Here is a 144,179-nt window from a genome sequence, read left to right on the forward strand (position 1 = left end):
GTGAAGCCATTCCGCCAGACACGTTGTCAAAGGTTTCGGGTAATTTCATTCAGAGACTACGCCATATTATTGCTACGCATGGTGGATATGTGGAAAATATCGTACTATAGAGTTTCCCAGACCGCAGCGCCATCTGTTGTTGAAAATTGTAACTACTGTTATTTCGAAAGTTTGTCCGCCTGAAAATGTACTGTTGTCCCAAGCATATTGCAACAAACGGTGTATTTCTATCGCTGCTCGTTTAGTTTTTATTGCCGTTTCAAATATACCGGTCATTTTTGAAACACCCTGCATATACGAACAGTAAAACAATTACAATATATAAAGGGACAGAAATGTCATATCTTCAGGTGAGAAAATAAGGAAAAAAATTTGCAGTGCAATAAATGGAAATAGGAGGATATGCATTTCCGGCGTTACAGACTGTCTCATCACAGGTGGCATTCCACCAGCGATGTTTCCTGTTGCGAGGGGGTTGTCCTAATTTGAGGGCTTCCTGAATTTTCTCTGTTAGTTTCTTCCAGTCTGTTGATTTTTGCTGATTAATTTGCATGATGATTTTTTCTTTGTTGAGTTGCAGATATTCCGGATCTGGTTTGGTACTTTTGGGTGGCCTTTTTAGCATTCTGTTGGGTTGGAATTTTGTTTTTATTTGGAGAAGATGATGATCAGATTCAAAGACACCTTTGTGGGTTCTGATGTTTTGAATTTCTTTTATGTTTTCTTTGGAAAACACATTTATAAATATTCATATTGTTAAGATAAAAGTCATTTTATACACTATAGCCGTTTTTGTGCAAAATGGGAGGAAAACAGAGCTTCGTCCATATTTTCAATACGCGAGTGTTGGTGCTGCTGGCTTCTGCTTCTGAAACATTCATGTATTGTAAATATCCACTGAAAAATTGTTTTGTAATTTGTAGCAGACAGTGTATTGACTAGTTGTCATGGCGAATAATGTTGATTGCAACAATTAAGTGTATATTTCGTCCTTAAATGATTAATTAGCGAGACGTTAAAAAGTGAAATATGTATATTATGGCACAAATACCAGCACACAACATAACCTCAAGTCTGTTCTCTATTTTGCACAAAGTTCGTTATCACTCACAGAGTGGTGTGATGTTTGTCTTGACCGTTGAATTTACTATGTGTTGTTAACGATTCGATCGCAGCTAAATATTTATGACACGCAAGTATATAGGTTCCTGCCTAACCCACATCAACGGAAATCGTGGCATATTCGTAATAAATAAGATTATTTCTGACAAGCAAGACAAGAAATGTGACTGCTGTTTGTTCCACTCGCAGCTATTTCAACTGTCGTCTTGGGTCTCTGACTACCCGTACCGTCGGAAATTGGAACGTATTCGCAATAAATGGCAAAATATTCGTTACAAGCTAGATTACAGATGCAATTGCTGGCCGTTTCACTTGTAGGAGTTTCATTTTTCGTTTTTTAATCAGATTAAAGCCACAAAATCGAAGAAACTACTTCCTGAGAGAGCACGTTCTTACATGTAAAAAAACATCGAATACAGCAGAACGCATTTCTATTACACGAATAAGGAAGAACCAGAATCAGTTACAAATTCGAAAGTGGAAAAAAAAATATTAGCATTTAGCAGAATGCCAAGCTGCTTCTTGCGAGAGCTCATGTCTCTAACCACAAAACCACCTGTACACATACAACTCTTTGCAATAGCATCCTTGGAGAAATGCATGGTCGATCATGTGATGGTAAACAGATGATCGACCGACCTAATGATACTACCACATCAGGCTATCGACCCAGGTCCTGATGTTTCGAGATGGCGTCGATACAGGGGGGTCTTGTTCAACCGTCAGCACACAGAGAGAGGGCTTAAACCACAGATGGGCGAGATGATCATGTTCAGCCAACGTTGGTCATCGCTGCATTGTAATAGGTCCTGGTCTCCTGACCTTCATTGCTTACATATTCCCCGACGCAAACGTATTCCGCACATCAAGACGATTCATTCAAACCCAAACTCGATAGGATAAAGTCAATGTTGTATGAATTCATGTAAACGATATGCAAATAACTAGCAAATCGCAAATGCGCTCCGAGATTGAAATACTCGAGGCTGGCATACACACACACATTCAAGACACGACAGTCGCAGGGGCTTTTAGTTCGAGAGAGGCAGACCGCATGCTGGGATGCTGGTCCCTTCGGAGGACGAGTCAACCTCGACCGACCATGGAGCGGACAGCGTTTGCCCCAGTGAAAGGAAGAACGACCCTGTGTTCGGCTTAAAAGCAAATTCCGCTACATTGTGTGGGAGCGCCCAGCCTACGCATTCTTTACAACATAGCACACAGTTTCAGAGATTTTCACAGGGAGACAGCAAACGCCAAACGACGATGCTACAGATTTACAGATTGGTCGCCTTAAATGAAATGTCATTCTCCCATTTTAGAAGAGCAATGCTGATTGGCAGACGATATTCCTGACGCCTTGAGCTGAAGGAGTAATGGAAGAGACCGAAAGATATACCCCTTCACATCTGGCGTGGAGAGGGGCCGTTCAGTTGTCGCTCTTGGATCGAGAACACGTAACGAGAGCGTGCGCGCTCGTACGTGTGCTCAAAGAGCGAGGAACAAGTCTCTCCTCAGTACTTCACTGAGAGAGCACCTCTGTTGAGAGGAAATCGGAGTGCGACTCTATATTGAGTCCTTGCGATTAAGCGTTGTTCACTGTGTTGGTCGCCACACTTATTGTGCGGTGTGGACAGACAGAGTTATAGTTAAACGCCTGCGAGCGAATTTTTGAGTGGTATCGCGGTGGACTGGTTATCTGGACAGTGTACCACGCAAATAGACTAGGGCCGAATAGAAGTCCTTGACTTCATCAAGGCGTAGGGAGAGTTTGATTGGCAAAGGTCAATCCAGATAGAACGAGAGTTATCTTATTTGTCAGCAGTGAGCGACGCAGACAGCAGTCATCGCAGCTTACGGTATTGTGCGCTATAGCTCTTGCGAGCCCCATATTTCCTCCACAACAGTACACTTCACTGCATTTCACACGTGACAGCCTTGACCGTACCTAGCAACATTCTAACGGATAATTATTCAAGTTGAGTAGGTGCAGCTCCCAGCATTTCACACGTGACAGCCTTGACCGTACCTAGCAACATTCTAACGGATAATTATTCAAGTTGAGTAGGTGCAGCTCCCAGCCATTCTGCCAAGTCAATAACAATCTTAAACTTTGTACAGAAATTTCATTAAAACTTTGTATAGAAATTTCATTAGCGAATCCTATCCTTGAGAGGTAACTTCACATTCCGAAAAGAACCCGGAAATAACTTGTTCAGTTCATAACTAAAAGTGCCATTGTGATTTCTCAGAAGTTTTGCAAAATAAATAATAATTTTCGTTAGTTTCATGTTTTTCTTACACAAACTAGCACTACGCCAGTACCCAAGTATCCCAATAGTTACGTAAGAAATTTTGTGAATTTTTGTGTCACTTCCTTACAGCAGACGACTCCAGAAGATATTTATTGCTGAAAGTTTTCAGGCATTTCTCTTTAGAACGTTAGGAGCGTCTGTCTGACTTTGTAGTAGTGTGGGGGTTGAAATTGCATCTTGCAGGAGCCGCAGGGTAAAGGGTACATGGCAGATTAATCCGTTACGCAGAATGACAGAGTAGCACCCACACGCTCACAGCATCTATACTCTGACTCCACTGGGCTGTGAACCAACGACTGCTGCCTCAGTGCCCAACCCGGGCACGGGGTCGTCAACTCGTTGCCGCGCCGCCTCCCCAAAGCCGACAGCCACCATCCACCAGCAAGACGTGGTAGCTGCTACCGTCCACGGGACACACCTGTGTCAGCACGCCCTTAACAGTGGGCTGGGGTCCCACCACCTGCGGTATGTCTGTTGTACTGAACCAAGTCTGTTCATGTCCATCAGTAAAGTTTCTATGAACCTATTGCCCGCCTTCTTCGCTCACTCCATCGCCAACCTCATGCAGAGAACCAGTCACCACTTGCCCTGCAGTAAAACCTGTTACATAAGGCTTCATTATGAGAGTAGGTTGTAGAAATGTTGATGTGATGAATCTAGTCAAGACTCTTTGAACCCAGTGCGGCACCATCTCGCAGGACTATCCTCGACGTATGATTGGAATTTGTTGCGACTGGAATCATAAGGGCGTACAACTTGATATGGACTGCAAAAGACACAATTCGCTTTGTATAAGTACTATGAGAGATACTGGTATCATCTCGGTTGGTTGGTTGGTTGGTTGGTTTAGGGGATGAATGAAGGATGGGGAAGGAAGTCGGCCGTGTCCTTTGAAAGGAGCCATCCTGGCATTTGCCTGAAGGCGGTTAAGGGAAATCGCGGATGGCCGGGCACGGGTTTGAACCATCGTCCTCTCGAATGCAAGCCCAGTGTGCTAACCACTGCTTCACCTAGTTCAGTGCCATCACCTTCACAGCATGCCACAGGAGCTGCCAGACAATCGAAATCTGCATAAACGACGAAGGGGCAGCGCTCCTAGTGGTGGGGATCCTTAAGTTTTAAGAACTTGTATGCCTCAGTGTATTTGAAGAAGTGTCATGATGATCTCTCCATTGGCAAAAGATTCCGGAATAGTCCCCCATTCGGATCTCCGGGAGGGGACTGCCAAGGGGGAGGTTACCATGAGAAAAAAGATTGAATAATCAGCGAAAGGATAACGTTCTACGAGTCGGGGCGTGGAGTGTCAGAAGCTTGAACGTGGTAGGGAAACTAGAAAATCTGAAAAGGGAAATGCAAAGGCTCAATCTATATATAGTAGGGGTCAGTGAAGTGAAGTGGAAGGAAGACAAGGATTTCTGGTCAGATGAGTATCGGGTAATATCAACAGCAGCAGAAAATGGTACAACAGGTGTAGGATTCGTTATGAATAGGAAGGTAGGGCAGAGGGTGTGTTACTGTGAACAGTTCAGTGACCGGCTTGTTCTAATCAGATTCGACAGCAGACCAACACCGACAACGATAGTCCAGGTATACATGCCGACGTCGCAAGCTGAAGATGAACAGATAGAGAAAGTTTATGAGGATATTGAAAGGGTAATGCAGTATGTAAAGGGGGACGAAAATCTAATAGTCATGGGCGACTGGAATGCAGTTGTAGGGGAAGGAGTAGAAGAAAAGGTTACAGGAGAATATGGGCTTGGGACAAGAAATGAAAGAGGAGAAAGACTAATTGAGTTCTGTAACAAGTTTCAGCTAGTAATAGCGAATACCATGTTCAAGAATCACAAGAGGAGGAGGTATACTTGGAAAAGGCCGGGAGATACGGGAAGATTTCAATTAGATTACATCATGGTCAGACAGAGATTCCGAAATCAGATACTGGATTGTAAGGCGTACACAGGAGCAGATATAGACTCAGATCACAATATAGTAGTGATGAAGAGTAGGCTGAAGTTCAAGACATTAGTCGGGAAGAATCAATACGGAAAGAAGTGGGATACGGAAGTACTAAGGAATGACGAGATACGTTTGAAGTTCTCTAACGCTATAGATACAGCAATAAGGAATAGCGCAGTAGGCAGTACAGTTGAAGAGGAATGGACATCTCTAAAAAGGGCCATCACAGAAGTTGGGAAGGAAAACATAGGTACAAAGAAGGTAGCTGGGAAGAAACCATGGGTAACAGAAGAAATACTTCAGTTGATTGGTGAAAGGAGAAAGTACAAACATGTTCCGAGAAAATCAGGAATACAGAAATAAAAGTCGCTGAGGAATGAAATAAATAGGAATTGCAGGGAAGCTAAGACGAAATGGCTGCAGGAAAAATGTGAAGACATCGAAAAAGATATGATTGTCGGAAGGACAGACTCAGCATACAGGAAAGTCAAAACAACCTTTGGTGACATTAAAAGCAACGGTGGTAACATTAAGAGTGCAACGGGAATTCCAGTGTTAAATGCAGATGAGAGAGCAGATAGGTGGAAAGAATACATTGAAAGCCTCTATGAGGGTGAAGATTTGTCTGATGTGATAGAAGAAGAAACAGGAGTCGATTTAGAAGAGATAGGGGATCCAGTAATAGAATCGGAATTTAAAAGAGCTTTGGAGGACTTACGGTCAAATAAGGCAGAAGGGATAGATAACATTCCATCAGAATTTCTAAAATCATTGGGGGAAGTGGCAACAAAACGACTATTCACGTTGGTGTGTAGAATATATGAGTCTGGCGATATACCATCTGACTTTCGGAAAAGCATCATCCACACAATTCCGAAGACGGCAAGAGCTGACAAGTGCGAGAATTATCGCACTATCAGCTTAACAGCTCATGCATCGAAGCTGCTTACAAGAATAATATACAGAAGAATGGAAAAGAAAACTGAGAATGCGCTAGGTGACGATCAGTTTGGCTTTAGGAAAAGTAAAGGGACGAGAGAGGCAATTCTGACGTTGCGGATAATAATGGAAGCAAGGCTAAAGAAAAATCAAGTCACTTTCATAGGATTTGTCGACCTGGAAAAAGCGTTCGACAGTATAAAATGGTGCAAGCTGTTCGAGATTCTGAAAAAAGTAGGGGTAAGCTATAGGGAGAGACGGGTCATATACAATATGTACAACAACCAAGAGGGAATAATAAGAGTGGACGATCAAGAACGAAGTGCTCGTATTAAGAAGGGTGTAAGACAAGGCTGTAGCCTTTCGCCCCTACTGTTCAATATGTACATCGAGGAAGCAATGATGGAAATAAAATAAAGGTTCAGGAGTGGAATTAAAATACAAGGTTAAAGGATATCAATGATACGATTCGCTGATGACATTGCTATCCTGAATGAAAGTGAAGAAGAATTAAATGATCTGCTGAACGGAATGAACAGTCTAATGAGTACACAATATGGTTTGAGAGTAAATCGGAGAAAGACGAAGGTAATGAGAAGTAGTAGAAATGAGAACAGCGAGAAACTTAACATCAGGATTGATGGTCACGAAGTCAATGAAGTTAAGAAATTCTGCTACCTAGGCAGTAAAATAACCAATGACGGACAGAGCAAGGAGGACATCAAAAGCAGACTTAACATCAGGATTGATGGTCACGAAGTCAATGTAGTTAAGGAATTCTGCTACCTAGGCAGTAAAATAACCAATGACGGACAGAGCAAGGAGGACATCAAAAGCAGACTCGCTATGGCAAAAAAGGCATTTCTGGCCAAGAGAAGTCTACTAATATCAAATACCGGCCTTAATTTGAGGAAGAAATTTCTGAGGATGTACGTCTGGATTACAGCATTGTATGGTAGTGAAACATGGACTGTGGGAAAACCGGAACAGAAGAGAATCGAAGCATTTGAGATGTGGTGCTATAGACGAATGTTGAAAATTAGGTGGACTGATAAGGTAAGGTATGAGGAGGTTCTACGCAGAATCGGAGAGGAAAGGAATATGTGGAAAACACTGATAAGGATAAGGGACAGGATCATAGAACATCTTTTAAGACATGAGGGAATGACTTCCATGGTACTAGAGGGAGCTGTAGAGAGCAAAAACTGTAGAGGAAGACAGAGATTGGAATACGTAAAGCAAATAAATGAGGACGTAGGTTGCAAGTGCTACTCTGAGATGAAGAGGTTAGCACAGGAAAGGAATTCGTGGTGGGCCGCATCAAACCAGTCAGTAGACTGATGAAAAAAAAATGCCTCAGTAGGCATATTGATGAATATGTCATTCTAAACACTGACGCTTAATAAACGAGTTTAAGCATCTGTGGCAAAAATGCCAAGCACACTTTTTGTGCTTATTTGGACAGAAAGTAGATCCATACGTTGTGTTGCGTCTCACCCTCAGAGAATAGCAATAAATCTACGTGTTTTCGGATGTAATCGGCTGTTTCTGAAAAATAGAGAGGACCAGCCAATTTACGTTTTGCATATTTTGTGTTCTGCACAGAATGCTCATCGTCAACATCATCTTCTTCTTCTGACTTGCTTGCTTTATCTCTCTGCAGGGGATAAACATGAACTAAATAATCTGGATTCAGCCTCTCAGGTTTCAGCAGGTACTGAAATTAGCGGGAAATGAGATGCCAGGGAAATTATAATGCTTGCATACATTAGATGTTCCGTGCTTGGGATTAACGCCGTAATTTCTATCACAAGCCAGACGCAGCCAAGCGAAACAGAACAGATCCCCCTTAGCAGTATTTTGGATATTAATAGACGAGTGTTTGGTGGAAATATCTTCTGAGAGTTGGATAAAACTGGACCCCCTCACATACTGAATCATAGGCATGCAAGTACATATCGAGGTAGAGTATACCACTCAGCGCCTTACCAAACCACTTTCCTGCAGTTCGAGAAAATGGCACAGCATGACGCTCATGCTGAAAGTTCCGAACCACACTACAATTGAGTGGCCCTGTTATACCCTGGTACATCACACCGTTTGCCCCACCCCCTTCCCCTTCCCCCAAATGTAGTTTTTCCATAAAACCATTGCTACTTTCTTTTGGGGGTGCATGAGTTCACAGTTTAGAACCACGACGTACAAAATGGCGGAATACTGAAGACTGCTGGGAGCTCGCTTTCCAACACAAAAATTATGATTTAAGGAAAGTATTAAGGTCTCGTTAGCCTTCATTAGAATTGTCTTTGCAAGCATGCAAGATACGATCCCCAAAAGTGTCAGCAATCATAGTCCGTTGCGGTAATGTCATTTACTTGGTGATCATTAACAGGGTGGGCTGGTGGTATGCTTCTAGGTCTATGACGATGATAAGAAACCTGCCCTCAGTGACAGCACTGTCAGACATCGTCCACGGGCCAGCTTGTGGTGTTGGTTTTCGGGGCGTGAAGGTCCTACCATCGATCGATCTCCGATCCAGTTATTGGAAGACAGCCCCGGGATGAGTCCTGTTGGCAGTATACTGCGTTTCTAGACAATGGGGATAGACCTCTTTGCCCAGGTGGAAAAGAACACAAAATTGGTTATCCCGTACCCATAACAGCAACGAACCTGCTACAGGCCTTGTAAACCCGAAAAGACATATATACTCTCTGATTTTTCGCCAGAAAAGGCAAGGTAAAGGAGGAAACATGATATCATAGGAGTCATTACAACGCCTGGATGTGGATTACACAGGATACACAGGATAAGTAACTGAATTACGTAGTACATAAAAATTCTGATACAGAGCACAAGCTGCTTGAATCCAAACGTCATATAATTATTGAATTTATACTAGTCCCACTGTTCAGTCCTTCTGGGCTAGTGTGAAGAAGTACACTGTGGACAAGCACGACAGAAAATGAGGGAGCAACAAAATAAAATGGTTCAAATGGCTCTGAGCACTATGGGACTTAACAGCTGTGGTCATCAGTCCCCTAGAACTTAGAACTACTAAAACCTAACTAACCTAAGGACGTCACACACATCCATGCCCGAGGCAGGATTCGAACCTGCGACCATAGCAGTCGCGCGGTTCCGGACTGCGCGCCTAGAACCGCGAGACCACCGCGGCCGGCCAACAAAATAAAATTGGTCAAATTTGTTAAATGACAGATACATGTTACCTACTTGACCTACACATAGCGAACGCCACATGTTAACTATACAAGCAAGACGACTCATAACATTATCGTCGTGTTACTAGCCGCTGCTAGATGTCCCATTTGGTTACCTCTGATTACGTGAAAATATGAAAATGCAGGAGATATCCATCTGCTACGAAAGCTTCAACTTATAAATGACGCGGAGATAGAATAAAAGTCAAAAAAGCGTATGGTTATTGACCTTTCTTGTGATACCATGATGTTCTTGTTTGAATATTACGTTGCACGTACCTTCTTTTGATTAATTCAGTTCAGCATGTTTCCGCTTACCGGGGTTAAAGCGAATCCGAGATAGCACGGATAACCGAAAATACAGATAACTCGAAACACAAGAGTTATGAGGAAACTGCTATTTACCGTATTCACAACACATACTGATTCACATGTACGTTTCAAAGTCCATTCCATTCCACGCCAGAAACTGAACACATATTTTCATGATTACAATTACACTCTATTTCGTATCATCTTTAAGTCCACTTTCAATTAACAATGGCCCTGTCTTTTCTGTTTCCGTTTACCATTCATTTTGAATTTTGCCCCCATACTCCAACAACAGTTCGCCGCAAGACCGTGGTAACGGATTCGTCGATCTCTGTCTTTTCCCATCGAACACACTGTGTTCACTACTTCCGCGTCACTTAGATGATCAAGTCGCAGTACTTGGGCATCGCCATTTAACCACTCGTAGATACTTTCGTCATCCACGTCTACACAACCAGAAATTTGTACTTTAAACAAAAATATTCTTTCTAATTATAAAAGAATACTTCGGTCTTCGTTTTTATATATAGGGTGAGTCACCTAACGTTACCGCTGGATATATTTCGTAAACCACATCAAATACTGAAGAACCGATTCCACAGACCGAACGTGAGGAGAGGGGCTAGTGTAATTGGTTAATACAAACCATACAAAAATGCACGGAAGTACGTTTTTTAACACAAACCTACGTTTTTTTAAATCGAACCACGTTAGTTTTATTAGCACATCTGAACATATAAAAAAATACGTAATCAGTGCCGTTTGTTGCATTGTAAAATGTTAATTACATCCGTTGATATTGTAACCTAAAGTTGACGCTCGAAACCTCCGACGTTCAGTTGCGTGTTGTAACAAACACTTCATTGAAGGGGCCCAAACAGCTGCAACATACATCGCGTTTCTACAGGATGATCTGCCAACGTTGCTCGAAAATGTCCCACTGGAAACGCGTCGACGTATGTGGTATCAGTATGATGGTGCACCTGCACATTCCGCAATTAACACTAGGCTGACCCTTGACAGGATGTTCGCCGGGCGTTTCATAGGACGTGGAGGACGCATAAATTGGCCAGCCCGTTCTCCTGATCTTACACCTCTGGACTTCTTTCTGTGGGGTACGTTAAAGGAGAATGTGTACCGTGATGTGCCTACAACCCCAGAGGATATGAAACAACGTCTTGTGGCAGCCTGCGGCGACATTACACCAGATGTACTGCGGCGTATACGACATTCATTACGCCAGAGATTGCAATTGTGTGCAGCAAATAACGGCCACCACATTGAACATCTATTGGCCTGACATGTCGGGACACACTCTATTCCACTCCGTAATTGAAAACGGAAACCACGTGTGTACGTGTACCTCACCCCTCATGGTAATGTACATGTGCGTCAGTGAAAAAGACCAATAAAAAGGTGTTAGCATGTGGACGTAATGTGCTGTTCCAGTCTCTTCTGTACCTGAGGTCCATCACCGTTCCCTTTCGATCCCTACGTAATTCGGTGCTCTCCGATACACACGATCGAACAGCGGAAGAGTGGTACTCAAGCGTCAACTTTAGGTTACAATATCTCCGGATGTAATTAACATTTTACAATGCAACAAACGGCACTGATTACGTATTTGTTTATATGTTCAGATGTGCTTACAAAACTAACGGGGTTCCATTTTAAAAAACGTAGGTTTATGTTAAAGAACATACTTCCGTGCATTTTTTTATGGTTTGTATTAACCAATTACACTAGCCCCTCTCCTCACGTTCGGTCTGTGGAATCGATTCGTCAGTATTTGATGTGGTTTACGAAATATATCCAGCGGTAATGTTAGGTGACTCACCCTGTATGTCCAAAAATCACCGAACTGTTCACTATAATACGCCATCTGGGCAATCTACACCCAAATAATTGAGAGCTCTCTGGTCATCGATCCTTTTTTTCGTTTTATTTTCACATCCTGATTGAATTCACCTATTATGATTATTAATCGACTAAATGTTTCAAAAGCAGCAACCGAACGCTTTTGGAAAGCACTGAGGCACATTAAAAGGGCACGCTGCACCCCAATCTGTGACTTTTACCAGCTTCGCTCACTCAACACATTTCTGTGAAGAACCAGTATTTGGCGGCACAGAAGCAGGACACTACGCAGACACAGCACACCAGCGATGCGCGAGCTAGACGTTTATTTTCGAGGTCCACGTCATACCGTCATGTAACTAACACCATAAACACGTAGTAGTTTTCATGCATGGTCAACCTCTTTTATTCACCAACAGAGATCTTACTTTACTTTCCATGTTCGGGCAAGAACATCTAAACTCTGTTCCCCCAAACTCTGCAGGTTTAATGGCCTTGTCATTGCACAAAAACAGATCATCCCCTGTGCAAACAAACTCGATCCATGGGCACTTGAGTAGATGTTCAGTCGTCTGTGTTCCTCCACATTCGTACTGGTCATCTTCAGAGTAGCCCCACTTAACCGTGTTGAAACGTCCCCTTCGAACAATAATACAAGACTGTGCTTAAACTGACATACAATATTTTTAGCGCAACGCAATCTGACTTTCAAAAATCCCTACAAAAGAATGGCCCTTACTAACATTAACCTATACCTTTCACAAATCACTTACCTCACCAAAAATCTTCGTTCCTCGAACTACTGCAATACAGCGAGCGCCACTACTGCCAGCTAAATAAAAGATTCAAACTACGGAAGGCACTAACTACTGATAGACATAGGTAACAAATGAAAGATTTTAATAGAGAACAAACAATGTATTTACCTTAATAGTGTTGAAAAATCATAATATACATAGCAGTTCATGACATCCAGTATTGGAAATTTCAAAACTCCGCCATCTCTCTCCCTACATCTACCACTGCTGGCAGCTCACCTCCAACTGCGCAACGCTACGCGCTGTTAACATCCAGCTGCCCAACACTACAATGGCAGACAACAATGCTAACTAGCCACAGACTGCACACAGCACAGGCAGTGATTTTCATACAGAGCGCTACGTAACGTTGCCAATAAGAAAATATAAACAGCCTAATTACATAGCCCCCATGCTCCCCACAAAAAATTTTACAAATTGTTTTGGGCATTGATTTGATAAAATTTTTCATAATTACAATAACAAAGATATCCAATGCACACACTTATTAATACAATGTTGGTCAAAAGCTAACCAGCTGCCCAACACTACAATGGCAGACAACAATGCTAACTAGCCACAGACTGCACACAGCACAGCCAGTGATTTTCATACAGAGCGCTACGTAACGTTGCCAATAAGAAAATATAAACAGCCTACTTACAGTGTTTACTTTGCATTTTGCGACTCCTGCCTTTAATCTATTCAGTGCTTTCCATGTACTGTAGTGTAGTTGATACCCTCGCGTGATTTCCTCTTTGGGGTGCAGGTTCGTATTTTGCAGAGAGTTCAACCATAAAGATAGGTCTGCCTTCTAGCGGTACTGTCCCTTGAATAAAGCTCTTTCTTCACTTTAAGGCGAGTTGAAACTGTTTGGTGGCTATACATTAAGTGGGGCAGGTCGGTTTGCTGCATTTTACTCTCTGTTTCACTCGCTACTTAGCGTTTCATGTTTGTTGGTGTCATGTCCGCAAGCGGGTAAATTCTGTGGGCAGATGTGGGCCTTAGGCATCTGGTGAGAATCCTCCTGAGAGTCAGTTAAAGATACGTCTACTTTGTTGGCGTGGCTAGACGCCTCCTACCCTTGTGCCGCATATTCTCCGGCTGCAAAACAGAGTCCCATTGCTGACGATTGAAGAATTTCAGGTTGTGCTCCCCATTTTTAATCAGTCAGTTTACGTATAATATTGTTTCTTGCTCATGTTTTTCCTTTTATATCAGTGCAGTGTTTTGAAACGACACTCTGCGGTCTAGGGTGAGTCCCAAGTATTTTGGTTTGATGCAGTGTTGCAGTCTATCCCCTCTCCATTCTATTTCCAACTGTCTTGAGGCCCCTCTATTACGCGGGCGAATGCGCCTAAGTGCATTTTTTTCTGAATTAGGCCGCAGGTGATTTTCTTCATAGTAGTTCTCCAAGGTATGCAGTGACTCTGTCAGTTTTCATTTAACCTCTTAAAATTTTCTTCCTTGAGCAGTAACGGCAATATAAGTACAGTGGCAAGCTAGAGAAACTTGTCTGCCTATAGTAGTAATTATTTACATGTAAACTATATGGGCATACGAAACTACCTCGCAGATTAAAACTGTGTGCCCGACCGAGACTCGAACTCGCGACCTTTGCCTTTCGCGGGCAAGTGCTCTACCATCTGAGCTACTGAAGCACGACTCACGGCCGGTACCCACAGCTGTACTTCTGCCAGTATCTCGTCTCCTACCTTCCAAACTTTACCGAAGCTCTCCTCCGAAGCTTGCAGAACTAGCACTCCTGAAAGAAAGGATATTGCGGAGACATGGCTTAGCCACAGCCATTCTATTTGGGCATACGTTTCCACAGAACCCCAAGACATCATACAAATTCTCGGACAATGAATCGCCATAGAGTTGTCCTTTAGGTGTGGTACGGCTGACTCGCGAGGTGCAGGGCAGAGAAGGATTGTTTGTAGAGCGCGATAACTCCTTGGAAACCGTAGATAACAGAAGACATACTTCAGTTGACCGACCAAAGAAGAATGAACAAAAAGTTCAGAAAAATTCAAGAATACAGAAATACAAGTTACTCAGGAATGAAATAAATAGGAAGTTCAGGGAAGCGAAGGGGGAAAAGCTACATGAAGAAATAGCTACATGAAGAAATAGAAAAATAAATGACTTTCTGAAGGACTGGGTAAGAGTACAGAAAAGTCGAAACAATCTTAAGTAAAATTAAAAGCAAGGGTGGTAACTTTAAGAGTGCAGTGGGACTTCCAAGGTTAAATACGGAGGAGAGAGCGAATAGGTGGAAAGGGTGCATTGATCACCTCTATGAGAGGGAAGACTTGTTTGATGACGTGACACAACAAGCAACAGAAGCCGACAGAGAACAGATAGGAGGTCCACTATAAGAGTCAGAAGGTTAAAGAGCATTGGAGACCTAAGATCAAATAAAGCAGAACGGACAGATAACATTCCATTGGAATTTCTGTAGTCGTGGGGGAAAATGGCAGCAAAACGACTATTTAAGTTGGTGTGTAGAATGTATGAGTCTGTCGATACACAATCTGACTTTCGGTAAAACATCATCCACAAAATTCTTAAGATTGCAAGAACTGACAAGAGCGAGAATTATCGCACAATCTGCTAAACAACTCATGCACCCAAGTTTCTGACAAGAATAATATACAGGAGAATGGAAAAGGAAATCGAGAATATGTTGCATGAAGATCAGTTTGGCTTTAGGAAAGATAAAGCTACTAGAGAGGCAATTCTGATTTTGCGGTTTATAATAGGAGCAACACATAAGAAAATTCGATACGTTATAAGGATTTGTCGACTTGTAAAAAGCGTTCGACAATATGAAATGATGAAAGATGTTCGAAATTCTGAAAAGAAGCAGGAGTGAGCTTTAGGGAAAGACCGGTAGTATATCTTTTGTACAAGAACCAAGAGGGAACAGTAAGTGTGGAAGACCAAGAACAAAGTGTTCGGATTAAAAAACGTGTAAGATAGGCATGTAGTCTTTCGCCCTTACAGTTCAATGCATACGTCGAAGAAGCAATGACGGAAATAAAAGAAAGGTCCAAGAGTGGGATGAAAAGTCAACGTGAAATGATTTCAGTGATAAGATTCGTTGATGATGTTGCTGTTCTGAGTGAAGATGAAGAATTAAAGGCTCTGTTGAACTGAATGGCCAGTGTAATGACTGCAGAATTTGGATTGAGTGTAAATCGAAGAAAGACGAAAAAATGAGAAACAGCAGAAATGAGATCAACTTAACATCAGAACTGGCGATCACGAAGTAGACGAAGTTAAGGAATTCTGCGACCTACGCAGCAAAACAACCACTGATGGGCGGAAGAAGGACATAAAAATCAGAGTAGCACTTGCGAAAAGGGCATTCCTGGCTACGAGGAGTACAATGGTATCAAATGTAGGTCTTAACTTGAGAAAGAAATATCTGGGAATGTATATTTGGAGCACAGCCTTGTATGGTAATAAGATATGGATTGTGGGAAAACAGAAGAGTGGAAGCATTTGAGATGAGGTGCTACAGAAGAACGTTGAAAATTAGGTGGACTGATAAAGTACAGAATAAGGAGGTTCTGCATAGAATCGGCGGAGAAAGAAATATGTGGGAAACCCTGACTAGAAGAAGGGGCAGGATTATAGGACATATGCTAAGAAATCAGGAAATAACTTCCGTGGTACTAGCTGTAAAGAGTAGAAACTGTAGAGGAAGACAGAGATCGCAGATAATTGAGGACGTAGGTTGCATGTGCTACTCTGAGATGGAGAGGTTGGCCCAGAGAGGAATTCGTAGCTGGCCGCATAGAAGAAGGCAGAAGACTAAAAACAGAAAAAAAGAGAGCCATCTTCTGAGAAGCAGGGCCGTGACATCGTGTCGTTTGGGGTGCATGTCGTGGTTAGCCTTAGCGAGCGACTCAGTATGCAGTTCGCAATTAGAGTGACAGACATATTTTTTTAGTGACGATATGCTCTCACCTACTTATATACTTTGTCACAAACGGTGGCTTGATCTCAAGTGAGTGGAGGTGACGCAGGGAGGAAGGGAATTCCTTGTTTTTGATTTTTTAAATAGTTTCTATGAGGTAAATGTGGGAAGCTTGCAAGCTAACTACTTGCGAGGTGCCGGGGCAAGCAGTGTATTTAACACTAAATTCTTCTAGAAGCTACATATGTACATGATGCGCTAAGCCCCCCCTATTCCAACTCCGACTTTTGCTGTTGCACAAGGATTAAAAAAAAATACGCGAACTGACTCTAATCAACCCTGCCAGTGGAGTAGAAGAGAGTTTGGCACCTGCAATAATTTAATTTGGTAATAAGTTAAATAAACGAAGGTCTCATTAACATAGTGAGGAATGATAGGGTTGCTCTATCGATTAACAGAATGAAAGTTCTGTCCAAAATAACAATATGATTTATTAAGACTAAACACAAAATAATAAACAAAAACACATGAAATATTTACAATACATCAAATTGGCTCAAATTGGATACTCAAACAAACGCTGTGAATGTGAAGTTGTCCCTAAACTAGATTGTGAGGATTATGACGAAGTGGTATGTGCAGCCAATTCCTTGCAACTCAAATCTTAGAGAAAACACATAGCCAACCCAACATTAATTGCTGCTACCCAAGACAGAACAAAGTTAGAAAAAAGACGAACAGGCGCGCTCTGCTGAGCTCTGATTATCAACTAGGAAAATCCCTATCTGCCGGTGCTGCGGACATACATTACCAAACTGTCTTCTTGACTGCAAGGACACGATCTGGCGTACCGGAGCCGTTGGCTGGTTGCTTCGACGTCCTCGACCGAAAGGCGAGAGCTGACTACCCACAAGAGCACCCGTACAAAACCGAACACAGAACATTCCCACCCCCACGACAGTGGCCGTGGTTAAACGTTCCAATCAGCAACTCGAAAACCGGCGGAAAATTCCACTCCATTGCCGGAACGCTACCATTCCACCAATGGAGATTCTTGGCGCCAATTTCTGCACCGATCTTGCTACGTCACGGAGCTATGCCCTGAGCAAGCCAATCACAGTTACTATTTTGCAGAAAGCGCGGGAATTTTCCCGCCACAGCTGCCTGGGTACGCAAGTCATTCCCACGCCTCGCTGGTAGCCCGCCAGAAAGTGTTTTCGCTAAGTTTCTGCGAAGTAACGGAACCTCTAGCCCAGCCACTACTTCACGCCCTGCGGGCGTGCCTCTTGACAATGTCGGCGTCTGGAGAGCATTCACTCGACTCCCTCACACCTGTCGGCTTACCCTTTCAAAGTGAAACAGAGCCCGCCTGTCACTGGACCACCCGGGTGATGAGAGACACTGCGTGGGAAGTCCGCGTGTGAAGGGATAGCAAGTTTCCACCGCATGCAATTAGAGAGGAGAATCGTAAGATAAAAATATGAGAGGGGGCTCATGCCACCTCTCATACTTTCTTTTGAAATCGGGCCTTTAATAAAAATGGCACTGTAATGTTAATCTGAACACAGGGAGAAGTTGTGATCTACATGACAATAGCTTTATTCAATCTTAACATCACAAGACAAAAGAAAGACTCAAGAAACGTCACAGAGTCATTCTCATATGACAAACGCTGTCACTAACATGGGGTCTAAATGGTCCAATGGGTCTGAGCACTATGGGACTTAACTTCTGAGGTCATCAGTCCGCTAGAACTTAGAACTACTTAAATCTAACCGACCTAAGGACATCACACATATCCATGCCCGAGACAGTATTAGAACCTGCGACCGTAGCAGCAGCGCGGTTCCGGACTGAAGCGCCTAGAGCCCTTCGGCCACAACAGCCGACTGACATGGGTTCTCAAATTCAAATGGCTCTGAGCACTATGGGACTCAACATCTTAGGTCATAAGTCCCCTAGAACTTAGAACTACTTAAACCTAACTAACCTAAGGACATCACACACACCCATGCCCGAGGCAGGATTCGAACCTGCGACCGTAGCAGTCCCGCGGTTCCGGACTGCAGCGCCAGAACCGCACGGCCACCGCGGCCGGCAACATGGGTTCTATGGTGGACAAAGTGATCAGCTGGGGATCGACACACGACACTAACCAGAACACTGATCGCTCTATCTGACTTCACACACGTGAATCCGATGTACGGCACAACAACTATCCCACAATCAAGCATCTATACTCTACCATTCCAAAAAGCAAAATACAGTTCGAAAGAACAGGGTGCTGAGAAACATGTATTGAAGCCCTACGCCATAGCAGCGAATACGTTACCCTTTTCCTGATCATGGCGGCGCACCACGATGTGTTCGGTGACTGAAGTCATGGATGGCAGCAATCTGGTATTAATGGCGCGTGCGCAAAGAATGTAGGTACCCGGTCTCGTGTTAGGTGAATTCGGAACGCAGGTACTTTTCTATGAGCCTCTGAAACCCAGGTGGCTTCCAGTGTGCAGGTGGACCCGTTTGCTGGTCTGCCAAACCAATTTCACTCCGTGCCATATGTCCAATGTTTACACGGCCAACTCAAGACAAATAAATATGAGGGCTGTTCAGAAAGTAAGCTCCGATTGATCGGGAAATCGAAACGACTATGATAATCCGATAAAGCTTTGCACAGATGTGTTGGGCAGTGTCTCTAGTATGACCCTAGATAGCATCACGTCACTCCTCTCATTTCTGAGCTCACAGTGATCGCGTAAAGTTGTCTAGAGAATAGTGTCTCCCGCCAAGTACGAGGACCTGGTGAGAAATTTCGCCTGAAGCTATACAGCCAACATTACATAACTGTCGTGCAGTTTCTTCTACAAGACAATATTCTCAGCCGCATTCTGAAGGGGCAATGAAGATGCTCCTGCATCGTTTTCAATTGGAAATGTTTGACTACCCACAATACAGCCCGTAATTGACTCCCCCTGCGTTTCATTTCTGCTCACATGAACCGCTGGCTATGAATACAACATTTTGGCACAGAAAACGAGCTGTAGGCCAGCGTAGAGAATTGGCGGAAAGCACTGGCGGTTGTCTTTTATGATGAGGGTATTGGAAAGTTGGTACAACGCTACGACAAATGTCTTAGTCAGAACGGCAACTACGTAGAGAAGTAGCTGGATGGTGTAGCTAACTGTTAAAAATAAAACATTTCTAATTTTCACTGTGGTTCCCATTTCGCGATCAATCGGAGCTTACTTTCTGAACAGCCCTCGTACATGCATGCATCACTCGTTGTGTGTGTGATGGTAGAAGCATTATCTCTAACGGTTCAGAAGGTGGCCGGCACAACCTCTAAGTGCCACACTAGCAAAGGACACAAGTCTCACTGTTTAGGCAGAGTCCTGCAGTTGTTTACTAACGAAGTGCCAGTACAAGAGAGATCTTCTCTTTCTGTCCGCTTTCCTCCTCAGCTGGGTAGGAAAAGCCCTTTTACACCTTAGACTTCCCCCACTTTAGCACAAACCAATCATGAGCTGGAGTGCAGCATTCGAGGCTCGAGGAGTTCCCCTTGCTCTGCATACACCGATTTGACCAATCAGAGACTTAAAAGTTAATAGGGGGAAAAGGAAAAAAGATGCTGCTTCGCGGCCTCTTTCCCAAACGTTTCTGATGTGTCTTTTGCTAACACCATGACCAGGGTGAAACCACACCCCTCCATAAAAAGCTTGTTATCTCCCCTGTTGCATCCATTTCGAAGTTTCCAAAGAACGACCATAAACTCGCTAAAAGTCTCGTGCTTTCACAAATGTTTTAAAACACAGTCTGTCCCACGGAAATTCGCAGAACGCTCGCAATGTCTTGTCACCTTCCTGCCTAACAAGGGCCCATCCTCTGCTTTACTGCTGGCCTACAATGTGCTGGCCATTGCAGCGGCGACGTCTCAGTGCTAGTCAGTCTACCTGGACGTGGATGCCGACCGACCGACCGATCGACCGCCACCAGCTACCGCAGAGTGTGATTTCGAAAAGGATTTTCTTAAAATGATGAACAACATAGTTTTCGGGAAAACTATGGAAGATTTGAGAAAGGGTCGCGAAATTCATTTATTTGACCGTTGGAGTGGGCGTTATGGCGCTAGAGATTATCTCACCAGACCAAATTTTAAGCTGACCACTATCTTCCATCAAGCTCTGGAGAAGGCTAAGGTTGCATGGAGTTCACGAAACCTGTCTATGTCGGTAACAGTGTACTGAACCTGTCCAAACTCCAGATATGCACTTCCTCTATAAGTTCGCAAAGCCAAGTTTTGCCGATCCAGAGTTTCTTTATTTGTACTTTCAACATTGCAGCCCAGTCAACAATCGTGATAGTCTAATACAGTACTTAAACCTGACTAACCTAAGGACATCACATACATCCACCCCCGACGCAGCCTTCGAACCTGCGACCGTAGCAGCAGCGCGGGTCCGGTTTGAAGCGCCTAGAACCGCTCGGCCACAGCGGCCGGCCCCGCTGGGACCCTTGCCGCCTAACAGAAGACCATAAGCAACGTAGGACCATCAGCGCGGAACTGCTTGTTCGTTACGAGGCTTATCGTGTCAATTTTTTGTCACAGACGATGAAACATGGTTTCATCACTTCCAACCAGAAACAAAACGGAAATCCGTGGAGTGGCGTCACATCTCTTCCGAAGAGAAGGTTCAACGACGCGCCCTCAGCCGATAAAGTCACGGTGACTGTCTTCTGTGACTCTGAAGGGGTTATTCTGTTTGATGTCCTCCCTCATAGTGCAAGTCTGCTCTGAAGTGTATTGCGGAAATTGAAGCAGCGACTTCAGCGTGGTCGTCGCCACAAAAATGCAAACGAATTTTCCTTCTCCATTACAACGCAAGTTTGTGCGCCCTACAGGAGCTGACATCATTCAACTGGTTTGTTCTTCCCCATCGACCACAGAGCCCAAATCTCGCACCTTCGCTACCGTCAGTTTGGCGCAATGAGAGGATGTACGTGTACGGGTATGGAGACAACCTCATGAATCCATGGACCCTGCATGTAAGCAGGGGACTGTTCAAGCTGGTGGTGGCTCTGTAGTGGTGTGGGCCGTGTGCAGATTGGAGTGATATAGGACCCCTGATAAGTCCAGATACGACTCTGACAAGTGACACATACGTAAGAATCCTCTCCAGCTGCATCCGTTCATGTCCAGTGTGCGTTCCAACGGACTTGGGCAATTCCAGAAGGACAATGCGACATAACACAGGTCGAGAAGTGCTACGAGTGGCTCCAGAAATTCTCGTCTGAGTTTAAACACTTCCGCTGGCCACCAAACTCCCCAGATATGAACATTATTGAGCATATCTGGGATGCCCTGCAACGTGCTGTTCAGAAAAGATCTCCACAACCTCGCACTCTTACTGGTTTATGGGCAGCCCTGCAGGATTCATGCTGTCAGTTGGCTCCAGCACTACTTCAGACATTAGTCGAGTCGATACCATGTCGTGTTGCGGCACTTCCGCGTGCTCTAGGCGGCCCTACTCGATGTTAGGCAGTTGCACCAGTTTCTTTGGCTCCTCAGTGTGTATTACGTACACTGTGTGTGCGTGTATATATTGTATGTATTTGACGGTGTGGTTTTTCTTCACCTGCTGCCTCGTACATATTAGTCTCGCTTTCTGCCGTATATTGTGTAAAACTATGTAAACAGCCAATGGCAAACGCAGTAAAATATCACTGATGCATGTGTGTTTTGTGTAAATTTGTGTTAAAGTGAAAATAATAATTGTAAAGTATGAAACTTCCTGGCAGATTACAATTGTATGCCGGACCGAGACTCGAAACGCGACCTTAGCCTTTTGCGGGCAAGTGTTCCACCATCTGAGCTTCCCAAGCACGACTCACGACTCGGCCTCACAGCTTCAATTCTGCCATTACCTCGTCTCCTACCTTCAAAACTTCACAGAAGCTCTATTGTGAAGTAAGTTCGAAAAAGTTATTCTCATCATCATCATCATCATCGTCATCATCATCATCATTTAAGACTGATTATGCCTTTCAGCGTTCAGTCTGGAGCATAGCCCCCCTTATACAGTTCCTCCATGATCCCCTATTCAGTGCTAACATTGGTGCCTCTTCTGATGTTAAACCTATTACTTCAAAATCATTCTTAACCGAATCCAGGTACCTTCTCCTCGGTCTGCCCCGACACCTCCTACCCTCTACTGCTGAATCCATGAGTCTTTTGGGTAACCTTGCTTCTCCCATGCGTGTAACATGACCCCACCATCTAAGCCTGTTCGCCCTGACTGCTACATCTATAGAGTTCATTCCCAGTTTTTCTTTGATTTCCTCGTTGTGGACACCCTCCTGCCATTGTTCCCATCTACTAGTACCTGCAATCATCCTAGCTACTTTCATATCCGTAACCTCAACCTTGTTGATAAGGTAACCTGAATCCACCCAGCTTTCGCTCCCATACAACAAAGTTGGTCGAAAGATTGAACGGTGCACAGATAACTTAGTCTTGGTACTGACTTCCTTCTTGCAGAAGAGAGTAGATCGTAGCTGAGTGCTCACTGTAAAAAAAAAAAAAAAAAAAAAAAAAAAAAAAAAAAAAAAAAAAAAAAAAAAAAAACTTAATTAATCAAAATTTCGTTATATACTCGTTATTATGTAGAAAGAGCCTGATCCATCCACTACCGAGTACAGACTTCGAACGAATGGCAATGAATGCAACGAATGATGAAACTCACACAGCTCTGATGACAGAAAGAGGGGAGGGGCACTTGATCCCTATTGACACCGGGACCTCGGCATACGAGAGCAGGGGCCCCTTGTCTCGAGACAGCTGTGTGGTTCGATGCCCTCGCCTCGCGCCTGGCGGCCGGGGGGGGGGGGGGAGGGGGGGGTAGGAGAGGGGGAAGGGGGGAATGGTGGGATAGGGGAGGGGGAGGGTCCACGGCCAGAGACTGAGGCGTCAGTTTCTTTCCAGCCTTCTTGCCGACTGGTCGCGCTTGGGCAGCGGAGAACTACTGCACACACATTTTGTTTAAATATAGTGCGTTCCCCTACCGTTTCCTATCTTGTACTATGGCGGCGTGATACTGTGGCTACAGCGATGCCCCAGGCAGCGCGGCGTTTCACGGCCACAGAGTACGGATTTACTTCTGTGACAAGGGGCTGGGAGGTACAGGGTGGCGCACAAAATCTGTTACCATTTTGTTTTTTAATATAAACTTTATTGTCAATACAATCTGAAAGGAACATATACTACTATGAAGAGCCGTCCATGGAGATTTGTTCTAACTCAGTACATGCTCAATATGTCCACCATTTCGTTTCCTAACTTCCTTCAAACGAACACTGAAGTTTGTGATTACCCTATGGCACATGTCTTCCGTAATTTCACTGCAAGCTTGAAGAATTGAGTCTTTTGAGCTCCATTAAATCACGTGGACGTTTCGGGAAAATTCTTTCCTTTAGGTACCCCCAAAGAAAAAAGTCACATGGATTGAGGTGTGGATTATCGGGGGGCCAATTTTGTCCGTCATTGAAGCGACCTGGAAACCTGAGTGAAATGATCAGCATGTCGAAATGCTCGTGTAAAAACTCCAACACAGTGTTTGCAGTATGTTGTCTTGCTCCATCTTGCATGAACCACTGCGTGTTGAAGGGCAAGGCAGTAGCAAGAAGCTGTGGAACGGAGCTATTGCGAAGCATGCTCAAATAACGCTCACTGTTCTCAGTTACTTAAAAAAAAAAAAAAAAAAAAAGTTCCTGTAAGTCCGTGACGGGAAATTGCTGCCTGCCCACGCTGTAATCCTCGGAGCATAATGTTGTCGTTCATGAAGCACTTGTGGGTTTTCAGTGGCCCAAAAGCGTACATTTTGTTTGTTAACCACAACGTACAACGTCTAAATGAAAATGTGCCTCGTCTGAAAACCAAACATTGTTGAGAGTTTCTTCTGAGAAAACAGTAGTCTCTGCTGCTTGTGTTCTTCAGTGAGCTTCTGTGCACAGGTCATCTTGTATGGGTACATATGGAGGGCACTTTTAAGAATGCGTTGAACGCAGCGTTTGGACATTCCCAGTTGCAGTGCTGCCTTTCTACACGATTTCCCGGGACTTCTCTGTGCAGCAACTCGTACCGCTTCAATATTCTCCGGCGAACAAACAGGCTTAGGTAGAGGTCGCTTCACTTCCAGTACTGTCCTTCCTGTACAAATTTATCGTCCAACCTGTGAATGGTCTTCTTGCAAGGGACCCATCGTGTGTTAAACTGTTGTCGAAAATGCCTCTTGAGTCACACCAAGGCTTTTCGTTTCATGAAAAAGTAACACAATTGCCGATCTTTGCTGTGTCGTCAGTCTTCCATTGTCAGCCATTGCTACTTACTAGTCTCCTAGCGGCAGTATCGTGAATTACGCGTCATTTCGTAACTCATTTGTTTTTCCAAGCTCTGCTGGTTCTGCTGTAGAGATCCCAGCGGGATATCTAATATGCGTCGTAAATTGTGAAAGAAACAATTGGTAACACATTTGGTGCGCCACCCTGTACCTCGTTTGCAGGTGATTGGCAGCGGTGGCAGTGTCCAGGGAGACATGAGGCCTGCAGCTGGCCCCAGGCAGAGATGGTGGCTTATAGATCCCGACAGGCCTTGTTCGGTGAAGGGTCATGCTTCTGTGACTAATTTCAGTTTACCGGCGCATTTTGTTAGACACATACACTGTTATTCTGGCTAAACGTTTCTTTTATTAGAATGGAGACTAGGGTATCTGTGAAAATTATAGCAGTACCAAAGAGAGGCGAGAAAATGTAATACAGTATTTCAGAATCCAAAGTGGCTTATCTCATAATATTTACCATCATTTTCTAAGTAATGTACCTCTGCTACTGATGTTCCATTTCACTACAGTTTCGACTGACGAGGAGGATGGGAGGGGTTGAGAAAAATTATTGTTAATGATAAACCTGACATTAACTTATATATTATAAGAAATGCCTCCCTAAACAAACATGCTCCTTTCATTACAAACTACAAATTTATAACGGAACACACACAGTTGGGACAGTACAAAAGGGGGAGGGAAAGAGGAAACTTATTCCTGTTGTAAGACGTCATGGTCTCCTGACCTTCATTGCTTACATATTCCGCCCTCACAATCATATTCCGCACATCAAGACGCTTCATTCGAACCCAAACTCGATAAGATAAAGTCAATGTTGTATGAATTCATGTAAACGATATGCAATTAACAAGTAAGCGCACCGTGGTTGAAATACTCGAGGCTGGCGTACACACATACATTCCAGACACGACGGTCACAGAAGCTTTTAGTTTGGAAGAGAAACTGCACAGTGGGACGCCGGTCCCTTCAGAGGACGACCCAGCCTATGTCGGCCGGTGACCGCCCGCGTACCGGACAGCGTGGGCCCGAGCAAAAAGCGGGAACGACCCCGTGTTTGGTTTAAAAGCAAATTCCGCTAGATTGTGTGGGAGCGACCAGCCTACGCATTCTTTACACATAGCACGCAGTTTCAGAGATTTTCACAGGGAGACAGCAAACGCCAAACGCCAATGCTACAGGTTTCCGGATTGGTCACCTTAAACGAAACGTCATTCTCCCGTTTTAGAAGAGCAGTGCTGATTGGCAGACGATATTACTGACGCCTTGAGCTGAAGGAGTAATGGAAGAGACTGAAAGATATACCCCTTCACGTCTGGCATGGAGAGGCGCCCTTCCGTTGTCGCTCTTGGAGTGAGGAACAAGTCTCTCCTCAGTACTTCACTGGGAGAGCACCTCTGACGAGAGCAAATCGAAAGGCGACTCTATATTGAGTCCTTGCGATTAAGCGTTGTTCACTGTGTTGGCCGCCACACTTATTGTGTGGTGTGGACAGACAGAGTTATAGTTAAATGCCTGCGATCGAATTTTTGAGTGGCATCGCGGTGGACTGGTTATCTGACCGGTGTCCGAAGCCAATAGTTAGACTAGGGGCGAATAGGAATCCTTGATGTCATCAAGGCATAGGGAGAGTTTGATTGGAGAAGGTCAATCCAGATAGAACGAGAGTTATCTTATTTGTCAGCAGCGAGCGGCACAGGCAGCAGTCATCGCAGCTGACGGTATTGTGTGCTACAGCTCTTGCGAGCCCCATATTTCCTTCACAACAGTACACTTCACTGCATTTCACACACGACAGCCTCGACTGTACCTAGTAACATTCTAAAGGATAATTATTCGAGTTGAGTAGGCGCACCTCGCAGCCATTCTGCCAAGTTAACAACCATCTCAAATTTTGTGTAGAAATGTCATTAGCGAATCCTATCCTTGAAAGGTAACTTCACATTCCGAAAAGAACCAGGATATAACTTGTTCAATTCATAACTAAAAGTGCCATTGTGATTTCTCAGAATTTTTGCAAAATAAATAATAACTTTCGTTAGATTCATGTTTTTCTTACACTAACTAGCACTACTCCAGTACCCAAGTATCCCACTAGTTATGTAAGAAATTTTGTGAATTTTTGTGTCAATTCCTTACAGCGGACGACTCCAGAAGATATTTATTGCTGAAAGTTTTTCAGGCATTTCTCTTTAGAACGTTGGGAGCGTCTGTCTGACTTCTGTAGTAGTGTGGGGGTGGAAATTGCATCTTGCAGGAGCCGCAGGGTAAAGGGTACATCTCAGATTAATCTGTTGCACAGAATAACAGAATAACAGATCAACCCCACACCTCAGAAAATGGCGACTCTGATAGGATACGTAAAATAGGTAAGCTACCAGGATAGGAAAGTGTCAGGATAGTTAGGTACAGCAGGTCGCACCAGTAGCACTTTGAAGAACTTTTTTCATGCATTAAATAGCTATTTGGAAAGATTGGGATCAGTATAGATACAGGTAGTGAAGAAAGCAGAATTGTAGGGAAAAGGGCGTGTGTTATTGTGTTGGAAAATTTTGCAATTTTTTTACTATTTTTGTGTAGCTGTTAGGGCATAGAAGTTTCAGGTGATAGGCACAGACGTAGAGTGACGCAGAGACGCAGTGTGACGCAGCATCACATAAATTAGAATTAAGAAATAACATTCACGACGCTTTTGTTGGTTCAACTAACTGGTAAGTGGTCGTACAGTTTTGTAGGTAGTGTTGTGGTGTGTTGAAAGAATTTCCATGTTAACGAGAGCACAAGCCGAAAGGTTTCGTGAGAGACAGCAAGTAGACAAGATGGGGGAGAATCAACCAATAGGCAGCAAGTAAACAAGTTTATTGAGAATAGGACAGAAGGTGGACCTGAAAATAGGACAGACGGTGAATCAGAGACTAGGACAGTCGGGGAGCTGCAGAATCAGCATGCTCAGTTAGACTGCGATAAAATTGAGACAGATCAGACAGATGGGAATCGAAGGGATGAGAACATCGAATTTCCAGAATATGAAATTCCAGGTAGGGCACATTCTGAGCCAGAAATAGATAGCCCACTTAGGAAATGGCAAAGAAGCGAAACGAGCACAGGAAACGCGTTTGTTTGCCGCATATTCAGCGACAGAATACGCGTCATTACAGTCAATGAACCGGCAGTTAGCTAACGTTCAAAGAGAAGTAGACAGTGAGGAAGAAGGGGAACATTTAGAATACGTCGAACCTATCGTACACATTCTAAATATGCCCCAACAGCAGACACAGAATTTTGCGGAGTTACGAGCGCCACGAAAAGGTTCCGTAACAGACGCATCTGTACCTGCGAACACAAGACATACACAACAGAGAGGGCAGAATGCCACGTAATGGTTCTATGACAAACGCAACTAGTCCTCAACACAGACAGCACGGGTTATTGCAGTTATCAAACTTAGAAACGCCACAGCATAGCTCAGTAAACGACGTAATTGGTCGAGTAGAAAACAATAGATCGAGAATACACAGTTCAGCAGAAGGTAGTGTTGCAGGACAGGACGCGATCACGGAGATGTTACAAAAAATGAACGCTAGCATGACGAAACAGAATCAGGATATTAATACACAGATAACTAAACAGAATACACAGATGACAAAACAGTATCAGGAATTGAAACAGGATAATGAGGAATTGAAACAGGATAATCAGAACTTGAGACAAGAGATTAAGACACAGATGCAACAGGTTAAAATCCAGATGGAAGAAGGGATCGCCAGAATTGATAGTCAGATCACTCAGATAAACAAAGACGCGAAAGAATCTAGAGAAAGACTTCAGGTACTAACACAAGGTCAGCAACAATTACGCACTGACGTGGACAAGGTCCAATTGGACACCGTAAACGTTGACAAAAAGGTGGAACGGTTTACGAAAAAAGCCACTCGAACAGCAATACAAATTTCGGAAGAACAAGCAATTCAAAGAAAGGTCGCAAAGGTTGCGCTGAAAAAGTATGATCAGCGGATTAATAAAATAGAACTTAAAAACAAAGATCAGTTTGAAAAGCATCGAACAGAGTTGATACAAACTATCGAAGAAAAGATCGAGACCGATTACACCTGTAGCGAAACAACTGAGGCGTCAAGCATTAATTCAGTACACGAACACGCGCCGTCTAATAAAGTTCAAGTAGAACCAAGGCTAGACGTAACACTCGAGCAGAAATCGAAACAGAAAACCCCGATTAAAGTAATACATGACATGCCACAGGATCAGGCACAGTACCCAGAAAAACGGAACACATACATTCAGCCGATACCAATCGAAAGACAGGCAACTGAACCAGTAAATCCAGTGACACACCATAGTAGCAGCACAGGTACTATACCACGAACGACGAGAGTAGAAACACACGAACAACACTTTTGTTCACCAATAATACGATATGACGCGGATATGAGTCAGGAAATTGAGAACAGGCAGACAGGCAGTAGATTACCAGAGAATAAACACGACGACACAAGCAGTGGCAGATTATTTGAGTCCATGAATCAACCACAAACCAGATTTATGAGTAGATATGATACAGACCACTTCATTACAGTTAGAAAATTTCAACATTTCAAGGAAGAAGGCATGCACGCACATTCATCGACCAGCTTCAAGTAGGCTTACCAAACCACTGGAGCGTAGCTCACGAACTTGACTTCATTTGTGCACACATGTCAGGGACAGTAGCAAGGTGATGCAAAAGATCGCGGCTACCTGTACGTCTTACCTACAGTTTAGAACAGCATTTCTCGAAAGATATTGGTCCAAGGAGGCACAAAACAAAATTAAATACGTGTAACTTCAGATGACGCCATATGAAAACTCAGGAGAGAAAAGCGTGGTAAAATTCTTTGATACAGTGTGTAAGAGGTCCGAGCAGATGTAATTTCGATGTATTGATCATGCGCTGCCTGCAATAGGCAAGGTATAAGAGAATCTCTGACCAGAGAGCAGTGTTGACTGCAGTAGGAACTGTGTAGCTGTAGCAGTAAGTTGTTGCTAGTCGGCAGTCTGCTCTGGTCTCGTATGGTGTATCGTGTTGGCTGGCCCGGTCGCGGTGCAGCGATGCCGGAGCCTGAGTATTATTGTATAAGGTAAAAAGCAGCCTCGCGCGTATGTAGTAAAGTTATCTCAAGTCGCATGTAAATGTTTTAAAACTCTCGTAATAATAATCTTCCTCATAAAAAGTAACTTTTAACAACTATTCATTTCAATTTAAAGAATTTACTAATTTCTCCCATCCACGATCATCCCGATTATTGCAATAGAAAAATCAGTTGCTTCTTTTCATAAATGACAGATAGGTCGGCCAGCATTGCACAGAGCTGTGCCGGAAACATTTATTGTAAGAGCAGATATATCCGGCGACTTCATTGAGGTAAGAAGTTTTCCTTTTTTTTTTTTTTTTTAATTCAGAATGATCTTTCAGGGCCATGACGCAGCACTGCTGTCGTCCAAAATTTACCAGGTTAAATTCACAGCGAATTATTGAAAGGTCATAAGTGAGCGACAATTTAATTGAGAGGTTACTTACATTGTTTTATTACCAGGTTACTGAATTTATTTTTTTATTGGGACGTTACACTGAATGTGAACGACATAATTATAATTTTTACTGTTGAGAGGTTTAGGAATTTTTCTGTTGTGAGGTTACGCTAAATGTGAATGAATTTTGAGCTTAGATTGAATCAGAAAGATTTTGTGGGTAGATTAAATGTAAATGAATTTTGTGGGGAGGTTACAAGTGGACAAAAAGAATCAATGGCTAGACAAACCATACAGTGACGGAGAGCTGGTACGTCTGTGTAGAATGAAATTACCCGTAAAGTATCAACAGGCAACAGTAGGAAAAAATGAAAATATCTAAGAATTCAAAAAGGTTTTAAGTGAACTTGAATTTATGTTTAAAGAAGACGAGGTGAAAGAAAACAGAAAGGAAAGGGAACAGCAAAAGGAGAGGACTAGGAAGGAATATTCCAATAATAATAATAATCGTAATCCTAACACCAATAATTTCAGGCAATTTAACATACAAGGACAGTGGCACAATGGAGACAATTGGCATAAAATCGATAACCAGAATAATTGGTACCGAAATAGGAACGGTAATGGACACTCATACAGTGGCGGATATGGATTTAGAAATCAAAATGCCAACGGTCAAGCGTACTTTGAAAGAGGTCACGATGTTAGAAACAGCAGCTGGCGAGACCAGAGCGCGAATAATTACCGAGGAAATTATAGTCCACAAAGACAAGAACAACACAGCAAAGGGAAACAAGAAGTAGAAATTAGGCCACCAGACACTGCAAAACGTAAAGATTGAATTGAAAAATGCGGAAGAGGTTAGGCAAACTAACGTCCCCCCTGTCTTATGCTAACCACTAAATAAAAGTTAAATTAATAGATCAACAAAATAAAACATTAATTAAAAGAAAAGAGACACAATACATACTAACAATTTCTTGTAGTATCAAGTGCACTACAACATGCACACAAACAATAAATGCTACACAACAATTAAAAGAATGAAGAAGTGGTAGAACATAATTAGAATAAAGAAATATATCTATCTAATAATTTTTGCCACTATCAGAAAATTTTAACATTACATAAAATCAGAGTTTTTTTTGTAAATAACAAATATATGTAAAACAAAAATTGTAAATATTTCTACACGTCAGAGGGACATCGTCACTAACACCAATCACCAGCTCCCTTAACACCAGATGGTTCGAGATAGCGACGGAGAGGGTACAGACATGTTGAGAAAGCACTTAGGGCAATAACAACAACATGAAGACCAACGCCACACTGGAAATGCAGGTTGCAACCAGGTTGGACATCGGGAGGACAACGTGCAGCACTGACATTTCATATGTCACGACACTGCAACACAACAGAAGAGTGTGGGGAGAATCACAATGTGACGAGACAACGATGAAGGTACAAAAAATTACTAAGATCTACAAACTCATCAAGTAACAGTTGGAAAGGCAGTCAGATCCTACAAATCCTATATCACTCCTTCACTAAAATTCACATATTCCTAGCCCAAGAAGAACAGAAGAGTGCAAGAAAGAAGAGAAGAACATAAGATGCAAGATGAAGAAGGGCAGAAGACAGCAACATACGTTTCTCTCCTCTCCTACAAAGCAAATTGCTACAAAAGTCTTCCCATGAACATTGAGGTATGGCAACTACTACAGCCACCTCTCCAAAAATAGTCCTTCAATCGTCAAGCAAATACAAGCGAACAGCAAACGGAATATTAATGAGTACCAACCAATATCATCTAGAAATAGATTCAGCAAAATGAGCAGTATTCTTCGTACCACATCATCAAATCACCGTACCGAACCAGATGTGAAGTACCAAGACGTCACAGCACAATATTGGGTGACGATCGTCGGTAGTCAACTACAATCATCGAACTGCCATACCGTTCCAGGTGTGACAGCAAAGGAGTACCAAGACATCTCTGTTTATGCAGTAAACCACAGTCATCATCATCGGTTAAAAGTACCACTCCATGATGACAATGTCAACAAGTAAGACCCAGCTTCACATGCTAGAGTACTTCTCTCATGATTTGTGACACCCATACAAATGAGTCGACGCCTTCCAGCACTTCAGTGGGGATCGTCGAGCACAGATCTGAAGCAGCAAAAGAAAAAAAAAAGGAGAAAAAATCATACAACATAAATGTAGTGTTAAGAAAATAATATATATTTGTAAAAGTACCTTTTTCTTTCTTGTAAAAGTAATTCTTTTTATTATGTATGTAAAATCCACAATTTATAGATACCTTAAATCTTTTGTAAAGAAACTTAGTTATTATAGTTACATAATCTTACAAAATCATGGAAAGTCTATTTCTTTTATATGTAAAATTAGAAAAGGGTTTGTGCAGGATTTTTCTTCTTTAAGTAACATTCAAAAACACCTTTTGGGGTAATAATATTAATACCGAGGATAGAATTAAGAGTAAACACTCATTTATTCCTACAAAAAAAAAATAAACAGACACACAAAGAAAAAGATAATGCCTAATTAAATAAAATAAAGTAACCCAACAGAGCTATTGCGAACATTTATGCAAGCTTAACTAAAGAAAAGATATAATCACACTAAAACATAATATACTGTACACTTACAACTTTAGAAAAATTAATATTGTAAAAACAAATTTTTGGAAATGAAGAAGAAAAACAGAGACACGTACTGGCAACAACAAAGAATAAAAACCTTTGTAAAGTCTATATTTGCCTAATAAGAAAACATAAATTGTAAAATTAAAAAATAGAAACAATAGATGTAAAGAAATCATTAGAAAAAATTGTTAAGAATGGCTAATAAAAGTCATCATCATCATCATCATCATTTAAGACTGATTATGCCTTTCAGCGTTCAGTCTGGAGCATAGCCCCCCTTATACAGTTCCTCCATGATCCCCTATTCAGTGCTAACATTGTTGCCTCTTCTGATGTTAAACCTATTACTTCAAAATCATTCTTAACCGAATCCAGGTACCTTCTCCTCGGTCTGCCCCGACTCCTCCTACCCTCTACTGCTGAATCCATGAGTCTCTTGGGTAACCTTGCTTCTCCCATGCGCGTAACATGTCCCCACCATCTAAGCCTGTTCGCCCTGACTGCTACATCTATAGAGTTCATTCCCAGTTTTTCTTTGATTTCCTCATTGTGGACACCCTCCTGCCATCTACTAGTACCTGCAATCATCCTAGCTACTTTCATATCCGTAACCTCAACCTTGTTGATAAGGTAACCTGAATCCATCCAGCTTTCGCTCCCATACAACAAAGTTGGTCGAAAGATTGAACGGTGCACAGATAACTTAGTCTTGGTACTGACTTCCTTCTTGCAGAAGAGAGTAGATCGTAGCTGAGCGCTCACTACATTAGCTTTGCTACACCTCGCTTCCAGTTCTTTTACTATGTTGCCATCCTGTGAGAATATGCATCCTAAGTACTTGAAACCGTCCACCTGTTCTAACTTTGTTCCTCCTATTTGGCACTCAATCCGTTTATATTTCTTTCCCACTGACATTACTTTCGTTTTGGAGATGCTAATCTTCATACCATAGTCCCTACATTCCTGATCTAGCTCTGAAATATTACTTTGCAAACTTTCAATTGAATCTGCCATCACAACTAAGTCATCCGCATATGCAAGACTGCGTATTTTGTGTTCACATATCTTAATCTCACCCAGCCAGTCTATTGTTTTCAACATATGATCCATGAATAATATGAACAACAGTGGAGACAGGTTGCAGCCTTGTCTTACCGCTGAAACTACTCTGAACCATGAACTCAATTTACTGTCAACTCTAACTGCTGCCTGACTATCCATATAAAGACATTTAATTGCTTGCAAAAGTTTGCCTCGTATTCCATAATCTTGTAGAACAGACAATAACTTCCTCCTAGGAACCCGGTCATATGCCTTTTCTAGATCTATAAAGCATAGATACAATTCCCTGTTCCACTCATAACACTTCTCCATTATTTGCCGTAAGCTAAAGATCTGGTCCTGACAACCTCTAAGAGGCCTAAACCCACACTGATTTTCATCCAATTGGTCCTCAACTAATACTCGCACTTTCCTTTCAACAATACCTGAGAAGATTTTACCCACAACGCTGATTAAAGAGATACCTCTGTAGTTGTTACAATCTTTTCTGTCTCCATGTTTAAAGATTGGTGTGATTACTGCTTTTGTCCAGTCTGATGGAACCTGTCCCGACTCCCAGGCCATTTCAATTATCCTGTGTAGCCATTTAAGACCTGACATTCCACTGTATTTGATGAGTTCCAACTTAATTTCATCCACCCCAGCCGCTTTATTGCACTGCAATCTATTGACCATTTTCTCCACTTCCTCAAATGTGATCCTATTTCCATCATCATTCCTATCCCATTCTACCTCGAAATCTGAAACATTACTGATCGCATTTTCACCTACATTGAGCAACTCTTCAAAATATTCCATCCATCTTCCCAAGGCATCCACAGGATTCACCAGCAGTTTTCCTGACCTGTCCAAAATACTTGTTATTTCCTTCTTACCTCCTTTTCGAAGACTGCTAATTACACTCCAGAATTGTTTTCCAGCAGCTTGACCCATAGTCTCCAACCTGTTTCCAAAGTCTTCCCACGATTTCTTCTTGGATGCTGCAATTATCTGTTTGGCTTTGTTTCTTTCTTCAACATAACTTTCTCTGTCTACCTGGGTTCTGGTATGTAGCCATTTTTGATACGCCTTCTTTTTCCTTTTACAGGCTGCCTTGACTGTATCATTCCACCAAGCTCTTTGCTTCTTCCTACTTTTACACACTACTGTTCCAAGACATTCTTTAGCCACTTCTAGTACTGTGTCCCTGTACCTTGTCCATCCAATGACTGTAATTGGCTACATTCAACTAACTAGTACCTTTGTGAGATCGCTGTTATGTACTTGTGCCTGATTTCCTTATCCTGAAGTTTCTCCACTCTTATCTTCCTACATATGGACCTGACCTCCTGCACTTTCGGCCTTACAATCCCAATTTCACTGCAGATTAAATAATGATCAGTGTCATCAAACAATCCCCTGAATACACATGTGTCCCTCACAGCCTTCCTGAATTCCTGATTTGTTATTATATAGTCAATGACAGATCTGGTTCCCCTGCCTTCCCAAGTATACCGGTGAATGTTCTTATGTTTAAAAAAGGAGTTTGTGATTAGTAAGCCCATACTGACACAGAAATCCAAGAGTTGTTTCCCGTTCCTGTTGGCCTCCATATCCTCTCCAAATTTACCCATACCTTTTCATACCCTTCTGTTCGATTTCCAATCCTGGCGTTAAAATCACCCATGAGCAGAACACTGTCCTTGTCCTTTACTCTAACAACTACATCACTGAGTGCCTCATAAAAACTATCCATCTTATCTTGATCTGTCCTTTCACAATGCGAATATACTGACACAATCCTAATTTTCTTGCTAGACACTGTCAAATCTATCCACATCAGTCGTTCGTTTACATACCTAATTGCAACTACGCTGGGTTCCATTTCTTTCCTGATGTAAAGCCCTACACCCCATTGTGCTATTCCTGCTTTGACTCCTGACAGGTAGACCTTGTGTTCTCCCACTTCCTCTTCTTTCTCACCCCTTACCCGAATGTCACTAACAACTAAAACGTCCAGCCCCATCTTACTTGCAGCCTCTGCCAGCTCTACCTTCTTCACAGAGTAGCCCCCATTGATATTAATAGCTCCCCATCTCATTACCATTTGTTTGCCAAGTCGTATCTTAGGAGTCCCTGGTTTGTCATAAAAGTTTATTGGAAAATCTAAAAGAACAATTTTTACCAGACTTTCTCAATGTTTTCCTCGGCATTGACAAAATCGAGACAAAAATTTTATCAGAAGGAGGGAGGTATGTAAGACGTCGTGGTCTCCTGACTTTCATTGCTTACATATTCCGCCCTTACAATCATATTCCGCACATCAAGACGCTTCATTCGAACACAAAGTCAATGAGATAAAGTCAATGTTGTATGAATTCATGTAAACGATATGCAATTAACAAGTAAGCGCACCGTGGTTGAAATACTCGAGGCTGGCGTACACACATACATTCCAGACACGACGGTCACAGAAGCTTTTAGTTCGGAACAGAAACCGCACAATGGGATATTCTTTTTTCCGGTGTCAACCATGTTGTTCAATGACCTTGCCATGTGCCCAGAATCATCGCTAAAGTAACAAGCAAATATTCTACACGGAGGTAAAAAGTCATAGAAAACCTGCTAATATCGTGTCGGACCACTTTTGCCTGGCTTAGTGAGGCAGCTGGACGTGGCATGGATTCAAAACATCGTTGGAAATCCCTACAAAAATACTGAGCCATGCTCCCTCTGCCAAAGTGTTGCCGCTGCGGGATTTGGTGCATTAATTGACCTCTCGATCATGTCCCATAACTGGGATTCATTTCGGGCGACCTGCCTGGCCAAATCACTCGCTCGCATTGCCTTCATCTACATCTACATCGTACTCCGCAAGCCACCTAATGGTGTGTGCTGGAGCTGGAGGGTACTTTCGGTACCACTTCCTGATCCTTCCAACCCTGTTCCACTCGCGAATAGTGCTTGAGAAGAACGATTGTCGGTAAGCCTCTGTTGTTTGTTGTTGTGGTCTTCAGTCCTGAGACTGGTTTGATGCAGCTCTCCATGCTACTGTATCCTGTGCAAGCTTCTTCATCTCCCAGTACCTACTGCAGCCTACATCCTTCTGAATCTGCTTAGTGTATTCATCTCTTGGTCTCCCTGTACGATTTTTACCCTCCACGCTGCCCTCCAATGCTAAATTTGTGATCCCTTGATGCCTCAAAACATGTCCTAGCAACCGATCCCTTCTTCTAGTCAAGTTGTGCCACAAACTTCTTTTCTCGCCAATCCTATTCAATACCTCCTCATTAGTTACGTGATCTACCCACCTTATCTTCAGCATTCTTCTGTAGCACCACATTTCGAAAGCTTCTATTCTCTTCTTGTCCATACTAGTTATCGTCCATGTTTTACTTCCATACATGGCTACACTCCATACAAATACTTTCAGAAACGACTTCCTGACACTTAAATCTATACTCGATGTTAACAAATTTCTCTTCTTCAGAAACGATTTCCTTGCCATTGCCAGTCTACATTTTATATCCTCTCTACTTAGACCATCATCAGTTATTTTACTCCCTAAATAGCAAATCTCCTTTACTACTTTAAGTGTCTCATTTCCTAATCTAATTCCCTCAGCATCACCCGAGTTAATTCGACTACATTCCATTATCCTAGTTTTACTTTTGTTGACGTTCATCTTATATCCTCCTTTCAAGACACTGTCCATTCCATTCAACTGTTCTTCCAAGTCCTTTGCTGTCTCTGACAGAATTACAATGTCATCGGCGAACCTCAAAGTTTTTACTTCTTCTCCATGAATTTTAATACCTACTCCGAATTTTTCTTTTGTTTCCATTACTGCTTGCTCAATATACAGATTGAATAACATCGGGGATAGGCTACAACCCTGTCTCACTCCTTTCCCAACCACTGCTTCCCTTTCATGCCCCTCGACTCTTATAACTGCCATCTTGTTTTCTGTACAAATTGTAAATAGCCTTTCGCTCCCTGTATTTTACCCTTGCCACCTTTAGAATGTGGAAGAGAGTATTCCAGTCAACATTGTCAAAAGCTTTCTCTAAGCCTCTGTATTGGCTCCAATTTCTCGAATTTTCTCCTCGTGCTGAATACGCGAGATGTATGTGTTGGGGTAGTAATACGTTGTACGACTCTCCCTGAAGAGTGCTGTTCGAGATGCGCAACGCCTCTCTTGTAACATCTGCCAGTAGAGTTTATTTAGAATCTCCATAACGCTGTGACGAAACGCGCCGCTCTTCGTTGGATCTTCTCTATCTCCTCTATCAGTCCTACCTCATAGGGATCCGAGATAGATGAACAATACTCAAGAATCGGCGAACAAGCGCCTTATAAGCTACTTCTTTCGTGGATGACTTACGTTTCCTTAAGATTCTTCCTATGAATCGAGTGTGGTATCTGTTTTCCCCACTATCGGTTTTATGTCGTTAGATTAGATTAGATTTACTTTCATTCCAATTGATCCGTAGTGAGGAGGTCCTCCAGGAAGTGGAACATGTCAGAAAAACAACAATACATGACAAATATTTACAACTAAAACAAATAAGCTAATGTACCATTCCACAGGTCCCAAGTGGAATGATCGTCATTTTTTAATGAACACTAAGAGTCATTTTACAAATACTAATGCACTGAATTTAAAATAAAAAAGTTTTTTATTTATTTATAAGGTAATAAACATGTAATACAACTACTGTAATACTTATTTACAATGAACACATTACTGCACTGAAATGGTGCAGAAGTTAGATTATACTTACACACTTACACACACACACACACACACACACACACACACACACACACACACACAGAAATTTTCAGTGAACACATTACTGCACTGAAATTGTGCAGAAGTTATGTTGTACTTATATACAAATCAGTTGGTTTTACTAAGAAATTCATCAATGGAGTAGAAGGAGTTGGCCACCAATAAATCCTTTAGGCTTCTCTTAAACTGAATTTCATTGGTTGTTAAGCTTTTTATGGCTGCTGGCAAGTTATTGAAAATGTGTGTTCCTGAATAATGCACACCTTTTTGTACAAGACTAAGTGACTTTAAATCCTTGTGAAGATTATTCTTATTTCTAGTATTGATTCCATGAATTGAGCTGTTGGTTTGAAAAAGTGATATATTTTTAATGACAAATTTCATAAAGGAATAAATATATTGGGAAGCTGTAGTTAGTATCCCTAGTTCCCTAAACACGCTTCTGCAGGATGTTCTTGAGTTCACACCACATATAATTCTTACTGCACGTTTTTGTGCCGGGAAAACTTTAGCTTGGCTTGATGAATTACCCCAAAAAATAATCCCATATGACATTATGGAATGAAAGTAAGCATAGTATGCCAGCTTTTTCATTTTTATATCCCCTATGTCTGACAAAATTCGCATTGCAAACAGAGATTTGTTAAGACGCTTCAGCAGTTCTGTGGTGTGCTCCTCCCAGTTGAATTTATTATCAAGCTGTTATCCCAAGAATTAACACTGTCCACTTCTTCTATCTTCTTGTCATCGTATGTTAGACATATACTCTTGGGACACCCCTTACAAGTTCTGAACTGCATGTAGTGTGTTTTTTCAAAGTTTAGTGACAAAGAATTGGCTAGGAACCAGTGATTAATGTCCACAAATATTTTATTGGCTGATCTTTCTAAGACTACACTTGATTTGCTATTTATTGCAATGTTTGTATCATCAGCAAACAAAACAAACTTGGCATCTGGTAATGTTACTGATGAAAGGTCATTGATATACACAAGAAAAAGTAAGGGCCCCAAAATGGAACCTTGTGGGACCCCACATGTAATTAGTTCCCAGTTGGATGATGCCTGATAGCTTGATACATGTCTCTTTCCTAATAACACCCTTTGTTTCCATGTAAGGTTGCTCTGGATAGTTACGCCTAGATATTTTACGGCAGACGCTGTCTCCAGCTGTTTGTCATCAGTAGCGTAGCTGTACGGTAGTGGATTTCTTTTCCTATGTATGTGGAATATGTTACATTTACTCATGTTCAGAGTCAACTGCCAGAGCCTGCACCATTCATCAATTCTCTGCACGTCGTCCCGCAAATTCTTACTATTTTCTGACGTTGCCACTTTGGTATAGACAACTGCATCATCTGCGAATAACCTTAAAGAGCATCCGACGCTTTCTACTAGATCATTAATATATATTATTAACAGCAGCGGTCCTATCACACTTCCCTGTGGTACGCCGGATATTACCTTTACATCTGTCGATTTAGTTCCGTTAAAGAGCGACGTGTTAAGGAAGACTTGAATCCAAACGTAAGTCTGCTCCGACACTCCGTAAGCCCGTTTTTTTTTCATTAAATGGCAGTGCGGGACGGTGTCAAATGCCTTACTGAAATCATGGAACACGGCATCAACCTGGGCGCCGTTGTCCACTGCGCTGTGGATCTCATGGAGGAACAGAGCGAGCTAAGTTTCGCAGGATCCCTGTTCGCGAAATCCGTGTTCATTTTACAAAAACGTCGTAGTTCTTGAGCATAAAACATGTTCCATAATTCTATAACAAATTGACGATAAAGGTCTATAATTGTGTGGATCTGTCTTACGGCCTTTCTTAAAAACGGGAATGACCTACGCTTTTTTCCAGTCGTTAGGTACCCCTTGTTGCTCAAGCGATCTACCATAAATTACTGCCAGAAGGGGAGCAAGTTCTTTCGCATAATCTTTATAGAATCTTATAGGTATCTCATCTGGTCCTGACGCCTTTCCACTACTAAGCGATTGTAGCTGCTTTTCAGTTCCGCGATCGGCTATCTCAATATCTCCCATTTCGATGTTCGTACGACGATTGAAAGGAGGAGCAGTGTTAAGATGTTCCGCGGTGAAAGAACTTAGGAAGACCGAATTCAGTATTTCGGCCTTCTCTCTGTTACCTTCCGTTTCGGTGCCGGTGTGGTCGCTGAGAGAATGAATAGATGATTTTGACCCCCTTACTGATTTTACATACGACCAAAATCTCTCAGGGTTTTTACTCAGGTTGGTTGACAACCTCTTACTTTCTAAATCATTGACCACTTCTCTCATTGCTCTCCGTACACCCATTTTCACTTTGTTCGGCCTTTGTTCGTCTGCTAGGCTTTTACTTCTCTTAAATCTGAGATGAAGTGCTCTTTGTTTACGTAGCGCTTTTCTAAAAATGGCTCTGAGCACTATGGGACTTAACTTCTGAGGTCATCAGTCCCCTAGAACTTAGAACTACTGAAACCTAACTAACCTAAGGACATCACGCACATCCATGCCTGAGGCAGGATTCTAACCTGCGACCGTAGCGGTCGCGCTGTTCCAGACTGTAGCGCCTAGAACCGCTCGGCCACACAGGCCGGCAGCGCTTTTCTAACACGGCTATTAATCCACTGTGGATCTTTCTCATCCCTTAAAACCTTACTCGGAACTTACTTCTCTAGAGCATATTGAACGATGCCTTTGAATTTTTTCCACATCTTCGTCCTCATCACCGAATATTTGATGCTGACTGCTGAAATATTCTGAAATTTGTATCCCGCCACCCTTGCTGAGCAAATATATCTTCCTACCTTTCTTAACATTCCTTGTAGGACCCGTCGTCACAGATGCTGTCACAGCCTTATGATCACTGATACCTTCCCCTGCGTTAACTGATTCGATAAATGCAGGTCTGGATTTTGCCCTGAGGTCTAAGACGTTACCCTCACGAGTTGGTTCTCCATCTGCTCAAGATAATTTTCGGACAAGATATCCAGAACAATGCCACACTAATCCCTGTCTCTGGCACCAGTTTTGATGGCGTAACACCCCCAATCTATACCTGCCAAATTGAAGTCACACCTATTACACAAAGTTCTTCAAACCAATCGCCAGCAATTGCGCCCCGGTGACATGGCGTTTTGTCACCACCGAAAGTGGGCTGCAATAATCTCCAAGTAGCCGAACAAAGCAATTTCCAATCAATGGTAGATTCAGCTGACCTGCGCTATTATGGTGCCACCATCAGTTTGCACAGGACCGTTTTGACAACCGGGGTCCATGGTTTCGTGCGGTCTGCGCCACACACGAACCCTGCCATTAGCGTTTACCAATTAAAATCTGGACTTACGTGACCGAGCCACGGTATTCTAGTCGTCTGGGGTCCAACAGGTGTGGTCACGAGCCCAGAAGAGGCACTGAACGCGATGTCGTGCTGTTTGAAAGGAACTCCAATCGGTCGTCTACTGCCATAGCCCACTAACACCCAATTTCGCCGCACTGTCTTAAGTGATACGTTCGCCGTACGACCCACATTGATTTGTGCGGTTATTTTACGCAATGTTGTTTGTCTGATAGCACTGACAACTCTACGCAAATCCCGCTGTTCTCGGTCTTAAGTGAAGGCCATCGGCCATTGCCTTGTTCGTAGTGAGAGATAAAGCCTGAAATGTGATGTTCTCGCGCATTCTTAACACGATGGGTCACAGAATATTAATTCCGTAATGATTTCCAGGAGGATATAAGATGAACATCAACAAAAGCCAAACGAGGATAATGGAATGTAGTCGAATTAAGTGTGGTGATGCTGAGGGAATTAGATTAGGAAATGAGACACTTAAAGTAGTAAAGGAGTTTTGCTATTTGGAGAGCAAAATAACTGATGATGGTCGAAGTAGAGAGGATATAAAACGTAGACTGGCAATGGCAAGGAAAGCGTTTCTCAAGAAGAGGAATTTGTTAACATCGAGTATAGATTTAAGTCTCAGGAAGTCGTTTCTGAAAGTATTTGTATGGAGTGTAGCCATGTATGGAAGTGAAACATGGACGATAAATAGTTTAGACAAGAAGAGAATAGAAGCTTTCGAAATGTGGTGCTACAGAAGAATGCTGAAGATTAGATGGTTCAAATGGTTCAAATGGCTCTGAGCACTATGGGACTCAACATCTGAGGTCATCAGTCCCCTAAACTTAGAACTACTTAAACCTAACTAACCTAAGGACATCACACACATCCATGCCCGAGGCAGGATTCGAACCTGCGACCATAGCGGTAGCGCGGTTCCAGACTGCAGCGCCTAGAACCGCTCGACCACCAACGGCCGGCGAAGATTGGATGGGTAGATCACATAACTAATGAGTAGATATTGAACAGAATTGGGGAGAAGAGGAGTTTGTGGCACCACTTGACAAGAAGAAGGGACCGGTTGGTAGGACATGTTCTGAGGCATCAGGGGATCACAAATTTAGCGTTTGAGGGCAGCGTGTAGGGTAAAAATCGTAATGGGGGCCAAGAGATGAATACACTAAGCAGATTCAGAAGGATGTAGGTTGCAGTAAGTACTGGGAGATGAAGGAGCTTGCACAGGATACAGTAGCATGGAGAGCTGCATCAAACCAGTCTCAGGACTGAAGACCACAACAACAACAACAACAACATGATTTCCAAAATGGAATGTCCTTTGCGTCTAGGTCTCACGAATCAAAAAAATGGTTCAAATGGTTTGAGCACTATGGGACTTAACATCTATGGTCATCAGTCCCCTAGAACGTAGAACTACTTAAACCTAAGTAACGTAAGGACAGCACACAACACCCAGTCATCACGAGGCAGAGAAAATCCCTGACCCCGCCGGGAATCGGACCCTGGAACCCGGGCGCGGGAAGCGAGAACACTACCGCACGACCTCGAGTTGCGGACTCTCACGAATCACTGGAGTACAAATGACAGGTCCGCCAATGCACTGCCCTTTTATACTTTGTGTACGTGATACTACCGCCATCTGTAGATGTGCATATTACTATTCCGTGAGTTTTGCCACCTCAGCATATGTGAACAGCTATGGGAGTACAGAAAACGTCATATCGTAATATTTCGGAAATGCAGAGTCGTATATGTCAGTAACATTTATCGCATTTTTCTAAGTTAGGTAGCTCTGTCGCTACTGTTCCATCTCACTACGGTGTATAGATGTCGACTTACGAAGGGGAGGGGACGGGTTGAGAGAAATTATTGTTAATAATAAACCTGACGTTAATTTGTTATTATCTTTTGTGAGAAATACCTCCCAAAACAAATATGCACTACAGGGTACAAATGGAAGACTTACACGATTGGGACGATAAAAAAGGGAGAGAGGAGGGGGAATTCCTATCAGCTCAGAGGGACAGGGGAAGTGGTAGACTGACCTCAGCATGCGAGAACAGTAACCCTCTCCCAGCGTCCTCGGCATACAATAGCCCTTTTTCTCAATACCAGTGATGTGGTTCAGTGATCTCGCCACGTGCCCAGAATCAGCGTAAAAGTAACAAGCAAACACCGTAATCAAATCTCTTGGAAAGAAGATTGCTGACGAGGTCTGCTCTGAGAGCGTCGCATGCAGGCTACAGCCAATAGGAGACGCGGGAGAAATGTGACCCGTGTCTCCGGGGGCTGCGGACAGCGCGTGGCTTCCAGACTTGTCGTTCACTCTGCTTCCAGCCTCCGACGTGACAACATGCAACCTTCCTCCGATCCTGTAACATCGTTCCTCTTTGCTCTTTTGGTCACCTTCCCGAATCACGAAACACGCTACTGTGCCCAACTAACATATTCTCCTGTTATTACTGAAAGATACTATTTGGATGCTCGCTCCATAATCCTTCCCTCTGTCCCTGTACAATTTCGTAAGTGATTAGTCTCAGTTATTTCTATTTATATCCCGTTAAAACACAGTCGCAATGTTCTACAATACCGATACAGGAAAAGCTTAATCTGATCATAGGATGTCTTCAAGCTGCTATGAATTTTACACAGCTTCTTGCGTTTTACTTCCAAAAATTAAGAAATTGTACGCTTCTGGCTCGTTTGCATTAACCTTCTTCTTGGCGCCCTCATAAGATGGAAACTGGCAACATTTGTGCGACGCTTATCTCTCGTCTCGAGCTATCGTTACGTATTCGATTCATCAGACACCGCGCTTCATTAACACACTGCTGACACATTTACGGCTGACAACTGACCGCGTTCGTACATCACTTGATTTACGCTGTTGGCGCCAGTTACTCATTTGGACAACGATAGGAGAGAAAGCCCGACCTTGAAAGAACTTCGCTGGTAATGATTATTGCTAAACGTTGCACTAAGGGAGTAAGGATATCAAAATGGGTAAAAATACGATTTTTCAGTTTTGAATAGATGTTGTAAAGAATTCCTTTCTGCATCGAATGATGTGTAATGCATACATATGTTTTTTTGTTGTTTTGTTACTTTGCCTGTAGATTTGATTGAAGTAAGACTTTGCACTGTAACCACATCCACTTCAGATCTCAACAAATCGTGAGAAGGACTAACTTTTATGTGTTTCATTTGTCCAAATTTCCACGTTGGTAGCAATGCAGGGTAGTCCGGTTTTGGTACTACAGGAAGAGCCTTCAGCTGTCAGTAAAATTACTGTCTGTACTCTGTTGTGGTTGCTTGTTTACTGCTGTACAATTACACCCTAGCTATAGTTCGGAAGCTGTTTAGAATTTCCTGTTTATTTATTTATTTTTAATTACACATTATGGCTAGGATACCCTTGTTCAGTCGCAAGCAGCGCCTTTCTGGCAACACATACACCGTACAACGTCCAACAGTATCACCAAAACAGTAGCATAATCAATCTGACTCTGCCAACATTTCGCTAATATCTCCTTTCTTGAGTGCATCGAAGAAAAAATTGAATTACATGTAATACGTGTGTATCGTTGATTTGCATATACTGAACAACTGTATCATGTATAGTGTCAAATGCAAGTACTGTGACATTACAAACTGTGTGGAACTTGGTGAAGATGCAAATAGGAGAAGAGGTTCTGCAGCTAAGCTGACTATGAAATGTAGACTCAGCCAAAAGAATAACTCTTGTATGACTTAAAAATTCATTCAGGGGAAGAAGATTTTTGAAGTTAATCTCAGTTTAGAATACGTTATGCGGTCGATAGAAAAAAGTAATAAAGGAAGTAGAACATTTGCTGCTTTGATAAATTTGTCAGCACCTCTGCATAGTTCTGTAGATATAACAGTATAATCCTACAGGCTCTGAAAGATGTTTGTGAAACTTCTACGATAAAAGCTTCAGAGGAGCGCATTTCTGCTGATAATGGATGTAAAGACATTGTTGCAGCTTTTGATGGCACGTGGCAGAAGAGAGGTCATTCGTCACTCAATGGTATCGTATCTCATTTTACTAAGATCTGAAGCTCCTCTTTTCGTTCTTCCGTGTTTGCTATTTAAAAATTGGGTTGTTTTGGAAATCAGCTTTATGCAAACACAATTAGTTTCTTTTTACATTTACCCATCTTCTGTGGGTCAAATTTTTATTTCTGTAAAGCACAACATCACATTTGTAATAATTTAACTGCTGTAGACGTACAATATTTGAAATTTGCTTCGTTTTGTTTCGACACTCGCCTTAAAATTACATCCATAACTGAACTGTATTATTATACACCGATTTTAGTGCTCGTTTTCGTCGTTTTTTTGACAGCATCTGCAAACTAGCCATGAAGAAAATTATTGTGTATTTATGGAGAGTTGTTTAGAGGGTAGAGGTTATATACGTTTCTGTACTTACATTTTCCGTCTTGTTTCGTGACCTTGGTTGGTGTCTCAGTCAGCTGCTATTTAGTGCATTGCTTTCACTCAGTTTTTCACAAATTTACGGTAACTACTTCCCCTCACATGCACTTACATAAAATGTGGCGACATGTGATCTGAGCAGACACTTCTGACAACACATAGTGAGAGGTGTCATGTTACTGTCGTTGCTCACTTGTTCATCGTTGGTCTTGTGTTTATTATGACGCTGATTTTGATTATATGTGTGTGTGTGTGTGTATGTGAGAGAGAGAGAGAGAGAGAGAGAGAGAGAGAGAGAGAGAGAGAGAGAGAGAGAGTGAGTGAGTGAGAGAGAGAGAGAGAGAGAGTGAGAGAGAGAGAGAGAGTGAGAGAGAGAGAGAGAGAGAGAGAGAGAGAGAGATGGAAAGATGGATGGGGAGAGAACCAAGAAAACAGAAGTATCGCATCTGCAACATCATTTGATACAGGTAAGGTGACAGATGTTGATTTACTTATAAAATAAAGCCAGGGTTGTGTGAATGGAAGCCCATCTCACAAGAATACTAAAAATTATTATGGCACTAGTGGAGGCATGGCAGTGAATGGAGTAGTGAACATACACTCCTGGAAATGGAAAAAAGAACACATTGACACCGGTGTGTCAGACCCACCATACTTGCTCCGGACACTGCGAGAGGGCTGTACAAGCAATGATCACACGCACGGCACAGCGGACACACCAGGAACCGCGGTGTTGGCCGTCGAATGGCGCTAGCTGCGCAGCATTTGTGCACCGCCGCCGTCAGTGTCAGCCAGTTTGCCGTGGCATACGGAGCTCCATCGCAGTCTTTAACACTGGTAGCATGCCGCGACAGCGTGGACGTGAACCGTATGAGCAGTAGACGGACTTTGAGCGAGGTCGTATAGTGGGCATGCGGGAGGCCGGGTGGACGTACCGCCGAATTGCTCAACACGTGGGGCGTGAGTTCTCCACAGTACATCGATGTTGTCGCCAGTGGTCGGCGGAAGGTGCACGTGCCCGTCGACCTGGGACCGGATCGCAGCGACGCACGGATGCACGCCAAGACCGTAGGATCCTACGCAGTGCCGTAGGGGACCGCACCGCCACTTCCCAGCAAATTAGGGACACTGTTGCTCCTGGGGTATCGGCGAGGACCATTCGCAACCGTCTCCATGAAGCTGGGCTACGGTCCCGCACACCGTTAGGCCGTCTTCCGCTCACGCCCCAACATCGTGCAGCCCGCCTCCAGTGGTGTCGCGCCAGGCGTGAATGGAGGGACGAATGGAGACGTGTCGTCTTCAGCGATGCACGTCCGCATGTATCCCGTGCCACCCAACGTGCTCTAGAAGGTGTAAATCAACTACCCTGGCCAGCAAGATCTCCGGATCTGTCCCCCATTGAGCATGTTTGGGACTGGATGAAGCGTCGTCTCACGCGGTCTGCACGTCCAGCACGAACGCTGGTCCAACTGAGGCGCCAGGTGGAAATGGCATGGCAAGCCGTTCCACAGGACTACATCCAGCATCTCTACGATCGTCTCCATGGGAGAATAGCAGCCTGCATTGCTGCGAAAGGTGGATATACACTGTACTAGTGCCGACATTGTGCATGCTCTGTTGCCTGTGTCTATGTGCCTGTGGTTCTGTCAGTGTGATCATGTGATGTATCTGACCCCAGGAATGTGTCAATAAAGTTTCCCCTTCCTGGGACAATGAATTCACGGTGTTCTTATTTCAATTTCCAGGAGTGTATTTATGCAGTTGAAAAGTCGCGTAGGTTTCGGTGTACAAAATATCTAGGTGATGGTGACACTAAAGCTTTTCTGGAAGAAAGAGAAGCTGGACGCTATGTAGACAATGTAAAATTGAAAAACGTGAATGTGTAGGTCATGTACAGAAAGCCTGTGATCTAGACTTCAAAAACTGTGACAAAAGCTGTCAGGGAAGAAACTGTCAGATGGGAAAACCATCAAAAGAGAGAGGAGGCTAACAGGTGGTAAATAGACAAGCTTCAGGTATATTATGGCATGGCCATATGAGCTAATTCTGGAGACCTAAAAACGATGAAGAAGGCAGTGTGGGCTACTTATTTCCATAAGTTGTCCACAGAAGAGGAATTGGGAAGGGCTACCAAAAAAAGTGTCTGGAGATGAAAATACTTTAAAACTTGGCGTGCTTGATGCTGTTATTTGCTTCGATGAATGAGTTCAAAAACCAGGGAACAATTTACTCTTTGACCGAGAAGGTTTCATGAAATCTACAAGTATCTAAAGTACTAAGAATGTCAAACATACTAAATAAAAAGAGAAAGCAGGACGAGGAATCAGGAGATACATACGATTGTGAGCCTAGAGCATTTTAGCTATATCTGATGTGAACACTGCATTTAACTTTAGAATGATATTCGCGAAAGCAAAAATTGAAAATATAGTCTTATGAGGCTGCAATTTTCAGCAGTTGTTGTATATGAGAAAATGAATCCAAAACTCTAGATTTATATCTTTTGATGAAGTATTTTAAGAAGTACACCTCACTATACCACATAAAATCAGTAATTTCAGTGTTGTTCAAAATGCTGTTACAGACTCATTTATATACTAAATGAAAAACTTGAAGAGTTTAAATTTGGTATGCATGACCTACATGTTCCCAGAAAAGTATATTGAAATCTAATGAATAATATTAAAGGAATATGTACTGAGGAATAAAATGTAAATATTTCTCCATCAGAAATACGTTAAAAGCTTAGCAACTGTTTCATTTTCCTTTCAGTAGGTAGCTACCCTCTCATCTATAAGTGTTCAAATTTTCACAGTTTTGGCATTACTTTTGAGAAAAATATAATAAAAATGTGAGATCACGTCTTACCTGAATTCTCCTAGCCATTGCCGTCCTTACCCGCTTTTCAATACTCACTAAAGACTGCGAGGCAGTATTGTCCCATTTCTACGTTTTAATACGGTCCTTTCAATTTTTTATTGCATTGTATTCTTGACTTAGCCTACATCGTTCAATTCAAAATTTATTAGCACATATATTTTCTGGATACTAAGAGAAAGGTTGTACGCATATGTTATGAGAAATGCACCAAAACTGTTCATAATCCACTTAGTTGAGAAAATTCATAATTAACCACCAGCTGTTTATTATAACCCTACATGTATACTGTTTTTGGTCATAGGTCATCATCACAGGACGTCTGTTAACACTAAAACTAAATACATGTAACGTAAATGAAAATAATGTTATATGACGAGAATGTGGGTATACTATACATATCCATGCTTACAAGGTGAAAGTAGATCAGGTGAAAGCGTTTATCATGTTCCTTATGGGCTCGTATTACATCGAATTTATCAAGGTCTTCATAGTTGGCTACGGCCTTGCGCGTCAGATCACCGGAGTTATGCGCTGTCGGGCTGGGCTAGCACTTGGATGGGTGACCATCCAGGCTGCCGAACGCTGTTGGCAAGCGGGGTGCACTCAGACGTTGTGAGGCAAACTGACGAGCTACTTGATTGAGAAGTAGCGGCTCCGTTCTAGGAAACTGACAGACGGAGGGAGAGCTGTGTGCTGACCACATGCCCCTCCATACCCGCATCCAGTGACGCCTATGGGCTGAGGATGACACGGCGGCTGGTCAATACCGTTGGGACTTCATGGTCTGTTCGGGAGGAGTTTAGTTTTTTCATAGTTGGCTGCATTCTATCCATACTTCACTAGGCATTATACACTCCTGGAAATGGAAAAAAGAACACATTGACACCGGTGTGTCAGATCCACCATACTTGCTCCGGACACTGCGAGAGGGCTGTACAAGCATTGACCACACGCACGGCACAGCGGATACACCAGGAACCGCGGTGTTGGCCGTCGAATGGCGCTAGCTGCGCAGCATTTGTGCACCGCCGCCGTCAGTGTCAGCCAGTTTGCCGTGGCATACGGAGCTCCATCGCAGTCTTTAACACTGGTAGCATGCCGCGACAGCGTGGACGTGAACCGTATGTGCAGTTGACGGACTTTGAGCGAGGGCGTATAGTGGGCATGCGGGAGGCCAGGTGGACGTACCGCCGAATTGCTCAACACGTGGGGCGTGAGGTCTCCACAGTACATCGATGTTGTCGCCAGTGGTCGGCGGAAGGTGCACGTGCCCGTCGACCTGGGACCGGACCGCAGCGACGCACGGATGCACGTCAAGACCGTAGGATCCTACGCAGTGCCGTAGGGGACCGCACCGCCACTTCCCAGCAAATTAGGGACACTGTTGCTCCTAGGGTATCGGCGAGGACCATTCGCAACCGTCTCCATGAAGCTGGGCTACGGTCCCGCACACCGTTAGGCCGTCTTCCGCTCACGCCCCAACATCGTGCAGCCCGCCTCCAGTGGTGTCGCGACAGGCGTGAATGGAGGGACGAATGGAGACGTGTCGTCTTCAGCGATGAGAGTCGCTTCTGCCTTGGCGCCAATGATGGTCGTATGCGTGTTTGGCGCCGTGCAGGTGAGCGCCACAATCAGGACTGCATACGACCGAGGCACACAGGGCCAACACCCGGCATCATGGTGTGGGGAGCGATCTCCTACACTGGCCGTACACCACTGGTGATCGTCGAGGGGACACTGAATAGTGCACGGTACATCCAAACCGTCATCGAACCCATCGTTCTACCATTCCTAGACCGGCAAGGGAATTGCTGTTTCAACAGGACAATGCACGTCCGCATGTATCCCGTGCCACCCAACGTGCTCTAGAAGGTGTAAGTCAACTACCCTGGCCAGCAAGATCTCCGGATCTGTCCCCCATTGAGCATGTTTGGGACTGGATGAAGCGTCGTCTCACGCGGTCTGCACGTCCAGCACGAACGCTGGTCCAACTGAGGCGCCAGGTGGAAATGGCATGGCAAACCGTTCCACAGGACTACATCCAGCATCTCTACGATCGTCTCCATGGGAGAATAGCAGCCTGCATTGCTGCGAAAGGTGGATATACACTGTACTAGTGCCGACATTGTGCATGCACTGTTTCCTGTGTCTATGTGCCTGTGGTTCTGTCAGTGTGATCATGTGATGTATCTGACCCCAGGAAGTTTCCCCTTCCTGGGACAATGAATTCACGGTGTTCTTATTTAATTTCCAGGAGTGTATGTTCGTGTATTTTCACCTTGTGTCATAATAACATTGACTTTCTGATGAAGTGTGGAGTCGCGGCTGCTGGATTGTACTTACTTATGTAGTGCGTGCCAATGCGTACACCGTCCCATCTGGTGTTCTGCATACTCACCATTTCCGTAAATAATTCGGCGGATGGAGAGACAAACGAACAACGGCAGCTGCGAGACTACTATAGCAGCAATGTAAATGGAAATGATACGGCAGTCTACCCATTCTCTGAAGAGGAGGTAGCTGCCCATATAAAATCCCTGAAGATAGGGAAAACTCCCGGGCCAGTGGCGGAGGTGGTGCAATTTCTGGCTCCCCAGATAGTCGCCCCTCTAACTCACCTTTACAACGAATGTCTTAGGCAGCAAAAGTTCCCTCGAATTTGGAAGAGGGCAAATGTAGTGATCATCAAGAAAGGAGTCCGCCCCGGTAGCTGAGTGGTCAGCGTGACAGACTGTCAATCCTAAGGGCTCGGGTTCGATTCCCGGCTGGGTCGGAATTTTCTCCGCTCAGGGACTGGGTGTTGTGTTGTCCTAATCATCATCATTTCATCCCCATCGACGCGCAGGTCGCCGAAGTGGCGTCAAATCGAAAGACCTGCACCGGGCGAACGGTCTACCCGCGGGAGGCCCTAGCCACACGACATTTCCATTTATTTATCAAGAAAGGAGCAGACAAAGACCCAGCAGAAACAAAATCCTACCGGCCAATCTGCCTGCTTGATCTGCTTGGGAAGGTTCTGGAGAGACTGCTGGCTGACAGACTGGCTGCACACCGAGTGCTGTGCGGGATGAGCAGCAGGCAGTTCGGCTTCAGGCCTGGGCGTTCGGCATCTGATGCAATCGCCCTGGCGGCTGAGGTCTGTGGCTCTACCCCGTACAAGTACGTTGTCGGCATCATGGTGGACATAAGTGGCGCCTTCGACAACCTGTGGTGGCCTTCGCTCTTCTCCTGTTTACGGGAGAAGGAGTGTCCAGGGCCGCTTTATGGGTGTCTGAGGAGCTATTGTGAGGATCGGGAGGTCTGGCTATCATCCCCTGGCACAAGGGTAAGAAAAACAATCACTAACGGATGTCCCCAGGGCTCCGTACTAGGTCCCCTGTTTTGGGACATCCACATGGAACCCTTACTAGACAAATTACACAAAGTGATGAAGTGCTAGAGGTGATAGCCTACGCCGATGACCTCCTCCTACTGGTTGGCGGCCGAAGCCGAGAAGACATAGAGCCTAAGATAGAACGAGCAATAGAAACACTACAACTTTGGTGCCGGAATACTAAGATGACAATTTCATCAGCTAAGTCCACATACCTCCTTCTAAAGGGACAACTAGTTAGAAATCCAACAGTCAGGATAGAGGGCTCACCAGTTCTCAGGCGACGTGAGACTCGATACCTGGGCATCATCATTGATGAGAGGTGGTCATTTGGCAGACACATTGAAACCGTAACTCAAAGAGCCTTACAAGTACTCAACAACCTCATCTCCATTGGACACAAACGTTTCCACCTCCCACCACATCTCATCAAACTATATCATAATAGCATACTCACCTCCATAGTGGGTTACGGTTCTGGAGTCTGGGCACACAGGCACACGAGGGTGGTGCCCGCCATGACAGTGAGAAGAGTGCAGAGGAACATGATTATGAGATCAATTGGGGCTTACAGGACCACACTGGGAGGAGCCCTGTTAGTTATAATGGGACTCTGCCCCTTAAATATTAAAATTCGGGAGCAGGCCGCTAGGTACTGGGCAAAAAAGGGGAACTTGGAGAAAATAGAGGAAATTCTAGGAAGTAGGATTGAAAATAAAGTTGAGATCAGGTTAAGAGGGGATCAGTTGTGGCAACATTCATGGGAAAGCGAAGAAACAGGGCACAGAACGTTTGACCTATTACCAGATGTCAGGGAAAGAATGGGAATGACATATTTCGAACCAACCAGGGGACTGCTTCACTTTCTCACTGGACATGGACCTTATCCGACATACTTATGTCGATTCGGGAAAAAGGCGACACCCGCGTGTGACTGTGGTGTTCCAGAGGGTACTCCTGACCATGTAGTCTACGAGTGCCCCCTTTCCAATGATGTGGCGTCAGTGTTACGTGACCAACTACCTCATAATGACACGCATAGACTGCTGAGACATCACGACACCTTTCAGACCATTAACAAACTGGCTAACGCGGTATCACAGAAAGTCTTAAGGGAATATCTGAGAGAACCAAATTAGCACATGATTAGAGACCTACCGAAATACCGATAAAGCCAGCACCCTATTCCCAAACCGCCTAGGCGCGGAAAGGTCGACTCTTCAGTCTACAATCCGCCGTGCCTCGGGATTAGGGGGAGTGGGGTGTAACTTCACCGGTCTAGACAACGCACCTAATTGTGACCTTAGGATAAGGTTAGTTGTAGGACCTAGTTTATAGATACTTTTCTTAGGAACCTGCAGCGACCAACTCCATGGCCTGCCCAGTGTCAGGGGCACGCTCATTGGGGTTAGCTCAATGAGCAAGGCCTTATAGTAGGTTTATACTATCAGCTGACACATTTGTAACGCTGCAGGCTTTAGTGACTAGTTTATAGTTAGTTAGTTAGGTTACCACTTAGTTCTCAATTAACATACTAATTTGCCCATTGTAGTATCCATGTATTTTGCTACTAACTAGTTACTAAATTACACTTAGAAAAGCTGCAATTTGTATAAATGTATAAGATCTTCGGCTCACTGATCACATAAGGCAGTGGGCTGGATTGTATAATCAATAAGCTTTTGGAAATAAAGATTTAAAAAAAAAAAATCGGTCACCGATTGCAGTAGTGGATCGAACCCAATACTCGGTTCCGGTTTGCCGTGTTAAACGCTCTTCTTCGTTTGGCGGCTATGCGTGGAGCTGTAAGATATTCTCCTTCACTATTGTCAACAACGTGTCAACGCAAGGGTAAATTTTCGATTCAGCGAATGTACAAACGAGGTTTTGAGGCGGGGAACTCGTCGAGCCATATTGGGAGGTAATTTTCACACGGATGGGAAGTTGCTTGAAGTTTGTTCGATAGAGAGCGGAAAAGGTGAAAATCTGAAGGCGCAAAATCAGGTGAATAAGGAGGGTGCAGAATGACTTCCGAACCCAACTCCTGTGTAGTGTTTACTGTCAGTCTAGCAGAATGCGGGCGTTCGTTATCATGATGTAGCACAACTTGACGCAGTCCTTCTGGTCCTGTTCTTGGATTTCGTCTGCAAGACACGTCGTTTGTTGACAATAAATGACAGCAGTTACACCTCGGGGAAGCAAGTCGCAGTTCGCCACACAATCGCTGTTCCATTAGATGCATAACATTATCTTTAGTGGACACACGCAGGTTTTTGTACCGGAAATTGGTGCTTTGTTTAGGATCAACCATATCTTTCTTTTCCTTATGTTACCATAGAGACAGCGTTTCTCGTCAACAGTAACTGTTCAGGATAGGAATGGTCGGCGTTTTTCGCGAGAAAATTGATGATGAGCAAGCACAGATGTATATATGACCACCCGCTGATTGTTGTGAATTCGGCTTAGAGGATGCGGTACCCATACACGCGATATTTAAACCTTCCCCGTTTCATGCAAATGTCGCACAGTGGTGAAACTATCAAATTTCATCACATTTACCAGTTCTTCAGTACAGTGCCGTGGATCGTTGTGGATTGAGGAGTTCAAACGAATTTCATAAAACCCCGACGGACTTCCTGAACATGGAGAGTCACTAATGTCAAAATGATTTTCTTTACAACGAGAAAACCACTTTCTTGCCTTGCTGTGGCAAACGGCATTACCCCCGCGCAAGGCGCAAATGTTTGTGGCTGCCTCTACTGCTGTAGCCCCTCTATTGAACTCAAAGAGAAGAATATGTCGGAAATGTTCCGATTTCTTTACTTGGCACTCAATTTTCTAGCGTCCCCTGCTCCTCTCACTGTCTCCAAATGACAAAATGACAATACGTAAACACATAGAAACAGTGAACCACAAAGAAAAAATGACAATAGATAAATAAATGCATAGCAACCGGAATACCAATATGCAAAACAAGAATGTTACGATCACATTCTTCAACACCATAAATTACATTTCACATTAGCATCCTTCCCAACACTAGATTAATATTGCAATTGCCAGAGCAGAAAATGTTTTCTGTGTGGCAAATAGTCACCGAAGCTCCAAATCAACAAATTTTTTATCTCTGCACAGAGAAGAAACCGGTCGTGCATGGTCGACCGAGGCGCTATTCTACGGGTGGAGTTCATCTGTGGTTCGACACCAGCACAGAGTAAGCAGCGCCATATCACAGCAGGTGGTGATGTTTTAACACTCGTACTGCTCCACAGACACATGGCATCCATGGATTACTGCGCCTCCGCACAGACTTTCCCACATCTCCCGCACAGTTAGTTGTGTAGTCTCTTTACCTAACAAATTAAGAAATCATCCGACGTACCTCATCGGCTATGTTAAACCTTGAGTGTGACATGCTGTTTCCTACAAAAGTAGCCTGTTGCACTACCGCATGTGATAATTACACATCTGCAAAAAAATGGTTCAGATGGCTCTAAGCATTATGGGACTGAGGTCATCAGTGCCCTAGACTTAGAATTACTTAAACCTAACGAACCTAAGGACATCACACATCCATGCCGGAGGCAGGATTCGAACTTGCGACCGCAGCGGACGCGCTGTTCCCGACTGGAGTGCCTAGAACCGTTCGGCTACAATGGTTGGCACAAATTTGCATTCAATAAAAGATTACTGAACTCATTTTATTCTTTTAACTTCGCTCTTAATTATCTAAAACTGTGTTTTTAACACTATTTTAGTTACATCTGCAATGTCATGATACACTACTGGCCATTAAAATTGCTACACCAAGAAGATATGCATGTGATAAACGGGTATTCATTGGACAAATATATTATACTAGAACTGACATGTGATTACATTTTCGCGCAATTTGCGTGCATAGATCCTGAGAAATCAGTACCCAGAACAACCACCCCTGGCCATTATAACGGCCTTGATACGCCTGGGCATTGCGTGAAACAGAGCTTGGATGCTGTGTACAGGTACAGCTGCCCATGCACCTTCAACACGATACCACAGTTCATCGAGAGTAGTGACTGGCGTATTGTGACGAGCCAGTTGCTCGGCTACCATTTACCAAACGTTTTCAATTGGTGAGAGATCTGGAGAATGTGCCGGCCAGTGCAGCAGTCGAACATTTTCTGTATCCAGAAAGGCCCGTACAGGACCTGCAACATGTGGTCGTGCATTACCCTGCTGAAATGTAATGTTTCGCAGGGATCGAATGAAGGGTAGAGCCACGGGTCGTAACACATCTGAAATGTAACGTCCACTGTTCAAAGTGCCGTCAATGCGAACAAGAGGTGACCGAGACGTGTAACCAATGGCACCCCATACCGTCACGCCGGGTAATACGCCAGTATGGCCATCACGAATACGGATGCGACCATCATGATGCTGTAAACAGAACCTGGATTCATCCAAAAAAATGACGTTTTGCCATTCGTGCACCCAGGTGCGTCGTTGAGTACACCATCGCAGGCGCTCGTGTCTGTGATGCAGTGTCAAGGGCAACCGCGGCCATGGTCTCCGAGCTGATAGTCCATGCTGCTGCAAACGCAGTCGAACTGTTCCTGCAAAAGGTTGTTCTCTTGCAAACGTCCCCATCTGTTGACTCAGGGATCGAGACGTGGCTGCACGATCCGTTACAGCCATGCGGATAAGATGCCTGTCATCTCTACTGCTAGCGATACGAGGCCGTTGGGATCCATCACGGCGTTCCGTATTACCCCCCTGAACCCACCGATTCCATATTCTGCTAACAGTCATTGGATCTCGACCAACGCGAGCACCAATGTCGCAATACGATAAACTGCAATCGCGATAGGCTACAATCCGACCTTTATCAAAGTCGGAAACGTGATGGTGCGCATTTCTCCTCCTTACACGAGGCATCACAACAATGTTTCACCAGGCAACGGCGGTCAACTGCTGTTGGTGTATGAGAAATCGTTTGGAAACTTTCCTCATGTCAGCACGTTATAGGTGTGGCCACCGGCGCCAACCTTGTGTGTATGCTCCGAAAAGTTAATCATTTGCATGTCACAGCATCTTCTTCCTGTCTGTTATTTTTGCGTCTGTAGCACGCCATCTTCGTGGTGTTGCAGTTTTAAGGGCCAGTAGTGTACACTCCTGGAAATTGAAATAAGAACACCATGAATTCATTGTCCCAGGAAGGGGAAACTTTATTGACACATTCCTGGGGTCAGATACATCACATGATCACACTGACAGAACCACAGGCACATAGACACAGGCAACAGAGCATGCTCAATGTCGACACTAGTACGGTGTATATCCACCTTTCGCAGCAATACAGGCTGCTATTCTCCCATGGAGACGATCGTAGAGATGCTGGATGTAGTCCTGTGGAACGGCTTGCCATGCCATTTCCACCTGGCGCCTCAGTTGGACCAGCGTTCGTGCTGGACGTGCAGACCGCGTGAGACGACGCCTCATCCAGTCCCAAACATGCTCAATGGGGGACAGATCCGGAGATCTTGCTGGCCAGGGTAGTTGACTTACACCATCTAGAGCACGTTGGGTGGCACGGGATACATGCGGACGTGCATTGTCCTGTTGGAACAGCAAGTTCCCTTGCCGGTCTAGGAATGGTAGAACGATGGGTTCGATGACGGTTTGGATGTACCGTGCACTATTCAGTGTCCCCTCGACGATCACCAGTGGTGTACGGCCAGTGTAGGAGATCGCTCCCCACACCATGATGCCGGGTGTTGGCCCTGTGTGCCTCGGTCGTATGCAGTCCTGATTGTGGCGCTCACCTGCACGGCGCCAAACACGCATACGACCATCATTGGCACCAAGGCAGAAGCGACTCTCATCGCTGAAGACGACACGTCTCCATTCGTCCCTCCATTCACGCCTGTCGCGACATCACTGGAGGCGGGCTGCACGATGCTGGGGCGTGAGCGGAAGACGGCCTAACGGTGTGCGGGACCGTAGCCCAACTTCATGGAGACGGTTGCGAATGGTCCTCGCCGATACCCCAGGAGCAACAGTGTCCCTAATTTGCTGAGAAGAGGCGGTGCGGTCCCCTACGGCACTGCGTAGGATCCTACGGTCTTGGCGTGCATCTGTGCGTCGCTGCGGTCCGGTCCCAGGTCGACGGGCACGTGCACCTTCCGCCGACCACTGGCGACAACATCGATGTACTGTGGAGACCTCACGCCCCACGTGTTGAGCAATTCGGCGGTACGTCCACGCGGCCTCCCGCATGCCCACTATACGCCCTCGCTCAAAGTCCGTCAACTGCACATACGGTTCACGTCCACGCTGTCGCGGCATGCTACCAGTGTTAAAGACTGCAATGGAGCTCCGTATGCCACGGCAAACTGGCTGACACTGACGGCGGCGGTGCACAAATGCTGCGCAGCTAGCGCCATTCGACGGCTAACACCGCGGTTCCTGGTGTGTCCGCTGTGCCGTGCGTGTGATCATTGCTTGTACAGCCCTCTCGCAGTGTCCGGAGCAAGTATGGTGGGTCTGACACACCGGTGTCAATGTGTTCTTTTTTCCATTTCCAGGAGTGTATTTCAGGTACTACTTCTTCACAGTTGCGGACCTATATGCTCAGTACGAATGATCTGCAGCCTGAGGACTGCATAGATGGTGGCCTTGTATCCATACTTCACTAAGGATTACATTTTCCTGTCTTACTACCTCATGTCATAATAACATTGGCTTTGTGGTACCTATGTGTGACAATTGCACATTTTCATCCGCAATACGATATAATTACACTATGAATTCCATTATTGTTTTAATTGACACTCTGCCATCTACAGCTGCATAGATACTCTGCAAGCCATGGTACGGCGCTCCACGGGGGGTACCCCGTACCAGTATTAATCATTTCCTTTCCTTTTCCGCTCGCAAATGAAGTGAGGGGAAAACGGCTATCTACTTACCTCCGTATGAGTCCTAACTTCTCGTACACTCTCTTCGTGGTCCTTACACGCAGTTATGTTGGAAGCAGTAGAGTCGTTCTGCAGCCAGCGTCAAGTGTTGGTTCCCCAAATTTTATCAATGGTGTTCCTCGAAAAGAACATCGCCTTCCCTCCAGGGATTCCCATTTGAGTTCTCAAAGCATCTCCGTAACACTTCTATGTTGTTCGAACCTACTGGTAACAAATCTAGCAGTCCGCCTTCGATGTCTTCCTTTGATCCACCCCAAAGCCGATCTCAAACACTAGAGTAGTACTCAAGAATATTTCGCACTAGCATTCTCCTTTATAGATGAACCACACTTTCCTAGAATTCTGCCAATAAACCGAAGTTTGCGAATTGCCTTCCCTACCACAGTCCTCACATACTCTTTCCATTTCATATTGCATTGCAACGTTACGCCAAGACATTTAAAGGCCAGGGCGCTTCTAATGCTGTACCCAAACATTACGGGTTTGGTTTTCCTTTTCTGTCAGAGACAGCAAAGGACTTGGAAGAGTAGTTGAACGGAATGGATGGTGTCTTGAAGGGAGGATATAAGATGAACATCAACAAAAGCAAAACGAGGATAATGGAATGTAGTCGAATTAAGTCGGGTGATCTTGAGGGTATTAGATTAGGAAACGAGACACTTAAAGTAGTAAAGGAATTTTGCTATTTGGGGAGCAAAATAACTGATGATTGTCGAAGTACAGAGGATATAAAATGTAGACTGGCAATGGCAAGGAAAGCGTTTCTGAAGAAGAGAAATTTGTTAACATCGAGTATAGATTTAAGTGTCAGGAAGTCATTTCTAAAAGTATTTGTATGGAGTGTAGCCATGTATGGAAGTGAAACGTGAACGGTAAATAGTTTGGACAAGAAGAGAATAGAAGCTTTCGAAATGTGGTGCTACAGAAGAATGCTGAAGATTAGATGGGTAGATCACATAACTAATGAGGAGATACTGAATAGGATTGGGGAGAAGAGGAGTTTGTGGCACAACTTGACCAGAAGAAGGGATCGGTTTGTAGGACATGTTCTGAGGCATCCAGGGATCACCAATTTAGTATTGGAGGGCAGCGTGGAGGGTAAAAATCGTAGAGGGAGACCAAGAGATGAATACACCAAGCAGATTCAGAAGGATGTAGGTTGCAGTAGGTACTGGGAGATGAAGAAGCTTGCACAGGATAGAGTAGCATGGAGAGCTGCATCAAACCAGTCTCAGGACTGAAGACCACAACAACAACTTATCCGCATTAACTTACATTTTTCTACATTTAGAAGTAGTTGCTATTCATCACACAAACTAGAAATTATTTCCTAAGTCATCTTGTATCCTCCCACAGTCAGTCAACTTCGGGACCTTACCGTACACCACAGCATCATCAGTAAACAACCACAGGTTGCTGTCCACCCTATGATACCTTTGTCTCCGATGAACACTCGCCATCGAGGATAGCATACAATGTTCTATAACTTAACAAGTCTTCAGGCCACTTACATGTCTGTGAGCCTGTTCCATAAGCTCGTACCTTCGTTAACAGTCTGCAATGGGCACGGTGTCAAATCGATTCCGGGAATCTAGAAAAACGAAATCTGCCTGCTGCCCTTCATCCATTGTTCGTGGTACATCATGGGAGAAAAGGACAAGCTGAATTTCGAACGCACGATGCTTTCTAAAACCATGTTGATTCGTGGATATAAGCTCCTCGGTCTGAAGAAAATTTATTACATGCGAACTGAGAAATGTCGGAGGATTCTGCAGCAAACAGATATGATGGATATTGGTCTGTAATTCTGACGTCCCGTTCTTTTACCCATCTTATATGGAGGAGTCACCTGCGCTTTTTTTTCCAGTCGCTTGGGATTTCGTGCTGGGCGAGAAATTTGCGGTATGTGCAAGCTAGGTCAGAGTCCAATGCTGTAAAGTGTTCTATGTGAAACCCAATTGGGATTTCTTCCGGACCTGGTGACTTATTTGCTTTCAAATCGTTCACTTGTTTCTCTACGACAGGGATGGTTATTACTATGTCGTCCATACAGGAGTCCGCTCGACGGTATGTCTGTACGATTCTCCTGCGGAATTTAAAACCTTGGCTTTTGTTTCGCAACCTACATCTGCCACACCGGACTGGTCAACAAGTAGCCTTACACCCACTTAGTGATTTTATATACTACCAGAATTTTCTCGGGTTCTCTGCCAGATCTTTTGCGAAGTATCCTTCGCGCATAGATCTTTTCACAGACGCAAGAATCTTTACTAACCTTCAGTTGTCGCCTTTTGCGCGTTCTTTTTGAACGGAGAGTGCAACAGCCTTTGCTTCTTCAGAATTGTCCGAATTTCGTTGTTAAACCACGGTGGGTCTTCTCTGTCCTTAACCCAGTTACTTTACAGACTACGATTTACAGTCTGTAGAGTTGGTTGTTTGGACAAACTGTGTTTGTCCAAAGAAGGGCCATCATATGCAACAGGACCATTTTAATTAACTGTAAGAAACAAATTTCAGAAGTTTTTTCTTTAAAGTCAATTTCCCCGAACTAAAATTTTCAGAGTCTCTGCATAACATAAATAGCCACCTCTGGTACTACATTCATTAATATTCCCCCATTAGGAAGTTCACAAAAAAATATTTTCTGCAGAAAAAACTTAATATTTTTTGTTAATAAATTTAAAAAAGGATTTCTTAAAAACTATAAAATGGATAAAGTAGATTTTAGTACAGTTGACTCTATCAGCACCATGTAACACAGTAAAAACATTAAGGTCATGCACCAAACAGTTTTTTTCAGAAATGGGTCAAATACTTGCCTAAATTAACATGGGTTAGATAGGCAGAGTATGGTCCCCTTAAGGCTTCCAAAACCCATTCATTCATACCAATACAACAACTACCACATGTAGCGCGTTCGTGGTCCTTACTGGTGTATTTGTAGGCCGGAAAGCCACACACAGCACTGCGGCGATGCAGGTGGCCAGTCGGGAGTGTCTGGTCGCGTCGTTATCGAGACAGTGTTCTCGGAACACGATAATCTCGCACGCAGAATTCTGGCTAGTCAGTCACGCTTACGAGAACTAGCGATAACACGGCGACATCTGACTGCCTCTACCCGTGGTCCCAAGTTCAGGAACAAAGGACTATATAATACTTCTCAGAATTATATTTCCGGTTGTGCAAATCTTAAACTAATCATCCCGTATATTCAGTGACTGTTTCTTACTCATCCATTTAATTCTGTACTTATTTTATTTTATTTTCATAAATGTATAAACTACATGTTACACTGAGATGACAAATGTCACGGGATATCTCCTAATATCATGTCGGTTCTCCATTTGCACGGCGTAGTGCGGTAACTCGACATGGTATGGACTTGTAACCTCCCCCTCACTTATCGACCTTAATGACAGTGAAAAATTAAACCGCGTGCATCTAAGGGAAATTTGGGAAAAGCAATCGTCACCGAAGTTAATTTGTCGGTAAAGAGGGAGGAAAGGGTTACATCTAAATGAAAAGAAAAATGCAAATGAAATTGGTGGAAATTAATTTTGAGAAAAGGGTAAAATTATTAAAGAAAGTAAATGTGCGGTCGTTACATTAACAATTAATTGGCGTTAATTAGATATTTCAGATTTGAGGAAAATTATGGTCGCCAGTCCTATGGACAACTACTACAATAACTGAAAATGAAAGATTAATGCACATATAATTAGCACTAAAAGCATGGCAACTGAAGGTTGACACGTGTTGCGTGAAAACTGAATGTTTGTCAGAAGTAATAAATTTCGCTACACTCTGATTTAATTTAGCAAAAGAATTAATACAACTGGAAAATTGATAGTTAATTTAGTGACTGAAATTAATAATGAACTTTGCTTCTGAAGCACTACGAAATTCAATAAAATAAGGTTAGTCTTGGGCTACCTCAACAATCATTTCAAAAGCTACTTGAATCTACGCAATTTAGAAATAAGAGATTTAACTTTGAACTTGAATTAAATCATAGCAAGTCGAGCGCAATTACATGCTGCCAAACCCCAAAAGCGCGGCAACTCGCAGGAGCGTCACACAACACACCTGCTCCACCGCCCTACTCCAGCCAGACTGACTTCCTCTGCCCGTGCTCCATGCGGCAGAGTTAACACTACCACTTTGGTTCTCCACACGACCTATCGATGTAATCGTTCGAAAGCATAGTTTTACCTACACCAGACCCAGCGTGAAAATACCTACAAAACAAACCAATTATACATCGACACACACACACACACACACACACACACACACACACACACACACACACACACACACACACATATATATATATATATATATATATATATATATATATACAAATAGTAAAACAATTACAATATATAAAGATACAGAAATGTCATACCTTCAGGTAAAAAATCAAGGAAAAAATTTATAGTACAATAGATGGAAATAGGAGGATATGCATTTCCGGCATTACAAACTCAACAAGTCGTTGGAAGCAGCCTGCACAAATATTCAGCTGTGATGCCTCTATAGACGTCCGTAATGGCGAGTTTGTTACCGGTGCAGGATTTTATGCACGACAGAACTCTCGATTATATCCTGTAAATGTTCGATAGGATTCATGTCGGGCGATATGGGTGGCCAAATGATTCGCTAGAACTGTCTAGAATGTTTTTTATTTATTTATTTATTTATTTACATGTCAATTTCTGTAGGACCAAATTGAGGAGAAAATCTCCAAGGTCATGGAACGTGTCAGTACATGAACTTACAACGTAAAAGTAATAAGAGATAAAAATAAATGTTCATGAACCTGAAAGAAAATCAGTCCATAAGTTTAAGCAAACGCTATCAGCATTACAAAGAGAATCAGCTTAATTTTTCAAGGAACTCCTCGACAGAGTAGAAGGAGTGACCCATGAAGAAACTCTCCAGTTTCGATTTGAAAGCGTGTGGATTACTGCTAAGATTTTTGAATTCGAGTGGCAGCTTATTGAAAATGGATGCAGCAGTATACTGCACACCTTTTTGCACAAGAGTTAAGAAAGTCCGATCCAAATGGAGGTTTGATTTCTGCCGAGTATTAATCGAGTGAAAGCTTTTTATTGTTGGAAATGAACTAATATTGGTAACAAGAAACGATAATAAGGAATATACATATTGAGAGGCCAATTTCAAAATACCCAGACTCGTGAACAGAGGTCGACAAGAGGTTCGTGAACTCACACCACTTATTGCCCGAACCGCCCGTTTCTGAGCCAAAAATATCCTTCTAGAATGGTAAGAGTTACCCCAAAACATAATACCATACGACATAATTGAATGAAAATATGCAAAGTAGACTAATTTACGTGTCGAAGTATCACTCACTTTCGATACCGTTCGAATAGTGAAAATGGCAGTATTAAGTCTTTAAACAAGATCCTGAACGTGGGCTTTCCACGACAGCTTACTATCTATCTGAACACCTAGGAGTTTGAACTGTTCAGTTTCACTAATCATATGCCCGTTCTGTGAGATTAAAACGTCGGGTTTTGTTGAATTGTGTGGTAGAAACTGCAAAAACTGAGTCTTACTGTGATTTTAATGTTAGTTTATTTTCTACAAGCCATGAAGTGAGGTCATGTACTGCACTCCTTGGAACCGAGTCAATGTTGCACACAACATCCTTTACTACCAAGCTAGTGTCATCAGCAAACAGAAATATTTTAGAGTTACCCATAATACTAGAGGGCATATCATTTATATAAATAAGGAACAGGAGCGGCCCCAACACTGATCCCTGGGGCATCCCCCACTTGAAAGTACCCCATTCAGATCCCACATCAAAGCCGTTATCAACATTGTGAATAATGACCTTTTGCTGCCTGTTGCTAAAGTAAGAGGTGAACCAATTGTGAGCTGCTCCCCTTATTCCGTAATGATCCAACTTCTGGAGCAATATTGTGAGATCAACACAGTCAAATGCCTTTGTTAAATCAAAAAAATACGCCAAGCGTCCGAAACTTTTTGTTTAGCCCATCCAGTACCTCACAGAGAAACGAGAATATAGCATTTTCAGTTGTCAAACGACTTCTAAAGCCGAACTGTATATTTTATAGCAAATGGTGTGATATAAAATGATCAATTAACCTTACATACACAGCCTTTTCGATAACTTTTGCAAACACTGATGGCATAGAAATAGGTCTAAAATTATCTACATTATCCCTTTCTCCCTTTCTGTAAAGCGGCTTTACTACTGAGTACTTTAATCGCTTAGGAAACTGACCATTCCTAATGGAAAAATTCTTGAAACCAACTGCGAACAGTTGAGGACTGGTGACATGGTATTTTGCCATGAATGGTTGAAAATGGTCTCCAAGTAACCGAACATAATCGGGACCTAGTCCATTCCATGTAAACACAGTCCACATCATCATGGAGTCATAACCAGCTTGCACAGTGTCTTGTTGACAACTCGGGTCCGTGGCTTCGGGTGGTGTGCGCCACACTCGAACCCTACTATCACCTCCTACCAGCTGAAATCGGGAGTCGTCTGACCAGGCAACAGTTTTCCAGTCGTCCAAGGTCCAACCGACAGGCTCAAGAGCCCGGGGGCCGTGCTGTCAGCAAAGACGCTCGAGTCGGCCGTCGGCTGCCATAGCTCGTTAACGCGACATTTTGCCGCATCGTCCTAACGGAAACGTTCGTCGTACGTACCACACCGATTTCGCGGTTACTTCATGCAGTGTTGCTTGCCTGTTGGTACTGCCAACTCTATGCTAACGCCGCTGCTCTCGGTCGTTAAGTGAAGGCCGTCGGCTACTGTGTTGTCCGTGGTGAGAGGTAGTGCCTGAAACTTGGTATCCTCGGCACACTATTGACACTGTGGATTTCGGAATGTTTTAATTCCCTAACGATTTCCGAAATGGACTGTCCCATGCGTTCGATACAGTTCCCCACAGTCGTTTAATGAACAAAGTAAGAGCATATGGACTATCAGACCAATTGTGTGATTGGATTGAGGAGTTCCTAGATAACAGGACGCAGCATGTTATTCTCAATGGAGAGAAGTCTTCCGAAGTAAGAGTGATTTCAGGTGTGCCGCAGGGGAGTGTCATAGGACCGTTGCTACTCACAATATACATAAATGACCTGGTGGATGACATCGGAAGTTCACTGAGGCTTTTTGCAGATGATGCTGTGGTGTACCGAGAGGTTGTAACAATGGAAAATTGTACTGAAATGCAGGAGGATCTGCAGCGAATTGACGCATGGCGCAGGGAATGGCAATTGAATCTCAATGTAGACAAGTGTAATGTGCTGCGAATATACAGAAAGATAGATCCTTTATCATTTAGCTACAAAATAGCAGGTCATCAACTGGAAGCAGTTAATACCATAAATTATCTGGGAGTACGCATTAGGAGTGATTTAAAATGGAATGATCATATAATGTTGATCGTCGGTAAAGCAGATGCCAGACTGAGATTCATTGGAAGAATCCTAAGGAAATGCAATCCGAAAACAAAGGAAGTAGGTTACAGTACGCTTGTTCGCCCACTGCTTGAATACTGCTCAGCAGTGTGGGATCCGTACCAGATAGAGAAGATCCAACGGAGAGCAGCGCGCTTCGTTACAGGATCATTTAGTAATCGCGAAAGCGTTACGGAGATGATAGTTAAACTCCAGTGGAAGACTCTGCAGGAGAGACGCTCAGTAGCTCGGTACGGGCTTTTATTGAAGTTTCGAGAACATACCTTCACCGAAGAGTCAAGCAGTATATTGCTCCCTCCTACGTATATCTCGCGAAGAGACCACGAGGATAAAATCAGAGAGATTAGAGCCCACACAGAGGCATACCGACAATCCTTCTTTCCACGAACAATACGAGACTGGAATAGAAGGGAGAACCGATAGAGGTACTGAAAGTACCCTCCGGTACACACCGTCAGGTGGCTTGCGGAGTATGGATGTAGATGACTAACTGTCATTCCGCGTTCAAAGTCTATTCATTCCCGTCTTGCGGCCGTAACCACTTCAGAAACATTTTCACATGAGTCACCTGAGAACAAATGACAGCTCCCCAATGCACTGCCCTTTTATACCTAGTGTAAAGTTGATGCATTAAGGGGCTCCGGAAAGGCTCAAAATCATGTAAAGTTCAATTTTTACTTTTTTGCGTTTTCTGAATCTGCAGACTATTACCTTTTAATAGATATATAATTTATTCAATTCCGAAGACTACAACTATTTTTAAATTTTTTTTTGAAATGTGTTCTACATGGGCGTGACACACTGTGGCGCTGTTAAACTCCTGTCAAATGGTGTTATTATTAACGTCCGTGTTCATCAGGTACATTTTAGTGATGTGAGATAAAGTATGTGTTGTGGCTAACCTGTGATGGTTCAATATATATCGCTGGTGTGATTGTCGATTGTTTCATGTTTATTTACTCTGTCGTTATCTCGAAAATATTCGTAATTAATTCTGTTTCTTGAGTCTGTTTTGTTGAAGTATAATAATGAGTAAAAGTAAAGTTATTAGAAATCCTCTGAAGGCTTTTAAGAAAAGGAGAAATGTTGGAAAGCCAAAGGTATTTAGAAATATGCGAATGAAGATAGGTTCTAACATGGTACGAGCGATGCTTGCTTTAGACAAGGAACGCCTTCGGGCTGCAGACAGGGCTGTAAAGAGTCTATAAATACAAGCAAGAGTAAACAGGAGGAGGAACAAGAGGAAGTTGGAGGAGGAGTTTGCAGAGGATGAAAATAATCCATCCTATGGACCTGGAATGCACTAAAAAGTTAATCCAATCTCTGTCGCTCGATTCCCAAAACTTTTTTTTTCTCATACTAATTACATGTTTTCTAAGGATCTTCCAAACATATTTGTTTAAAACTTTCAGTAAATGTTACACAGTACCTTCTGCATAATTTAACACAGCTTTTTCCAAAAAACTGTATATTTTTGAATATATAAATAAAAAATTGCAAAAAAATGTTGTGAATTTTCATTACAATTGAAAAAAAATCATCTTTAATAACTGAACTAAAATTTTGTAAAATCCCTGTGTTAAGTTGTAGCCCATATTCCAATAAATAATCTGTAAAAAGTTCAACTTCCTACCTCAAATACTTTGTGAGGAAAGATGTAATTTATAAGCGTTATTTTAACATTGCAAGTATAGGGCGTTCCGGAGCCCCTTAAGTTTTCAAGACAATAAAAGCGGGTAAAAAGCTGTGAGCTATCTGGGGAAGTTAACCTTGCATTACTGAGCAACTGTTTCACCAGGTATCCAGTCTAGCTTACCAAATTCCCAACCAGACTAACATTAATTATAATTTTTTAATAGTCCTCTTACGAAAACCGGTGATATATATATATATATATATATATATATATATATTATTTATTTCTTTTTATTTAAATTCTCTTTATATATATATATATATATATATATATATATATATATATATATATATATATATATATATAAAGAGAATTTAAATAAAAAGAAATAAATCAGTTTATATTTAGACATTTATTTTAACATTGATCATTGTTCCGTTAAAATTTCAGCATATTAAACTTGATTCATAACTAAGCTGGTGCCTTATTTAGGATTGTGAAAATGTGAGTTTGTAATCTTACGGAACACATCAAATATGGAGCCAAGATTGGGAGACTGCATACAACACTGCATTCATAAAATAACACACGAAAAACGTTGAAACACATGCAAGAGGAAACTAACCACAACCAACCGATTCAATTTTCACCCAAAGAAGTAACGTTCATAGCGCAATCCTGTCCGTCATGAAATTACCACACACTGGTATACTAAATTCATACTAACTCTCTGTGAAAAATTCCCGAAAAGAATAGCGGAGAGCTACTTTGATGATTACACTACATGCTTCACGTCGTCAACTTGGTTTACGCAAAGAGTGTAACTCCACAATAATTTTGATAATTAAAATAAATTACACCGAAACACAAATTACAAAAGAAAAACCTCGAACTGGTTACTATCGTCTTACTATTAACCTGATGGGTCAAACAATTGTATAAGCACGTGGTACTGGTCTCACGAAGTACACCCCACGTGGGTTGAACATAAAGAAAAGTTGCTATATTGAAAAATATTGTCAAGACGAGACGTTATAATCTCACGCACATTCGCATTTAAGATTGATGATCTTAGTTGGAGTTAAGGATCATCAACACATGGTTCCACTTTACTCACAAAGTAGTGACGAAGCAACTACTGGAAGATATTCTGAACTTCATACTCGAATTACACTGCATTGCAATTTCAGATAACATTAGGTATTTAGATCTAAACCTGAAATAAAGGTGATTAAATTTTCAGTTATGCTGAACTTAAGAAATCCATTGTCCTACGGACTTAGCAGAGACGCGCTTAGCCGGAGAGCTTACCACTTCAGACGCTCGCCGCCGACAGACTCCTGTGGGCCCCTACTGAGAGTGCTTCACAGATACAAACGGAAGTGACCAGAGAGGCAGCTTCCTATACCAACATGACAAGGGACGGACAGGACCATACTAATAGTAGAAACCTCTTTGCTTTTAGAAAGCGTAGCTACCTGTTCCGTCGTTGGTCCTAGTATTCTGTAGCAGACAGACCTGTCTGCTACTATCAAGCATGCAGCTAGAAATACATTTGCTCATTCTTCCTTTCACACAGAAGGGAAGGGGGATGACAGTATCTTATCATATACACTATATAAAAAAAGCGGATGTAGGTTCCATATGAGACTGTGTGACATGAATTACATATAAACTGTGTTTTAAAGTGTAATAGTGTGACAGATCGTTCTTGTTTATGTGTAAAATTAACACGTTCAACGGCTCAGTCTCCTCCCAGGTGGAGTCAGGAACACCACAGTAAATTCAGAAGTGGAATGTATGCCGTAAATGACAACAGATTTAGGAAATTAACATGAAAGGAATCCAACCTTTCACTTGTATACGCGATACTACTGCCATCTGTGTTGTATATATCGCTATCCCATGTGTCTTCTGTTATGTTATCAGGTGTCCATCTTCACTTTATCTACGCATAATTGTTAAGTTTACATGAACTACAAATTTTTATATTTGTAACATATAGGTAATGGCTATGTTAACAATTTTAGATTTTAGTTTTTGGTGTAGCAAACTTTGAATACACATTTTCTTTTATTTGTGCAGCCGTTACAAACATCCAATCATTTACATTACATTTGTTTTACTTACCTTCAATATATTTCACTATGTCATGGTTTGATTGACAAAATTAGTTTTTACTCTGTGTACTAGATATATGATAAACTGAAACATTATCCTAAAGACGGGATGAAATACGCAGCCGTTTTTACCGATATGATGCAAGAATACGAAATTTGACTTCAGGATTTTCGAAAAAATAATGAAAATTAGTACAACACATTGCGCGAACAATATAAATACTGTAGGTTGCCAGAAGAATTTCAGGTGGAATGCAGAGAGTTGCCACCTGACACCCAAGTAAAACAAAAATTAGTTCATGTATCGTTGTCGTATTTTTACAAATCATGCCTACATAGAGACAAATATCCCTTGTTGCCCAGACATTTGTTACATATGTCATCTTTGTTTGGAAGCACGTATGTTTGTAAACAGTTATTTTCAAGAGTGAAATACGCAAAGAGTAAAACTAGAAACAAAATGTCATATGAACACCTCGACAACATTCGGAGAATTGCAGGCCCTTCTATGGAACCTGTTGTTGACAAACCAGAATAACTCTAAAAATAAGCTTAACACGAAAAAATGTGTAGAATCCAAAGTTGATTATTTTCGAGGTGAACATCTGGTGGCGCTAAACATAGCCGGCCACCCCAGCCCCCTGGCGATGGGGCAGGAGGCAACTTTAAGATTTCAAATGGGAACCCCCATTTCTTATTGCAGAAATAGATTCTACTTAAAAACTACGTACATTTTGTCTTAAACATTTGTTTTGATTCTTGGTAGTTGGCGCTGTAATTCAGGAAAATCCATGTTCTCATTTTTGGGGTGAAAATGCTTACGGATAAACAAAAAGTATTTATTTACTTCGTAAATTTTGATTCGCTAGAACTAAAACTCTCCCTCTCTCCCCATAGGGTGGGTTTTGAGAGAGAGGAATTAGAGTTTTACAAATGTTTATCCAAATATTAATTTTTTCCGCAGATTCCGATAAGTTTTGTTTGTTTTGTGGTAAATCTCTAATTCCTCTCTCTCAAACCCAACCCTATGGGGAGAGTTTTAGTTTTAGTGAATCAAAAATTTACGAAGTAAATAAGTATTTTTATTTATCCGTAACCATTTTCCACCCAAAAATGAGTACACGGATTTTTTTTTAATCAAAACAAATGCTTAAGACAAAATGTACGTAGGTTTTTGTGTAGAACCTGATTCAGCAATAAAAAATGGGGGGTTCCCATTTGAAATTTTAAAGTTAGCTCCCGCCTCTCCCCTAGGGGCTGGGGTGATGGGCTAATTTTAGCGCCAGCGGATGTCCCCCTCGAAAATAATCAACTTTGGATTCTACACATTTTGTCATATGAAGCTTATTTTTCGAGTTATTCTGATTTGTCAACTTAAAATTTGCACCCTGTATATGATATCTCATACATAAAATGTCAAATTAGTTTCATCTTGCTTTTTTAGAATAAAGAGTGGTAAATTACTTGAATGTGTCAACTATATATCTCCAACTGTTCCTATTTTTTTGCTCAACGGTTATTGTTAGTGTCAACTGTATTATGTGTGGTGCAAAAATACTCATCTTCTTCCAATATGGTCCAGGCAGGGAAGGCGTAGGACACCCCAAATGTATACATTGTTATCATGATTTTGTAAATTCATTCTAAAACTAATGTGCATTCTTAATAGTTTGTGCTCCAAAATAAAAGTCTTCGAGTGCTACCCACCTTGTTATCACAACAAACGGTTTTGCATTTTATGCAATATTCCATTAATAATTTGGCCACTGCGATGGATGGGAACACAATCGAATTGAAACAGTACCTTTGTGTATTCCTGATTATATTTGCTAGATAGGGGTTGCCTAGTCATGGGAGAAGTCTGAGGAAGTGGAGTGCATAAATGGAAGTCGATATACAATACTAAGCATTTATCCAAATTCAAAACCAACGTGGAATGTTGTTACAGTATGACTATTGAAAAAACAAATCCTCAGAAAGCTGACATGAAACACTGAAAGCAATTAATGAACATTGTTAGAAAGACTGAAAGAGGAACTAAATCAGAGTTACTCAGCTGAACAACATGCCTTTTCAAATTAACAAGAGAAATAGCCCAATAAATTTCACATCCAAGACGCACAAAGAATCAGTTCGATCGCGAGCTGTTTGGAGTGTTGACCCTGAGTTATGAAACTAACATCTCATGACGAGAAGAGAAACTTAAATCTTCAAACTGCACCGTCAGCATACAGCAACAGTCAGGAAGCGAATGATAATTGGCACATAACAACTCCCAAGGAACGAAAGATAAAAGCTCAATGTTCTCTGTTGTTAGGCCAAATTCTCTTCGGATGTACAGGGGCACTTCTGTCACTAATGTGATGAATGTAAATATACCTTGCAGCATGAAAAAGGAAGAGAACATTGCTAGAGTTTCCTTGATCTGGCACACAAATACACATAAACAAATTCGGGGCTTACACAATAATTAATGGAAAAAGTGTTTACACAAGAAAAAAATTAAAATTAAGTATGAAACATTTCAAACAGTAATCGGTTATCAAAATTACATGTCAGCACAATTTACACATTTTGATTCTAGGTAAAGGGGTTTGCCCAAGAAAAAATTACAATATTATATTATACAATTATATATATATATATATATATATATATATATCCTTTAGCAGGATGCCATAGCAGAATAATGGCAAAATAAAAAAAAAACCATACATTTAAGATCTTAATTGTATGAGAAATGACAAACGTGTTTGTGCAGGAAAAGACTAACAACTAAATATATAGGTTTGTCAAAAGAAATTAATTGTTTAACAAAAGTCATGTGCCAGGATAATGGAAAACTAGAAAGTCTTTAGTTCAAATATTTAACATCATGAAAATGACAAAAGCGTTGTTCCAAAAAAGAAAAGATTATAAGTATACAAAAAAATGTATACTTTAATTAATATACCAGCGAAATGACAAGTGAATATGTTTTTGTTTAAAAATTTGAGTGCCCATTCCAGCAAAAATTGATTCTAACACAGCGACCTGTTCTCTTATCTCTTTTTATCATTGTGATGACAGACTCATCTGAATAGAAGGTAACTTACCCTAAGAGTAAACATGTGACACTAGGTATCATATAAGTTACTTTGCAGTCTTTGCTAAAAACAGTATTAATACTTCTTTTTATCATAACGAAAACAGTGATATATTATTTTCTTTTGTTGTATTTTCAGGTGGCTAGTGTGAAAGAGGCCACTACAGCTTTTGTCGATTGTCTGTTAAAGACTTGGTCGACATTGTGGTAATGTTTGGGTAACGACTGCCCCCCCCCCCGGCCCCTGCTGTCTGGGCTGCTGATACACTCTTCACCTTCATTTACTGTCTCTTCACATATGCTCCCCTCATGTATCACTATTCCTCTTCACTCCAGGACGGAAACTGATTCCTATTAACATATTTTTTACTCAAATACCGTTCTGTACAACCAGTTAGTTGCCCTTTCTAATAAATTAATAATATTTGATTTGAAAGAAAACTAAATGTGTGTAACTTGAAATTTAAAAGCAAAATTATAGTAGGTAATCCTACAGTTAATTTGTTTAATCGAAATTGCAACAAGATCAACATGGTTACTACAATTATGTTTCACTACGTGCAAAAATATTAAGTCTATCTGTAAACTTTTGTATTAGGTGATGTACTCTGCCCAAAGATAACGCACATAAAATAAAATTGTTATTGTTGTTGCTCTTTCATTTGTTCATCCTAATAATTATATTGATGAGACATTTGCTCTACACAGAAAGTACGTATTTGCCTCTGAAAAGGACACACTAATGGCTTTTTCTCCAGCCGTCTGATACAGCTGGGTGCCCATGACGCGTTACCTGCAGGTGGTCACTTAACTTTCTTATGGAAATATTTATGACAGCAGTTTCCGCTACAGTGACAGTCTCATATAAAAATATTTCACAGGTCAAGAATTTGCGTTGCAAATGTGTAGAAACAAAATCTTAAGAATATAACAGTGTCCAAAAAATTTTCGCCGGCATTGTGATACATTCACGCATATACACACACATTTCATAACTCTTAAAGTACGATTCTTGGTTCCCAACATCCTTTATCACAAGTCAGAGTCCCTAACCATTACTCATTATTCTTTACCTTATTACACATATACATATTCGTCGACACTTCTTCAATATTTCATCATAATAAATACATAGCATAATCAAATTCCTCATATAACATCGGCTTATTGATCATAAACATACCTCAACAGCATAATACACATCGTCGTCATAATAATATCATAACATCTCAGTCAATTTCAAAATCGTCGTAGCTTCCTCCAATAATTAAAAAAAAATTTTCTGCTCAAGTCAAAAGTGTTCAAAAATGGTTCAAATGGCTCTGAGCACTATGGGACTCAACTGCTGAGGTCATTAGTCCCCTAGAACTTAGAACTAGTTAAACCTAACTAATCTAAGGACATCACAAACATCCATGCCCGAGGCAGGATTCGAACCTGCGCTCGTAGCGGTCTTGCGGCTCCAGACTGCAGCGCCTTTAACCGCACGGCCACTTCGGCCGGCTAGTCAAAAGTGTCATCTGCCTCAAACGTACTTTAAAAATCATGATCCCATACCAAATATATCATTCAAAGCTCTCATAATATCACAATGCGTCCAAAAAAATATGAACAGTTCACAAAGTACAGACAAAATACAATTTCGTAAGTGTGAAGTTATCCAACGGCGTAATTACGTAAACATCTGTCACTGCCGTAGTAAAAAAGTTTGTCTCTCTCAGTTAAATGATCAGATAGCTATGTAATTTATGTGTTAGAGGAATATGGTACCGATGTGTAAAGTTGTATAAGCAAATACCATATTAGCTAGGGCTCCTTGTGCTTGCCAAACACATGATACACAAAGTAAGCGTGTACCCCCCTGAGGATTAATGTAATTATACCCTCAGGTGTTACAGATTACAGCAATGGAATGAAATGTATCACGGACAACTTTCTTTGTAATTCAAAAATCTTTAAAAATAAATGTTTTAAGTACAAAATTAATCACTGAAATGCGTGTCCTGTAGCGCTAAATGTGCATCTTGTTGTAAGATAATCTCTGTGGAAGTGTCGTAGTTATTTTCCTCCGAAAGCTAAGTTCTGCAGAAGCCAATGTACTTACCTCATGATAAACAAAAGTGAAATGCTTTGCGTAGAGATATCTTAGTTATTACGCTTATTGTTGTGATGATGAAAGTACTGTGCTGTAACGTATTGTGCTACGGAAAAGGCTGTCTCCTTGTCGCTATACCACAAAAGTTACTACTAAAACATGTTTTACTTTCCAGAATAATTCAGAAAAACTGTGCAGATATAAAACAGATACACCGCAAAAGCAACGTTGTAAATTGTCACTCATTAGTAACGTCGTGATATAATCGTGTAGCTGTCACATAAACTAACCACTGTATCATCTGGTATCTCTCAGAAAGTACTTTAATTCAGAATGTATTTTCAAGTAAACCAAAATGTTGCATTAAAATCTCATTAGCAGTACTGGTAAATGTTCTAAGTATGTGAGCCTTATAGTCGTTACGTAATCGTGCAACTAACAAGCAAGAATGTACACACACAATAACACTGTGTCGTCTGTTCGCAATAACAATGCATTCGTAATTTCTGTTTAAATAAGTTCTCTTGGTTCTTGACTGGATATTTAACTTCAAACATTGCTGCATGGTAACAGTTTCTAAAGCATACTAGTAACGTGAAGTGAAACGTTTTATGGCAAAGACAAAGTTAAAAAGCAGATTATCTTTCAATAAACGGTTTTACATGTGAAATGTGGTGTAAACCTTTACTCTTCCTAGTACGCAGAGTTTCAACTTCAACGCAATTATCATGTCGGATTCTGTAAGGTCCATTGTAAACTAGAAAGAATTTGTGACTCAAGTGTTTCTTCTTATGTGACAATGAATGAGGTTTAATGAGAACTTTCTGACCATTATATAATTTCTTTGCATTTGCTTTACCGTGTAGTTTTCTCCTTTTGTCTGCTGCAGATTTTATATTTTTAAGAGCCAAATCAATTATGTCTTTGTGTCGAAGTTTACGTGTATTCGGGAAAGGTACAAGCTCTCTGATTCTGTTCGGTGGTTCTTCATTCTTCAGTACAAGAGTAGGTGGTAAAGCAGTGGAGTCATGAGGCATTTAATTCAGCACGTTTTGAAATAAGTGTAAATATCTGTCCCAATGCTGATGCTTTCTGTGACAATAAAGTCTGCAAAGCTTATTGATTTCTTTCATAATCCTTTCAGACGTGTTACAATGTGGTGAGTACTATGAAATAAAAACAGGTTTGATTTTATGGTTCCGAAGCATGCGTGACCAAACAGCAGATCTGAATTGCGGTCCGTTATCTGAAATGACTTTACTAACGTGTCCAACTTCGCGTAAGAAATTTTTAACAAAGGCGTTGGATACAGACCGTCCAGTGGCATTACGTAACGGTGTGAAAGAAACAAATTTTGAAGTAAGTTCAACAGCGACTAGAACGTACGAAAATCCATTAGATGTTCTGACAAGCGGTCCCAAGAGATCAACAGCAGCAAATTCTTTTAATTTAGAAGGAATAATAGGAAACAACGGAGCACGATGTGAGATAGTAGATGGTTTCGCCTTTTGACAAAGTTTACAAATAGACAAGACTCTTCGAATTCGCTTTTCCATATTGTTAAAATAACAAGTCGTTCGAAGAATATGATAACATTTTCGTGGGCCAAAATGTGCGTATCTGAAATGAATGTACCAAATGAGCTTATTAACAAAATCGTCTGGAATGCAAAGTACCCATAGCTTGTCATCAACAGTGCAGCGTTTGAAGAGTACGTTGTTTCTAACCAGGTAATAATGCCGAATCTGAGTGTGTGTCTTTTCATGCCATTTACTTTTGATGTCTTTCCAAATCGGATCTTTATCTTGTTCATGAGCAATGTCCTTTAAAGATGTGGTGATGAAGTTTTCAAAGGTGACTTTCTGAATGTAAAGAATACTGAAATTTTTCTCAAGGTTGCCTTCTGTGTTACTTTTCTCAAGCCCAGCCGGTGCGCGTGACAGCGCGTCCGCAACAATATTCTCCTTGCCGGGAATGTAGACTACTGTGAAGCGGAATTCTTGCAGAAACAATGCCCAACGTTTTAACCTGTCATGATTTAATTTTGAAGACATAAGAAATTGTAATGCACGATGATCACTGTATACTTTTACGTGCTTGCCAGAAAGAAAGAAACGGAATTTGTTAAATGCCCAAACGATAGCTAAAGCTTCTAATTCAGTAACGGAATAATTTTTTTCTTTAAAATTTTGTTAGCACTCGGCTAGCAAAAGCAATGGTTTTTCTGAATGGTAGTGTCATTTTCTATGGCTTCTTGAAATAAATGGGCACCAAGACCGACTTTAGAAGAATCCGTGCTAAGGCAGAAATCTTGTGACAGATCTGGATGGGCTAGTATTGGCGCGTTAAGTAGCGATTCTTTCAAAGAATTGAATTCCAACTGTGCTTGTTCGTCCCAGTTCCAAATAGTATTTTTTCCAGTGAGAGAACAAAGTTTTGGTGTAACAAGAATTTGCATATTCAGAAAACGACGGTAAAAATTTACGAGACCTAGAAAACTGCGGACTTGTTTTTTTGTGTATGGAACTGGAATGGCTCTGATTGCTTCTAACTTTTCAGGATCCGGCTGAATGCCTTCAGAAGAAATAATATGTCGCAAAAACCTCACCTTTGACCTACCGAATTCAGACTTTTCAAAGTTACACAAATAAAACTAAGATCGCCCAGTAGTGCGTCCTTTGCAAAATGGCACCTGAAACGTAGGCATTCTCGCAATATTAAATCTTCTGCCCAATTCCCCAGCGAATTAACTTGCTACTGGTGGTACGCCATGTACATAAAATATTCTCTGCAGTACATCCTACTGACCTCTCAGATCAACTGAGAACAATCTATTAATGTTTTGTGTTCCATTTACTTCAAACAAACACCACATAGATAATTTATACAAATAAAGGAAACCATCATCTCCATAGGATTTAAGTATTTCTTAAGATACAATATTTTAAATGCCATAGGACTCGATGCGAATTAAATGGGATACCATTTCACAATTTCAGAAGTGAAAGAGGAATGACAACAGTACGTTGCGTTTCCCGTCACATCTCAACAGAACTGAAAGAAAAGGAAATATCTATAGACCGGTTCCAGTTACATTTCTCATTTAACGTTGCTGTAACGCTGGATGTCAAACATTTGAGAAAAGAAGCATTACATTTTTGCACTGTAGGATTATCGATCCAAACGCTTACTGGTCGATAAAAACAGTAACATTTATAAAACACAAGCAACTTAGTAATTAAATATTATACGTAGCACCATAAGAAACCATAGGACTGACATATATACTCGGGTAGTTGTGCCTATTTCCCGCACCCGACACTTTCATAACACACATAAATCTAAATACTTAGTCGCTAGTTTTGGGATTATCATAAACCAGGCTGCGATTTCAACGTTGCCCATTTTATTCAAAAAGTCATTTCTGGTCTCTGAATGATTCAACATAATTTAGGGTATAAACCTGGCCCTCGTTTACACCGTTTTCTCTGTCGTACATGCCTTGATCCTGATGATTCCTGTCTCAGGCTGGACTCCGAATTTCTAGGTTTTCCACCCCTTTCTTTCTACCACTCTCTTCATTTGCTTTACACCAAATCTGGTGACCAGAATCTGTTGTCATCATTTCTTTCCCTCTGATGGGGCCAGTTTCTCTGTGGGTTTGATATTCGTTACGGCCGTTTCTCTCCACAAAATTTTCGTTTGCAGAGTCGTCGGTACTTGACAATTCCGCAAAGTATGTTTTGAATTTAGACGCAGACCTCGGCGGAGCTTTGGTGCCCATTCTTACTGTTTTCCTCCATGCTTGACCTGTAAAATTTTACATTGTTTGCTTCGCAGTCATTGAAAGTTCAAAAGTCGCTGATTACTGGTGGAACTCATGCAATTACTTCACTGCTCATATGGCTGCTCATGAATTTAATTTTGCATTGCATCAGCCAGGAGCTTGACAAACTGTCTCTGAACCGACCTACACATGTCTGTACATTTGTGCACATTCCCATCTGTTGTGTAGGTGAGAAACTCGCATAACGAAAAGCAAAGCTTTTCTTCAAAATCTTGTCTGGTGACTCTGATGTGACACCCACTTCTCCCACAATGGGCCTTTCTCGTATACATGAGAACAAATCATCTGATAGCATTCAGAAATGCGTCGCTCAGTGCTTGCCGACGGTATCTCTTCTGTGTCTTAGGCTTTGTGGTATCTGGCTTCCCTGATTTTATTCACTAACGTCTTTTCTAATTGTGACAAAGTCCTCATATTTGGAGAAGTGAACTGCTTCATTTATTTCTGGCACAGTCCTCTTCGAGAATGCCTGAACCTTACATGTTGCAGAGTGGAGCTCTTATTCGTATTACATCCGTGTTCGTTTCTGGCGTGTCCAAGTTGGATTTGGCCTTTTCGAGCATAGAAACATCATCTTTACGCGATTTGGTCACGTTGTCCACTTCTTAATTAGTTAATTCTAACTAGGAATCAAAACTTATGAGCAACGTTTCCGTATCTAACCTAATCGCTTTCCATCAGCGTTTTCTCTTCCCCATGATTCTGTTATATCACCTTCTGCTTCCTTATCTCTTTTATCTGTTGTCTGGTTTCTTCTTTGCTCACTGCTACTTCAGGATGTCATGTGCTGAGGATAATGACTCTTATTCTTCTTCCCTATGAACGCTGTCAGCGTGCACCTGAGTTTTCAATCGTTTATAAGATAATGGTGGAATGTAAACTAGAATTTGTTTTCTTCACACAGTTGAGCAGTTTTCGAAGAATCTTTTTCATTGTTCCCACTAGTGATGCTTCCTTCTGTTGAAGTTGAGAGACTGCAGGTCACTCTCACTTTTGATATGATGTCATGCTGCTTAATGTTAATAGGGAAGGCGTTCTTCATTACTTGGTTACTACATTTGATACGATCTGACTTCATTCGTATGATGAAATTGTTGGCAGTAGTTAACGCTCTTGCTTGTGTGCTCTAGTGAAGGCATAGCAGTATGCTTTACCTGTGTTTTAAGGAAGAAGGTGCTGAGTTAATTGACAGCAGTAAAAGTGTACGGCGGTTCAGAACTGAGGGGAGTTTTTTTTTTTTTTTTGCAGAACCTGGGTGAAAACGTTTGCTCACAGCCAAGCACCCCAGTCTCATTGTACAGACACACTGGTAGAGATGGGCAAAACTGTTCTTTTCAGAGATTGGATCAGAACTGTTCACCCCCTGAAATGAATTAGCTCTTTTTCATGACTCACCACTCATTTACAATAGAAAATAAATGGAAGGCACATTGCCCTTTAAACTTGGTTTATTCCAGTACTATACCTGTATTTTGATCTTATTTGATCCTATTTTGAAGTAACACAGATAATGAGTAAGAATTTTGCATTGTTTATTGAAATTTCCACGATATGACAAAGTTTTTGATTATTGATTTATTTTGCACTATCGTGGTTTTTTGGGTGATCGGAAAATGTTGTAACTTGAGATTTACATTAACAATATATTTGGCTATAATGTATTAAAATTTCATTAACCTCATACAAATACATCGCAAGCCATATATTTTTAAAGTGAACGTTTCCTTCCGAAGACGCCTAAAATCGCAAAATCCGTACCAGAATAAGAAAAAAAAATATAAATTTGACTGTAAAACGAAAGTGCTGCATATAGCCTTACGCAGAATAAAACAAGGAAAATATTGGTGTATTACATTTTGCGATACGTTTTCGGTTCGCTCGTAATTAAAGCGTAATTTCGAGTGTCCATAATAAAGATCCTATAGTAAGAGGAGTCATCAGGAACCTAATCTAATCAGTTTAAACAAATAAAAATAAAATAAAAACAACTGATGTATACATAACATAATAATGTAATATACATAGCGGTATTACTACGAAGAACAATATCCAGTAGGGACGAACTCCGATGCAGAGGCGCTGAGTCGAGCAGGTCGAGCCGCGAGCTGTATTACTGCATGAGCTGAGACCGCAGAGACCAGAGTGACACCTGAGTTGCTTTGCTCAACGCTCTGGCTAGAGTCGAGAACGGTGGGGTGAGCGTTGAGCGGGCGAGTTCTGAGGGTGGAGGGAGTGGTGAACTCACCTGCTCCGAGACAAATCGTCCGTTCCCTTGCGAGCAGGTTGTTGCAAGTAGTTCCTATGTTATCCGCTAGGTGGCTCTCTGTCCTGTTGCTCGCATCAACTGCCCAGAGGGCAGGACGTACAACTGAAACGATCGCCGACAGAGTGCGATGCGAAGTTAAGCTGCGCCAGACACTACTCGCAGCAGACGACGCACAGAGACGGCACGGCATATGTGAAACACAAAATTCAATGGGGCCCTGCACAATGCAGGCAGCCAAGGTAGAAGCAGGGCAGAGGCCGGCGCTGGCTGTGTTGTGTGGCGTGCACTGTGCTGTGACCAGCAGAGGCGCTGCTGATATGCTCCGTCTCTCTCTCTCTCTCTCTCTCTGCCGTGGGAAACGTTTGGAGCTACCGTTCTTTTTTTCTGAATCACTGTTTGTTCACTCCTTTGAAAGATTCAACTCTATGAATTAGTTCACGAGCGGATCCCCCATCTCTACACACTGGGTGGCGCCCGTCGGTCGGTGGCCGGGTCCAGGTAGGCTGACTAGAGCCGAGGAGTTGCTGCAGCTTTGACTGGCGCGTTGAACGATCTGATGGCCGGCTATAAAGCAGAGTACGGACCCATGTTAGGTAGAAAGTGGATGAGATGGCTGAGAGTTTTTGCGAATTCCTTGGGACAGAACAGAGGCGCCCAGGCGTCCAGACTCTGCTACAAAACATATTTGTGAAGGCACGTGGCTTTTAGTGAGTTTATGGCCGTCATTTAGGAAGTTCGAAATGGTCGGAACAGGGGAGATAACGATATTTTTATGGAGGGTTGTGGTTCCATCCAAGTCATGCTTTTAGAAAAGACACGGTGTAAAAGTGTTAGAAAGAGGGAGTGAAGCTGAATCTTTATTCCTTTTCTCCCAATTAATTTTTAAAGTCGCTGGTTGGTCAAAACTGTGTATGCAGAGCAGCGGGACGGTCTCCGAGCTTCGAATGCCGAGCTCCAGCTCGTAATTGGATTGTGCTAAAGTGGGTGTAGTCGAAGCATGCAAATGTGCTATGCTACCAAGGTGCGGAGCAAAGCTGTAGAGAAAGAGAAGAAGACTCTTGTACTGGCGCTTCGCTAGTAAAGAATGGCAGGTGTTTACCTAGACTGTGAGACTTGTGTCCTTTGCTAGTGTGCCACTTAAGAGCCTGTGCCAGTCACCATCTGAACCGTCAGAAGTACTGCTTCTCGCACCACGCACCAACGAATTATGCGTGGGTTTACTTATTTGTTTTGAGGTGGCCATCTAAATGTTTGACATATTCCGTCACGCAGAGTCATGTCACGGAGTCAAACTGGTTTGGCAGACCAGCAGAGGGGTGCACCTGCACGCTTTAACCCACAGTGGTGTCAGAGGCTTGTAGTGAAGTGTCTGCGCACCGAATCAGCCAAAGGCGAGACCGCGCACTTGCATGTTTCTGGACACGCGCCGTTAACAACAGATTGCCGCTGTGCATGACTGCACTCGGAGAGCACGTCGTGCTGTGTCGTCCTCACCGGCAGAAGAGAAGGGTATTCGCTGCTACGGCGTAGGGCTCTAATGAATGCTTCTCAGCACCCTGTTCTTTGGAACCACATTTTTATTTATGGAATAGTAGAGTACAGATGCTTGACAGTAGCGTAGTTTTCGGCCCATACCACAGATTCACATTTATGAAGTCAGATAAAGCTGTTAGTTTTCGTTAGGGTGGTACGTTCATCCCTAGCTGATCACTTTGTTAACCATACACCACATATTACTGAAAACGATTCTCAGATAAAATGTTTGTGTGGCATTTCTTTAGCCTTCCTTTGTCATGTGATGTTAAGAAAGAATAAATCAGCTGTTATTTAGACCACAACTGCTCCCAGTGTCCTGATTTACATTACCTTTGCCATTTTATTAAAATCTTGGTAGTAATTAAAACAGCACGGAAGCTTGCAACGTTTCTTGGCAAACTAAAGGCGTGTGCTTACCTGTCACGCTCCTGCTTTGTTTAGAAATGACTCCATAAGGGAAAAGAACGACTTACTCTCCCAATGGCTGGTTGTGCGATAGGCTTCTTCCTCGATCAACTGCGATAGGCAGTCCGTGCTTGTTATGTTTGTTTGGTATAACCTTGGTAAACTTGCACCAAGTTATGCCTGGAAATAACCATTTATCATAAGCAACATTTTCATCAGGGCATGAACTTATTCAGTATTTCAGAAATAAGAGCGAACTCCTCAGCAGGATTGTGTTGAGATCGGATGACCTCTCATCAAAGTGAAGGAATCTCATAAATTCATGGCATCTGTCACTTTCCATTTTATCCTTAATGAAATTAGGTCCTTAAGTACATGACCTAAAGTCACCCAAGGAAACATCTTAGCAGAAAAAGCGCCTTTGGTGTACATAATACCAATCATTGCCTCCATTTCTCCAATGAGATGGTACAAATGGGGTCTTTTATTTCATTCCAACTGTTTATTTCTGTGAGTTTTTCTATAAAACGAGAACTTATTCATCAAAAACTATTCAGAAAGCATTGATAAAGGGTTCGTCCGCCTGGAGACAGGCGTTTTCGGTGGGTGGCCATCTCTCCTCCACGACCTTCAAAGCAGCCCTTCTTCCTGGCGACGGCATGTTGGTGACCATCCATTCCGTACTCTCTCCAGCTATCATCTTCACTGTGGCCCGTAGCAAATCTACATCTACATCCATACTCCGCAAGCCATCTGACGGTGTGTGGCGGACGGTACTTCGAGTACCTCTATCGGTTCTCCCTTCTGTTCCAGTCTCGTATTGTTCGTGGAAAGAAAGACTGTCGGTATGCCTCTGTGAGGGCTCTAATCTGTCTGATTTTATCCTCATGGTCTCTTCGCGAGATATACCTAGGAGGGAGCAATATACTGCTTGACTCCTTGGTGAAGGTATGTTCACGAAACTTCAACAAAAGCCCGTACCGAGCTACTGAGCGTCTCTCTTGCAAAGTCTTCCACTGGATGTTTCTCTGACATCTCCGTAACGCTTTCGCGGTTACTAAATGATCATGTAACGAAGCGCGCTGCTCTCCGTTGGATCTTCTCTATCTCTTCTATCAACCCTATCTGGTACGGATCCCACACTGCTGAGCAATATTCAAGCAGTGGGCGAACAAGTGTACTGTAACCTACGTATTTCCTTTGTTTTCGGATTGCATTTCCTTAGGATTCTTCCAATGAATCTCAGTATGGCATCTGCTTTACCGACGATCAACTTTATACGATAATTCCATTTTAAATCACTCCTAATGCCTACTCCCAGATAATTTATGGAATTAACTGATTCCACTTGCTGACCTGCTATATTGTAGCTAAATGATAAAGGATCTTTCTTTCTGTGTATTCGCAGCACATTACACTTGTCTACATTGAGATTCAGTTGCCATTCCCTGCACCATGCGTCAATTCGTTGCAGATCCCCCTGCATTTCAGTACAGTTTTCCATTGTTACAACCTCTCGATATACCACAGCATCATCCGCAAAAAGCTTCAGTGAACTTCCGATGTTATCCACAACGTCATTTATGTATATCGTGAATATCAACGGTCCTACGACACTCCCCTGCGGCACACCTGAAATCACTCTTACTACGGAAGACTTCTCTCCATTGAGAATGACATGCTGCGTTCTGTTATCTAGGAACTCTTCAATCCAATCACACAATTGGTCTGATAGTCCACATGCTCCTACTTTGTTCATTAAACGACTGTGGGGAACTGTACGAAACGCTTTGCGGAAGTCAAGAAACACGGCATCAACCTGGGAACCCGTGTCTATGGCCCTCTGAGTCTCGTGGACGAATAGCGCGAGCTGGGTTTCACACGATCGTCTTTTTCGAAACACATGCTGATTCCTACAGAGTAGACTTCTAGTCTCCAGAAAAGTCATTATACTCGAACATATGCTAAGAACATATGCTTAATTTGGGCAAATTTAGGTGCGGTCGTTTAGGCGTTCCTGTCCCATCGGTATTACTTCACTCATTTCCACTGCAGTTGGTGATCATCAAAGGCAAGTAAATGCCTACGAGTATTTCTACACTTTAGAAACAGGATTCTAATGAATTTTCCACTGGAAGTTTTAAAGCTGCACCTCCAGGGGTTCGTGCCTTTTGCTGTCAGCAGCAGCAGTCTCATCTGTTTTGAGCAGTTCAGCAACCTTCACCAGTACGTCAACTAGGCTTTCTTCCAAATCGTACGGTTAACCACTGACGATAACTGGAATTCTGTGCAAGATGTATTCTGCTGTTAAGGTCGTAAATTGCCAAAGCATTCCTAATACACTAGTCACTTGATGGTACGCTTCAATAAGTTTAGCTAACGCAGACGGCGCATTATCAATTATGACAGTCAACACCTGAATTTCAGTGTTGCCTAAGGGTTTGATGTCCTCCAAATCATCGAATGTAGCAGAGCCGCTGAAATAGCCGTCCTTTATACTTCACATGCTTCACATGCGTCGTCTTGAAGTCTGTCCTTACGTTCTACAGTCAGTCAACACTGTGACTTTTTCTTTAAACTCTGTAAATGTCGAACGCATTGCTTGAATGTAACCAGATAACGATTAATAAAAAATTTATCCCGTTTTATGGTCTTCATCATAAAACAGCAGCAAACTACTAGTCGCTTGCAAGCGTTCTAGAGTTTCGTTCCGAACAGGCTCACTAAAAGTTGTACAAACTATGTATTTGCCTTGCATTGGTCCCAGCCCGATACAGCCGTTTTCTCGGATAGTTATCGTCATACAAACATTTAAAGCGTATATTCTTTTCGCGCCATGAGAAAATACAAACGCTACCTTGCTACAATAGCATTTTTTTAAATACAGATTCACTTAATTAAATTTGTGCAAAATATCAAAGTTAATACAATGAGTCAAACGAGGCATTCAAGGATCAGAAATTAAATTTAAGAAGACGAGTATATTTAAAACCAAATTAAAAGATTAAAAATGAAGACCACAATAATTACGATAAGGATTTTTAAAAAAGTTTCCTTTCTGTAAGTACTGAACACGTGACCTCCAGTTTACGAACATACAGCGTTACTCATTATGCTGCGGAGTTACTGTATAAACTTATTTTTAATGGCTAAGTGTCTCACGACAAACTATTTTCGTCATATTTACAGAAACGACGGTCCCTGCACGGTGTGAAACCTGGAACCCAATCCTGCACCACTGTATCGGTGATTTCAAGAATTCAGTCCCACCTCTAGGGTCTCAGTGGCAAATAAATGTTTACTGTACAAGAAACTAAATAATTAATAATGATAACATTTTAATATCAGATCAGACGCAAGTAATTGATACCTATATTGTTATATACGTTGCATATACATGGAATGCACTTGTGTTTTTTTTAACTTGATAGCGTATATAAACAAGCATGCTTATTTTGCTTCTTTTTTTCGTAGCCCCTTTTGCAGCACATCTCAGTATCCTGTCCTGTTAGTTTGCTTGTGAACTCAATAGTTACATAATGTTGCAACACGCTGTTGAGGCCTGTTGACCCTTGCCGCTGATAGAACGCCGTCGGCTCACGCGGAATGGGTCAACCGGGTTAACACATTTAGCAGCTGCTGAAATCTGTTATCTCTGATTTACGTCATCCAAGTGGCGTGTTGCTATATAAGTAACAGCACTGGCGCTTGTTACTCATTCGCCGAGATGCTTCGCCGCCGTGCGCATCGAGTGTTTCTTTGGCGTCCGAGTGCTTCTCGTTTTCTTATTGACAAATTTCGCAATCGCTAGATAACTTTGTATTTCACTCTCTTAGTGTGTTCTACTGTGACAACATTCACTCTGTACGGCACATATTAAAAGTACTTCAAGGAAAGTAAATACACTATAAAAAATGGTTCAAATGGCTCTGAGCACTATGGGACTCAACTGCTGAGGTCATTAGTCCCCTAGAACTTAGAACTACTTAAACCTAACTAACCTAAGGACATCACAAACATCCATGCCCGAGGCAGGATTCGAAACTGCGACCGTAGCGGTCTTGCGGTTCCAGACTGCAGCGCCTTTAACCGCACGGCGACTTCGGCCGGCTAAATACACTATAGAAAGAATGAACGACAGTAGCTGCAGGCTATAAATACGGCATCCATTAACTACTTTCTAATTGGAAATCAATAGAACTCAAACGAATGAAACAACTAGTTTACTGTTACCAGTCACTGTGAGTGACACAAGCTACGACATTATCGCGAATAAAACAGTGACCCGAATGTAGAATAAATTTCCTTTACTTTACGTCTATAGTCACAAACTTTTTGTCAGCAGATTACCGGTTTCAGTTTATAATGACCATCTTCAGATGTGAGTCCGGGAACACTTTCAATTATTTATATCACAAGAACCAAACATTGTAAAGATATCATACATATGCCATTTCGAAGATAAACCCTGAAAGTTTTTTTTTCATGTATACCGCCACAGCGTAGTTTGGTAATTTGCTAATAGTCAGTACAAGTCGCAAACATGGCGAGTTCAGATGCGGATTGAGCTTTCTGTGTGTTAGAGTTCGACAAAAACAAGTGAGCTACAACTGTTCAGCGGATGTTTAGAACCAAGTACGGTAAGAAGCCACCAACAAGGAAGGCCATTTACCACTGGCACAACAAATTCGTTACAACGGGTTGCTTGTGCCCTGCAAAGAGAAGCGGACGTCCCAGTGTGAGTGAAGCGAATGTGGAGTGGGTGCCAGGGACATACATAAGGAGTCCCAAGAAGTCGGTGCGTCGTGCATCCCGTGTACTCGAAATGGCTCCAATGACAGTGTGGAAAGTCCTAAAAGTCCTGAGACAGAAGCTGTCTATGAAACCATTCAAATTGGAGATAGTGCAGAAGCTCAATGACGACAAAGACAAGCGTTTTGAGTTTTGTTCACAGTTGCAACAACTGAATGAGGATGGGGATGGCATTGTTGGTCGCTTTATTTTTAACGGCGAAGCAACTTTTCACACTAATGGGAAAGTGAACAGGCACAATTGTCGAATCTGGGATACAAAGCAACCTCACGAATGCACTGAATTTGAGCGTGATTCCCCAAAGGTATATGTTTTTTTTTTGTGTGTGTGTGTGCCTTGTCACGTCGAAAACTGGACGGCCCATTCTTCTTCGCCGATAGCACTGTCACTGGATATTCATACTTGGACATGTTGCAGCAATGGCTGATGTCTTAAATGCAATCGGACTCTCCGTTCATCTTTCAACAGGATGGGGCTCCACCCCAGTTTCAACGTGAAGTTCGTGGGTACCTAAACAGGGAGCTGCCGCATCTACACTCCTGGAAATTGAAATAAGAACACCGTGAATTCATTGTCCGAGGAAGGGGAAACTTTATTGACACATTCCTGGAGTCAGATACATCACACGATCACACTGACAGAACCACAGGCACATAGACACAGGCAACAGAGCATGCACAATGTCGGCACTAGTACAGTGTATATCCACCTTTCGCAGCAATGCAGGCTGCTATTCTCCCATGGAGACGATCGTAGAGATACTGGATGTAGTCCTGTGGAACGGCTTACCATGCCATTTCCAACTGGCGCCTCAGTTGGACCAGCGTTCGTGCTGGACGTGCAGACCGCGTGAGACGACGCTTCATCCAGTCCCAAACATGCTCAATGGGGGACAGATCCGGAGATCTTGCTGGCCAGGGTAGTTGACTTACACCTTCTAGAGCACGTTGGGTGGCACGGGATACATGCGGACGTGCATTGTCCTGTTGGAACAGCAAGTTCCCTTGCCGGTCTAGGAATGGTAGAACGATGGGTTCGATGACGGTTGGGATGTACCGTGCACTATTCAGTGTCCCCTCGACGATCACCAGTGGTGTACGGCCAGTGTAGGAGATCGCTCCCCACACCATGATGCCGGGTGTTGGCCCTGTGTGCCTCGGTCGTATGCAGTCCTGATTGTGGCGCTCACCTGCACGGCGCCAAACACGCATACGACCATCATTGGCACCAAGGCAGAAGCGACTCTCATCGCTGAAGACGACACGTCTCCATTCGTCCCTCCATTCACGCCTGTCGCGACACCACTGGAGGCGGGCTGCACGATGTTGGGGCGTGAGCGGAAGACGGCCTAACGGTGTGCGGGACCGTAGCCCAGCTTCATGGAGACGGTTGCGAATGGTCCTCGCCGATACCCCAGGAGCAACAGTGTCCCTAATTTGCTGGGAAGTGGCGGTGCGGTCCCCTACGGCACTGCGTAGGATCCTACGGTCTTGGCGTGCATCCGTGCGTCGCTGCGGTCCGGTCCCAGGTCGACGGGCACGTGCACCTTCCGCCGACCACTGGCGACAACATCGATGTACTGTGGAGACCTCACGCCCCACGTGTTGAGCAATTCGGCGGTACGTCCACCCGGCCTCCCGCATGCCCACTATACGCCCTCGCTCAAAGTCCGTCAACTGCACATACGGTTCACGTCCACGCTGTCGCGGCATGCTACCAGTGTTAAAGACTGCGATGGAGCTCCGTATGCCACGGCAAACTGGCTGACACTGACGGCGGCGGTGCACAAATGCTGCGCAGCTAGCGCCATTCGACGGCCAACACCGCGGTTCCTGGTGTGTCCGCTGTGCCGTGCGTGTGATCATTGCTTGTACAGCCCTCTCGCAGTGTCCGGAGCAAGTATGGTGGGTCTGACACACCGGTGTCAATGTGTTCTTTTTTCCATTTCCAGGAGTGTATGATAGGCCGTGCTACAGAAGGGGACAGCTGCTTCATGAAATGGCGCCCCCGATCACCAGATCTAACTCCGTGTGACTTTTTTCTGTGGGGACACATTAAAGATCTGGTGTATGTACCGCCTCTACCACGTGATGTAGCAGAGCTCCGGGAGAGAATACGGGAAGTGACTGCCACAGTCGACGATGCCATTCTGGGACGGGAATTCAATTACTGTACTGACGTCTTCTGTGTCACCCATAATGAATGATCGAATGTTTGTAAAAAGAACTTTCAGAGATTCTCTTCAAAATGCAATACGTATGATGTCTGTACAATGTTTAGTTATTGTACAATAGATAATTGAAAGAGATCCCAGACTTTATGTACACCCTGTATATAAATAACAGCATACGCACGAGTCATCTTGTCAGCAGCACTACTGTTCAAAACAAACTCCCATTACAGACATTACCAATTGTATCCCCCTCTTTATTCTTTACCCTAAAATAAAGAGGTAATGTAATGGGCTTATAAGGTATAAGAGGCATTACAGTAATAAAAAGCCATAAAATAAAACATGACACATGTTAGATTGTTAAAAAGAGAGAGAGTTAAGAGACAGTAATTGACATATGCTCAAGTGCCAGTATTATAGATAATGACATAAATAATAAACTTCTTTCATAGTGCACAGAATAATATAGAACTATAACTAGTGACAGTATGGTGGCTGTTCGCAACACTTAGAAAAGGGGATGCACAACACTAAACACTCACGTGAAGACTGCACAATAGGGTAAACATGAAGGCAGATGGGAGGGGGGAGGTCCCAGACAGATGAGGGGGAACAAGGGGGGGAGGAGAGGAAAATCAAAAAGGGGGGAGGCGACGGAAGCAGGGGACACATAAAAGAGGGGGGGGGCAGGGCAGATACGAGAAAGTGTGGGGAAGGCAGGTGGAGGGGAAAGCAAAAGGACTCATGGGAGAGAATGGAATCAAAGAAAGGGTAAGCAGGGAAAAACAGGATGGAAGGAGGGAAGAGGGAGCCCAGGAAAAGGACAGAGGGAGGGAGGGAGAGGTGAGGATCAGAGATGATAGGAGGGATAAATGGAAGGTGAGAGGGCATCATCTGGGAGGGGGGGGGGGTTGACAGAAGCCACCTTGGGAAATGTGATGAAGGGTGTAGAGGTGGCGGGTGGGGGGGAGGGGGGACACAACGGTGAAGGAATGGCAGTGGGTGGGGATTGGAGAAGAGAGGAGCAACAGGGACTTTGGGGTGGGGGGAGGCTCAAGTAGGTTGGAGGTGTAGACGTCTCAGATATCTTCGAGAAAAAGGAGCAGATGGGGGAAAGGAATCAGGTCATAGTGGATCCGTGTGGAGGACGGGAGGCGCATACAGAAGGCGAGGCGGAGTGCATGGCGCTTGAGGATCTGGACAGACTTATAGAATTTGGAGGGTCCGCCGCTCGTGGTCTCGCGGTAGCGTTCTCGCTTCCCGAGGACGGGGTCCCGGGTTCGATTCCCGGCGGGGACAGGGATTTTCACCTGCCTCGAGATGACTGGGTGTTTGTGTTGTCCTCATCATTTCATCATCATCCAGGAAAGTGGCGAAATTGGACTGAGCAAAGGTTGAGAAATTGTACGGGCGCTGATAACCACGCAGTTGAGCGCCCCCCAAACCAAACATCATCATCACACATCTCATCACAGAATTTGGAGGGGGTGGGTATCTACGTGGGACTGACATAACAGAGGATGGGATGCATTAAGGATTTGTAGGTGTGGAGTTTGGTAGAGGGGTTCATCTCCCATGTCTGGCCAGAGAGGAGTTTAAGGAAATGGAGGCAGTTGTAGGCTTTGAATTGGATAGATTGGAGATGAGGGATCCAAGTGAGGTGACAGTCAATGGTGAGTCCAAGAAGTTGAGGTTGGGGGAGAGGAGGACAGGACAGGCACAGATCGTAAGGGAAAAATCAAGAAGCCAGAAGGAGCGAGTGGTACGACCTATGATTGCCTACTTTAATCACTGAACGCCCCTGTTATATGTACCTTGCTGATAGTTTCACCTAGTACAGAGTGCTGCACGGAGCGGCCGCGCGGTTTAAGACGCGGTGTCACGGATTGCGTGGCCCCTCCCGCCGTGAGGTTCGAGTCCTCCCTCGGGCATGGGTGTGTTCAAAAATGGTTCATATGGCTCTGAGCACTATGGGACTTAACTTCTGAGGTCATCGGTCCCCTAGAACTTAGAACTACTTAAACCTAATTAACCTAAGGACATCACACACATCCATGCCCGAGGCAGGATTCGAACCTGCGACCGTAGCGGTCGCGCGGTTCCAGACTTTAGCGCCTAGAACCGCTCGGCCACCTCGACCAGTGCATGGGTGTCTGTGTTGCTCTTAGCATAAATTAGTTTAAGTAGTGTGCAAGTCTAGGGACCGATAACCTCAACAGTTTGGTCCCTTAGGAGTTCACACACATTTGAACATTTTTTTGTTGAGTGCCTTAATATTTACTTCGTTTTCGTGCGTCACTATAATCTCCACTCCTGCTTATGACAGATTCCAACGTTTTGTCAACTTCTGTGTTCTGGATAGCTGTCTAATTACTCGGATCACCTCACTGGAGGCTTCATCAGTTGTTTCGAAACGAATTCCACAAAGTTGTTCCTTCAGTTTGGGAAACAAATCAGCGTCTTGTGGGTTCATATGAGGACTGTGCGGTTGGTGGGCAAGTATTTCCCATAGATGTTTGACGAGCTTTTCACTATAAGGCAATATGCAGTCTTGTATTACCGTTCAAAATGAGGACACCAGCTGCAAGCAAGTCAGGTCTTCTTTGACAAATTTATGGGCGCGTAACACTTTGCAGAAACAGCTTGTGGTACGCTCCTGTTCCAGACGACTCCAGGGGTACTGTGTTTCTAGCCGTGACTCCTTTCATGTCATACCCAATCATCATCACCAATTTCAACTTTGATTACTGACGGCGTAATTTCTTCAGGCATGGACGATCGGAACTTTTCCATTTTGACAGCTGAGATTTCAGTCCTGGCTCAAAATGTCGTATCCAGGTTTCATCAAGTGCATAAATCCTTTTCAGAAACTATTCTGCTTTTGTTCGATAAAGTTGAAGCAGTTCTTCTGTGATACTTTTGCGTCTTCTTGTAGCTCTTTACTCATATCTTGCGAAATCCATATGGCAACAACTTTTCTCATCTTTAACTTTTCAGTTATGATTATCTAAACTAAGGTAACAGGCATTCTGGCCTCATATGCAATTTCATCTACATCTACATAGATACTGGGTAACGGCCTTGCTGCAGTGGATACACCGGTTCCCGTCATATCACCGAAGTTAAGCGCTGTCTGACGTGGCCGGCACTTGGATGGGTGACCATCCTGGCCGCCATGCGCTGTTGCCATTTTTCGGGGTGCACTCAGCCTCATGATGCCACTTGAGGGGCTAGTCGACCTAACAGTAGCGGCTCCGCTCAAAGAAAACCATCGTAACGCCTGGGAGAGCGGTGTGCTGACCACACACCCCTCCTATCCGCATCCTCAACTGAGGACGACACGGCGGTCGGATGGTCCTGATGGGCCACTTGTGGCCTGAAGACAGAGTGCTTACATAGATACTCCGCAAACCACCGTACGGTGCTTGGCGGAGGGTACCCTGTACCACTACTTGTCATTCCTCTTTCTTTTCCACTCGCAAACAGAGCGAGGGAAAAACGACTGTCTGTATGCCTCCGCATCAGCCCTATTTTCTCGTATCTTATCGTCCTGATACTTACGCGCAATGTATGTTGGCGGCAGTAGAATCGTTCGGCAGTCAGCTTCAGATACCGGTTCTCTAAATTTTGTCAATATTGTGACTCGAAAAGAACGTCGCCATCCCTCCAACAGCACTTTGGGGACCACATTCTGGCTCTGGAGTACCGAGAGGTCATTGGCATGGGCCCCGATTGGCCGCCATATTCTCCAGATCTGAGCAGATGTGACTCCTTTTCGTGTGGCTATACTAAAGACAAGGTGTACGGCAATAACCTCAAAACCATTGCTAAGCTGAAAGCAGCCATTCAGGAGATCATTGACAGCTTCGATGTTCCGACACACCAGCGGGTTATGCAGAATTTCACTATTCGCCTGCACCACATCATCGCCAACGACAGCAGACATATCGACCATGTCGTAACCTAAATTCGAATATCTACAGTGACCAGAATGAGATTTTCACTCTGCAGCGGAGTGTGCGCTGAAATGAAACTTCCTGGCAAATTAAAACTGTGTGGCCGACCGAGACTCGAACTCGGGACCTTTGCCTATCGCGGACAAGTGCTCTAACAACTGAGCTACCGAAGCACGACTCACGTCCGGTACTCACAGCTTTACTTCTGCCAGTATCCGTCTCCTACCTTCCAAACTTTACAGAAGCTCTCCTGCGAACCTTGCAGAACTAGCACTCCTGAAAGAAAGGATACTGCGGAGACATGGCTTAGCCACAGCCTGGGGGATGTTTCCAGGTTCGCAGGAGAGCTTCTATAAAGTTTGGAGGGTAGGAGACGGATACTGGCAGAAGTAAAGCTGTGAGTACCGGCCGTGAGTCGTGCTTCGGTAGCTCAGTTGGTAGAGCACTTGCCCGCGAAAGGCAAAGGTCCCGAGTTCGAGTCTCGATCGGGCACACAGTTTTAATCTGCCAGGAAGTTTCATCTACAGTCACGTTTACATGTTGAATAAAGTGTGTACACGCCGTACTTTGTAACTAATTTACGTTTCTTTCTTATAGTTCAATAATTGTCACCCAATAATACTATGAACTTTGTGATCAAAAGCCTCCGGACAACCCAAAAAACTTACGTTTTACATATTAGGTGCATTGTGCTGCCACCTATTGCCAGATACTCCGAATCAGCGACCTCAGCAGTCATTAGACATCGTGAGAGTGCAGACTGGGGCGCTCCGCGGGACTCACGGACTTCGAACGTAGTCACATGATTGGGCGTGACTTGTGTCATACGTCTGTACGCGAGATTTCCACACTCCTAAACACCTCTAGATCCACTGTTTCCGATGAGATAGTGACGTGGAAACGTGAAGGGACACACACAGCACAAAAGCGTACAGGCCGACCTCGTCTGTTGGCTGACAGAGACCGCCGACTGTTGAAGAGGGTCGTAATGTGTAATAGGCAGACACCTATCCAGACAATCACACAGGAATTCCAAACAGCATCAGGATCCACTGCAAGTACTATGAAAGTTGGGCGGGAGGTGAGAAAACTTGGATTTCTTGGTCGAACGGCTGCTCATAAGCCACACATCACGCCGGTAAATGCCAAACGATGCCTCGCTTGGTGTAAGTAGCGTAAACATTGGACGATTTAACAGTGGAAAAACGTTGTGCGGAGAGATGAATCGCAGTACACAATGTGGCGATCCGATGGCAAGGAGTGGGTATGGCGAATTCCCGGCGAACGTCGTCTGCCAGCGTGTGTAGTCGCAACAGTAAAATTCGGAGGAAGTAGTGGTGTGGTCGTGTTTTTTCATGGAGGGGGCTTGCACCCCTTGTTGTTTTGCTTGGCGCTATCACAGCACAAGCCTACACTGATGTTTTGAGCACTTTCTTGCTTCCCACTGTTGAAGAGCTACTCGGGGATGGCGACTGCATCTTTCAGCACGATAGAGCACCTGTTCATAATGCATGGCACGTGGCGGATTGGTTACACGGCAATAAAATCCCTGTAATGGACTGGCCTGCACAGAGTCCTGCCTTAATCCTATAGAACACCTTTGGGGATGTTTTGGAACGCCGATTTCGTGCCAGGCCTCACCGACCGACATCCATACCTCCCATCAGTGCAGCACTCCATGAAGAATGGGCTGCCATTCCCCCAAGAAACCTTCCAGCAACTGACTGAACGTCTGCCTGCGAGAGTGGAAGCCATCAAGAATAAGGGTGGGCCAACACCATATTGAATTCCAAATTCCAGCATAGGGTGATACGAACTTACAAGTCATTTTCAGCCAGGTGTCCGGATACTTTTGATCACATAGTGTAAGAGCAGCTAAGTCTAAAAAAACTGGCTCCTCCCTCCGTTCTACGTATATATTTGGGTTCAAATGGCTCTGAGCACTATGGGACTCAACTGCTGTGGTCATCAGTCCCCTAGAACTTAGAACTACTTAAACCTAACTAACCTAAGGACATGACACACTCCCATGCCCGAGGCAGGATTCGAACCTGCGACCGTAGCAGCAGCGCGGCTCCGGACTGGAGCGCCTAGAACCGCACGGCAACCGCGGCCGGCACGTATATATTTCAAGACATTTCTATGAAAACATGAAACTCCACGAAATTGCAGTACACTAGTCCAAAAAGTAGAAGAAATGAGAAAACGTCAGGTTTGAAGGAAACATCTACATCTTTAATTACATCCCGGAAGCCACCTTACGTTGTTTGGCGGAGGCTACTTTGTGCACCAGTGTAACTTCCCCCTTTTTCTGTTCTAGTCACGAATGATTCGGGGGAAGAACCGATAGCTGATAAGCCTCCTTGTGGGCCCGAATCTCTCTAATTTTAACTTGCTGGTCTTTCCGCTGTATATACTGAAACGTCCCCTTAGAAAAATTGATACAAGACTGAGATTAAACTGACACACAATATTTTTTTTTTTTTAGCGCAACGCAATCTGACTTTCAGAAATCCCTACAAAGGAATGGCCCTGACTAACATTAACCTATACCTTTCACAAATCACTTACCTCACAATAATCTTTGTTACTCGAACTACTGCAATACAGCGAGCGCCACTACTGCCAGCTAAATAAAAGATTCAAACTACGGAAGTCACTAACTACTGATACGGATAGTTAGAAAATGAAAGATATTAATAGAGAACAAACAATGTATTTACCTTAATAGTCATAATATATATAGCAGTTCATAATATCCAGTGTAACAAATTTCAAAACTCCGCCATCTCTCTCCCCACATCCACAACTGCTGGCGGCTCACCTCCAACTGCGCAACGCTACGCGCTGTTCACATCCAGCTGCCGCTGCCCAACACTACAATGGCAGACAACAATGCAAACTAGCCACAGACTGCACACAGCACAGCCAGTGATTTTCATACAGAGCGCTACGTAACGTTGCCAATAAGAAAACATAAACAGCCTACTTGCAATACGTAGGCAAGACGAGGTAACATATTGGTTGTATCTTCTAGGAACACAGGCTCTTGGAACTTTTAACAGTAGATCACACCGTGGTTCAGAACGCCTCACCTACTGCGTCTGCTTCTGGAGTTGAATGAGCGTCTCCGTGACGCTTTCACGCTTACTAAATGATACTGTAACGAAACGTGGTGCTCTTCTTTGGTTCTTCTCTGTTTCCCCTATCATTCCAGCTGGTACGAATCCATACTGACGAGCTTTATTAAAGTATTGGTGGAACGAGTGTTTTCCAAACTACCGGCTGGTCCCGGCGGAGGTTCGAGTCCTCCCTCGGGCATGGGTGTGTGTGTTTGTCCTTAGGATAATTTAGGTCAAGTAGTGTGTAAGCCTAGGGACTGATGACCTTAGCAGTTAAGTCCCATAAGATTTCACACACATTTGAACATTTTGCAAACTGTATTTGTTTACGGTGAGCGCTCATTGTTGCTCCCTGCACCAAGCGACGATCTTCTGTAGGTCGTCCTGCGTTTCGCTACAGTTTGCTAGCTTTGTGACTTCTCTGTACAAAACAGCATCATCTGCGGATCGCCCCATGGAACTTCAGCCGTTATCTACTAGGTCATTTATTTATTTTGTGAGAAATAATGGTCTTATAACACTCACCTTGGGAACGCTCGAAGGGGAGTTCTCTACCTTCAGAATCACATGCAGTGTTCTGTTTCCTAGAAATTCTTCAGTTGGTCTAACATTCCATACGCTCATATTTTGTTCACTACGTGGCACTGAGGAAGTCATGGAACAAGGCATCTACCTGGGCGCCTGTACCTACTGCTTTCTGGATCTCGTGGACGAACTGAGCAAATTGGAGTTCTCACAATCGTTATTTTCGGGACCGATGTTCCAAAATTCTACAACAGACCGACGTGAGAGATGTATGCCTATAGTTTAGTGCGTTTGTTCTACGACCAGTCTTGAAAAGGGCAATGACCTGTGGTTTTTTCCAATCATCAGGGACGCTTTACTCTTCTAGAGATCTACGGCACACTGCTGCTAAAGGAGTTGCCAGTTCCTTCACACACTCTGTGTTGAATCGAACTGGCATCCAGTCAGTTCCTGTGGCCTTTCCACTGTTGAGAAATTTGAATTGGTTTTCTATCCTTTGGCCACTTATTTAGATTTCTGTCCCTTAGTCGTTCGTGCGATGGTTTAGAGCAACACTAATAGTGTTGAAACCTGAATTCGCTGTTGTCGAAACAAATTGGAAAAGTGTCTAATAGTCTATCGCTTCTCTTGAGACAGCGCTTTATAATGTAAAATCCCGTACATGAATTACGACGGACTATTAATACGACGATAATTGTAAAATACCTGCGTGAGGGATAAATACTCTGTGGAATGTTAGCATCTCCGTGCAAAATAGATAACAAAGACATACAGACTGTATTAAGCTAAATAATTATTCCATGTTGGACATAGGAAGAGAGATGTTCTATTTCGAACTGAGAGGAGATTGTTACAAGCCGCCATTAAGGCAGTAATCTATGTTTTATGGTATTGAAGAAAATAAATACTTATAAAAGCACAAAAGGAGTATCGAGTGTGTATAGTTCATAACCCTTAATCATTTCAAAATAAATATTCAGTGATTATAAAGACGCAAGCCTTTCGGAAGTACTGAAACGTCCCCTTTGAACATTTATACAGGACTGTGCTTAAATTGACACACAATATTTTTTAGCGCAACGCAATCTGACTTTCAGAAATCCCTACAAAGGAATGGCCCTGACTAACATTAACCTGTACATTTCACAAATCACTTACCTCACCAAAGTCTTCGTTACTCGAACTACTGCAATACAGCGAGCGCCACTACTGCCCGCTAAATAAAAGATTCAAACTACTGAAGGCACTAACTACTGATAGGCATAGTTAGCAAATGAAAGATTTTAATAGAGAACAAACAATGTATTTACCTTAATAATCATAATATATATGCCATCCAGTCTTACAAATTTCAAATCTCCGCCATTTCTCTCCCCACATCCACCACTGCTGGCGGCTCACCTCCAACTGCGCAACGCTACGCGCTGTTCACATCCAGCTGCCGCTGCCCAACACTACAATGGCAGACAACAAAGCTAACTAGCCACAGACTGCACACAGCACAGCTAGTGATTTTCATACAGAGCGCTACGTAACATTGCCAATAAGAAAATATAAACAGCCTACTTACGCTCCCCACAAAAAATTTTACAAATTGTTTTGGGCAGTGGCCAATAATGATTTGATAAAATTTTTCATAATTACAATAACAAAGATATCAAATGCACACACTTATTAATACAATGTTGGTCAAAAGCTAAAATTTTCTCACAGTCCATAAAGACAGTCCTGGTCATTCATCACAGTAAAACTGCCGTTTCTTTTCTCAAAGTCTGAGCAGTAAAAGACAATGCACACGGATGTAGTGGATTTCCATGCAGTCTTGAAGAAGTAGTGTTGTCCTTCCAACGGAAAGACAGTGCTGACTCTTGACATGCTGACAGGTAATGGGCCACAACAGAGCAAACCCACAGCAGAGTAATTCGACGTTTTGAAGAATATTGGTAGGTAGGTCATCACAGAGCAGACCCACTGTAGTCCTGGTAGAGAGTATGGTATTGGTGTGCCACCAGAGGTGCAGACCCACTGCAGTCCTTGTAGAGATAATGGTGTTGGTGAGTCAGCAAAGGTGTAGACCCACTGTAGTCCTTGTAGAACTAATGGTATTGGTGGGTCATCAAAGGTGTAGACACACTGTAGTCCTTGTAGAGATGGCCAGCAGCCATCTGCTGCGACTGTGCAGGTGCACAATCACCATCGAAGAGTCTTGCAGAGAAGATAGCAAGTCCATAAACCACCACTTGTGCACGCACAAAGTTTTTGGAATTGTCCTTAGAAGTCTTGCAGACAATATAGCAAGTCCATAAACCACCACTTGTACACTCATGAAGTTTTTGGAATTGTCCTTAGAACCAGCAATGCTGTTATCCAGTCCCTTGCTGAATTAGTAACACATGTGCAAACACTAACAGTCCCAACTTCTCACATATTGTGCATTACTATGACCAACAGAAATGTGTGCAGTGAAATGAATGCTTACAAGTTACTTAATTTGATGAACTGGTGTCAATTACAATATTATAACATGAGAATACAATTACAAAGGTACAAAATACATAATTAAAAACATAACAATACGGATAACATTTGTAGTAACACAGGCTTTACAAAAGAATAGAAGTAACATATACATCAGTGTTACAGGAATTATGACATGAGTACATACATAAAAGATCAGAATAACTTTCGAAACATCAACTTCACACATGAGCATTAAAACGAAACAGAATAAATAATGTCTAAACATCTTTACAAAGAAAATAACATATTATCAGAAAAATTCTACAACATAGCTCTCATCAGCTAAACACATAAAGACAGGAAAAAGACAAATATACAAGAGTACACAAACACATAGTGGGAGAACACAAGAGGAAAGGGCAGGGTTTGTTTTCAGTGTAACATTTGGTACTGCAGTCCAACCCAAAACTTCATTCCATAGATCTTTCGTCTTATTTCAACATTTGTTTCCACCAAAACATCCTATCCAAGCATGCTTTCTGTATTTATATGTTCACATATTTCTTACCTCATTATTTATTTTCCATTGTCTTACCTCATCATTTATTTCCAAGAAAATCCTACCTATACCTGATTTTTGTACTTCTTTCGTATAAATTCTCAATGCATTTCTTCCAATTCATCGCAACTCATTCTCTTATATAGTCTACCCCCTCTTAAGCTAACTTAAATCTACTGAGCTCAGATGCATAAACTAAGGGACGAGGTCATGATGAGAGGCACCCACATGCCTTGCTCATACTGTGGCATCAAGCAGTCAGGCCTGCAAGATGAGTGGTCTGCCAAGCGAGTGGACTCTTTCTTAATTTAACGAGTAACATGAACTCTAGTACTCACACTTCGTTACAAGTTATCCTCCTATATGATTACTACGCAACGGAAACGCATATCTGACTATCAGTGATTTACAGAACTCTGACTGTACACTACGCACTGGCAGTACCACATTTTCTTTTTCTCTTTTATTTGACGGCTTTTATTAACACGTGGCCATCCCACTGAATATGAATGGCGCACACATTATAAATTCGGGACATTATGACAACCTACAATTTGAAGGAATAGTCTACCAATCTCTTTCTTTTCACTAACTGATTTATTCTGATAAATTCCCTAACCTAAACACACAAATTCTATAACCTACAACAATAACATATGAGAAATTCCGCCCAGTGGGCATGGCTTTACATTAGTGAATCTCTATATTATGGTCTCGTAATTTATTTAACGCTACAGTGCACTTTCTGGATAGGTTGGTGGATCTTTTATTATACCTCACACTTCGACTCTCACAATCATCATCACGAAACATTCCTCCAGACAGAGCGGTACAGAAGGAACAAGCATATCCCACTAATCTTTTGAAACTACTTCGCTACACACCCATGGAAACCACACATACCCAAATTACATGTCATACACCACACAACAATATGAAATACTACACAGAGAATGGTTACAACATTATCACTTTCAGCTTTCCCACTTCAATTAATATTGATCCCAGTTTCCACGACACTGCCCCACTTTGTAATTCTACTTTCCTACTGTGAACTCTGGAGATAAATGCACGTCTTCCTGTGCAATGCAAGCCAAGTGGCGTTGCTGGATAGACGGCCGACTCACCTTGCTCTCTCTCAGAGTTTGAATCTAGCGTCACACGCAAGGTATTATTAATGTATTCATCACACACGCGAGTCCTCAACTGATTCCATGGACGAGTACTTCTCTTTATCCTTTGTCTCATACACAGATTGAGACTCACACAGTACTCACCACGTGGAAGTACTCGTCTCTAATTTCAAGTCCTGCACACGCCATTTCTTAAATATTTCAACTTATGGTACACACGCTATTTCTTAAATATTTCAACTTATTGTACACACGCTAGTAATTCAGCTTAGCTTAAGCACACGGAGGTATTTCAACTTATTGCTACACGTGGTTTCTTTGTGACCGTTGGTCACTTCCGAAGATTACTACAATCCCATTAATATTACCTGCCTGACATTTAATTCTCCCCACAAAAGTTCCTGAAATAGAGAAATTATTATTTCAAACTACTCTTAAATATTCCACATGCATACCATGCCTCCACTCTTTCGTCATTACGGAGCACATCTAAAACAGGTGTTAACAGCACAGGATCCAGCGGCAGAGTGCCTAAAACATGGCCGTTCTCGAGGTCCTCTCCACCTCTGCTGAAGTGGGGGAGCACCTTACTACCCTATTGGCCAGCTACATTTCAGGCGCTCAAAGCTCTGGTAAATTTCATCTCTTTGGTTCCACCAAAGGTGGCCAAAGGATCGACTCAAAGATGATCATATATTCACATTCACTATCTGTGGTTAGCAGACGACCATACATTCATTCATTTCAAAAGATCTCACCAAACTGGATGTAGGGATTTATTTTGTGGGAGTGCACATATGATAAATAAAATAAATAAATTGTCATTCTTTCCTACACTGGTATCCGGCTTCGCTGTATTAATTGAAATTGAGTTATTTTACAAAAAAAAGTGTTGTTCTGACGAAAATACTGAAGTATGTTGTACCTATATTCAATGTCGGGCGGTACTGTACCCTTTCACCACCGGCTACCCATGCAGAAAAAAATGGCACGGTACTATCCTTGCAATGCGAGGGTAGTTCCGAACATTTTTTTTTTTTTTAAGAAAACTGTATTAGAACAAACATAGCAAGTCATCAAAATAACCAGGAGGAGACCTTAGCCCCTGGTGACCTCAAATTGACGACCAAATGATGTTACTTTACCAAATGTTTGCCACAGTTGTTGCATTATTGTACTCTCCACAATCCGGAGTAACGTACACATACATATTTACAACAATCCAAATGACAAATAAAACATCAATCATACAAATAAAAAATAATGGTGAGATAAAAAATTGCTTAGTTACTGGGATCTTCGTTATTTTTATGAGTAATCCAAACCTCACTAATTCTATGACAAATAAAAAAAATACTAATTGTACTCATGAAATTTTAAATAGCTCACCTTTCAAACACAGAGCAAGTAATCTGACATTCATAAATTGCGTTGTAATAATCTTTACCCGGCAGAGTCTAAATAAAAAACAAAATCAACAAAAGAAAAACCTTGCGTACACTAATTACATGTAGAATCTCAGGCTCCATACCATTACTCTAAAATATACATCAAACGTACAGAGAAATAAAACCGAGAAGAAAAACAATGAAATATACCACAAGTTACATACTGGTTATGTAATATAGTTCATCTAAGACATCATGTCATACCTAATTAACTATCATCACTTAAGCAATTGCCACAACTACTCGACTGTGAGTTTAACCTTATCCTTGTCGACCAGTACAAATACCTGCTGCTGAGCTAGTCAGTCCATCAACTTGGATCAATACACGCAGTAAATAGTTCAGCAATAAGTGCTTGAATCCACCAGTAGCTCTCATATCTTACTCTACTGCTCATTTCTCTGTTGTTACACATTTAGACGACAAGAACTTGCATTTCGACTAGCCTTCGTTACACTTTAATGTGAAATATCACCACTGTGATAATGAAAATAAGTGGCTTCAGTCAACACACCAACAAGATCAATACTGTCCACGACATCAAAATGCATCAGTTAATTCCGCTATTTGTTGTGCAATGCAAATTATTGTCCCCTGTGACAACCTTACTGACCAATGCAACAAGAGCCGCTACGTTAGTATTGCGCCACTGGCTAATAATTACAGCATCATTGTACCATATATTCTAATAAACATGTTACGTGTACTTGATAACCCAGAACAAACAAACAACAAAAAAAAACACACTAACTATTCTACACATAAATGTTGATAAAATACAATTACACTTGCTGTCCCTTCAGGAATGAAACATATATAAAAAAAATTTACACAATTACAAATACATTTACATTATTCCTTATCTTGCGAGTCACACGGAATCATTTCATTCTGTGATTTTCTTGGGGTCAAAAAAGTTGCTGACAGGTTCCCTAGAAACACTGTCTCGGTGTCAAAGCTCTCCCATGGTTACCCGGACGAAAGTCTTTAAGTCACTCAAATCGGCCTTTTGAACACGCACTGAACAGTAAACTGTATCTCACATTAAACACAAATGTCATAGTCACTCTCAGCGTTCCATCCACACGAATCTGGTCGTCCAGAAATGGCCCTACAACTACTATTACCCACGGTTCTGTCCTTTCAGTTCGTGGTGTAATTAAAAGTCGTAAGTTCCAACAAACAGCACTTATTCCCGCACCAATTCAAGAAATGTCTCCTAGTACAAATGCAAATGTCAATGTCCCACTTTGGTTTCTTGCGTTCATACAATAATTAGTCACCAAACGACAACTGTCCTCTTTAAGTATACCAAGTGTCCCACATGCAATTCACAAAGCACACTGAACAAGTCACTGCCAAAAGTTTATGGATCCCACCGTTCAGTGGTCAAGAAAAAACAAAACAATCGTCCTGTCTGCTAAAGACAAAATCTTTTCCACCACTCAGAACGTGGAAACACCAGTCCTTCACTTTCCACCTTATGGAGACGTACGAGCAGTCATCTTGTTTCACGGCTCCACAGTCCAGTACTAGTTAATAGTTGCTGGTAACAAATGCCCGCCGGGCTCTGCCGCGCGTCGTCCATTCTGCCGTGGCGCCGCTGCGCGCGCCCCGTTGAGCAGAAGAAACCACCCGCTGTTGCCTCCGCGGGATACTTTCTCCAGTCGTAAGGGTGGCGGAACTTATGAATGGCCAGTGGTACGTGCGTGTCGCCCCAGGCCGTTGACCTGCTGTAGCGGGCGCGTGGAGGGTACCCCGACCGGCAATGGAGTGGGGAGTGCCGCGGTTCTGTTGCCGCCGTCTGCTTGGCTTATGTGGTACGGGCGTGTTCGGTGTAGCCCTCAGCGCTACGACACCCAATCCTCCGTGCATCTCGCAACATTACAGACAAAAGGATATTCTTACAGTATTTAAATACGCATTGATTACATGTATGATCTATTAGATACATTGGTAATAAAAGAATCTTTGTTCTAAAAACATAAAATCATACACCCTAGTTTTCTACACATACAACATCAACATTTATCTCTTTTCTATATACAGCCCATACTTGTGCTACTGATTGTACCTGTCGTCCTTCATACAAAACATGAAAGTGTTAAAAAAAAAGGAATAAGAAACAATCTATACAGCTCATAATTACAATATCAAATAGTAGACTACTTTAACATCCTATCATAGTGAAAATATTAGAAACTGTTCTCCTAATACTACAATATACAACGCACCTTTGTGCTTGTGACAGACTGAAATTAATACCCCTTGAAAATATTCCAACAAAAAAATAAGAAATCATCTACACAGCTCACAATTACCCATCACATGTTATTAAGTGGTAAACTACTTTAACATCCTAACACAATAAACATTTCAGAAACTGATGACTCTAAATCTACAACATACAATGCACCTTTGTGCCTGTGACAGACTGATATTAGTATCTCTTTATATATTTTACATTTTATTATATATAACAACATTTCTAGGACACGTATGTACCATCCACATATCAGATCCTGACCTGCCATCGAGGTTCATCCCAATCAAACAATAAAACACAATAATGTTTTGGTTATGGATCGGTAGCATCCCCTTTACAGGAGTGTGCGCATTGATCACACTAAATTCTACGACTCTCACTCGCCAGACATCACATTTTCCTTCTCATTCAATCCATTAATACACTAACAGAATAGGTCTAGAAGTCAGCTAACCTTAACACCACCACACTCACGACAACATACCATACCTTCGCTCCCTTATACTCATAACACCACCACTCTCAAGACAACATACCATACCTTCGCTCCCTTATACTCAACCACATAACACATGAGGCTGTTTCGGAGATTGCTTTCCAGTCTCCAAATTCGTCCTTTCACTCTGGCACCTCTCTCCATCGGCTTACCTCTGCATTCCTCCTGCTAAATATCACTTAGAATTGCGACATTTCATCTAAGAACAAAAAATACACAAATTACTCATCCTGCAAAATAACTGTACACATTCTTGGTACCGTTTTAATTAGTTATACTGGTACCAGGCTTCAACCACAACAAAAAATATTATTTTCACCAAATTGCAAATCTTATGGTAAGAATTAGATCTACACTTATATTACATCTTACGTCAGTATTCCACAACGTTCACCATCTGAATCTCATACTCCCTTCATGTCCCTTCACATTGTGCAGTTGTCCTCATCTCTTCATTCGTATTTCGGCTCTCCGTCCGTCCATTACTCCATCATTTCCTGGTCTTCCTTCGCCATTGGCATAAATCTCTATTGCAGCATACACAGGCCTTTCTGTAACATACATCTAAGACATCTCCACATTATTAATTCTACTCATCTTTATTTACCACTGTTTCATCACGTCGAATCTCTATTTATTAATCACACTGCTTCACGTCGCTTCTTTCCTTAAATATCACCTTTATCCACTACTATTTATCACGTCGCTTCTCTATCTACCATCTTTATCCACTCATTAATCATCACGTCGTTTCTGCTTGATCCTTATTCATATGACAAAAAATACGTACATACACCACTCTGTCGACTCCTGTTCATGACTCATTCGACCAGTCTATTCCGTCATACTTCCTGACATCCCGCCTGAAAATTCTTATGTTCGATTTGACCCTGCACAACGTTACACACCACAAATAAATACACTGACTAGCTACCATAAATTGCCTACTTTAGATCTATCCTTAACTTTTCCATAATTTGATGTTAGAAATGTGATGAAGCCCACGAGATTGTTTTCCCTTGATCGTCTCAATCAGTACAGCATTTTCATGGACAATCCGCCTCACTCTGAATGGTCCACTATACACCGTAAAGAATTTGCTAGTTAGGAATCTGTGCTTCTTTGATAATCGATGAGTTTTAATTAGAACCTTGTCTCCTACTGCCAATTCGATCTTACGGATCTTTCCTTTCTGCTTCTCCTGCCTCTCCTTAGCTGCTTTCTTAATACGCTCTATCGCAACCTTGACAATTTCTGTGTGCCTCTGCTTTCCTGATCGCGGAAAATCTACCAGCTCCCTGACTCGATCTGGTGGTGGTTCATTCTTTAGTACCGTAATTGGTGATAAACCAGTTGCTCCATGTGGTAGCTCATTGAGGATGTCCTGAAAATCTTTGAGAAAAATACTCCAACTTCTATGTTGCCTATGGCAATAGATCTTACACAACTTTCCCAGTTCTTTTACTACTCTTTCACTGGGGTTACTTGCAGCATGGTATCGGAATATGAACACCGGTTTTATCCTCCTTCTCTTCAGTGTGGTTAGCCATTGTCTGGATCTATATTGTGGTCCATTGTCAGCTATGAACTTTTCTACAGTTCCTACTTCTCGCAAAAAGTTTTTAACGATCGCTGCTGCTACTGTCCTTCCCGTCGCCCGTTTCAATGCGGTAAAAGTCACATACTTTGACACCAATTCCACTGCTACTAAAACATATCTATATCCCTGCACTGACTTAGGTAGCGGGCCAAACAAATCTGTTGCTCCGAATTCCCTCAATCTACCTGGCACTATCGGAAAAAGCGGTGCTTTGCATGAGATAGTTAACGATTTTGCCTTCTGGCACAATTTGCAACTACCAAGCACGTTCTTGATCCTCCTCTCCATACTAATGAAATAAACTGATTCCCTTAACTTCTTACAACATTTCCTTGCCCCGTAATGCCCGTAACTTAGGTGCGTGTACCAGATCAACTTGTTGACTATTTCATTTGGTATACACAACACCCAGTCCTGTGTGTTCGGATTTCTACGGTAGAAAAGGACCCCGTTCTGAATTGTATAAAAGCGCGCTATATTGGCATCTGAGTTCGCTCTAACTCTGTCCTTCACCATTCTCCATGACGCGTCTTTATCCTGCTCTTTCGCGATATTTGTGAGTACCGTTCCTATGTATTTCTCGAACGGCACGCCCTGCATATACAATATATCATATCTGTTCTCGTTTACCTCCTCATCAAAGCATTGACCATGACCTACTGGGCTCCTTGACAACGCATCTGCCACTATATTCTGTGGCCCAGGAATATACATGACCGAAAACTGAAACTCCTGTAAATAGAGTGCCCACCTAGCGAGTCGTCTATGATTAAGTTTGGCCGACATCAGAAACTGTAGTGACTTGTGGTCAGTATAGATTTTAGTATGCCTCCCATACAAATAGTATCTAAACTTACTAAAACCCCATACTATTGCCAAAGCTTCAAGCTCAGTTACCGTGTAATTTCTCTCAGCTTTGCTAAGCACTCGGCTCGCAAATGCAATAGGTTGTTGTATTACTTCTCCTCCTTGCTCTTGCTCTTGGAACAATGTTACCCCAAGTCCACTACGGGAACTGTCCGTGGCCATACAAAACTCTTTCCCTAGGTCTGGATGCCCGAGAAGAGGTGCCGATAGCAGTGCCTTCTTTAACGCCTCATATTCTTTCTGCGCGACAGAGTCCCAATTCCATACCGTTTTCTTTCCAGTCAGCTGACATAGTCTGGGTGTCGCTGCACCCCCAATCTTAATGAACCTCCTGTAAAAATTGATTAATCCTAAATAACCCCGTAGCTGACGTTTTGTTCTTGGCACCGGAAAATCTCTGATTGCTTCGAGTTTGTCTGGATTTGGTCTTATGCCCTCTGGTGTCACAATGTGACCTAGAAACTCGATTTCTTTTCGTCCAAATTCTGACTTTCCCAAATTCACGGTTACCCCATGTTTCTCCAATGCACCGAGCAATATGCTTAACGTTCTATTGTGGTCTTCCCAGTTTCTTTCGGCTATCAGGACATCATCCACGTACTGTGTTACCTTATCTTTTATTTCATTAGGAATGACCGTATTTAGCGCCCTGATAAATGCCGCGGATGATACATTTAACCCAAATGGTAGTTTCCGAAATTGATATGATTTCCCGTAGCACAAGAAAGCAGTGTATTTTCTACACCCCCTATCTAACTCCACCTGCCAGAAACTCATTCTCAAATCAACTGAGCTGAGGACTCTGATCCCGTGGAACTTTTGTAGCAATTCGTCAAGTGTCAGCGGCCGATCTGTCTCTGGCTCTATTATCTTATTAATCCTTCTTGCGTCCAAAACTAATCTAATTGACCCATCCTTTTTTTCAACACAAACTAAAGGGCTGTTGTACGGACTGGATGCTGGTTCGATAATCCCTTGTTGTAGCATGCTTTCGATCTCAGCTTCCACTCTTTCTTTGTACACAACGGGTATCGGGTACACTTGGGCCCTAAACTGTTTATGTGGCTTGACCTTGAATCTATACACAAAATTTCTTATTGTACCCGCAGCATGTTTAAATACCTTTCTATTCTCGTATAAAATTTTCTGCAATTCCCCGTAGACCGTGGTCCCTCGTAAATGCCAGATTTTCTCCCTGATCTCCTCCTCCAAACATTTATGAATTTCCTTCTCCTCTTGTTCGAACCCCGTATTCTGTGCCTGTCTACCGGACTTTACCGCGAGACATAACGCTAAGTGTGCGTTATCTTTAGCATATAAGCAATCGTCGAATCTTAATGTAATTTCCTCCGAATCTCGTTTCAACTCCATCGAACCATCTCTCATATTAACGACTGCTTTATATTGGTTCAAAAAATTAACGCCTAATATCCCTTCAACAGTTAGAGACGACACAATCATGAACACTGTACTAAACCTCCTCGCCTGGCACACAAAGTCTACCTGCGCTTGTAACTTCACCTCAATTCCCTTTCCTGTAACTGCCCCTCTCACTGTCGTCCTTTGCAATGGCAACGTTGGCCATGGTTTTGTAAGACTACAACACTTAAACACATCTTCCCTCAAAACACTCATTACACTGCCTGTGTCGATGACACAAGGTACGATTATATTATTTATTTCTACGCTAATTATTGGGTGGACTTCACTCCCCACATCTCCTACCTCCTCTAACAGATTCTCCCTTAGTTTTCCGTAATCGATATACCTAATATTTACGTCATTTATGGTACTGGTTTGTACCCGTCTATCATGTAGTCACCTTCTTGTCCCTCCGTCATTGTGAGAGTGATTGTCCTCTCGTGAACCCAATGACTGCCTATCCTCTCTTCGCCCATCATTTTCATTTTCCCTTCTTCTTCCATCTCTGTCCCATCTTCTATTTTCGCGGTTTGCCGGTCGATGTCCCCATGAATTCTGCCCCCTATTTCCTCGCCATCTTCCATTTCCGTCATTCCTCTGATTCCATGCTCTCCTGTCATTATGATAGTTTCTGCCGTTCCTATCCTCAACTCTGTCTGACCTATGAGTCGTGTCGCCGTTCACAATGTTGCTCTCATTACCCAGTTCCTGTAATAAGTGCTGAAATGATGCGGAATCGTCTATGCCTCTGCCTGCTATCACTATATCTCTGCGCAATCTCACTGGCAACTTCGTTATACAGATCCTAATGAGCTCCCCAGTTTCGTATGGCACATCCAAATACCTATTTCGTCTCAGCATTTCCTGATAGCACGACACTGGATCTCTTATACCACCTTCGTTACAATTTGGCATCATCAATATGCTTTGCTTAACCTGGTCCTGCTTACTTTTCGACCAGAATTCATTTAAAAACTTGTCACAAAATATCTTGTAGCTACTACAATCTTTAATAACTTCCTGCATTTTCGCTCTAGCCTCGTCCCTCAAATGGTTACACACAAACTTCATTTTGAGGAGCGGTCCCCACGATGAAGGTAATGAATCTTGAAACTGTGACAGCCACAGGCATGGATGTTGGTAATTATCAGGATCCGGAAAACAAGTGTACGTTTGTACCGACACGAAGTGCCTCCTACATTCTTCTTCCGCACTTATGTTTTCCGACCTTGGACTATACCCAGTTGGGTTTGCCATCTGTTTTATCCGACACAACCGTTCTTCTAAGTCTCTGAGTTCGTCTTCCTCTTTCTGCCTATTTTCGTTTTTTGAATTTATCTCACTCTCCCTCTGCAGTCTACCTGGCGGTGTTTCTCCTTCACTTCTGCACGCTAATTGCAACTGTGCAAGTTCTTCCCTATGTTTCCTATTTGTTTCTAATTGTGCCTCTCTAAACTGTAATAGTGATTGTATCTCCTCCTGGTCGGCATAAACCTCTCGCTGCGTACTGTCAGAGCCTGTTTCCCCTCTCATACTGATCTTTTCTACATCTGCGCTAATCGTATTCATTCTGACCACTACCTCCGCAACTTCATCTCTGTGTTTATTTAGCGCCACTTCCTGCCGTGTGACTTGAGCTTCCACGCTGTCTAATGCCCCTTGTTTATCTGCAAGTAATTCCTCCACTATCTCTTTGATTCGCTCATCCGGCCACACGCCCCTATGTTCTGTAATATCGCTCTCTATTGCACTTATTCGTACCTCCAAATTATTGGCTTTTTCTTTCACGCCATCACATACTTGCCTCAACGCACCCAGATTCTTCTCCCCCTCATCTAACCGATTATTAACTGCGGACAGTCGCTCATCGATAACTGTGTGTAGCTTCCTCATTGCCTCTTTATTCCCCTTATCCATTGCCTCCAATCTTTCCTTAGTTGCTTCAAATCTTTCCTTATTCTCCCTATCTCTCTCTTTATTCTCCCTATCTCTCTCCTTATTGTCTCTATTCGTCGCTTCCCATCTTTCCTTATTATCTTCATTCATCCTCTGTAATAACTGCAGTAGCACACTGTCATTTGCTACTTTCGGTGCGCTCATCTCGTTCGCCTGTGAAACCGTAGCTTCGCTAAGGGTAGCTGCACTTTCACTGCATACCTGACCTAGTCCCGGCTCGCCCGCGTCGTCGGGAAAAGCCCGCGTTTGTGGACAAAGCCCGCCGCATAAAGGATCACCTTGCAGCGGTCCAGTGAACAATTCAACCCCTTCTGAGTGCTTGCCGTCCCCGCTCATTAACCCATGGTCAACAGCTACTTCCTGCTGCACTGCTACGTCCACCCTAGAATCGCTATTCTCCATGGTGGCTACACTTTTCGACTGCGACCTAGTTACTACGGACATTACGCAAAAAAAAAAAAAATTACAACGATTTTCCAGCCTTGGACGATATAGCAATTAATTACATAAAAAAATAAAAGATCCTCACCAATCCAGAAAGAATCGCAAACAGCAAAAAAAATTTACTTCTTAGCGCTATCGCAATATATTCCATCAAAAAAATCTTAACAGCAAACCCTAACAGCAAAATATCCTGGCAAAAAAAATATCCTGCAAAAAAAATTAATCTGGCAAAATATCCTGGCAGGGTCGAAATTATGAGAGGCACCCACATGCCTTGCTCATACTGTGGCATCAAGCAGTCAGGCCTGCAAGATGAGTGGTCTGCCAAGCGAGTGGACTCTTTCTTAATTTAACGAGTAACATGAACTCTAGTACTCACACTTCGTTACAAGTTATCCTCCTATATGATTACTACGCAACGGAAACGCATATCTGACTATCAGTGATTTACAGAACTCTGACTGTACACTACGCACTGGCAGTACCACATTTTCTTTTTCTCTTTTATTTGACGGCTTTTATTAACACGTGGCCATCCCACTGAATATGAATGGCGCACACATTATAAATTCGGGACATTATGACAACCTACAATTTGAAGGAATAGTCTACCAATCTCTTTCTTTTCACTAACTGATTTATTCTGATAAATTCCCTAACCTAAACACACAAATTCTATAACCTACAACAATAACATATGAGAAATTCCGCCCAGTGGGCATGGCTTTACATTAGTGAATCTCTATATTATGGTCTCGTAATTTATTTAACGCTACAGTGCACTTTCTGGATAGGTTGGTGGATCTTTTATTATACCTCACACTTCGACTCTCACAATCATCATCACGAAACATTCCTCCAGACAGAGCGGTACAGAAGGAACAAGCATATCCCACTAATCTTTTGAAACTACTTCGCTACACACCCATGGAAACCACACATACCCAAATTACATGTCATACACCACACAACAATATGAAATACTACACAGAGAATGGTTACAACATTATCACTTTCAGCTTTCCCACTTCAATTAATATTGATCCCAGTTTCCACGACACTGCCCCACTTTGTAATTCTACTTTCCTACTGTGAACTCTGGAGATAAATGCACGTCTTCCTGTGCAATGCAAGCCAAGTGGCGTTGCTGGATAGACGGCCGACTCACCTTGCTCTCTCTCAGAGTTTGAATCTAGCGTCACACGCAAGGTATTATTAATGTATTCATCACACACGCGAGTCCTCAACTGATTCCATGGACGAGTACTTCTCTTTATCCTTTGTCTCATACACAGATTGAGACTCACACAGTACTCACCACGTGGAAGTACTCGTCTCTAATTTCAAGTCCTGCACACGCCATTTCTTAAATATTTCAACTTATGGTACACACGCTATTTCTTAAATATTTCAACTTATTGTACACACGCTAGTAATTCAGCTTAGCTTAAGCACACGGAGGTATTTCAACTTATTGCTACACGTGGTTTCTTTGTGACCGTTGGTCACTTCCGAAGATTACTACAATCCCATTAATATTACCTGCCTGACATTTAATTCTCCCCACAAAAGTTCCTGAAATAGAGAAATTATTATTTCAAACTACTCTTAAATATTCCACATGCATACCATGCCTCCACTCTTTCGTCATTACGGAGCACATCTAAAACAGGTGTTAACAGCACAGGATCCAGCGGCAGAGTGCCTAAAACATGGCCGTTCTCGAGGTCCTCTCCACCTCTGCTGAAGTGGGGGAGCACCTTACTACCCTATTGGCCAGCTACATTTCAGGCGCTCAAAGCTCTGGTAAATTTCATCTCTTTGGTTCCACCAAAGGTGGCCAAAGGATCGACTCAAAGATGATCATATATTCACATTCACTATCTGTGGTTAGCAGACGACCATACATTCATTCATTTCAAAAGATCTCACCAAACTGGATGTAGGGATTTATTTTGTGGGAGTGCACATATGATAAATAAAATAAATAAATTGTCATTCTTTCCTACACTGGTATCCGGCTTCGCTGTATTAATTGAAATTGAGTTATTTTACAAAAAAAAGTGTTGTTCTGACGAAAATACTGAAGTATGTTGTACCTATATTCAATGTCGGGCGGTACTGTACCCTTTCAATGAAGCAGCACAAAACAATTAATAGAAACATCAATGAAAAAAAATGGAATTTGTCAAAGCAATTGCAATATTACAACTAATATAAGGCAATGAGCAGCAAACAAGAAAAATAAATCAGTAGTAAAACTGGCTTAACAGAGTAATGTAAAGTGAAATTTAGTGGCACTATGCCTTGCAAACAGCAGCAGCAAATGAAATAACTTATATCTAAACAAGACGTAGCTCAAGCAGAAAAAAACATTACACTAAAGACAATAATGCAGACAAGGGAAATGTATATTCACATCTTAATGTCTATGTAATTAAAGTGGTGCACCACAACTTATTCTACAAAAGAAATTACGAAATACTTGAAAAGAAAATTCTGCATGCAATTCCTGTGAAGGGAAATGTGTTTTTGTGCTCCTTCGTTTTTTTTTTAAGTACATCAAAGTTATTCTTTTTTTCTGGATCTGTAGGCATGAAATATTTATATTAGTACATCTATAAAATTTTATTTTAACCAATGCTGCAGTGCAGCTAGGAACTAGATGTTAAAGAAAATGAACAAATATGTACAAAGGAAGGCATGAAACATCATTCATTAGCCATATGACATTTCATAAGGTAGTAAAAAAAATCTCTCAATTCTCGTAGAAAGATACTTGTCATAATCAGGTGTGCAGATGTAAGAATGTTTCCAAGTAATGAGCGTGTCGTATTTGCGGTGCTTTCTATAAAGGAATGTCAGTGGCGAGGATAATGGCCTCCCCTTTCTTTTTTTCTACCTGTGCCTCTGAAAACGCACACACTAATGGCTTTTTCTCCAGGCGTCTGACGCAGCTAGGCGTCTGACGCAGCTGGGTGCCCACGACGCATTACGTGCAGGTGGTCACTTAACTTTCTTACGGAAATATTTACGACAGCAGTTTCCGCTACAGTGACAGTCTCATATACAAAATTTCACGGATCGAGAATTTGCGTTGCAAATGTGTAGAAACAAAATCTTATGAATATAACAGTGTCCAAAAAATTTTCGTTGGCATTGTGATACATTCACGTATTTACACACATTTCATAACTCTTAAAGTACGATTCTTGGTTTCCAACATCCTTTTTCACAAGTCAGAGTCCCTAACCACTATTCATTACTCCTTACCTTATTACACATATATATATTCGTTGACACGTCAATCTTGCGACGACACTTCAATATTTCATCATAATAAATACATAGCATAATCAAATTCCTCATATAGCATCCGCTTATTGATCACAAACATACCGCAACAGCATAATACACATAGTCATCGTAAAAATAACATCATAACACCTCAGTCAAATCTCAAAAACGTCGTAGCTTTCTGCAATAATTTCAAAACCTAAAGAAAATTCTCTGCTTGTTTCAGTATTGTCATCTACCTCAAACGTACTTTAAAAATCATGATCTCATACCAAATACATCATTCAAAGCTCTCATAGTATCACAATGGTTCTGAAAAAATATGAACAGTTCACAAAGTACAGACAAAATACAGTTTCATAAGTGTGAAGTTACCCAACTGTGTAATTGCGTAAACATGTGTCACTGATGTAGTAAAAAAAATGTTTATCTCTCAGTTAAATGATCAGATAGCTGTGTAATTTGTGTGTTAGAGAAATATGGTACCGATGTGTAAAGTTGTCTAAGCAAATACCATATTAGCTAGGACTCCTTGTGCTTGCCAAACGCATGATACACAAAGCAAGCATGTACCCCCCTGAGGATTCATGTATTTGTACCCTCAGGCGTTACAGATTACAGTAATGGAATGAAATGTATCACGGAAAACCTTTGTATCATTGTACTTCAAATATCTTTAAAAATAAATGTTTTAAGTACAAAATTAATCACTGAAATGCGTGTCCTGTAGCGCTAAATGTGCATCTGGTTGTAAGATAATCTCTGTGGAAGTGTCGTAGTTATTTTCCTCCGAAAGCTAAGTTCTGCAGAAGTCAATGTACTTACCTCATGGTAAACAAAAGTGAAATGCTTTGCGTATAGACATCTTAGTTATTACGCTTATTGCTGTGATGAAGAAAGTACTGTGCTGTAACATATTGTTGTGCTACGAAAGAGGCTGTTTCATTGTAGCTATACCACAAAAGTTACTACTAAAACATGTTTTACTTTACAGAAGAATTCAGAAAAACTGTGCAGATATAAAACAGATACACCGCAAAAGCAACATTGTAAATTGTCACTCATTAGTAACGTCGTGATATAATCGTGTAGCTGGCACATAAACTAACCACTGTGTCATCTGGTATCTCTCAGAAAGTACTTTAATTCAGAATGTATTTTCAAGTACACCAAAATGTTGCATTAAAATCTCATTAGCAGTACTGGTAAATGTTCTATGTATGTGAGCCTTATAGTCGTTACGTAATCGTGCAACTAACAAGCAAGAATGTACACAAACAATAACACTGTGTCGTCTGTTCGCAATAACAATGCAGTCGTAATTTCTGTTTAAATAAGCTCTCTTGGTTCTTGATTGGATATTTAACTTCAAACATTGTTGCATGTTAACAGTTTCTCAGTGTGGCAAATTGTACTAGTAACGTGAAGTGAAAAATTTTATAGCAAAGACTAAGTTAAAAAGCAGATTATCTCTCAATAAATGGTTTTACATGTGAAATGTGGTGAAACCCTTTGCTCTTCCTAGTACGCAGAGTTTCAACTTTAACGCAATTATCATTGATATACGTCGGTAAAGAATACTGGAATTTTTCTCAAGGTTAGCGTCTATGTTATTTTTCTCTGAGCCAGCCGGCGCACACGGCTGCCTGCGGTGTGAGTCATTGTCTGTTCCTTTGTTGGCGCGCGTCGTTATTGGGATTAGGAGACCTAACTTCCACAAATTCACGTTGTCGAGAGTGCCCTGCTCTGTTTGAATCCCGCCAGTTCTCATGCAATTCAGGTCTGTCGTTACGATCATATCGTCTGTCGTCATGTCGGTAGATCCCATAGTTTCTTTCTTGTCGGTCATGTGGTGGAGAATTTCTCCTGGAATCGTAACTGCATGGTGGACCGTTGCGTCTGAAGTTATTCTGTCTCCCTTGATAATAATTATTTTGGTTCCCATATTGTCTGTTTTTGTGGTTGTCTCTGTCAAATTCATTACTACGAAAACGCCATCTTTCTCTGTAATTATTACTACTCTGCCAACGGTTGTCATATGGGTGCTTTCTGTTTTGGTCACGGTTTGCATTGTAAGAATAGACTTGTTGTGTCCAGTTATTGTTTCTGTCGTCACGGAATAGTGACGGATGTGACCTGTAGTGATTGTTTTCCTGTTTTCGCATCCCGTGACTGTCTGTGTAAATTTCTAATTCTTGTAACAGTCCCTGAAAAGCTCCAATGTCGTCTTTGCAAAGTCCTGCCAAATTAATAGGTCGTAAATGTTCAGGTAATTTGATTAAGCTAATGCGTATGTGTTCTGAGGGGCTGTATGGGTTTGACAGGTACTGATCCTTGTGCAGCATGTCTTCAAAATATTTCACAAGACTGGAAAATTCAGATTGTTCGAAATGTTTCATAATTATTATGCTATGTTTTATTCGGTCTTGTGTAGCGTGAGACTAATATGCTGAGAGGAACGCGTGGTAAAATTCTCCTTCACTGTGACAATCGTGAATGACCGATCGCATTCTTACAGCTGGTTCATTCTCCAAGTAGCCACACATAAATTCTAATCTGTGTTCTAATGACCAGTTGGGAGGAAAACAATGAGAGAATTGATGGAGCCACGCTTGTGGATGAATGTCGTTGGCAGAATTCTTAAACGTTTTGAATTTACGTGTAGTAATGAACAGCTTATAGTCAAAATCATCATGTCGGCGAGTCGCATGTCGGTCATTGTTACGTCGTATCGGCGGTTCCATCTCAAAATTCGTGGCACATTGCCAATTTCTTTCATAACTTCCGAAATGTCCGAGTGTCCATTTGTGTTGAAATCGTATCTACTGTGTCCTTTAAGTTTTCTTGAGTTTTTGCAAGTTGCGTAACCGAATCGGCAGATGCAACTGAGTCAATTTTAGCTTGCAAGGTGTCGTTATTTTCATGAACAATAGTCTGGAGTTCTTTTATGGCTGCTTCGTGATTCTGTAATGTATTTTCATGCCGCGCAAAAATAGGTTGAAAATGCTCACAGATTTGTGTTTTTACATCATTACAAACTTTTTGACATTTCGATTCAATGTTATGTAACTCAGTAGTTAAATCTTCACGTGTTTGTTCAAGCTTATGTTCCACTGTGTCTAACTTTTGAAGATTTTGTTCCAATGTGTCTAAATGTTGCTGTGTTTGTCTCTGATTTTGTTCCATTGTGTCTAACTTTTGAAGCTTTTGTCCCATTTGTTGCATTAATTGTAATAACAATGCACTGGTGTCTGAAACATGTTCCTCAGTGCTTTTCGGCAGTGAATTTGCACCGGCAACATTCACATTTTGACAAGCGGAAAATGTGTCTTGACTCATTTGAGTAAACGGTGAGAACCCAAAACCTGAGTCTACAGTATTTGCAATATTGTGTTCTGTCATTCCCAATTCCTGAGGCGAGCTGTTGCCGACCGATCGATCGATAATGCTTCCCTGTTTACTACCTGTTTCACTGTCTACACCATTATTTGACGCCCGCTCCATTTCCCTATGCACAGTTACCAAATTACTACTTTGAATATTAGTTAATTGATTACATGGTGGCGTTAACACACTGCTTTTGTCTTCACTGTCGTTTCTCAGTTTACTTTGGAGCCTAGTGTTACATTTTTCACACGCCATTATTGTCACAATATTTCACACGACAACACAGAAAAACACAATTTGAAGAGCAAAAATAGGGGAACACATTAACATAGCACTGACAATAATATCTAGTTAATTGCAAGCGTAGCTGCGAAATACTTGGTGCAAATCTACATGCATGCCACAACTGTTTTACTATACAACAATGAAAGACTGCAACTACAAAGGAGATTCTCTCTACAATTACGCAATAGCAATAAACAAAATCTACACTAATTACACAAACTACAAGAAAAAATCAGAAGCTTCCAGTGAGGTATCCTCGGCTAAGGGTCGACATATGAAACGTCCCCTTTGAAAAATTTATACAAGACTGTGCTTAAACTGACACACAATATTTTTTAGCGCAACGCAATCTGACTTTCAGAAATCCCTACAAAGGAATGGCCCTGACTGACATTAACCTGTACCTTTCACAAATCACTTACCTCACCAAAGTCTTCGTTACTCGAACTACTGCAATACAGCGAGCGCCACTACTGCCCGCTAAATAAAAGATTCAAACTACTGAAGGCACTAACTACTGATAGGCATAGTTAGCAAATGAAAGATTTTAATAGAGAACAAACAATGTATTTACCTTAATAATCATAATATATATGCCATCCAGTCTTACAAATTTCAAATCTCCGCCATTTCTCTCCCCACATCCACCACTGCTGGCGGCTCACCTCCAACTGCGCAACGCTACGCGCTGTTAACATCCAGCTGCCCAACACTACAATGGCAGACAAAAAAGCTAACTAACCACAGACTGCACACAGCACAGCCAGTGATTTTCATACAGAGCGCTACGTAACGTTGCCAATAAGAAAATATAAACAGCCTACTTACAGTATTGTGTGGTTTGATGGTGCGAACCTGCAGTTTTACACGGTTTTATGATTCGTCGAGAATATTTCTCCGAACACCTAAATAATTTCACGAACTAACGTTGGACGCCACATTCCATACACATGACACACCATAGCACCTGGCTGTACCGATCGATTTCCGTAGAGTGATAAATTGTCTTTAGCGATTTCAGGTGGAAAAGTTCCAGCAAGGAAACTCAACGAAATCTGCTACTGCGAAACGCATATGGTATTACCGTATTCTTTAACTTACGGAGAACAGTAAGCAATGTAGACTTCGTAACCACCTCAAACACAATTAAAAGGACACAACATAAATAAAAGGAGCTAACAGTGAAAAGGAATCGCTAAAGCAAACCATAAATAAAAATCAGTTAATAATAATACGCAATCACATTAATAAAACGCTCATTAAATGATAGGGAAGAAAAGTCGTGTGCTCCACCCATCGGTGAATTATGTAAACTATGTGTTATCTTGTGTAAATTGTGTGTGTAACGAACTTTATGAGGCGACATATGGGAAGTAGCCCAGCACAAGTGGAAAAAAAACACTAAAAAACCTCCTAAAATCGAAAGTCTGACTTGTTATGAACCAGACAACCAGACCAACATGGATTCGACCCGTGTCCGACAAGGCAATGTGCTGCGTGTTAAGGTTTATAAACAGGTCAGCTTCACGTCTCGTGTGACGTAAACTGTAACTTCTTCGAAGGAGTTCAGACGCTTGTCTCCTTGACAACAGTAGTCAGTTGGCAAGGTCAAGTAGGACAGTCCTACTTAGGTCTCCTAGAGGGCAGTAGAGATGGGCAAATTGAAACACGTAAATGTTTCGAAACAAATGAAACAGTACAATGTAATGTTTCGATACGGTGTTTCGAAACAGTGAAACAGTTTGTGTTTTGTAATCTAATAAACCTACACATTTTATCATCTTCAATGTCTACTGTATAAGTATGTCCATATAAACACAAATGAGGTGCGAGAGCGCTAATCATATCGCAGAAAGTATGAAACTATCACTTAGGCGTCTTGGCAGTTTCGTATTTCCTGCAGCAAATGCGCTGCTTTTGTGTCATGTGACTTTCATACTTTTCAATTGGCTAAGGAGAGCCTTAGCTGAAGACAGAAGAACCACCACGAACGGAACTGGAGGTGGGAGCAAACTGCTGAAACAACAGATATGCTACTGGGATTCCCACGTTCTATTAGTATGGCTAATATACCCATCCTGCTAATTTCCATGCACACAAAGGGAATCATTGTGGATAATAGACACAGTGACTATAGACTCACAAATAACGCCAAATAATTCGAATAAATAACAAAATATAACAGAAAAAAATTTTGTGTTTCAAGGTGTTTCGAACCGTTACTATAAATTTACGATGCTTCCCGTTCACCATTACACTATCAGTGACATATCAAACAGATTGCTTGCAATTATACCTACATCAAATTTATGTACATGTCTAATAACTGTCACTCTACGCCTTTTTTTATTTAAAATGTTGTAGTCTTACTTGCGTTTCTTAATATGATTACTGTACATGAACAGAGAAGCGTATGTTATAAAAAAAAAGTGTAATTTAACTGAATGATCTTCACATATTTATTATTTTGACTGTGAATAATATGCGTTGTTTTATTGTTTGGTTAGTGTTTATAAAGCAGATGTTACGCCATTTCGGAATAGGACAGTCAGCTAGAAACGAAGCTTTATTTTCGGATATCTTAAGCTACATGCTACGAGTATTGCTTGTCAAAAGATTTCGACATTCTTGAAAGTGTTTTATGAAGTGATATGTTGTGTTTCAGTACCTGTGCCGAACCCGAATCTCGTCCGACACAGAGCGGAATGAAACATCACTGTTTCGATACAATTAGTCCGTTCCAGGCGCAGGTGGACTGAAACAGTCTTATTTTGAAACAACGATACAGTTTCTGTGTCTGGCTCGAGATCCGAGACAGGGGCGGAATGAAACACCACTGTTTCGAAACAGTGAACCATAGCCGTTCCGAAACACTGAAACAGTTCCAGGTATCGATACACTGTATCGAAACATAGAAACAGTGGCCAAGTCTAGAGGGCAGGGGGCGCCGAGGGACATGGACTTGCTCTAAATAAATAATTGCGCGTAATTTGAAAACGTGGGAGGCGAACTAGAAGCGCTGTCGTTAGCGCAGCATTTGGTTCACTTTTCAGTTCAGTTGGAGGAAGACCGCTAATGTCGATGGTAGCAAATTATGTGTAATTGTTTCATGTCGATACGTGTGCAAGTAGACATTTCTTTGACGACAGTTGTATATTATCGTGCGTGTTAAAAAAGTAGTCTGTCCGGTACATTGAGCATCTTGAGAAAGTTAGACGGTGCAGAAAATAGCAAACCAAGTACTGAACGAAAAATGGAAGATGGCATTGAGGGAAAATGGACTGTAGACTATTTTTATAACCGTGAAATCAGTTTTGAATCGCCCGATTAGCTGCAGTAACAGGAAATGTGAAAACTGAAAAAAATCCTTTAGAACTACTGACAGTCTTGGGAGAGCCAGTCCTGACAAAACTCTACCATCTGGTGAGCAAGATGTATGAGACAGGCGAAATACCCTCAGACATCAAGAAGAATATAATAATCCCAATCCCAAAGAAAGCAGGTGTTGACAGATGTGAAAATTACCAAACTATCAGTTTAATAAGTCACAGCTGCAAAATACTAACGCGAATTCTTTACTGACGAATGGAAAAACCTGACAGAAGCCGACCTCGGGGAAGATCGGTTTGGATTCCGTAGAAATGTTGGAACACGTAAGGCAATGCTGACCATACGACTTATCTTAGAAGAAAGATTAAGGAAAGGCAAACCTACGTTTCTAGCATTTGTAGACTTAGAGAAAGCTTTTGACAATGTTGATTGCAATACTCTCTTTCAAATTCTGAAGGTGGCAGGGGCAAAATACAGAGAGCTATAGCTATTTACAATTTGCACAGAAAGCAGATGGCAGTTATAAGAGTCGAGGGGTATGAAAGGGAAGCAGCGGTTGGGAAGGGAGTGAGACAGGGTTGTAGCTTATCCCCGATGTTATTCAATCTGTATGTTGAGCAAGCAATAAAGGAAACAAAAGAAAAGTTCGAAGTAGGTATTTAAATCCACGGAGAAGAAATAAAAACTTTGAGGTTCGCCGATGACATTGTAATTCTGTCAGAGACAGCAAAGGACTTGCAAGAGCAGTTGAACGGAATGGACAGTGTCTTGAATGGAGGGTACAAGATGAACATCAACAAAAGCAAAACGAGGATAATGGAATGTAGTCGAATTAAGTCGGGTGATGCTGAGGGAATTAGATTAGGAAATGAGACACTTAAAGTAGTAAAGGAGTTTTGCTATTTGGGAGCAAAATAACTGATGATGGTCGAAGTAGAGAAGATATAAAATGTAGACTGGCAATGGCAAGGAAAGCGTTTCTGAAGAAGAGAAATTCGTTAACGTCGAGTATAGATTTAAACGTCAGAAGTCGTTTCTGAAAGTATTTGTATGGAGTGTAGCCATGTATGGAAGTGAAACGCGGACGATAAATAGCTTAGACAAGAAGAGAATAGAAGCTTTCGAAATGTGGTGCTACAGAACAATGCTGGAGATTAGATGGGTAGATCACTTAACTAATCAGGAGGTATTGAATAGAATTGGGGAGAAGAGGAGTTTGTGGCAGAACTTGACTAGAAGAAGGGATCAGTTGGTAGGACATGTTCTGAGACATCGAGGGATCACCAATTTAGTATTGGAGGGCAGCGTGGAGGGTAAAAATCGTAGAGGGAGACCAAGAGATGAATACACTAAGCAGATTCAGAAGGATGTAGGCTGCAGTAGGTACTGGGAGATGAAGAAGCTTGCACAGGATAGAGTAGCATGGAGAGCTACATCAAACCAGTCTCAGGACTGAAGACCACAACAACAACAACATTGATGGCGGTGAAATGAGTGCCGATAGTGACGGTGGAGTTAGACTGTGGCCAAACGTCCCAGAAAACCGAGATTGTCCTGGGTTTTCAGCGTAACATACCGTGTCCCGAAAAACTGTTTCGGGATCGTCAAATGTCCCAGAGTTCAGGTTTTTAATAGTATTGTATAAAATTCTATACGTTTTTAGAGATTTCGCTGCATTAAACGGGATACGACACATTTTAGCTTATTAACCTCAACAGTCCCACAGTAAATCACAGTATCAGTATTACATTGAAATAAAATTTATTTAGAACTTAACTATGGCGGTAGAATGCCAAAAATGGGAATATGCTGAAGAGACAGTTTCTTACTTGAAGGGGTAAACAACTGAAATCGATAAATCGATTCTCTTTGATATGTTCGTGAGACTGACAAATTTCATTAATGAAAATCTTCACAAATGGAGTGATGCAAACGAAGCACTATTGCAGCGTCGTGAGAACTTACGGACCAACCTAATATTAATTAATTACTTTACTGATCAAATGTTTTTGTAATATGGAATCTTAATTTTGCACAAAAAACTAAAAACGGGGAAAGTCGAAAACAGCAAGTGGTTGCATGGAGACTGGGTGAGAGGGGGCCGTGGACTATAGTCTGCGGCTACTGTCTATAACGACCGTCTAAACCGCAAAACCGTTAAAAAATACTGCTAAATGTTGTTGAATATCAGGAGTTTGTGTTATCGTGGATCGTGACGAAACTATTCTACGAAACAGGGACGGAAGTATACGACAACAGAAAGAAAATAAAGCAAATGTTTCTCGTTAATGCTTTGATTGATGCTGCCACGCCGGCCGATGTGGCCGAGCGGTTCTAGGCGCAACAGTCTGGAACCGCGCGACTGCTACGGTCGCAGGTTCGAATCCTGCCTCGGGAATGGTTGTGTGTGATGTCCTTAGGTTAGTTAGGTTTAAGTAGTTCTAAGTTCAGAAGTTCAGAAGTTAAGTCCCATTGTGCTCAGAGCCATTTGAACCATTTGATGCTGCCGCCATTTCACTGTAATAACTTTTATTTTGTTATTACAAAGTACGTACCACATTTCGGCCTTAGGCTATTTTCAAGTGTAAGTTTTTGCACTTGTAAATGGCCTAACGCCGAAATGTGGATCGTATGATAAGAAAATAAAAATTGTTACATTCAGATGGTGGCAGTACAATTTAAAAAAAAGCAAAATGAAATTAAAAATAAAAAAACATATTTCGGTTGTGATATATATATATATATATATATATATATATATATATACACTCCTGGAAATGGAAAAAAGAACACATTGACACCGGTGTGTCAGACCCACCATACTTGCTCCGGACACTGCGAGAGGGCTGTACAAGCAATGATCACACGCACGGCACAGCGGACACACCAGGAACCGCGGTGTTGGCCGTCGAATGGCGCTAGCTGCGCAGCATTTGTGCACCGCCGCCGTCAGTGTCAGCCAGTTTGCCGTGGCATACGGAGCTCCATCGTAGTCTTTAACACTGGTAGCATGCCGCGACAGCGTGGACGTGAACCGTATGTGCAGTTGACGGACTTTGAGCGAGGGCGTATAGTGGGCATGCGGGAGGCCAGGTGGACGTACCGCCGAATTGCTCAACACGTGGGGCGTGAGGTCTCCACAGTACATCGATGTTGTCGCCAGTGGTCGGCGGAAGGTGCACGTGCCCGTCGACCTGGGACCGGACCGCAGCGACGCACGGATGCACGCCAAGACCGTAGGATCCTACGCAGTGCCATAGGGGACCGCACCGCCACTTCCCAGCAAATTAGGGACACTGTTGCTCCTGGGGTATCGGCGAGGACCATTCGCAACCGTCTCCATGAAGCTGGGCTACGGTCCCGCACACCGTTAGGCCGTCTTCCGCTCACTCCCCAACATCGTGCAGCCCGCCTCCAGTGGTGTCGCGACAGGCGTGAATGGAGGGACGAATGGAGACGTGTCGTCTTCAGCGATGAGAGTCGCTTCTGCCTTGGTGTCAATGATGGTCGTATGCGTGTTTGGCGCCGTGCAGGTGAGCGCCACAATCAGGACTGCATACGACCGAGGCACACAGGGCCAACACCCGGCATCATGGTGTGGGGAGCGATCTCCTACACTGGCCGTACACCACTGGTGATCGTCGAGGGGACACTGAATAGTGCACGGTACATCCAAACCGTCATCGAACCCATCGTTCTACCATTCCTAGACCGGCAAGGGAACTTGCTGTTCCAACAGGACAATGCACGTCCGCATGTATCCCGTGCCACCCAACGTGCTCTAGAAGGTGTAAGTCAACTACCCTGGCCAGCAAGATCTCCGGATCTGTCCCCCATTGAGCATGTTTGGGACTGGATGAAGCGTCGTCTCACGCGGTCTGCACGTCCAGCACGAACGCTGGTCCAACTGAGGCGCCAGGTGGAAATGGCATGGCAAGCCGTTCCACAGGACTACATCCAGCATCTCTACGATCGTCTCCATGGGAGAATAGCAGCCTGCATTGCTGCGAAAGGTGGATATACACTGTACTAGTGCCGACATTGTGCATGCTCTGTTGCCTGTGTCTATGTGCCTGTGGTTCTGTCAGTGTGATCATGTGATGTATCTGACCCCAGGAATATGTCAATAAAGTTTCCCCTTCCTGGGACAATGAATTCACGGTGTTCTTATTTCAATTTCCAGGAGTATATATATATATATATATATATATATATATATATATATATATATATATATATATATATATATATTTCTCACGATAGCAAATCCCCATGCGTCGGGACCCTCATGTTTGTACGCAGAGTTTTGTTAGAATGCCAAAGGAAGTACTAGGGTAGTGCCCTACCCTTCCTCGATGTTACACGGAAAAGAACAAAAATCTTCTACTTGGAAGAGCACTAGGACATATCATTTCTGACGAAATGCCGGATACAGTTTCCGGACACCACGAAATTTGCACGCCGAATTACACTATCGATTATCATAGTGATTGCGTTGTATGAAGGTCCCCCCCCAAAGTAGTAATATTTTATCCCGAGAATCTCTTCCGATAAGAAGTATTGCGGCCCATCAATTTTAGCGAGATAATACTCCAGCAACCCGCTGCTGTCCCGGTAATAAACTGAGCAGTGTCAGCGCTACCGCTTGCCGGACGACAACACTTGGGAGCTGCTTCGCGCGTCACGGGTAAAGTACGTAACAGTGCCAGTAACAGTCAACAACAGCAGTCGTTTTATTCAACAGTGGATCAATTTTACTACGGTAGTGTACATGTAACTGCACTGCAGTTGAAGAAACGGAGAAAAGGTACATACAGGCAATTAATTAGGCCCGTAATATTACAGGTCTAGTTCGACAAGAATGGAACAGGTAATCGGGCGTGATCGATGCGTGAAATAATTCCGGATTTCTTTTATGAAACAATGAAGAGATTAGGAGGAAACCTTTGAATGGTCGAATGGAATCCTTTCGAATAAAAACACGGTCTGTCTAAAACAGCACAGCCTCATTCGGATTACGCCTGGTTTACGATAATTCCAGAATGAGATTTTCACTCTGCAGCGGAGTGTGCGCTGATATGAAATTTCCTGGCAGATTAAAACTGTGTGCCCGACCGAGACTCGAACTCGGGACCTTTGCCTTTCGCGGGCAAGTGCTCTACCATCTGAGCTATCGAAGCACGACTCACGCCCGGTACTCACAGCTTTACTTCTGCCAGTACCTCGTCTCCTACCTTCCAAACTTTACAGAAGCTGTCCTGCGAACCTTGCAGAACTAGCACTCCTGAAAGAAAGGATATTGCGGAGACATGGCTTAGCCACAGCCTGGGGGATGTTTCCAGAATCAGATTTCACATCCCCCAGGCTGTGGCTAAGCCATGTCTCCGCAATATCCTTTCCTTCAGGAGTGATAGTTCTGCAAGGTTCGCAGGAGAGCTTCTGTAAAGTTTGGAAGGTAGGAGACGAGGTACTGGCAGAAGTAAAGCTGTGAGTACCGGGCCTGAGTCGTGCTTCGGTAGCTCAGTTGGTAGAGCACTTGCCCGCGAAAGGCAAAGGTCCCGAGTTCGAGTCTCGGTCGGGCACACAGTTTTAATCTGCCAGGAAGTTTCATATCAGCGCACACTCCGCTGCAGAGTGAAAATCTCATTCTGGAGCCCTATTATGATTTTCAGTTATTCTTACGGCCAGTTTCCTGTAGTTTCAAAACTGTGTTAATGTTTTCTGCATATGTTGGCTAGAAAAGAATTCCATAGCAAGCACTTGCGTGTGTGTATGAATAATATGTAACTAAAATTCACTATCTCTTACACTCTGGTGACACAAATCTAAGCCCGTAACATGCTTAAGACATTCAGCTTACAAATATCTTTTTGCGCCTAAAACAACTTCAACTAACAATCAGTATTCACTGCTATATATTTTATGTGTATTTCAGGGTCTACAGAGCTACCATCTTCGTTTCATTTAGCAGTGTCATTTTTTATCCTCAAACTGAAATTGATGGCATGTTTATCTACTCTGATTCTTTTTTTTTTTGCCACTTTAAACTTCCCTGAGAATTTCATTTCCTTTTCCTGTGTCTGCCATTTAGGTTTTGTGGCGCAACTGGTTAGTCACACATCGCTAAGCGATGGTAAATAAATTCATTGCTGTTGTATTACCCCAGATTTTCTGACTGAAGGAACAGGTCTTACGAAATCTAGAGTTTGAACCTGTAACATTCTCCGTTGCTGGAAAGTGGCGAAAAAGTCCAGTAGCAGGCTTTATGCCTTAGGTGGTCGAGAAGAGGATGTTCGGGAGGTTTCCCTGAATTCCCCCAAGGACGGAATAGCCGCATTTTAGCCAACGGTTACCCCAGGACGGGGTACCGCAAAAGTGCCTTTTCAGAGCTGTGCGAACTACGAGTGGTCCCTTGGGATGGGAGGGGGGGGGGGGGGTGAGTCAGCCAGAAATGCACACTAATTTCCCTAGAAGCTTAAGCAGGTAATGAACAGCGTGAGAAACGAGCTCCATTTCGCGCCCACACAAATTTTCAGCCAATCAAGGTGAGAAGAGTCACTAAAGTCAGAATCTTCTGGGTTGTTAGGCCGCGTCGTATTTCCCTCTAAAGTAATCGACGTTTCGACCCCTCTGCTGGCATCTTCTTTGGAATGTTTCGGTGTCCACTACTGCTAGAACACTGTCACAGACCAGTGTCTAGTTCTCTTATAAAGGAGAGTTTTCCCGCGTTTGTGCTGGAGAAGTGGGAGTACTGGCTAAAATTCTTGCAGCTACCATTGGTGGGCCATCGTCATGAGCTAATATTCCCGCGCTGATGCAGAAGAATGGACGTTATTGGCTAAACTTTTGTGGATTCTGTACTATAGATACACCTTGTCTCCCCTATTGCGTGAACTCAAAATTCAGAAGAACCGCTACTGCAGGTGGTGGAAGCAGTTTCGTGGTCCTCAGGATAAGCATCGCATGAAGTGTATCCAACGTGAATTCTGCCATCGCCTCGCCGTTTGGAAAACAGGACAGTGGGAGGACAACATGTCTGCATTTCTCCTCTAACATAAATCAGAATGGGCTGTTTTCCGAGCCCTAAGGCTCTCCGCAGTGAAGATCAACCATTCCATCCACACAGTGGACGGCTTATGATGCCCTCCATGTGGTAGAAAACCTGGCCGATGCATTTTAGGCCCAGAACCAATTGCTCGTCGAGGACATTACACCTAATGAACTCCAGGATGAAAGCGATATTCTGGCGGCCGTTGCCGCTTTCAGACAAAGACCACCTCTGACTGAGCCTCAACTTACGTCCCTGGCGCAAATCCAACGAATCCTCTGGCAGAAACGTGGGCAGTCGGCTCCAGGTTTGGATGGCATCTGAAACGAACACCTCCGCCGACTCAAACGCAAGACACTGGTCTTATTTACCAGTATCCTGAACTGCTGTCTCACAACTGGCCTTTTTCCCCCACAGTGGAAGAAGGCCAGATTGATTGCCACCCCAGCCCTCAAAGGATCCTACAGTCCCTACTGACAGGGCCATTAGACTCCGAATACCATGGCAAAGGCTTTAGAATCTCTGATCTTCCACCACATTTCCCAGTCTCTGGCTGTGGCTGGTACAAACCATCTGGAACAGTTCGCATTCGCTTGCCACTTGTCGGCCCAACTCCAAGTTCTTAGGGTCACAGAAAATGTCACCTAAGGCTTTAACTCCACCAAGTCGACACCAGCGGTTTTCCTGGATGTGCAACACGGGTGCGACAATGTTTGGCAGGTTAGTCTTATGTACAAAATGTTGACACAGACGACAATCCACGACATGTACGTCAAGATCGTGGATAAAATCCTTCACGACAGAACCTTCTTGGTTACTCAGCAAGGAAAACATTCAGGCTTAGTCACATGTCGATAGGTACTCCTGAAGGCTCTGTGTTGCATCCCATCCTCTTTAACATTTATGTTAATGATATGTCAGTCATCCCGCACTGTCACCTGGTGCAACACGCCGATGATACAGGGTCCTATATGACCGGTCGCAACACGGACTAGCTCATTGCTCATCTCTAGTGGACGCGACAGTGACCTGGTGTCTTTCAAACAATAGTGCCCTCAATGCCGCCAAAAACTACGTCCCAGACGCCACCCAGTCCTCCGCACCAAACATCAATATTGCAGGTATACAGGTCCCATGGTTCCCCGATACCAATATCGAGGTGTCCAGATGGATAAGAAACTGCTCTTCGATCTACATGCAGAATACGTAACCCAAAAAGGATAGAAGCTGATAAAAGCGTTGTACCCAATGTTCAACAGCAGGGAAGTAAATCTAGAAACCAAGTTCCGACTGCACTGGATGGTTGTCCACCATTCCCTCACCTATGGTTGCACTGTGTGGGTACAGTTAGTGCCTGCTGGATGTGAACCCTCCAGTGCCTGCAGAATAAGGTCCTTCGGTGGAGCCTGCGTGCCCCTCCCCTCACGACGGTAGTTTCACTGTATGAAGAAACAAACATGGTCGCTCTGAAGACGTCCATTCGAGAGAAGGCAAGGCATCTCTATGACAAAGTGGATGCCCTGTACGACACAGTCGCTGGCTTACAAAACAAGAGCACCATGACTCCCCGACCGTGGCACCACCACACTGTTCCTCTCACCATCCTTGAGGAGGCTAACGACAGTCTGTTATGGCCACTACTGAAGTGTCAGTGTTGATTCGACCACCCTATATGTGTCGGCCATCATGTGCCACCAATGTCAGTACCCGATGTAGTTGTGTTACCTTCCACCTGGACCTTGAACTTCCACCGTCGGAGGGTGGTATGGGACTTCAAGTCCCACCGCCAGACCTTCAACGTGCACTCCAATGATGTCCTTGGGATGACGTCATTGTAGGTTAGAACAGTTTTACCTTTCCACCAAGACAGTAATATCGAGATCCACCTGTGGCGCTGTACTTCAGCCTACCAGAAAAAAACAAAAAACAAAAAAGAAACGATATACTGGGGGGGGGGGGGGGAGTATGGGTTCCTGACTGAAAGTGGAGGGAAAAAGGTGCTGTGAATACATGCCTGCAAAAGCATCGTTGCCACGATAGACTGCGCTTACGAATGACAATTTCTCTAATCACGGTCGTGTGTTCCTCGTGTGCTCCAGTTTGTGTGACTGTCACAGCGTGCTGTAAGCAGTAGAATGATCCGGCATTCATGTCGGGGACAAGCCGTGTGGTGTTCGTGTACGGCCAGGCAGATGGAAACTGTCGACAGGCAGCAAGGATGTACCGGACCAAGTACCCTCACCGACACCAACGACATCACAAAACATTTCAAGACCTCTCTGAGCGTTTGTCTGTTCATGAGACGAACGTGCGGGGAGGCGGCGGATTGTGTGTACACAAGATTTGGAGCAGCGGGTTCTACCGGATGATGGGACGAATCCTAGTGCAAGGTCCAAATTCGCTATCGCAGTTATTGCAATCAATCCTGTACACTCAACAGCTATCAGATTTGTCTTACACCCTTTCCAGTTTATGTTTTACTCGAAATTTGAGGGTGTTTTTAACTTGTAAGCCACATCTAAGATTAGATTTTCTGAAACACTTCTCTATTTGCTAGGAGATTTTGCCGTGAAATTACTTTGGAACGATTTGCATTTATTCTTTATTGGTTCTATTTCCTGGGTGAGTGTGCGTCTCCCTGCTGTTTATTACAGGTATCTTAAGCCTACTGTAAGGGCGCGTGACGTCATTTACAGAAAACCGTCAGCTAATGCAATTAGCTTTAAACTGCTGAGTTCTTTACGTATTTCACTTTCGGCCAAAGGCAGACGAAGGAGCCGGTGAATCATTGAGGTGAAGAAGGCTTCTTTATATCATAGAGGATGGCATGAACTAGGATTGATGTGACTATCGGTACATGTAGGTTCTGAAAATCGAAAATTTAGGTTTCTTATCAACTTTCTTAATAGTAAGATTAAGGTAGTTAACGGAGTTCTCTTTTTCAACATCCGTAGTAAAAGTTTGAAACATCCCCTTAGAAAAATTAGTGAATTACTGTGCTGATAAACCTCTTACGTTATTTGATTTTCAAACAGGTGAGCAAAACTTAACTTACTCAGATAGTCCTCTCTTTACTTTTCTGATCATCACTAAACCGACACACAATATTTTTAGCGCAACACAATCTGACTTTCAATAATCCCTACAAAAGAATGGCCTTGACTGACAATAACCTATACCTTTCATGAATCACTTACCTCACGAAGATCTTCATTACTCGAACTAATGCAATACAACGAGCGCCAATACTGCCAGCAAAATAAAAGATTCTAACTACTGAAGACACTAACTACTGATAGGCATAGTTAGCAAATGAAAGATTTTGATAGAGGACAAACTATGTGTTTACCTTAATAGTATTAAAAAGTCTTTATATATATATATATATATATATATATATATATATATATATCAGTTCATGACATCCAGTCTTACGAATTTACTCTCTCTGATGGACACACATCCACCACTGCTGGCGGCTCACCTCCAACTGCGCAACGCTACGCGCTGTTCACATCCAACTGCCCAACACTACAATAGCAAATATACCAACAATGTAAACCAGCCACAGACTTCACACAGCACAGTCAGTGATTTTCGTATAGAGCGCTATGTGGCGTTTCCAACATAAAAACCTAAGCAGTCTACTTTGGGTGCACTCTGCCTACTGCTTGGGCAAATGGGTTAACCACACTGACGTCACTCTCTATCAGTTATAAAATGTCGTCATAGTACCGTTTATAATAAATCGATTTTTTTTTCTTTTGGCTGTGGAAACTTAGCAAAAATTCTATGTTCTAAATCGTTCACAAAAGTATCTGCTAAAGTACCAGCTAGACTCTTATCGATGATAAACCCATCTTTTACGTAATATGTTTTGTTACTGAACGTAAAAAAAGTAAGCTAAAATAAAACCTAGAAACTGCATTATTTCTGTACACTCAGCAGTACTGATATTGTTACATGTTAGCAGATTACATCTAATAATTTCAATAATTTCTTTTATCTAGACATTATATGAGGACATTGAGCCGTGCGTGACTTGTATGTCCCGCCATCAAGTATTTCACACCCTGTTTTTAACGCACTTTCACCTCACTACATCAATTTAAATTACTGCTGTCACTGAGCTGTTGCTTTGCCTGACCGTGGCCGGCGCTAGCAGCGCGTATCGATATATTCCCTCTCGTAGTATCGTTGCTCGACTGCTATTACTTCCCGGTCGTTTTGTGTCGTGAGTGAGTTCGGGTCGCGAGGTGGGTTCTGCCAGTCAGTTGGAGCGTGTCTGGAGCGCAGTCCGGACCTGCCAGTCGGGGAGCTGCAGTGCGGCACTGGTGCAGTCGGGTTGGAGCAGTGAGGTCTGCGCCGATATGTCTTGCCCGACCATTGCCGCGACGCGTCACTTGAACAGGGCCGCGGTCTTGGTGGATCGTTGGTCGGTCGTCCTTCAGGACGACGCGTTTTGGCTCGCCGATCATTCATGAGTCAGCTGTGTGTGTGTGTGTGTGTGTGTGTGTGTGTGTGTGTGTGTGTGTGTGTGTTCATCGACTCCCGATTTGTCTTCGTGCGTGCTTAGTTGCTGTTGTATCGTTCAGGTTTTCGTGCAAGTGTTTGTCAGGTTATGTGTGTAGTTGGCGTTAGGTCCACTGGCGTTTATTTTAAATGTTGTCGGCGTACTGGCTATGAGAGGTCGGTCGTCTCATCGAGTGACGTGTAACTGGTTCACTGAGCGCTTCTGGACCCCTTCAATTACCATCTTGTCGAACTTGGGTCGGTCCTTTGCTGGTGCAGGGATGTCGCTTAGCCGGTGGACGTGTTTCCCCTGCATGGTTGGGTCCGAGCCAGTATTTCCGCCGTCGTGTGTCTGGAAGTGAGTGGGAGATGGACCAGCGGTGCAGTCGCGACGGAGCAGCAGTCGCGGACAGACCAGCAGGAGTCGGTCGGTTGCTGCGGACCAGGGAAGTTGTCTCCTCACAGTACAGTCGGCTGGTTCCGCTGGGGTCCCTGCGCAGTGTCAGAGAGTGTGTGTGTGTGTGTGTGGTGCTGTCCGATTGCTATGAGCTTCGTGGTTCACCAACCCAGGACGTCAAAATTGAGTAGTGGTTTCAACTACCTAAGCCATGTCCATTCATGTTGTGTGGTTCGTTTCGGTGGTTCATAGTTGGGAAGGTTTTCCTGTGAACAACACCGAGTGTTTCTATTGCTGAAATTTAGCCACAATGCGGTACAGTTAACTATATTGGTTGACTACAATTCAAGTGCTCCAGTGGAATTTTCTGCCTTGTGGTCGTTAGTGTTTTGGTTACCTGCCCTGGCCACTAACGTAATTTCAGGCAGCGTCCTTTCCTCGCCTGTTGTCGCTGTCCAACACGGTGTGTAGTTTTGACAGCTTAATACAAATTTCATTGTGGATAATCACGTTCGTAACTTATGGTGTTTGAGTTCTCATGTACTGATTGGTGGCAAGCAAGTCGTTTGGTCGGTCGGTCCGTGGCTGTCTCCTGGTTGGGTTCCGACAGATGAAGTGTAGTTGGGCTCACCACCTGTCTCACCTGAGTGAATGAGGGCAGACTGACCTCCCTGGAGGCCGTTTCCTTTATGGGCCTTCTCAATGGTGTTTAATTGTCTGTTTATAATCTATCATAGCCAACGATTTAAAAAATTCTTACTGTTACTGGATTTTATGTATTTTCAATTCTGGAAAATCAGTTGTGCGCCTTCAGCCACTTAAATCCTTATTCTCTCTCTCTTCTATATATATATATACAGGGTTATTACAAATGATTGAAGCGATTTCACAGCTCTACAATTACTTTATTATTTGAGATATTTTCACAATGCTTTGCACACACATACAAAAACTCAAAGTTTTTTTAGGCATTCACAAACGTTCGATATGTGCCACTTTAGTGATGCGGCAGACATCAAGCCGATAATCAAGTTCCTCCCACACATGTCCCCATCAATGAGTTCGAAAGCATCGTTGATGCGAGCTCGCAGTTCTGGCACGTTTCTTGGTAGAGGAGGTTTAAACACTGAATCTTTCACATAAGCCCACAGAAAGAAATCGCATGGGGTTAAGTCGGGAGAGCGTGGAGGCCATGACATGAATTGCTGATCATGATCTCCACCACGACCGATCCATTGGTTTTCCAATCTCCTGTTTAAGAAATGCCGAACATCATGACGGAAGTGCGGTGGAGCACCATCCTGTTGAAAGATGAAGTCGGCGCTGTCGGTCTCCAGTTGTGGCATGAGCCAATTTTCCAGCATGTCCAGATACACGCGTGAAACTTGCCCGCACGCGTTCAACCTTTTCCTCGCTCACTGCAGGCCGATCCGTTGATTTCCCCTTACAGAGGCATCCAGAAGCTTTAAACTGCGCATACCATCGCCGAATGGAGTTAGCAGTTGGTGGATCTTTGTTGAACTTCGTCCTGAAGTGTCGTTGCATTGTTATGACTGACTGATGTGAGTGCATTTCAAGCACGACATACGCTTTCTCGGCTCCTGTCGCAATTTTGTCTCACTGCGCTCTCGAGCGCTCTGGCGGCAGAAACGTGAAGTGCGGCTACAGCCGAACAAAACTTTATGGGTTTTTCTATGTATCTGTGGTGTGTCGTGACCATATGTCAATGAATGAAGCTACAGCGAATTTATGAAATCGCTTCAATCATTTGTAATAACCCTGTATATATATATATATATATATATATATATATATATATATATATAACACCTTTGCGGCCTTCTGCCTTTGAATGGTTGTGGTAATTTATTTTAAAATCTTTAAAATTTTATTATGGGCCTTCAGCAGTTTGCATTGCATCTTGTTTGTTTGTCTATTCATCCTCGCCTCGAGGCTCTCAGCCTCCTTGTGTTTATATATGTTAATTATTTTATTTGCAATTGTAACTGCATGTTTTTACCACTTGAAATTTATCTTTTTGCTTTAAGATTTCTTGTTTGGAGGCCTCCAGCCGTGAAATAATTGCGATTTTGAAACTTGTAGCTGTAAAGTTTCGGCTATGTGCCGTTTTGGTTTAAAGGTGTTATTAAATTACAATCAATTACAATTTTGAGTGAACCTGACCGACACCTTATTCGGCCCTTTCCACAGTGCTATTCACCTGTTCTGTCCGGCGGGTTTAGCGGACGTTTCAGACATGTTTACAAACAGGTACGCCTCGTCATATTTAAAGCGCATAGTTTTCACATGTGTGTCAGTAATAAGTTTCATTGCGGCCTGTTTTATTGTATTAACCTGTTCGATTCGCGACCATTTAGCAGCTTGTGAAAGTAGCGCAGACTCCCAGCGGGCGCGCGCGCACACATAAAGACATAAAAGCCGGCCTTGGCTCGCGGGAGACGCCTCCCGCAGATTGGAAAATAGCGCTCACGCCACACGGACCCTTGGAGCACGGGACAAACGCCTCCGGCGTTGAGTGGTGGCTAATGGGAGGCGGTGGGGGGAGGGAGGGGGGGGCAGTGTGACCCAGCCGGTAGTCGGAGTAGCAAACTGTTTCGCGCTTGTCATAAACAACAAGGAAAAGCGGTTCTGGCTTATTCTGTACTGCGAGGCCAAAAGAAAATTAGCTTCTAATGCTTAACTGTGACTCAGTGGTTTTTGTTTTTCGTTTAGCGTTGACCAGGGCGCACCACGAGGAGATGAACTGTCTCTCACCACAAGAGTATTTACAAAATTTACATATATTTTACTTTTCAATATACGAGGGCAGTTCAATAAGTAATGCAACACTTTGTTTTCTGAAACAGGGGTTGTTTTATTCAGCATTGAAATACACCAGGTTATTCCCCAATCTTTTAGCTACACAACACTTTTTTTCAACGTAATCTCCATTCGATGCTACGGCCATACGCCACCTTGAAATGAGGGCCTGTATGCCTGCACGGTACCATTCCACTGGTCGATGTCGGAGCCAACGTCGTACTGCATCAATAACTTCTTCATCATCCGCGTAGTGCCTCCCACGGATTGCGTCCTTCATTGGGCCAAACATATGGAAATCCGACGGTGCGAGATCGGGGCTGTAAGGTGCATGAGGAAGAACAGTCCACTGAAGTTTTGTGAGCTCCTCTCGGGTGCGAAGACTTGTGTGAGGTCTTGCGTTGTCATGAAGAAGGAGAAGTTCGTTCAGATTTTTGTGCCTACGAACACGCTGAAGTCGTTTCTTCAATTTCTGAAGAGTAGCACAATACACTTCAGAGTTGATCGTTTGACCATGGGGAAGGACATCGAACAGAATAACCCCTTCAGCGTCCCAGAAGACTGTAACCGTGACTTTACCGGCTGAGGGTATGGCTTTAAACTTTTTCTTGGTAGGGGAGTGGGTGTGGCGCCACTCCATTGATTGCCGTTTTGTTTCAGGTTCGACGTGATGAACCCATGTTTCATCGCCTGTAACAATCTTTGACAAGAAATTGTCACGCTCAGCCACATGACGAGCAAGCAATTCCGCACAGATGGTTGTCCTTTGCTCTTTATGGTGTTCGGTTAGACAACGAGGGACCCAGCGGGAACAAACCTTTGAATATCCCAACTGATGAACAATTGTGACAGCACTACCAACAGAGATGTCAAGTTGAGCACTGAGTTGTTTGATGGTGATCCGTCGATCATCTCGAACGAGTGTGTTCGCACGCTCCGCCATTGCAGGAGTCACAGCTGTGCACGGCCGGCCCGCACGCGGGAGATCAGACAGTCTTGCTTGACCTTGCAGCGATGATGACACACGCTTTGCCCAACGACTCACCGTGCTTTTGTCCACTGCCAGATCACCGTAGACATTCTGCAAGCGCCTATGAATATCTGAGATGCCCTGGTTTTCCGCCAAAAGAAACTCGATCACTGCCTGTTGTTTGCAACGCACATCCGTTACAGACGCCATTTTAACAGCTCCGTACAGCGCTGCCACCTGTCGGAAGTCAATGAAACTATACGAGACGAAGCGGGAATGTTTGAAAATATTCCACAAGAAATTTCCGGTTTTTTCAACCAAAATTGGCCGAGAAAAAAAATGTGTTGCATTACTTATTGAACTGCCCTCGTAGTTACATACTTCTTTAAATTGAGGATTATTGTTCATTTTAGTTTTCACTTTCAGGTTTCCTTTTATGAGAAACTGATATCACACATACTGCATTCTTGTAATTTTTCTGATTTCAAAATTCACCCCATGCTGCACCATGAATTGTAAAGCCGCACAAAGCCTCTCCTTTTCTTTGTTTCTTGACGAATTGATTGCAGTTTTGGTGTGAAGTTGAATTTGCTTCAGTACCTCAAGAAATCGTTATTTACCTGGTCAGCAGGAGCAGAATGACTACTGTACTTGCTCGGGAAACTTCCGCAAGCATCGGTGGTTTTCTGTTTATTGCAAGTTGGTTGTGCCCACATGGATGGTTGGTTGTTTTGGGGGAGGAGACCAGACAGCGAGGTCATCGGTCTCATCGGATTAGGGAAGGACGGGGAAGGAAGTCGGCCGTGCCCTTTGAAAGGAACCATCCAGTCATATCAGGATCCAGCACTGGGAAACCAAACGTATGAGTCAGAAATTATCTGATTCCATTTCTGGAAACAGTAGTCATGCACAAGTCCCATCGTTTGCATCTTTCACCTCCAGGTCTATGTTAGATGAAATTTACACCCTTGGATTCCTACATCAGTTCACACTCCATTTCCACCTTTCATAATGCTTTCTTCACAGTCCGAAAACATTGTTGATGGAGATAATTTGGGACTTAGATTATCATAGTTATCCACAACTGTGGGAAAGACAGACTGATAAGCAGAAGTTTTCTTAACGTTGAACAAAGAAAAAAAACAAACAGTGGAATGTAATATCCACTAAGAAACCCATGAATCGTAGTTGACAAATTTTGTGCAATACTTGAAACTTTCATCAACATATGAGTAACACTAAATATTTTGAGGTTATTTAGCTTCGCTGAACGTTACAATGTTTTTGTCAGCATTATTACGTAACAACAAATTCCGCCCTCTATGTAGTTCATAACATGAATTTCCAAAATACTAGTTGGGGAGCAAAATAACTGATGATGGTCGAAGTAGAGAAGATATAAAATGTAGACTGGCAATGGCAAGGAAAGCGTTTCTGAAGAAGAGAAATTTGTTAACATCGAGAACAGATTTATGTGTCAGGAAGACGTTTTTGAAAGTATTTGTATGGAGTGTAGCCGTGTATGGAAGTGAAACATGGACGATAAATAGTTTGGACAAGAAGAGAATAGAAGCTTTCGAAATGTGGTGCTACAGAAGAATGCTGAAGATTAGATGGGTAGATCACATAACTAATGATGAATACAATTGGGGAGAAGAGGAGTTTGTGGCACAACTTGACAAAAAGAAGGGACCGGTTAGTAGGACATGTTCTCAGGCATCACGGGATCACAAATTTAGCACTGGAGGGCAGCGTGTAGGGTAAAAATCGTAGAGGGAGACCAAGAGATGAATACACTAAGCAGATTCGGAAGGATGTAGCTTGCAATAAGGACTGGGAGATGAAGAAGCTTGCACAGGATAGAGTAGCATGGAGAGCTGCATCAAACCAGTCTCAGGTCTGTAGACGACAACAACAACAACGACAAAAAGTTGGTAATTTTGGCAGAATTTTCTACCTAGCTTTGTAAATGGATTTAAGTATGCTGTCGACTTTTTCATCGTTGATTTCTTCCGTGTGTTATTTCAGCTGTTACATATTAGTTTTATGATCTCTCGCAGACACTGGCGGTTAAAAAGTCACAACAACAAGGAGTAGTGCGACATAAACAAAAGTTGGTAGGCGTGTTTCTCCTTCCGAAAGATGGTGTTTATTCAAATTTCGCGTCAGTCGCATAAGAGTGTAGCTAGTAGCGCCACCATGAGAATGCAAACCAGATTTTCTTCAACTACAAGATGTAACGTTCGTGAGCGTTAGTTACTTTGAGATTCGACACGGTGAGTCGAGTTTCTTCTACGATTCAGCAGAAAGACTTGGCAGGAATGGAGCAACTGAACATGACTGATGCCAGTGGTGGTCACGAGAATGTACAGTCACAGGATAACCGGGCTCCGGACGGCCATATGGCACTATGGAGAGGAATACCGTCGTGTTCGGCGTATGGCTCGCGCGTATCGCGTAGTATCTGCAGCAGAAACTTGAGCATCAGTTGGCACCAAAATGACGCAATGAACTGTTACCAATCGATTGTTTCGAGAAGAGCTCCGAGACAGACACCCTGTACCGTGCATCCACTGACCCCCCAACCCCCGCTATCTGCGACTTCAGTGGTTCCAGGCGAGATATTATTGAAGGGCAATCTTTCTGATGAAAGATTGTTTTGCCTCTGTGCCAGTGATGGCTGTGTGTTGGTTAGGAGGTCAGTTGAGGGCCAACAACCAAAATGTTTACGTGCTGGATTCACTGGTCCTACAAATCTTACACTACTGGCCATTAAAATTGCTACACCACAAAGATGACGTGCTACAGACGCGAAATTCAACCGACAGGAAGAAGATGCTGTGATATGCCAATGATTAGCTTTACAGAACATTCACACAAGGTTGGCGCCGGTGGCGACACCTGCAACGTGCTGACATGAGGAAAGTTCCCAAACGATTTCTCATACACAAATAGCAGTTGACCGGCGTTGCCTGGTGAAACGTTCTTCTGATGCCTCATGTAAGGAGGAGAAATGCATACCATCACGTTTCCGACTTTGATAAAGGTCGGATTGTAGCCTATCGCGACTGCGGTTTGTCGTATCGCTACTTTGTTGCTCGTGCTGGACGGGATCCAATGACTGTTAGCAGAATATGGAATCGGTGGGTTCAGGAGGAAAATACGGAACGCCGTGCTGGATCCCAACGGCCTCGTATCACTAGCAGTCGAGATGACAGGCATCTTATCCGCATGGCTGTAACGGATCGTGCAGCCAAATCTCGATCCCCAAGTCAACAGATGGGGACGTTTGCAAGACAACATCCATCTGCACGAACAGTTCGACGACGTTTGCAGCAGCATGGACTATCAGCTCGGAGACCATGGCTGCGGTTGCCCTTGACACTGCATCACAGACAGGAGCGCCTGTGATGGTGTAGTCAACGACGAACCTGGATGCACGAATGGCAAAACGTCATTTTTTCGGATGAATCCAGGTTCTGTTTACAGCATCATGATGGTCTCATCCGTGTTTGGCGACATCTCGGTGAACGCACATTGGAAGCGTGTATTCGTCTCGCCATACTGGCGTATCACCCGGCGTTATGGTATTGGGTGCCATTGGTTACACGTCTCGGTCACGTCTTGTTCACATTGACGGCACTTTGAACAGTGAACGTTACATTTCAGATGTGTTACGAACGGTGACTGTGCCGTTCACTCGATCGCTGCGGAACCCTACATTTGTGCAGGATAATGCACGACCGCATGTTGCACGTTCTGTACGGGCCTTTCTGGATACAGAAAATGTTCAACTGCTGCCCTGGCCAGCACATTTTTCCAGATCTCTCACCAATTGAAAACGTCTGGTCAATGGTGGCCGAGCAACTGGCACGTCACAATACGCCAGTCACTACTCTTGATGAACTGTGGTATCGTGTTGAAGCTGCATGGGGAGCTGTACCTGTACACGCCTTACGAGCTCTGACTCAATGCTCAGGCGTATCAAAGCCGTTATTACGGCCAGAGGTGGTTGTTCTGGGTACTGATTTCTCAGGATCTATGCACCCAAATTGCGTGAAAATGTAATCACATGTCAATTCTAGTATAATATATTTGTCGAATGAATACCCGTTTATTATCTGCATTTCTTCTTGGTGTAGCAATTTTAAAGGCCAGTAGAGTAGTTATTGACTGCGATGAGATATGGTACGATACCAAGAGCACTTTCGAGCTCTCCTTAGGATGATTTCCAACAGGATAACGTTCTCCTGTACATTGCTGTTGTAACCTAACACGCTCTACAAAGTGTCGACATGTTGCCTTGGCCTGCTTGATCACCAGATCTATGTCCAGTCGAGCACATGTGGGATATTATCGGGCGACAACTTCAACGTCATCCAAAAACAGCTCTAACCGTCCCTGTATTGATCGACCAAGTGCTGCAGGCATGAAACACAAACACAGAAACTGACATCCGGCACTTGTGCAACACAACGCATGCGCCCTTGCGTGCTTCCATTCAACATTCTGGCTGTTACACCT

This window comes from Schistocerca cancellata, chromosome 1 (assembly GCF_023864275.1).
Source record: "Schistocerca cancellata isolate TAMUIC-IGC-003103 chromosome 1, iqSchCanc2.1, whole genome shotgun sequence".
Lineage (NCBI taxonomy): Eukaryota > Metazoa > Arthropoda > Insecta > Orthoptera > Acrididae > Schistocerca > Schistocerca cancellata.